The 119,119-nt window shown below is 38.2% G+C and overlaps 10 protein-coding genes, 4 long non-coding RNA genes and 1 pseudogene across 21 annotated transcripts; 6 read left to right on the plus strand and 9 right to left on the minus strand.

The window, feature by feature from the left end:
* Positions 1-2,037: 2,037 nt before the first annotated feature.
* Positions 2,038-5,378, minus strand: LOC103970322 (UPF0496 protein 4). The gene is made up of 2 exons (XM_009384053.3): positions 4,958-5,378; positions 2,038-3,344 (listed from the first exon to the last, which is right to left on the minus strand). The coding sequence occupies exon 2, from the start codon at positions 3,326-3,328 to the stop codon at positions 2,231-2,233; it is 1,098 nt and encodes a 365-aa protein (XP_009382328.2). The 5' UTR covers positions 3,329-3,344; positions 4,958-5,378; the 3' UTR covers positions 2,038-2,230.
* A 3,113-nt stretch (positions 5,379-8,491) lies between these two features.
* On the minus strand, positions 8,492-11,154 carry LOC103970323 (monothiol glutaredoxin-S6). The gene is made up of 4 exons (XM_009384055.3): positions 10,880-11,154; positions 9,163-9,236; positions 8,935-9,033; positions 8,492-8,837 (listed from the first exon to the last, which is right to left on the minus strand). The coding sequence occupies exons 1-4, from the start codon at positions 11,152-11,154 to the stop codon at positions 8,776-8,778; spliced, it is 510 nt and encodes a 169-aa protein (XP_009382330.2). The 3' UTR covers positions 8,492-8,775.
* Positions 11,155-14,747: 3,593 nt separating this feature from the next.
* On the plus strand, positions 14,748-55,625 carry LOC135627755 (kinesin-like protein KIN-7K, chloroplastic). Of its 3 annotated transcripts, none has more exons than XM_065133992.1 (25): positions 14,748-15,318; positions 15,525-15,622; positions 17,984-18,073; positions 19,574-19,626; positions 21,687-21,752; positions 23,279-23,332; positions 23,648-23,707; positions 36,132-36,210; positions 38,210-38,277; positions 39,451-39,507; positions 39,591-39,695; positions 41,038-41,142; positions 41,360-41,467; positions 41,555-41,686; positions 41,849-42,031; positions 44,396-44,578; positions 45,376-45,516; positions 48,036-48,155; positions 48,237-48,287; positions 48,447-48,494; positions 48,643-48,777; positions 50,082-50,840; positions 54,083-54,212; positions 54,305-54,412; positions 55,518-55,625. In XM_065133992.1, exons 1-24 carry the CDS (start codon positions 14,972-14,974, stop codon positions 54,388-54,390), a joined length of 3,258 nt encoding a protein of 1,085 aa, XP_064990064.1. In that variant the 5' UTR covers positions 14,748-14,971; the 3' UTR covers positions 54,391-54,412; positions 55,518-55,625. The 3 variants fall into 3 exon arrangements, with proteins under 3 accessions (XP_064990064.1, XP_064990063.1, XP_064990065.1); XM_065133991.1 differs by lacking the exon at positions 55,518-55,625 and adding an exon at positions 54,518-54,931 and having other exon boundaries at positions 14,749-15,318; XM_065133993.1 differs by lacking the exon at positions 55,518-55,625 and adding an exon at positions 54,518-54,931 and having other exon boundaries at positions 15,286-15,318; positions 17,988-18,073.
* Positions 55,626-55,677: 52 nt separating this feature from the next.
* On the minus strand, positions 55,678-57,135 carry LOC135627756 (B-box zinc finger protein 20-like). 2 transcript variants are annotated; one of them, XM_065133995.1, is made up of 3 exons: positions 56,789-57,135; positions 56,342-56,698; positions 55,678-56,252 (listed from the first exon to the last, which is right to left on the minus strand). In XM_065133995.1, exons 1-3 carry the CDS (start codon positions 56,978-56,980, stop codon positions 56,076-56,078), a joined length of 726 nt encoding a protein of 241 aa, XP_064990067.1. In that variant the 5' UTR covers positions 56,981-57,135; the 3' UTR covers positions 55,678-56,075. The 2 variants fall into 2 exon arrangements, with proteins under 2 accessions (XP_064990067.1, XP_064990066.1); XM_065133994.1 differs by having other exon boundaries at positions 56,342-57,135.
* A 221-nt stretch (positions 57,136-57,356) lies between these two features.
* Positions 57,357-60,058, minus strand: LOC135627757 (uncharacterized). Its single transcript, XR_010492684.1, has 3 exons — positions 59,768-60,058; positions 59,583-59,668; positions 57,357-57,490 (listed from the first exon to the last, which is right to left on the minus strand). It is a non-coding gene; the product is annotated as an uncharacterized LOC135627757 (long non-coding RNA).
* Positions 60,059-61,446: 1,388 nt separating this feature from the next.
* LOC103970862 (protein mago nashi homolog) lies at positions 61,447-64,547 on the minus strand (annotated as a pseudogene).
* Positions 64,548-65,001: 454 nt separating this feature from the next.
* On the plus strand, positions 65,002-67,482 carry LOC108951678 (uncharacterized). The gene is made up of 2 exons (XR_001976196.2): positions 65,002-65,231; positions 67,064-67,482. It is a non-coding gene; the product is annotated as an uncharacterized LOC108951678 (long non-coding RNA).
* Positions 67,483-71,666: 4,184 nt separating this feature from the next.
* Positions 71,667-72,484, plus strand: LOC103970326 (vacuolar iron transporter homolog 2-like). Its single transcript, XM_009384059.3, has one exon. The coding sequence runs from the start codon at positions 71,740-71,742 to the stop codon at positions 72,436-72,438; it is 699 nt and encodes a 232-aa protein (XP_009382334.2). The 5' UTR covers positions 71,667-71,739; the 3' UTR covers positions 72,439-72,484.
* Positions 72,485-76,360: 3,876 nt separating this feature from the next.
* On the plus strand, positions 76,361-76,993 carry LOC135627379 (vacuolar iron transporter homolog 2-like). Its single transcript, XM_065133462.1, has one exon. It carries the CDS (start codon positions 76,394-76,396, stop codon positions 76,991-76,993), a length of 600 nt encoding a protein of 199 aa, XP_064989534.1. The 5' UTR covers positions 76,361-76,393.
* A 6,387-nt stretch (positions 76,994-83,380) lies between these two features.
* Positions 83,381-84,844, minus strand: LOC103970327 (uncharacterized). The gene is made up of 2 exons (XM_009384060.3): positions 84,685-84,844; positions 83,381-84,067 (listed from the first exon to the last, which is right to left on the minus strand). The coding sequence occupies exon 2, from the start codon at positions 84,013-84,015 to the stop codon at positions 83,584-83,586; it is 432 nt and encodes a 143-aa protein (XP_009382335.1). The 5' UTR covers positions 84,016-84,067; positions 84,685-84,844; the 3' UTR covers positions 83,381-83,583.
* An 885-nt stretch (positions 84,845-85,729) lies between these two features.
* LOC135627760 (uncharacterized) lies at positions 85,730-94,165 on the plus strand. 5 transcript variants are annotated; one of them, XR_010492689.1, is made up of 5 exons: positions 85,730-86,803; positions 86,958-87,095; positions 92,833-93,013; positions 93,664-93,878; positions 93,983-94,165. It is a non-coding gene; the product is annotated as an uncharacterized LOC135627760 (long non-coding RNA). The 5 variants fall into 5 exon arrangements; XR_010492687.1 differs by lacking the exon at positions 92,833-93,013 and having other exon boundaries at positions 85,746-86,134; positions 86,601-86,803; XR_010492688.1 differs by lacking the exon at positions 92,833-93,013 and having other exon boundaries at positions 85,747-86,134; positions 86,608-86,803.
* A 281-nt stretch (positions 94,166-94,446) lies between these two features.
* Positions 94,447-95,597, minus strand: LOC135626278 (endoglucanase 4-like). The gene is made up of 4 exons (XM_065131470.1): positions 95,421-95,597; positions 94,907-95,314; positions 94,748-94,840; positions 94,447-94,668 (listed from the first exon to the last, which is right to left on the minus strand). Exons 1-4 carry the CDS (start codon positions 95,595-95,597, stop codon positions 94,447-94,449), a joined length of 900 nt encoding a protein of 299 aa, XP_064987542.1.
* A 1,983-nt stretch (positions 95,598-97,580) lies between these two features.
* On the plus strand, positions 97,581-100,268 carry LOC135627759 (uncharacterized). The gene is made up of 4 exons (XR_010492685.1): positions 97,581-97,987; positions 98,474-98,676; positions 98,831-98,968; positions 99,793-100,268. It is a non-coding gene; the product is annotated as an uncharacterized LOC135627759 (long non-coding RNA).
* Positions 100,269-104,422: 4,154 nt separating this feature from the next.
* LOC135626279 (endoglucanase 8-like) lies at positions 104,423-107,676 on the minus strand. The gene is made up of 7 exons (XM_065131471.1): positions 107,308-107,676; positions 106,794-107,201; positions 106,635-106,727; positions 106,367-106,555; positions 105,878-105,965; positions 105,484-105,647; positions 104,423-104,749 (listed from the first exon to the last, which is right to left on the minus strand). The coding sequence occupies exons 1-7, from the start codon at positions 107,536-107,538 to the stop codon at positions 104,423-104,425; spliced, it is 1,500 nt and encodes a 499-aa protein (XP_064987543.1). The 5' UTR covers positions 107,539-107,676.
* Positions 107,677-109,098: 1,422 nt separating this feature from the next.
* On the minus strand, positions 109,099-111,792 carry LOC135626280 (endoglucanase 8-like). Its single transcript, XM_065131472.1, has 7 exons — positions 111,574-111,792; positions 111,038-111,445; positions 110,852-110,941; positions 110,596-110,772; positions 110,003-110,090; positions 109,554-109,717; positions 109,099-109,422 (listed from the first exon to the last, which is right to left on the minus strand). The coding sequence occupies exons 1-7, from the start codon at positions 111,790-111,792 to the stop codon at positions 109,099-109,101; spliced, it is 1,470 nt and encodes a 489-aa protein (XP_064987544.1).
* Between the last annotated feature and the right edge of the window lie 7,327 nt (positions 111,793-119,119).

Genomic DNA, 119,119 nt, shown 5'->3' on the forward strand with positions numbered 1-119,119 from the left:
AATTTTTTTTATAATTTTACCAAACAAATACTTACGTCGATACATACTTACAATATAATTTTCATCTATTGTTTCGATTTATTCAAACGATAACTCAAACTACATAATTTACATTGGGGATGTAAAACATAGTAAATATATCTATATTCAATATCCATCCAAGATTTTCTAACGGCATACAAATGTAAAAAAAAAAAAAAAATTGTCATCTAAAAAATATTGTCTTTTTATTTATTTTTTATTTTTTTAACGTTTAAATAATTTAATTTCACAAATCACAAACATGTCTAATCATACTTATATGATTGATCGAACAAGTTCTTAGTTATTTTGACAATGCTATCTTAAACTCTTTATATATCACCTAAAATCCAATCTGAACTCATATCCACCGTACAAACAATCAATCCGGATTGCATAGCACAAACCAGACAACCAACAGAAATGGCCAGACTAACTAGTGTTTGTAGGGCCTACAGAACCTTTCAAGTCATATTCTAAGCCACATTTCCACAATGTGAAACCCACCATCTCTGACCAAAGAACAGCAGAAGCTCTTCTGGAGAACAGGGGATAAGATCCCTTATTAGTCCTCGTGAAAATAATGGTTTTAGACCATGAAATGAAGACTTTGACTGAAATGAAGAATGTCACCCAAGCCAAACAAGTCAATAGCTTCATAAGGTTGACATATACCTTTCATGAAAAGTCTTGACGTTGCACTGCCTGAGAGACTCCTGATTCATGCATCGGTTCCTCGATGAAGAGGCATGAGATCAATGCAAACCCAACAGGCTTCACAGGAACAACCAAGGCAAGCATCATATGGTTTGACTGGAACCAAGAAGGAAAAAGAGAAACGACATCAAGAGAGATGTATAGTCAATCATTCATAGCTTAACGCAATCATTGTAACTAAAACAATGATATGATACGAGAGAGTAAGCATTTGCTTGTCAGAAAATGAAGTATAATAAAGAAGGTAATGGGCAGAATAATACCAAGGAAACAAGAATTAGACGGATGGTAAAACATTTAGGTAGAAATCATTCGGAGAATCTGCCGCGTTAAATGTTACTGTTTACCATAGTTCCGCGTTTAGGATGAAGCAGCTAATGACAGAAAATTAATGTCATGAGGACCAAAATTCCTAAGATATAACCCATAAATGGTACTCATAAGTCAGCTAGATGTCATCTAGACCTTATTATCTGAAAACGATTCCAGCACAACGACGATACGAGGAACAAGGAAGCAAAAAATGATTAACATCAAGTTGTTAACATGACATCAAGTGAGATTTATATGAATTACCATACCTGTGTCCTGACCAACAAATCATACATGACTGCCTTCATGAGCATCTGCAAAAGCATTCAGTTTCATCAGTAGGTGATTAACTAAAAAAATCCAAGAGGTCTCAGGAATAATCTTAATAACCTACATTCTATCACAACATATTCATGATATCCTACTTCAAAATGATTCAAGCAAACTGCAGGCTTCTTCACTAACTACTGTCTTAGTATGTCAAAAAGCATTACTCAAGATTGAGTTTGAAGGCAATCTTTTGCCATAATCTTTGATTAAGCAAGAAAACTCAGTTACATCACATGTATCAAACAAATAAGACATCCAACATTAGGAATCTTGAACTTTTAAGTTCAAACTGGAAAAAAAAAAACAGATGTCCATGCCACAAGCAGTTCCATCAATGATCAAATTTCAGCAAGGATCTCATGGATCATCAGCCCTCAATTATCAGTAACACATTTCTGCTTGACCATGATTTAATGCCAGAAAGGCATGAAGAATGATGGATGCATAGATAGGTTTGGTGATGTCACTGGTATGAAGATGATAGATACCATCTAATCAGTTCAGTTAAAGATCAAGAAAGACAACTAAGATATTGGTATGAGAGATCATCTGAGTAAGCAAACACAAATACATTTGTAATTCTGTTGCACTTATAGCATCAAATATTTTCAAAAAATCACACATTTGGAGACAACATCTTGAAGGTTCTGGCAGATATGCATACAACAGATTGCAGCTTTATAACTTTCTAGAATACAATTTTGGATACATACACAGCTGAGAAATAGACTTTGAAGCTTATCCATGTACATAATATTATCCAGTGACATTTTCAGGAGCTGGAAAACACAAGCATCACAATAAAATTCATAAGAGCAATCAACCACCTCACAGCCTCACCTCTTCAATGCTACTGCATTTTGGATATACTGGACGCCCTAAGATTACAAAGTAAGGCATCACGTCCAGTTAGTAAAATGTGAAAAAAGTCATTTACTTGTTTTGACAGAGAATCTAGCTCACGGCCAAACACCTCTCCTCCATCGGTCAAATGTGTCATGCATTCTTGCAGCCTTCGTCTCTTTTCAGGGTCAGCATACTCCTTTGGTGAGTTCGACTCATCCTTCTTAACATCCATGCTTAGCTGTGCTGGTTCTTCCCCATAATCAATTCTGTTAGTTAAGGAACGGAACATCAGAGCACTCATTTTGAGTGCTTTTATTTCTTTTAGCGTCATTACTTTTCCACTCAGCAACTGTCTTCTAATTTCCTCATTCAAGAAAGCTTGCAAATTGTTGAATGCCTCGAGCCATAAGAACTCATCAACAATATGCAAGTCCATCAAGGGCTTTGAGCTGCCTGTCAGTGCTGTTATGATGATACTGCAAGTGAATAGAGTCATGACCTCAACTCCATAAAAGGCTCTCATTAGCACCCTCCCTTTGGCAGAATATTTTATCTTTGGCAAACAAAGGGTGTCATGAAGGATCTGCAAGATAGCATGACACTTTTCTAGCTTAGGACTCGAAGAGTTAGCCTGCTTCAGCCAATCATCAAGAGATACATGAGCTCTTCTCAATTGTTCAGATGAAGGAAAACTAGATGAGATATCCAGGATGCGCAGCACATATCGAAGCAAAAGCTGGCCTTGATCTAATCGGGTAAGCTCAGCACTTAATGCATTGCAAATGTCAAGCATCTTCAAACTGTTCTCAAAGTATTCTTGAATCCATCTCCCATCCCAGTCAGAAACAGGGAATTGAAGTTCCATTATTAATGTTTTAATGTCGGCGTGGACATCCGATAATGATTTAACAGCATGTTTTATCCAAGATAAAGAAAAGACATCTGAGATTACTTCTGCGTGGAGTTTTCTCATTTTTTCTGCAAGGTTTCGCTCGAAATGACTCAGTAAAGCAAGAAGCTTCGATGAGCCTTTGTGACCAGTAACCCGAGAATGATTTCCAAAGTGAAATAAGATGCACAGTCCATCATGTGGTCGGCTCATATTTTTAATTATTGAACTGCCAAAAGAAAGAAACTAATTTTAAAACAAATGCAATAAGTTAAAATTATAAAGAAAGCACAAAGTATAGAAATACTTCTTTGACTTTCTTTCAATAAACAATTTTAACAGCTAAGATATCTAAGCAAATGACCAGTGAGCTTGAAAGGTCAAGAAGAAAGCAACATAAATATTATCACTCATATGTCTTGAAGTTTCCTAGAACTAATCTACATCAATTTTAGCACAACCTGGTTTGGCTTGTTATTTCTCACAAGTTGCATTAATTTATGATGCGTAAAAGAAACAAAGAAACTTGTCAAGCTTAGTTGATAATACTTGAATACAAGCATACAAAGTGGAAACCTCCAAAAATTCTGCTTCCTAACATAATCAGTAAAAAAGTACTATTTTACAATAAGTCAATTGGCAGAATATGCATCCATGAAACAAAAAGAGTCATGGTAATGACTGATGAGTAAATACATAACCTCTCTACAGGCCAGGAATTCCCCAGTGTTGTTTAAACAGGAACTGGCCACACCACTATAGACTGTAGAGGGTTAAGTTTCGTTCAATACTAAATGTTCTGCAAACTTGTTTTGAGGGTCTAAGATTCGTATGCGAGCTACTGCAACAATAATGATAACCCATGACTTTGACAACTGCTGCAAGATCTTGTCATATAAAACAGGCTCGAAGGGGAAACCTGGTTAAGCTATCAAACAGGGCTTGTACACTCACGCTAATCATCAAACTAAACCTAATCTTGTGGTCATCTTGCAGGTCTAAACTGGTCCAGACTTCAGCCTTAGTCTCACAGGCCAATAGCAACCATTCATTAATCTAGTATCTAACATATAACCAAACCAAGAAATGAACCAGTACAGAACACATCTTGGTAAAATTAGAGACACTGCATATGCTTCACAATCTTCATGCATGATAGACAAGATTTGAGAAAGAAGGTAAAATTCCACAATAACAAGCTTTTTTCTTCTACTATATAGGCTCCTTTCCTACTTCCATCATTTCGATAAAATTTGACCAAATTGTAATTTGCATGACAGAAGTGGAAGGCAATTGAGGAACACAAACAACCCAATACATATTCCTGTTGTGCAGATTGTTTTGATGAATCATTCATTTAGATTGAAAGACTCGTATAACAGACAAGTCAGTGCCCATTGGTTTTCATTATTGCGTAACACAAGTTTATGCCAATTATCATAAAACAGGAAGTTAATCATCATAAACCCTAGTGTTGAGTGTGATAGATATCCACGATTCTCTCCTGCGATAGGTGACTCATCCCTCCATTTACTTATCCTGCTCTCTTCACAAAAAATGCAGCTATTACCAGCATAATCCAATTGCAATTTTACTAATAGCATTAAGCACGACCAGGATGTCAACAAGAGGCAAGTGTTAAGAACAAGTTAGTGGCAAACTACTGTTATACCCGCGTTCTACAACACGGATTGCTGCAGAGACGAAGATACGAAACGAGACAACATCGAACGATTTAATCACCAAGAAAGGAGCATGACACTAATCAAAAAAGGGGCACGAAATCAGGAAGTGACAAATCAATCATGGGGAGACAAGCATAACACTAGAAACTTGCGGTACCTTCTCTCTATCTATCTAGATCACGAGGCATGTAGTAATATCAGGGGAAATTATGGTCAAGGGGGTAAAAATCAACCCCGCAGTTCAGCAGGTAACTCCTGAAAAAAGGCGTGGAGACAGAGAGCGGGAAGCCGACGACACCAAGCAGTGGCATCTTGATCTTTATAGAGGCCGATTGCGCGTTTCTGTTCAGGTACACAGGAACCATAGGTCCTCAGAAGAAGACGACTTTGAACGAATCAAAATCCACAACCCCGCGTGCAAGAAAGATTCAACGAGGAAAGTAAACGACGACGAGCCTTCAAAGAGATGAGATCGAGGAGACGAAGCAACACGAGAGAGAGAGAGAGAGAGAGAGTCCCGAGGAGGTAAAGAAGGGAAAGAGGAGGAAAGCAAAGCGTGACGTGCGAGGAAAGCCCGAGCAGACCAAGTAAACGCCTATCGCTTTATGATGTAATGAGCTGTTAAACATGAGGCTCATCATCATCATCATCATCATCCTCATCTGACGGTGGTGTTTTTTTATTGAATTTTTTAATATATATCCCTCATAAGCAATTGGTTTTCATATTTATTTGTAATTGTAATTACATATATATATATATATATATATATATATATATATATATATATATATATATATATATATATATCCTCTCAAACCTAAAAACTTGAAGTCACTGCATATAGTAAATTAACTGCTAATTCATGATTTTTTTAGAATTTATACTAATGATAATAATAGTATATTAAAGTTTATGTTATTTTTATCTCTTCGGAGACATTCGATAAAATTAAAGAACAATACTGAATGAGATTTGTGAAAAGATAATTTTTTTTTTTTTAGTTGTTATTTTGTGAGCTATTTTGTCTATTTAGTTATTATTTTTTGGCCTAAAACAGTGACTTTTTGATCGTTAGTTCAGTAAGGTTTTACTGATCCTTTGGGTTGAGATAATGTACAGTATGTTGATGTTGATGAAGTAAAAAGCTTCTCTTTTATCATTTTTCTTTTGTTTTTTTTCTTTGGATGCGTGATTTGCTACTATTGTCCATCTCCCTATTCTTTATCTTTTTTATTTTTTTATCAAGAAAATAAAAAATAATGTGAAGCATGAACATTGGACATCATGTAAAGTGGTAATTTTGCATATATGAAATGCACCATTTTTGAATTTTTTTCCAAAAATAATGTGTCATAAACCAAATTTTCTACATATATTGTTGTCCTATTTAGAAGTTCAAATATGAAAAAACATTATATGGGCTCCACTATAATTTCTTAGAAATATAAAAAAAAAACAAGGAGAAAAAAAATGACACACTGTTCAAATACTAAAAAATCTATTAAAATATCAATATTTTTTTTAAAATTAAAAACCATGACATATGTATATAAGTATCATATCCAAATCTTACTTCAAAATTTTAAATCGTTTTGAATAGTGCATTTATTTGATGCATTGTTTTTTATTTTTTTCTCAAAAATAATGCATCACTAATTTGATTTTTTTTTTTTGCTAGACCAAAATTTCTAATATATTGAGGACATATTTAGAAACTTAAAAGTGAAAAATATTATATTATTACATTATAGTTTGTTAGAAATATAAAAAGAAATTGAAAATAAAAAATGATAAACATTTTAGATACTAAAAAAATAAAAATATCAAAAAGCTCTCTAAAATAGAAAACTAGTTACATATGTCCATAAGTGTCCTATTCAAATTTTTTTTAATAATTTAATATCATTTTAAAGAATGCATCTGTGCAATGCATTAATATTTATTTTTTTCTCAAAAATAGTGCATCACCTATTAGAATTTTTTTTTCTAGACTAAAATAGAAAACCGAAGACATATGTTCATAAGTATCTTATTTAAAATTTTCATACAAATTTAAGATCATTTTTAATAATAGTGCATCACCTATTAGAAATTTTTTTTTCTGAACTAAATTTTTTACATATATTGTGAACCTCTTTAGAAGTTCAAATGTGAAAAAACATTGCATGGATGAATTATAATTTGTTAGAAATGAAATAAACAAGTGAAAAATAATTCACTTTTTTGGACAAATATTTTATTTTTATAAAGAATGCTCACAATAGTGATAGTAATACTGTTCACAATAATAAACATCAATTCAACCCTAGTGCCCTAGCTATATAATAAACCAAAAATTCAAAATTTTTAGCAAATATTATTAGAGAAATACAACCCCAGAACCCCAGCAAAATAACAGACCAAAAGTTTGAATCTCATAATAAATACTTTTACATAAACGAAGACATACGTTAAAGGATCCTCAAAGCTATGTCGCAAACAATATTAGCTATTGATATATTTTTGAAATGCTTGAACTTTAGAACTCTCATTTCGATAGTAACGAAATATAAGTTCAAATGAGTCGATGTCGTCAGCAATAAAATTCAACGCTCGTAGACAACGAAGCTCGATCGTAAATATAATGATGTACGAAATCAACGATGCCCGAATGTTATGGAGTACAACAATAAAAGTGAATTAGAGAGCGGCTAAAGTTGAAAGACATATCGTGTCAATCGATAAATAAATATAAAATAAGAATATACAATGTACAGTAAAAAAATATCTATTTAAGTTAAATTATTTTTTTATCCGATTTAATCATATGTGAATCTAGACGATTTCGAATGTTAATGTTATATTTTAAAAAGTAACAACGTTGTTTGAATATTTTTTTTAGTAAAGATACTTTGCCCAAAAAACAAAAAAAAAACCAAAGTTAGATTCTTTTTTCAAAAAATTATCCACGTATGAATTTATGACGTGTTAAACGATGGAGTTGACGATCGTAAGTCTCAGAAGCGCCCAGGAAACACGGTTTTTGGTTTGGGAAAGATGGTGAGTCCCGAATAAGTCACTTGCGTGTCTTCTTGTGTTGCGCTGAGTTCGCTGCCTCGATCGAGACACCGAGCGCGGCATGGAAAAGGCTTAGTGGGAGAAAACACAGACCAGCACACATAATTAATCGTAGGAGCGAGGGACTAAGGATCCTCTCCAACCCTAATTTGACATGGAACCCTCCAATCCTCACGTGTCAACCCCGCTTACTTATTAGACTTTTGATCACCAAAAAATATGATCCGAAGGCCAAGTAAAACAGTAGCTTGTTCTTGGTGTTGCTTAGTCATGACATGCCCGGTGGGACCCCAAGAGAAACAAAATCTAACAGTGGGCCCACCTGTGCTATATATATATATATATATATATATATATATATATATATATATATATATACGTTAAAATCTAATACTAACCATCCAAATACTTGGATGATCACATCTCAGTATTTGACTGAAAATACTGTCTCATATCAGAGACAATGGGCAAAAGCTCAGATTATGTTAAGAAAAACCATCATAATCTTTTTCTTTCTAATTACAGATTGTTAATACCTGCCATTAAGATGCAAACACTTCTTGGTTCGCTTGCTTCTACGAAGAGTGAAAATAAACGGTGCAAGAGAAGGAAAGGTGAGCAGAGGAAAAAATAAGCAACCTCGAGAATAATTCTTGTAAAAGTCATCTTGTTTTACCACAATAAGACATTGCACATAGCCATGACAAGTATCTGTTGAGGAGCTTCCGAGACAGTAACATTAGCAATAGTACAAAATGATCATCAATATTCCTGCATATTTTATAATTCCAGCCACTCTAAACTTAAGAGCATAAACATCAAAACATTCCAGGAGAAAAGATTGCTTTTTGATCTGAAGATGAACTTGTATGTTGTTTCCACCTTTGCTACAGTTATTAGCATCACCGGTAATAACTATATGGAACTCTTCCCAAGAAGTTTCTGAAGCTGACCATTTGCAAGTGCATCCAAAGTTTCTGGTGACATGGAGAAAAGTGAGAATCACACTGGAAATGAACCAAAAGTTGACTCAAATTTAAAACACAAAGAACTTATCGAGTGGGGGATGCCAACCATCTGAGCCACCAACATGTTGACCATTGATAAATACTTGAGGTACAGTGTAGCGGCCAACTAAATCTAGCAGAACATTTTGAATTTCTCGGCCATCATCTGCATAATCAGATACCAAGCGAGAAAAATGGCAAAAAGAACCGGTTAAAGTTGGAACATTTTAACTGTTTAGGCAATTCTTTTCCATTCTGCTGAAAGTTGTATGCAAATAAAACGCAATGTCATTACCCCGAAGATCAAGCTCTATAACAAACGGCTTCTCCTGTAGCTCACTGAAAACTCGCTTAGCGCGTGAAGAGTACCTACAGCAGAAATGCAGTATCAAACCATACTTGTATTTTTATCAAATGAAAAATGACGATAACCAGAATAACATAACAAATAATGACTCTAGTTGCATCCTGAAAGACTCGAAAATTCCAAAGTCCTTGCCACCAACCTTAAACACCTTCCTCTTCCCCCCCCCCCCCTCCCCCGGCGAAAAAAACACCCACCCACACACACACACACACACGCACAAAAAGGTCATGAGAGGAATCTAATAGTTCATTAAACTACCTATTATCCATTAAATACTAAGAATATCAACATAAAAGGGAACCTTCAAAACAAATTCTCAGCATCCAGTTTTAATGCACTATTATTACAAATTATCAATTGTGAATGAGTTTACTGGACCTTGTAATCTATTTTACTGCTAATATATTATTATTTTTTAACATCTCGAGATTTTGTTTGGAAGTAAGGAGCAAGTATGCTTAGAATGACTTGATATCAATGGGGTCTGTTGCAGATATACCACCAATAATTATGATATTATAATTTCCTTTCAGAATTATTGCCTTCATCATCGCATAAAAATTGCACAAATGCTTGATTAACCAAAGTTACATTTGAGCAACAAACCATGCATGTGTTTCCAACATATTTATCCATTTTCACTTCTTTGAAAACAATAACAACAAGATTACTAGGCCATCATGCACAGAATATAGATCAATGACTTGACAGATTGAAGATTTTTTGCCAAAAAGAGAGAGGGAGAGAGAGAGAGAGAGAGAGAGAGGAATCTCAGTTTGTCAGTGGCTAGCATTATGGAAGGACAACCAGAAAGATTCAGGGTAAGTTAAATAACCTGTTAGTTTAGCATTCAATATATCACCTAAGTTGATGACTATATCAAGCATAGGTTCCTACTAGAGATGTTGAATGAAATCTGACTTATCATGATCCACAATTTTTTAAAGTTTACCTCCATAACACCATTGATAATCCAGTTTATTCCTCATAGTGAAAAGCTTTAGGAAAGAATGAGCAGAACAGAGTTACTACAGAAACACATCCAAATTCAAGAAGTGACAAAAAATTTCTTCGACCCTATCCAACCTAAATCAGTGCATAATTGTTCGATTACCAAATTGCCTATTGCAACCAACAAAAGGACCTACTTCGAGGAAATCCTTTTTAAAATCTTTTTGTTCCTATTGAAAAATCTTTTGCAAGTGCCTATTCTACCAAAATTCCTTTTTCAAAGTGAATATTGTAAAACCTTTAAACCTTATTTTTTGCCTATTATAATTTTAGTGCCATTTAGGCGATCAATATATGTTCTATTATAATTTTAAATGAATTATTAACAAAATTAAGAGAATATTATGGTCAAGTGGAACTTTTTATTGGAAGAGAAAACGGGAAATTTTGCTTGAGCTCATCTATTGCCTCCCCGGTACATTAAACAACGACGATGACCAAAATCTCGTTTTTTGGTAGACCAAGTCTCGATAATCAAGACATCAATTCATATAGGTCATCACTGAATCATAAGAACAACATCTAGTTGCCGATACCAAACCAACGAGATCGAGATCATATAAATCCACATCGATCACCATGCAAGAATGAGGAAACCAAACCAAGAAACCAGAGAAAAGGAAAGGAGAGTTACGGGCAATAGGATTTCGAGAAGATGGCGATCCTGTTGGAGTAGACGACGTTTTGGACGAAGGCGGCGGCGGAGTTGCTCCCGCGGTCGGCCTCTGTCGCGGATCCCAAGAGCAGCAGCCCCACCGCGACCACAAGGCCGGTGATGCCCAAACGGCTACCACGATGCATCGTCGGCGCGTGAAGGGGCTCAGAAGACCACCTCTGCCGTGTCGCTGCGTCCGCCTTACTTTGAAGCAACCGGACGCTTGTCCGTGGGCCGAGCCTGACTTGGCACATAACATGTGTGGATTATAGCCTTCATTTCCCTGGTTTAGTGCAAAATAGATATACATGTACATGCAATTATTGACCGTGCCAAGTCAGGCCCAACCCAATCTCAGATGCATAAGATTGCTCATGTGAATGCTCGGATGGAATAAGTGAGTGTCGAATCAGGTTGGGTTTGAGCCTTGTCTCCTCGGGCTCACCTTCTCTCTTGGTAGGTTGCCTTCTTCGTCATCAAACTCCTGCACATAAGCCAAAATCGGAATAGGATTTCTCCACTCGATCTCTCCAAAGTTTAAGTTGAATACTCAAAATCCTCTCCATGATGTTGGTCAAAAGGTTGGCTTTTATACCTATGAACGAGGGGCGATCGTACATGGTTCTTTAATGGTTGTCGACTCTTTGGGCGACTGGCTTGTACCTTGCAGATGAGCACAAACTGACCTATACGAACCCACGTTGTGTGGCACCATTCCGAGTTTTATGAAATTGCTCTACGGTATGTAGTACCAAATAGTACAAGGGCAAGTGGTCGCCATGTTTAGGTCTGAAGTATCACGTCATGCTAACCTGGAGCTCCTTTGTTGGCATTGTCATGGTCGTCAACCGTTGTCACGTGAATGGTGCTGAAATATATCATATCATTCTCCCTCCCCCTCCCCCCTTAGGGGCATGCACCAGGTTCCTTGGGGAGGGGTTCGGGGCATGGCTTAGTGCCACTTGTTGGCTAGGTTGACTGTCATGCTGAGATTAGTGGTTCAGTCGTTGGTTAGTCGGCGGCTTCCACTCGGGGTTGAACAGGTTGCGGAACATCACCCGGGGATGGGGTTGGCCGATCAACATAACTCGAATATAAGATTGGTCGCATGATATTGTACAAACACTCAAGTGGCTGAAGGGCATTGCTCGGGCACCTACCGCATTACTTGGGCCCATGTTTGACCGAGCAACTGCTCGGATAATGATTGGACCAAGCAACGAGTGACCATATATGACTAGCCGAGCAACACTTCTTGGGCATTGGGGACTAGTTTGGCCGAGCAACATAGCTTAGGCACTGGTTTGGCCGAGCAGTTGCTTAGACAATGATTAAACCAGGCAACGATTTAATTGCATATGACTGATTGAGCAAAACTACTCAGGCACTAGGGACTAGCTTAGCTGAGCAACGTAGTTCGGGCATTGGCTTGGTTGAGCAACATTACTCAGGCCTATGTTTGGTCGAGTAACTACTCGGACAATGATTGAACTGAGCAACGACTGATTATATAGGACTGGTCGAGTAACGCTGTTCGAGCACTGGGGACTAGCCTAGCTTAGCAATGTAGCTCTGGCACTGGGTTGCCCGAGTAATACTACTCAAGCCCGTGTTTGGGCGAGTAACTGCTCGGACAATACATGACTGGTCGAGCAACGTCACTTAAGCACTGTGGATTGGCCTAGTCAAGCAACGTAGCTCGAGCACTGGCTTAGCGGAGCAACACTACTTGGGCCCATGTTTGGTCAAGCAACTACTTGGACAATGATTGAATAGAGCAATGACTGAATGAGGGCCCTTCTTCTAGTACTAAAATATTGAGAAACCTTTATGCCATGACCGAAGTGTCAGTACGGCTTGGTCCAATCTCAGATGCTCAAGGTTGCCCATATGAATGCTCGGATGGTAAAAGTGAGTGTTCGATTGGATTGGGTTCGAGCTTCATCTCTCGGGCTCACCTTCTCCCTTGGCAGGTTGCTTGCTTCTTCATCACTAAGCTCCTGCACATAGGCTAAAGTCGGAAGGACGATATTTCAACTCGACCCCTCCGAAGTTTAAGTTAGTATTGAGTGAAGTAAGAGGGAGTTGAATACTTGAAATCCTCTCCCTGACGTTGGTTAGGGGGTTGACTTTTATACAGGGTCGATCGTACATGGTTCATTAATAATTGTCGACCCATCGGGTGGTTGGCTTGTATCTTACGGATGAGCATCAACCGAGTTATACGGACCTGCATTGTGTGGCATTGTTCCGAGATTTCCGGAATGGCTCAGCGGTATACGACGTCAACTTGTACGGCATCGAATAGTACGAGAGCAAGTGATCGTCCCGTTCGGGTACGAAGTGTCGCATCGTATCCACCTGGAGCTCCTTTGTTGGCACTGTTATGGTCACCGACCGCTCTCATATGGATGGTGCTGAAATATATCATATCAATTAGCGATATGAAATGAATATTATTTTTTATTTTATATACTCTAAGAACTATTATTTTATGTGTAGACCAAACAATTCAAAGGAGACACCATACATATTGGCATAATTCTCATAATGATTCCGTCAATCACCAAGACCGGGACATTTATTACTTGTTTATTACCCAATGATTGCTGCTTAGACTAACCAAGCCAAAATAATTAGTGCGGTTCCAACCGATCAATGAGAGAGAGAGAGAGAGAGAGAGGTGCTAACTGTCAACTCCAATGGAACTTTTGCAGGCCAAAAGTATATTGACACTGCTGGCTTCTGCTCCTCGGAGTTACTACGCCTGCAGTGCTCGTTAGAAGGGGAGACGAGAGAAGGCATCCAATGGGACGCCATGATGACTCCTAGTTAATGCCGCAATAACCAAAGCAGTGTCCGTAGATGAGACGATCCATTCGATACAAGGCACAACAAGGTACATCTTCTCATCGACAACAAGGTATGATTCCGTTGCCATCAAAGGTCCGCAGCACAGTAGATGGACATTGGTATGAGCGTCCCTGTCACGTGAGACGCATGCTGTGCATCCGCATCTTTTTCGATTCATGTTCAAAAGATCATACATCTATTACAGCATTGATGATCATCAAAACGATCACATCGTTCTAATCACATGAAATATAATCTTAGTTTATGCTAATATCATCAATCTGACTCAACCAAATTAAACCGATCGCAACCCAATTAAACTCAACCCAGCAACATCCTGTTCAATCAATTCCCAGATTTGCTGTTTTGGTCCACCAAGAGTGTCTACACCATAACCGGTCCGAGTCATGGAAGGTTCACCGTCGTTGTTGCCATCATGAAATCCGTGCCCGGTTCAGCCTGCGGCACCAGAAACGTCCGTTCCCATCACCAACGACGCTTTTTTGTCGAGTCGGACCAAATCATCCATCAATAAGCTGCAACCAGCGGTTATTCCCGCTCATTCACTTTATTTCAAAGTTTTCCCCTTGGTCGGGATCCCCTGCAATCACGGTGACCGTTCGAGTCTCCAAGCCAACCTTGAATCAGCAGCCCCAAATCAATGGACGGCTTTGATCTGGAATAACATGTTTACAAATGAAAGGAAAATTGGGTAGGATCAACCCTTCCTTTCCAGCTCGGTTACGGCTTACCCCACCCGTTCCATCGGTCGTCGCGTCGCTTTCTCCCGCCCGTAAACGAGTAACCCTTTCCATTGTGATTGGACAATTCAGTGGGACCGAGTTATGGACCAATAGAAAATTAGGTATCGTGGATATGTCGTTTAAGTTCCATCTAATTAAGACGCTCCACGTCGGGTCACGTTTTCCACGTCACCCACGCCCTCGTTTACATACGGGAGAAACCTACCCATTTGCTTCTCCTCTTTAACTCGTGCCCTGGCCACCGACTGAACTCTTCCGCAGAAAAGGGGAGACCGAACCCCTGCTTGCCTCTTCCTCTTTTATGTTTCGAATCTAGTCATGTGATATCGTCCGACCGTTGTTTGCTTCCTCCTCGCCACTTCTTACCCTCTCTCCACCTTCTCTTCTCTTTCTCTCCTTTAGCGCGTGCCAGCGGGCCGAAGGAGTGGGGGATAGTTCTTGATCGCCGCCATTGATGGTGGGTCCGTACTCCTCCTCCTCGTCGAGGGGGCGGAGCAGCTCCCCCTTCGGTCACCGGAAGCCGCCCTCCACCTCCTACTCCTCCTCCTCGTCCACCTCCTCCTTCGCGAACGGCCGCCTGATCCCCCGGTCCTCCCCGTCGTCGGTGTCATCCCACTTCTATGGGTCCTCCTCCAATGGAGGATTTTCCAGATCCGTGACCCCGACTCGCGGCCGCGCGGAGTACTCTAAGGCGCGGGTGGCACCGGCCGGGTTCTCGGCCGAGGAGCTGGTGGTCGAGCCTGCGGACTCCGGGGGATCTGGGGATAGCATCTCCGTGACCGTCAGGTTTCGGCCTATGAGGTAAGGGGGATGGATCTGAGGGTGTGGCGCAGATCTGAGTAGGTTGGGCTCGGGGATCTATTTATTTTGTTTATGGATGTATTTATTTTTTCTTGCATTTTGAAGTGGGTTTTGGTGGTGAATAAGGTGTTCTTGGAGGTTATTTTTTGTTGTTATTTTAGGATGTCGAAATGAGTTTATCAGATGATTTTGGCTGCGCATTGCAGTGACCGTGAGTTTAAGCAAGGAGATGAGATGGCTTGGTATGCTGATGGGGATAAGATAGTCCGTAACGAGTACAGTCCATCCACATTTTATGCATTTGGTAAGATTTTATTGCTAATTGTTTTCTGATTTTCGTGGTACTGATATCTTTTGTGCAAAAAAAAAGAAGCAATGAATTATCTTTTGGAATATTTTTGTTGTTGCTGTTCTTTTTAGTAACCTGTCATGCTGGACAAACTAACTGCAGCTATTGAAACTTGCAATTGATCTCATTGTGATGTACTAATTGTCCACTGAGGAGTTGTTGCACATAGCTCCTACTCTGTCATATCTTCTGAACGTGTCCCAAGCACAGTGGGATGGACTTTCATCTTCATTGTTCTGGAATGGAAATAGGACCACTGCAAAGTTATCCACTTCACATGTCAATGTGACATTACTTGTTTTGTACATTGCTTTACCCGGCATTAGGATACTAGGAGTGGACAATTACAGTCTTTTGTCATCGTAGATTGGTTCATGCATGGACAGAAGTGGTTGTGAATCACATTATGTTGTTCTGTGCATTACCTGGCCTTTTGCTGTGCTCCTATATGGTTTCTTCTGTTCCCTGCTAAGACATTCATTTAAATATCCTAAGCATGATATCAATGCCTCTTGTCCCATTCCATTTTCATTTGACAGAGCTTCATGTTTCTGTTATCTTTCTGATGTTATACTGTTAATGCCAAGAATAGAATTGCAAGATTAGCCTTATTTCTAGTGCTATTATTTCAACCAGATAACACAGCACGTCTTAGCCTTTTGTAATAGTCAAAAGCTTGGTGGATTTGGTTCACGTGTATATTGTTTTTCCTGATCAGCATCACTACTGCTCATCTTGTCATGCTCTAGGCAGTAAAGTACCACGGTTGATACTACATTGTAGTTGTTCTAGCCTTCTTCATTGGAGACTTGTGCAAAGCATCAAATACTATACGGACTGGTCAGCATGGGCTGTTATTTACCAGTCTGACAACTGATGGAGATTTAGATTGGATGATTTTGCATGGTTAGGGTTATATGGGTTGGACTGGCTGATTTGCTCATCATACAAAGCAGTAAATAACCCAATACAAGTACTTGGTGATAAGATTATTGTTCGCTATATATAATCGTTTTCTTTAATTTTTGACATTTATATTTTTCCAATTTCATTGTCCTCAATCCTTACTTCTCTCTCTCTCTTTCCCCTTCCTCCACCGCCCCCCCCCCCCCCCCCCCCCTCTTCCTCATTGCATGGCAGTTGTGTCCTCCATCACTGCATTCCTGTTGGTGTCTCCCCTTCCTCCTTGTCCCGGTCACCGTTTCCTCCACCATATCTCGTCCTCTTCTCCATCTCTCCTCTTCTCTCCTGTTTGGATGGTAATGGCCTGTACTGAAATTTGATGCATTGGTTTGTACAGGAACCATACTGATAGGTATTGACACCCAACTGAGATCTTAAACTTTGGAGTGGAGATCCTTGCGACAAAAGATGGATAGGTTCATCTGTCCTAACCCCATCTATGCTAGAGATCCGTCATAGGCTCACTGTCTATATAGGACTTGCAATGTGAATTATTTGGGATCCAGACCACTTAGTAACCTTTAGTCCATCTTAATGCCACCCCTAATACATTATATTTCAGCTTATTAGGCAATTAGATTCAAGTTACAGTTTCTTCATAACCCTGTGAAAATGAGTCTTGATTGACATTTTTATAGGGCCATGAACTAGAACCTTTTTCATGAAGCTGGCAGGACACCTAAATGATTCATAGGTATTAGTTACTCTTCTCCCTCACAATGATCCTTATTTAGTTTATTGTTGAAGTAGATGAATGAACAGTGTAATTTGCCACAATTACATCTCAAGTGATGTTAATATAAAATTCTCATGATATTTCAGGACTTGGTTTAAGGGTGCTGTATGTGTATTTGAACTTTTTTTTGGAGTCTACAGTTGTAACTTTATGTACGTTCTTCCTACCATGTAGCTCTACCAAGGCTATAGCTCGCATATGATGAGGTTGGAATTTTTTCCTTAAGAAGAATCAAATCTATCTCGTCTTTTGCAGCTAAGCTTTGTCAAGGGTAATTTTTTTGAAGGCATTGCAACTATATGCAAAGTGTTCTTTTAAAATTCTGATTTTTGCTCTATCTTGCAGTTTTTTGTGTGTGCAAAAATTCTATTCCACTGTCATCTCTTTCAATTTTGTTATCGCACAATGCGTTGAACAACAGAATACTGTCTCCTACTGTCCAATTGCGAAGTCTTGCTTGCTATGAAGTTTTGATATGCGTATACTGTTTTCCTCTTTGCTGAAATGGAAGAAACTATTGGATGATACATCTTTAAATAATACCAGTTTCAAACCTTTATTCTTTCTTATTCTACCCTTATTAATTTGTCATTATCTAATATTTGTTTATTTTGTAGACAGAGTTTTTGGTCCTTCCACAACTACTCAAGTAGTTTATGATGTTTCTGCTCGGCCTATAGTCAAAGCTGCGATGGAGGGCATCAATGGTTTATTAACTTGGTCTTCTTTTTCATTGTTTAGCTGCAAGTTCTCAAAATTTTATTTGCATATGTTGAGTACAAATGTGCTTTGTGTTCTTCAATTATGCCGTTTCTTTGGCTTGGCAAGGACAAGGTTGGTCTTGTAGATAAAAATTCTACTTCTTTACTGTTATAAAATTTAAAGAAATAAACTTCAAAATAATTGGTAGGAAACGTTATCCAACTTTTTATAATATTTAGCACTTAGACTAATTGACTAATTACAAAATAAAAGGGATATGCAATGGGAGATATTTATACTATATTTGCTTGATGTTATTAAATTGTAACAAACCTTTTGTTGGTTGGTGACTAGTGGAATCATGGATTGTATGGCAATCAGATATATAAGTCCTTGACAAGGTTTATTATTCTTGGTGAATGTTACTTTGGGCAAGAAAGGGGCAAACTGTGTGAGTTTGATGTAAAATAGAAAGATGTAAGGAATCAAGCTACTTGAATGCCTTTTCCTTAACTTGTGGCTCATTAATCTTTGGATGTTGCAATGCATTTATGGGCTTGTGATTCTGAAAGTCGTAGTAGTTGAGGAAGATTGTATGAAAGTGATCCATTAATTTTGTTGAGCATGAACCATTAGTCAAAAATATTGAACCAGTAGTCAAAAATACCTAACCTTGAGTTAACAGCAACTATCAGACCCTTGTAAATCAGACATCAGACCCTTATAAATCAACCGTTAGACTCTTATGAGTCGATATAGGTTCTTACTCACTTCGGATGTGAGACTAAATTGGTGGCTTGACGTTCTCATCAAGTCCAACATAGGCTAGACCAAACCTTAGCACGACATATGTTAGGTTTGCATAATGGTGGCTCTATGCTGTGACATACCTTGTGGTCCGGTCTACGAATGATCTTTTCTACTCAAATCCCTCATCATGTCCAATACTCGATCAACTCACATCATTTGTCATGATATGACTTGATGGGATAACTAACCCATTAATTTTATTGAGCTGAAGCATTTGTTCACTCATCAGAGTCAATTTAAGTCCTTGCTGACTTTTGATGTAGGACTAAGTTGGGGTGTTACAAAGATAATATTAAATTCCTTGGATTCTTATAATTTCTACACCTTTTTTTTTCAACTCTTTGATGGCTCTGATGTTTTTGAGCATGCCTGGTTCTTTACTATATTAACTTATATATTTTTAAAAGCTTTATTTAAGTTTTGGATTTCGATCAGGTAACAGTTGAGTGTAAGAAAGTTGCCAAGTATCATTGTCAATGAACTTAACCAAAAAATTTCTTGTATTTTCATATATGGCATTTCTTAGCCAAAAAAAAATTATTTGTGCTCTTCTATTTGAAAGAGGCTCTTTCTACTAATTGGAACTAATTAAAATTTACATTGGCTTGTTTCTATAATACCGTGTTCAATCTAGATCTTTCATATCTAAGCATTAGTTAGCTGCTTACTAACCTCAACTCCACATTGACTTGTAGGTACGGTTTTTGCCTATGGTGTGACTAGTAGTGGCAAGACCCACACAATGCATGTAAGTTGACAGTCATGTGATAGACTATCCTAAGGATCTTTATTTTTGACAATTCTTTTAGTTGATTATAGTATTTCTTTTGGTATTTTCTCTTATTTCCAACCCACGTAAAGAGACATGCTATCACCGTATCACGTTTTCAGTGACTCAATTTTGAAGTTTCCTGCTCCCAAATGAACCCATCTAGTTTGCTTGAGTTTTAATAATTGGTGCACAATTTTTGTCATATATTAATGTTGGTTCACTTTCTTTGTGATTGGTTCTGTTAAACTTGCTTACGTCGTGTTCGATTAGTATTTCAAGTTGATATACTTTCTATTTATTTATTGCATTGATGCTGGTACCTTCAATAAAAAAGGGGAGAGAATAAACTATAGCGTTGAATGATGTTCATCTTGATGCTCCATCCAATGAACCTTCATCTCTGATGCAAGTGAAGGAAATATGCATTCAGGGAGTGCTACTAGTGTGTTATGAGAGAAAGCAAAGAGGCCCATTTGTGCTCAAGATTTAATTGAATAATAATAGGTCCTTGATTCTACTGCTCTTTAATTTGATTACATTGCACAATTGGTGGATCATTTCCACTTGATTCTGCTGTTCAATGTTCTTATCCTTGCAAAACTGGTGGGTCAATTTTCATGGAAGAAGATATAATAAAGGGAATATGTCACCATATCATTTGGGAGTAGTAGAAATTCTTGTTTATTTCTCATGGACTTCATGTCCAAAAACTAATTTCCAAATATAGTTTTCTCTGATGATTACTCCACCATGAGTGGATAACAGGAATTCAACCTGCACTTTCTCCTTAGCAAAGTAAATTTTACTGTTTGACCATATACATGCAAAATACTGTGGTATAATTGAAGTTTGCATATTAGATCTAGTTACTCTATTGGAAGCTTGAACTGCAACATTTGACAATAATCAACTTCTGTAGATGCTTTTTGGTTGTTTACTTTTGCAGAGTACCCTCTGACAATGGCCAACTGAAGGTCACTTTCATCCTCTTCTATAAAACATTCTTGCTATGGTCACTTGATTAGTTGTTACTTAAATGCCTTTTCATTGATCTGATTAGTGTTAAGAATATCAGCCTTAGATTTCTCATGTGACTGATTCCTGACTCCATCTTTGGACAAGTTACAGTACAAACACTAAGAAACACTTGACTAATCATATGCTGGGTTGAGAACAGATTAACATTGGATTGCTTGACAAAGCATGTGTGATATTAAAATCAAAGAAGAAATAAAAGTTGATGAGATGTAGCAAATGGAGACAAAAAGGGGGGAAAAATGAAGAGAATGATGATGCAATGCCAGATCAGTCTATGGTATTTCATACTTTGGAATGTATTCTTGATATTGACCGTCAACCAGGGCAAAATTATCAATGTGCCAGCACATAGTGGTCAGTCACCAAGGTCCTTCTCTCTCTCTCTCTCTCTCTCTCTCTCTCTCTCTCTTATCCCTATACTTTCCTTAAAAGAATAGCTATTTTTAATTAGGCTATATTAGGAATTGTACAATTACTACAAATCAACTCCGTTGATGGGCTAATGTGGCATCAAGAAAAAGAAAATAAGGCATCTACAAGGAGGCTTCTAATGATGAAGATAATGTGGAGATTGTTGTGAACTTGAGTACTAAGAGATTTCAGATCACACAGCATATTAGGTATTTGGCAAGCAGCTGCTGAAGCTAAGCTCAAATTCTTACTTGATGTGATGTTTCAATTTATATCTACTTCTCTTGAAGACTATTGCATCAAGCATTTACTTCTTAATGTCTCATTGTATACTTGTAATATATTCTTTAGTAGGATCAGAAATTTACTGCTATTATCTGTTTTCTCAGTATTGGCTACAATATCACCTTGTTAATGCATGAATTTTTTTTTGCTTGCTACCTGTGTGAACCATGAACTTCCACATTGAACCTATAAATATGAGTGTGAATCTTTGAATCTTTGTGAGGTATATACGAAGTTTTCCATGCAGCTGCATCAATCCTTGTTTAAACTCATATCTTTTGTGCTGATTCTTTCATTTATAGGGGGATCCCAAGACTCCTGGTATTATACCACTGGCCATCAAGGATGTCTTCAGCATAATTCAAGATGTATGCTATTAAGTGTCTCTATTATTATATTTAGCCGGTTATCTCTTTTATTCAGATTGGCTGTAACCCAATATCTACTGCAATTTCTTTGTGGAACTGAGAACATTGAGTATTTCTCTATGGGACAATACATGGTTACAAGTTGCATTCGTAACCATGTTTGAGTTGATTATTTGAATTTTATTCATTATTATTATAGTCAGCATTGCTAAATACATGGTTACAAGTTGCATTCGTAACCATGTTTGAGTTGATTATTTGAATTTTATTCATTATTATTATAGTCAGCATTGCTAAATAGGAAAATGATTAAATCTATGTGTTTACAGTGTTCAAGATGGCTTAGTGTTAAGAAATCTCTAAAATCAAATGAATATAGAAGCTTGTTTAATCTTATCTCTTGGATCAAACCATTAAATGTGGTTGTTATATTACATATTCTAGTCTTGTCGACTGACAGTTTATTATATGTTCATATGATTATCTTGTCTCGTGAATAATGAACCTTAAACCAAAAGGAAATTAGATAGAAGATAAGGAATAATAAATTATATGTCAAAGTGAATAAATTAGTAGCATACTTAAGGTTAGTTACAATTTTCTTTTCATTTTCATCATACTATGAGTACTAGGATAGCTAAAAGCCACTATGTCTTTCCACTTTCCCAATCATCATTGCAAGTCTGAAGATTAGTTGATACTAAAGAGCTTAATGGATTTGGTGGCATAAGAGAGGAATTGTATTGTAGTCTTAGTCTGAGGTCAGCTAAATTACCTGTTTCATGGTATTTTTGGAAGAACTACTTTAATTGTTCTTTAAAAGGCCATTCGTATTGGGTTTCCATAGTTAGGATGAGAGGAGAGCAATAGGAGAGTAGGAGAGGAATGGGAGAGCTACATATTATCAGTGTTTAATTAATGTCTTTCTTCTTGCATAACTACTCCACTTCCCATTATATCAGATCTACTGGTAGAAACATTACAAAAGTAATTGTTTGGTATATACTACTAGAAGTTGATTTTCATATAACCAATAGTAGGTAGTACTAAATCTGATTTGGTTGTGTACAAATTAGATCTTGGTTGATCCTTACATGAACCAGTTAATAACCAGATTAGTATATCAATTCTCAAACTGAGTTTTAAGGGAAAAACTGTGGTCCATATGTGGAATAACAAGATTGGAGTAAATCTGATCTTGATTTAATCCATTTACAGAGTTCCATGAAGCTATTGCCTGATATGATGCATTGACCTTTCATGTGAAGACACATTGTTGCATTGATATATTGAAACTTGACCAGAAAGGTTGAAAAAAATAAAAAACATCATACTTTTGTGGTCTTTACATGTTAAGTAGGCACATTGTGGGGGCAATGTTTGAAATTGCACGTGACATTGTAGCTGAATTTTTCTTTGGAAATTGTAATTTAAACATACCTTTTGTACCGGATCCTTCTTGCAATACTAATTCCTTGTTTAGTCAATTAAAATTGTGATTCTGAAACTTGAGTTTTTATTGGCAGACCCCAGGAAGAGAGTTTTTACTCCGTGTATCATACCTTGAAATTTACAATGAGGTAAGGGTCTACATCATGATTTATTGTAGTTGAAATATAATTGTTAACTTTATTCTATAGCTTACATGTGAGTCATTTATATGTTTCATTGGGTGCTAATCCAATTGAATATTTAATGTATACTTGTAATTCGATAACTGGATTACTGTTGTCTTGCTAGAAGTTTCCCGATCAAATGTACTTAAATTTGATCACAAAAATGCCATTGTAAATAATTTAACAATCTTGAGCTTTGTTGCATGTAATCTATGATACTCTTCAAAGCATATATAATTTCCTAGGTTTTTGCTAACCTATTGACTTGTTATTATTTAGGTTATTAATGACTTGCTTGATCCCACTGGACAAAATCTGCGTGTAAGAGAAGATGCTCAGGTATGAAGACATTTGTTTAATTAATGACAATGTGCATATTGTTTTCTGGCCCTTCGTAAAATAGTTATCTTGCCTAACAATGATGATGCTTGGAGAAGTAGAACATGACTTGTTTATAATGTCAAAAAGCAATTCTATGGCCCTTCCTGACATTATTGTTAATGGTGGTCAAAGGTGGAGAAATATTCATGCAGCTAATTCCAACTGGTTATAAAGAATAGGTTGTTATTTTTCTCTTACATGTGTATGCTTGCTTCCTAAGCTTCTACACCGAACCTTAGCAGGCCAGATTTACTCAAACAGTTAATGGTTTGTTGAAGCCATGCAGTTGTCTGTAAACTCTTTAGGTTGAATTATGCATTTTTAGTTGTTATGTTTGTTCTTATTTCATAATGGATATATTATTGGTGGGGTCTTGAGTCCAGATGGTAAACATGTGAACAAAATAAATTATCTTGAAGGTCTCATGTCACTTGTCTAAAAATCAGATTTAGTATGGAAGTAAGCAATTCCAAACCATGCATGCCAAAATGACAATTGAAATAGCTCATGGTCCATTGTATCATCAGAAATATTCTTTGTGCTTATCTAGTCAGGTTAAGAACGTAAGTAGATCTAAAACAATGCATATTTAGTATATGTCTAAGCTTTGGGAAGAAGCTATTCAAAAATGGTATACAGACTCCCATACCTCCCATCTGGACTACCTAAATCTAGCGGAGACTTCAAAACCCACTAAGAAAGAACTAGCTCACAACATCTCTGTCATTTACGACCGAACTTGTCTATCAAGTAGAGTAAATCTGAGAAACTTCAAACTTTTGCTTGAAGAAAACCGCAACCTTGAGCATAGGGTTAAGAACCTTGAATCCTCAATAACAACGCTATCTTCCTTACTCATCGAGAACAAGCCTCTTACTCAAGCTGATGTTCAAAAATTGGTGCTAGAAATAACTAAGCAACCCAAACTCATTGAGGAAGAAGCCTTACGACTTTCACAGAGCCTGGACCAAAAACTCCAAAGGATTGAAATTTTATTATCCAAAATAGAAAAACAAATCTTTGGATGAGCCATATATCCTCCAGGAGTACCGAATCTTACAAGGAAGCTCTTAAAGCTACTGAATCTATTGAACCCCCATCACTTGGGTTTCTCAAAACAAGTGATTTTCCGGGAACTCTCAGCCATCAGGTAGCCGTAATCAAGCAGCATAACGTACAAATTCAACTTCTGGTACAAATTGCTGAAGACATAAAAGGAATACGAACGGAGCTACAGACAATACGGGAACTGCAACAATCAAAGGCAACGCAGTCCCAAGTAGTACCAGACGAACTCATCACCAAATTAGCAAACCTCAACCTAGGCCCCTCTGAAAGGCCTAAAGAAACAAAAGGAAGAATATTAGTCTTTAAAGACCCTATAAAGATCTTCCAAGAAGCAAGAAGATGACTTCCAGAACACAGACCCAAGAGGTATCTACGTCAACTCCTCTCATAGAAGACCAAATCAGGAACTACAGAAGAAACCAGAGGAGAATATTCAACGCTAGAAGACGACTTGGGCAACTTATCTTCAGAAATACAGACTCAAACGCGCAGGTTCTGGAACAACAAATAGACCCTCAGGCACAGCTGCAATTATCCATGAGGGAAAGAGCTGCAATAGCACCTGCCGAAGTATTATACCACTCAAGAAGAGATGATGCGCATCACAGGGTCTACACGCATCGATCTGAAGAAGCTATGTTGGTCACCAACAATCAAGAAGACAGGGCTTTTATTCAGGAGCCAAGCTTTGACCAACTAATCAGGAGCGGGATGAGGTATATTCATCTCGGGATCCTACAAACAAGGGTCCAGACACTCCATAGACAGGAAGAGGGAACACTAGCACTATTAGTGTTCCGGGACAACAGATGGGCTGATGATAGGTCCATCATTGCCACAATGGAAGTAGACCTGACTAGAGGAAGTCAACTGGTCTACGTTGTACCAGACACCATGATGACGATAGGAGATTTTTACCGTAATATACAACTTTCTATACTAACCCGTGGATATGACACATGGCAGAATGTAGAAGCAAATCTGCTAATCACCAGGGGAATGGTTGGGCGACTTTCAAATACCCCGAATGTCGCCTTTGCATATGAAATTTCAGGGGTGGTGGATTACTTAACAAGCCATGGCGTAAGGGCTTTGCCAGGAAGAAGGTATTCCACAGCAGAAATCAGAGGAAGAGACTGGATGATCAGACCCACATAGGTCTCAATTCCCATGCAGCCTGTCGAACTCAGGAGTCGAAATCTAATTGACGGAAGAATTTCAATTAGCTTCGACAATTATAAAGCAGCATCAACATCCAGCAGGATCCGTTACAACAACGCGGATGACGAAACATTCAGCGACGAAGAGGAAATCCGAAGCCACACAATAGCTGTCAACATTCAATTAAACGACAGCGAGGACGAGGCTGAGGAGCTACGGGAAAACCTTAATTCCTACTTCCGAGACACCCACATCACAGGAGAGGAAGTAGAGATGCCGTACCCCCGGAAGCATCAAAAGGAATTAATCGCAGCAGGACTAGAGGAGGAACTGATAATGGAATACCCACAGTTAACAAGGCTATCTCAACAGGTATATTCATCATCTGCTATATCAAATTACAGGCCACCGACGGACTCAACCATGGGACCTGTAAACTATCCCCCGGCTGTAAATATAGAGTCCACAAGTCAGAGACCAGAATATGAAGGACACTCAAGACAGCCAAGGTTCAAGGCAAAGAACTTCTCGGAAGCCTGGAACCTCCCTTCGGCTTTCCAACAGCAAGGAGCGATGTTCATAATCCCATCCAAATTGGGAATGTTCGATGAAGTGTTTATGAGGTGGGAATCAATAACGAAGAATTTAGTATCTTTACAAGGATTCACAGATCCTCTAGCAAAAATGGAATTTATTGAAAATCTGCTCGGAGAAGCGGAGAAACTAGCGTGGATCCAATGGCGGATGGCCTACCCAGAAGAGTACCAACTACTTCTAGCCAATGCGGATGGAATGGGAGGAACACAAAATATCCTCTCACAACTGAGGACGATTTTTATACTAGAAGACCCATTTCAAGGATCTACGACAACACAGGAAGAAGCTTACAGAGATCTCGAAAGGTTATCTTGCACTAACCTCAAATATATTATTCAATTCTTAAATGATTATATGAGGTTGGCATCCAAAACAGGAAGGATGTTCTTAGGACCAGAATTATCCGAAAAGTTATGGTCCAAAATGCCAGGAGAGCTAGGAAAAAGGATCAAAGAGGCATTTGAAGCAAAATATAGGGGAAACACCATAGGGGTAATCCCAAGGATTCTCTTCTCCTACAAATATTTAGAAGCAGAGTGCAAGGATGCTGCATTCAGAAGAGCATTAAAAGACCTATCCTTTTGCAGTGAGATTCCTATCCCAGGATATTACAACAAACCCGAAAGAAAATATGGGGTAAGAAGATCAACTACCTACAAGGGCAAACCCCACTCATCTCATGCAAGAATTGAAAAGAGAAAGCATTTGATAAGAAATAAGAAATGCAAGTGCTACCTTTGTGGAGAAGAAGGGCATTTTGCAAGAGAATGCCCTAACGACCGAAAAAATATCAAAAGAGTAGCAATATTCGAACAATTAGACATTCCGGAAGAATACGAAATACTATCAGTACAAGAAGGAGAGAACCAAAGCGACGCAATTTATTCAATATCTGAAGGAGAAAATACAGAAGACCTGCAGCATGGTATTCACTCCTTCACTCATAAAATCTTTGCTTTAATAGAAGATAGTAGAACTTGGTGGATAGGACCTGAGACAGGATACCGAGCAAGAGTACAAGTTTCCCAAGAACAAGCTGAGTGCAGACATATATGGGAAATCAACACGGAGCTACCACCAGAATTTGAAAGATGCAAGTGCTGCAAGAGAAAGTCACAGAGAAGGCATAGGAGACACTGTCCCTTATGCAAGATCACTTCGTGCGGAATGTGCAGCATATATTACGTTGACAAAAGAACCCCCGTAATGATGGAGGAACCACCAAGGTATGAACCTAAAAACTTGCTTCAAACACAACAAGATTTCATTAATCATTGTGAAGCAGAAATAAGAAGGCTCAAAATGGCGGTTGAATTTGAACAACAAAAGGCTAAGGAGCTTGAAGAAATGCATGCTCAATCCATAGCCACAGCCCAAGAAAATCTTCGTTTGCTAAACGAGGTGGCGGAACTAAAGGCAAAATATGATAAATTGGAAGGAGAGGTACTGGAAGTAGATCGGTTGAGGCTAGAAAAGACAGATCTCCTAAAAGAGATACAAAGGCTGGGAAAAAGAAAGATGGAAGAGAGCGAAGAAGAAGAAAATGAAGGAGCTCTCGTTCTCTTAGAAGAAGAAACTCAGAAGATCCTTTCTATGGAAACAAAGGAAACGGGAGGATCAAGAAAATCTAAGAATATGCTCTTCAACCTAAAGGTACATATGGAAATTCTAAATATTCCCCCTTTTGAGGTTAATGCTATATTAGATACAGGTGCGACCACTTGTTGCATAGATGAAAAGGCTGTACCAAAAGCGGCAATGGAGGAAAATCCCTATGTTGTACATTTCAGCGGGATTACCTCCAAAACAACAGCGAATAAAAAATTAAGGGGAGGCAAGATGACTATTGGAAACAACAGTTTCAGAATTCCCTACACCTATGCATTCTCAATGAAGCTAGGGGATGATATTCAGATGATAATAGGATGCAATTTCATAAGGGCAATGCAAGGAGGGGTTAGGATCGAAGGTAACACGGTTACATTCTACAAAAATTTGACAACTATTAATACTCTGCCCTATATCTCGACAGCCGCAGCAATAGAGGAACTAGACCTGGAAGAGGATGACTATATTCAAATCCAGGAGTCAGTATTTTACTCTGCAGAAGCTCAGCAAAGCAATGAAAGAATAAGAGCCAAGTTCGGAAGCCTACTAGACCAGCTAAAGGCCCAAGGCTATATTGGGGAGGACCCTCTCAAGCATTGGAGAAAGAATGAAATAACATGCAAATTGGAAATCAAAAATCAAGATTTTGTGGTAGAGGACAAGCCTCTCAGACATTTGACACCACAAGCAAAGGAAGCTTTTTCCAAGCATATAAGAGCACTACTGGAAATAGGGGTTATCAGACCAAGCAAAAGCAAGCACCGTACCACTGCTATAATTGTTAATTCAGGAACCACGGTGGACCCCATAACAGGAGCGGAAAGAAAAGGGAAGGAAAGGATGGTTTTTAACTACAAAAGGCTCAATGACATCACGGAGAAGGATCAATATAGCCTCCCTGGTATTAACACCATCCTCAAAAAGGTCAGCAATAGTAAAATTTACTCAAAGTTTGATTTAAAATCTGGCTTTCATCAAGTCGCTATGCACCCTGATTCCATCGAATGGACTGCATTCTGGGTACCCGAAGGATTGTATGAGTGGCTTGCAATGCCATTTGGTCTCAAAAATGCCCCTGCTGTATTCCAAAGGAAAATGGATAGTTGCTTCAAAGGAACGGAACAATTCATTGCAGTCTACATTGATGATATCCTTGTTTTCTCAGAAAACGAAAAGGAGCATGAGCAACACCTCACCAAGATGTTAAAAATATGCCAAGAGAATGGCCTTGTTTTAAGCCCGACAAAGATGAAAATTGCAGTAAAAGAAATTGAATTTCTTGGAGCAGTCCTGGGGAATTCCAAGATCAAACTGCAACCCCATATCATTAAAAAAATTACTGATTATCAGGAGGAAGACCTTACTACCAAGAAAGGCCTCAGATCATGGCTAGGGATCCTAAATTATGCAAGAAGCTACATACCCAACCTGGGCAGACTCTTAGGCCCGTTATATTCAAAAACAAGCCCAACAGGCGAGAAAAGGATGAACAATCAAGATTGGGAACTGATCAAGAAAATCAAGAGCTTAGTACAAAATCTTCCTGACCTGGAAGTACCTCCTGAAGACTGTTTCATAATACTAGAAACAGACGGATGCATGGAAGGATGGGGAGGAATTTGTAAATGGAAAAAACAAAAATATGACCCCAAAAATACTGAAAAGGTATGTGCCTACGCCAGTGGAAAGTACAATCCCATCAAGTCTACTATAGACGCTGAAATGCATGCAGTTATGAAAACCCTGGAGGCATTGAAGATTTACTTTCTTGACAAAAGGGAAATCATTATCAGAACAGACTGCCAAGCAATAATAAGCTTCTTCAACAAGTCAGCTCAGAATGCAGTCCATTCGATGGAATCAGGGTGCATAGCGACTTGATGAAAGCCAGATTTTAAATCAAACTTTGAGTAAATTTTACTATTGCTGACCTTTTGGAGGATGGTGTTAATACCAGGGAGGCTATATTGATCCTTCTCCGTGATGTCATTGAGCCTTTTGTAGTTAAAAATCATCCTTTCCTTCCCTTTTCTTTCCGCTCCTGTTATGGGGTCCACCGTGGTTCCTGAATTAACAATTATAGCAGTGGTACGGTGCTTGCTTTTGCTTGGTCTGATAACCCCTATTTCCAGTAGTGCTCTTATATGCTTGGAAAAAGCTTCCTTTGCTTGTGGTGTCAAATGTCTGAGAGGCTTGTCCTCTACCACAAAATCTTGATTTTTGATTTCCAATTTGCATGTTATTTCATTCTTTCTCCAATGCTTGAGAGGGTCCTCCCCAATATAGCCTTGGGCCTTTAGCTGGTCTAGTAGGCTTCCGAACTTGGCTCTTATTCTTTCATTGCTTTGCTGAGCTTCTGCAGAGTAAAATACTGACTCCTGGATTTGAATATAGTCATCCTCTTCCAGGTCTAGTTCCTCTATTGCTGCGGCTGTCGAGATATAGGGCAGAGTATTAATAGTTGTCAAATTTTTGTAGAATGTAACCGTGTTACCTTCGATCCTAACCCCTCCTTGCATTGCCCTTATGAAATTGCATCCTATTATCATCTGAATATCATCCCCTAGCTTCATTGAGAATGCATAGGTGTAGGGAATTCTGAAACTGTTGTTTCCAATAGTCATCTTGCCTCCCCTTAATTTTTTATTCGCTGTTGTTTTGGAGGTAATCCCGCTGAAATGTACAACATAGGGATTTTCCTCCATTGCCGCTTTTGGTACAGCCTTTTCATCTATGCAACAAGTGGTCGCACCTGTATCTAATATAGCATTAACCTCAAAAGGGGGAATATTTAGAATTTCCATATGTACCTTTAGGTTGAAGAGCATATTCTTAGATTTTCTTGATCCTCCCGTTTCCTTTGTTTCCATAGAAAGGATCTTCTGAGTTTCTTCTTCTAAGAGAACGAGAGCTCCTTCATTTTCTTCTTCTTCGCTCTCTTCCATCTTTCTTTTTCCCAGCCTTTGTATCTCTTTTAGGAGATCTGTCTTTTCTAGCCTCAACCGATCTACTTCCAGTACCTCTCCTTCCAATTTATCATATTTTGCCTTTAGTTCCGCCACCTCGTTTAGCAAACGAAGATTTTCTTGGGCTGTGGCTATGGATTGAGCATGCATTTCTTCAAGCTCCTTAGCCTTTTGTTGTTCAAATTCAACCGCCATTTTGAGCCTTCTTATTTCTGCTTCACAATGATTAATGAAATCTTGTTGTGTTTGAAGCAAGTTTTTAGGTTCATACCTTGGTGGTTCCTCCATCATTACGGGGGTTCTTTTGTCAACGTAATATATGCTGCACATTCCGCACGAAGTGATCTTGCATAAGGGACAGTGTCTCCTATGCCTTCTCTGTGACTTTCTCTTGCAGCACTTGCATCTTTCAAATTCTGGTGGTAGCTCCGTGTTGATTTCCCATATATGTCTGCACTCAGCTTGTTCTTGGGAAACTTGTACTCTTGCTCGGTATCCTGTCTCAGGTCCTATCCACCAAGTTCTACTATCTTCTATTAAAGCAAAGATTTTATGAGTGAAGGAGTGAATACCATGCTGCAGGTCTTCTGTATTTTCTCCTTCAGATATTGAATAAATTGCGTCGCTTTGGTTCTCTCCTTCTTGTACTGATAGTATTTCGTATTCTTCCGGAATGTCTAATTGTTCGAATATTGCTACTCTTTTGATATTTTTTCGGTCGTTAGGGCATTCTCTTGCAAAATGCCCTTCTTCTCCACAAAGGTAGCACTTGCATTTCTTATTTCTTATCAAATGCTTTCTCTTTTCAATTCTTGCATGAGATGAGTGGGGTTTGCCCTTGTAGGTAGTTGATCTTCTTACCCCATATTTTCTTTCGGGTTTGTTGTAATATCCTGGGATAGGAATCTCACTGCAAAAGGATAGGTCTTTTAATGCTCTTCTGAATGCAGCATCCTTGCACTCTGCTTCTAAATATTTGTAGGAGAAGAGAATCCTTGGGATTACCCCTATGGTGTTTCCCCTATATTTTGCTTCAAATGCCTCTTTGATCCTTTTTCCTAGCTCTCCTGGCATTTTGGACCATAACTTTTCGGATAATTCTGGTCCTAAGAACATCCTTCCTGTTTTGGATGCCAACCTCATATAATCATTTAAGAATTGAATAATATATTTGAGGTTAGTGCAAGATAACCTTTCGAGATCTCTGTAAGCTTCTTCCTGTGTTGTCGTAGATCCTTGAAATGGGTCTTCTAGTATAAAAATCGTCCTCAGTTGTGAGAGGATATTTTGTGTTCCTCCCATTCCATCCGCATTGGCTAGAAGTAGTTGGTACTCTTCTGGGTAGGCCATCCGCCATTGGATCCACGCTAGTTTCTCCGCTTCTCCGAGCAGATTTTCAATAAATTCCATTTTTGCTAGAGGATCTGTGAATCCTTGTAAAGATACTAAATTCTTCGTTATTGATTCCCACCTCATAAACACTTCATCGAACATTCCCAATTTGGATGGGATTATGAACATCGCTCCTTGCTGTTGGAAAGCCGAAGGGAGGTTCCAGGCTTCCGAGAAGTTCTTTGCCTTGAACCTTGGCTGTCTTGAGTGTCCTTCATATTCTGGTCTCTGACTTGTGGACTCTATATTTACAGCCGGGGGATAGTTTACAGGTCCCATGGTTGAGTCCGTCGGTGGCCTGTAATTTGATATAGCAGATGATGAATATACCTGTTGAGATAGCCTTGTTAACTGTGGGTATTCCATTATCAGTTCCTCCTCTAGTCCTGCTGCGATTAATTCCTTTTGATGCTTCCGGGGGTACGGCATCTCTACTTCCTCTCCTGTGATGTGGGTGTCTCGGAAGTAGGAATTAAGGTTTTCCCGTAGCTCCTCAGCCTCGTCCTCGCTGTCGTTTAATTGAATGTTGACAGCTATTGTGTGGCTTCGGATTTCCTCTTCGTCGCTGAATGTTTCGTCATCCGCGTTGTTGTAACGGATCCTGCTGGATGTTGATGCTGCTTTATAATTGTCGAAGCTAATTGAAATTCTTCCGTCAATTAGATTTCGACTCCTGAGTTCGACAGGCTGCATGGGAATTGAGACCTATGTGGGTCTGATCATCCAGTCTCTTCCTCTGATTTCTGCTGTGGAATACCTTCTTCCTGGCAAAGCCCTTACGCCATGGCTTGTTAAGTAATCCACCACCCCTGAAATTTCATATGCAAAGGCGACATTCGGGGTATTTGAAAGTCGCCCAACCATTCCCCTGGTGATTAGCAGATTTTCTTCTCCATTCTGCCATGTGTCATATCCACGGGTTAGTATAGAAAGTTGTATATTACGGTAAAAATCTCCTATCGTCATCATGGTGTCTGGTACAACGTAGACCAGTTGACTTCCTCTAGTCAGGTCTACTTCCATTGTGGCAATGATGGACCTATCATCAGCCCATATGTTGTCCCGGAACACTAATAGTGCTAGTGTTCCCTCTTCCTGTCTATGGAGTGTCTGGACCCTTGTTTGTAGGATCCCGAGATGAATATACCTCATCCCGCTCCTGATTAGTTGGTCAAAGCTTGGCTCCTGAATAAAAGCCCTGTCTTCTTGATTGTTGGTGACCAACATAGCTTCTTCAGATCGATGCGTGTAGACCCTGTGATGCGCATCATCTCTTCTTGAGTGGTATAATACTTCGGCAGGTGCTATTGCAGCTCTTTCCCTCATGGATAATTGCAGCTGTGCCTGAGGGTCTATTTGTTGTTCCAGAACCTGCGCGTTTGAGTCTGTATTTCTGAAGATAAGTTGCCCAAGTCGTCTTCTAGCGTTGAATATTCTCCTCTGGTTTCTTCTGTAGTTCCTGATTTGGTCTTCTATGAGAGGAGTTGACGTAGATACCTCTTGGGTCTGTGTTCTGGAAGTCATCTTCTTGCTTCTTGGAAGATCTTTATAGGGTCTTTAAAGACTAATATTCTTCCTTTTGTTTCTTTAGGCCTTTCAGAGGGGCCTAGGTTGAGGTTTGCTAATTTGGTGATGAGTTCGTCTGGTACTACTTGGGACTGCGTTGCCTTTGATTGTTGCAGTTCCCGTATTGTCTGTAGCTCCGTTCGTATTCCTTTTATGTCTTCAGCAATTTGTACCAGAAGTTGAATTTGTACGTTATGCTGCTTGATTACGGCTACCTGATGGCTGAGAGTTCCCGGAAAATCACTTGTTTTGAGAAACCCAAGTGATGGGGGTTCAATAGATTCAGTAGCTTTAAGAGCTTCCTTGTAAGATTCGGTACTCCTGGAGGATATATGGCTCATCCAAAGATTTGTTTTTCTATTTTGGATAATAAAATTTTAATCCTTTGGAGTTTTTGGTCCAGGCTCTGTGAAAGTCGTAAGGCTTCTTCCTCAATGAGTTTGGGTTGCTTAGTTATTTCTAGCACCAATTTTTGAACATCAGCTTGAGTAAGAGGCTTGTTCTCGATGAGTAAGGAAGATAGCGTTGTTATTGAGGATTCAAGGTTCTTAACCCTATGCTCAAGGTTGCGGTTTTCTTCAAGCAAAAGTTTGAAGTTTCTCAGATTTACTCTACTTGATAGACAAGTTCGGTCGTAAATGACAGAGATGTTGTGAGCTAGTTCTTTCTTAGTGGGTTTTGAAGTCTCCGCTAGATTTAGGTAGTCCAGATGGGAGGTATGGGAGTCTGTATACCATTTTTGAATAGCTTCTTCCCAAAGCTTAGACATATGCTAAATATGCATTGTTTTAGATCTACTTACGTTCTTAACCTCGAGGGCTTGCGTCAAAGGTCTTACTGTGGTTCCCTGACCTGGTTGCCTTCCTCGGGCTCCTCACAAGTTTTAAACCGTAAGTGATGTTTTACAAAGCAAACTTAGCATAAATATCATAGCAATTCGGTTAGAGACTATATCAAAACAGAATACAATTGGCTCTGATACCACAAGGGTGGCGGAAGCGGGATCCAAAATATTATAAGAAATGATAAGCACAAAGAACTATAGAAAGCTTAAAATGCTTACAATAGATTGGATATAAACAAAGCTTGAAATGCTTACAGAGGATAGATTTTCTGCTCAAGTAAGACTCTGGTTTTTGGACCGATGTCTTGCAAGAGACTAAGCTAGAGAATATATAGAGGAAGAGGATAGAACCGGGTGCTCATTGGGCCCCATCGCATTCTTATCCTTTCATCAGATATTTCTCTAACTTCTTGACGAAGGAAAGCATATTCCTTGGCACAATTATTGATGATACTAAAGATTATTGATGATACAATGGACCATGAGCTATTTCAATTGTCATTTTGGCATGCATGGTTTGGAATTGCTTACTTATTCCTGAAATGTTCAAATAGCATGCATACTAAAAAAAATGTTACATTCTTGCATGAACCAAGAAGTGAGCAAGTATATTTGATCGAGGAGAAGGCTATATACATTTTGCAGGATATCAGCCAGTGACCATATTAAGATGGAATTTTGTATTTTTGGATATGAACATGATTTTATCTAAATTTTTACTTGCCTTGGCTTTAGCATTTTATCTCAACGAATGATTCGGCTTGAGGCTTGTTTTAATCATTTCAAGATGGCTAAGAACATAAAAATCAGACATCTAGTGTCTCAGATATTGTAAGGCCAACATTAATGTTTGTAATAGGAGAGGAATTTCCTTTTGTAGATCAACATGTGATTTTTTTCCTCAAAATATTTGTTGTTGGAGAGCTTTGTTTTTTTTTAACTATGTATTTATGTTTTGGCATTTGTTTGTGGCCTTTTTTGTTTGGTTGTCTATGAAACTTCTGGAGCTTAATAATTGAGGTAAATATATCACTTCAATTGTTTCTATTTATGTGATTTGGCTATTCTGCTGTTGGCTCAATAGGACAGTTTCTCAATAAGTTGAAACCTTTCTAAATCAGTATGTTGTGGAGAAAGCTTTTTCTTTCCTTTTCTAATCACAGTTGAAACCTTTTTGTAGGGTACTTATGTTGAAGGTATAAAGGATGAAGTTGTTTTATCTCCAGGACATGCACTTTCTTTTATTGCCGCTGGTGAAGGTGGGTTTTCATTGATGCTTCTTTTTTGCCCATATGAATATTTAGTATGCAGAAACAGAAACCTAGCATGTTGGTGAAAGTTCACTTAATGAAAACATGGGAAAATTATTAATTGATATATGTTTTGTGGTTATGTCCCGTTCAAAAATGTGTCAACTGTAATATATTAAGTGGCAGATTTCTTTGTAGATAGTGTCTTTAATGTTCTATATGGTTGGGTAATCCTCGACATCGGCTTTTGTTGCAGATAATACATCTTATTATTCTAGGTAGACTCAAAAAGCAGATAACTATGTTGCAGTTTTCAGTTACTTTCTGCAGATTGTTTTTGATTGCTTGGCATGGTGTTGAGCGCACTGTTTTCTGGCTTTATTGATCTTGATCTTTGTTCTTATAAATTATAATTCTATATATTTTTCTTAGAACCTTTTTTGTCTGTAAGTGCATTTCTATGCTTCAGATTCTGTTGGCCTTTTTTATTAATCATTCATAGACAGTATCCATAGCTGCATTTTGGAGCTGTTGTCCAAAAAATGTTGGTGTTATTTGCCAATTATCATGTCCCAATCTATATATTAATATTTGTTTTGAACCCTTCAGTTCCTTCCGGTGCCAATTATCATGTCCCAATTATCATTTTCTTCAGTATATCTTATTTTATGATATAGAACTATGTGGAGAAACCAAGGATTTTGTTTGAAGTAATATATCAGATGTATAACAAAACTAGGATTATCAATTGACTTTTAAGTTGAATAAGCAAAAAGAACCATCAATATCATAGGGTATAATAATTGTTCCTTTCAAGGAAGCTTGCATCCCTGTTAATTGTTAGTTATTAGAAATATCTCAATGTCTTTCCATTTTTCAGTATTCTATTCCACAGAACTGGTTTTACATTTTAAATGGGCTTAAGAGAGATCTGACTATGATGGTGAATCAACTTTTTTATCAATATCAAGTGAATATCTTGTGCAGCACTTCAATCTTACTGGTTGCTTTTAAACATCTGCTATTGTGCTAGTAATTTTGGATATAGAACTGCCTTTTGGTTTCTTATCTCAGTGGATGTCTAAAGCTTCAGTTACTCGCATACTATTACTTCCTTTTTTAATTTTCAACCATACTAAATGTGAATGTGTGTCTTCTTTATCACATTGCTAGTGAAGGCACAAATTTGTTATGGCTGTACTATAATTGTTGTGAACATTGCACCCCGAGCTTACAGATATATATCCAGCGATTTTGCCCATCTCCAGGATGCTTTGGTGCATTTGCACCATTACGGTTGCCATTAGGACTTTCTGGAATACTTGGATCACTAAGGGTGTCTGGAACTCTGGATAGATCTATAGCCAGTTTTAGTGTTTTTGTGGTTATCTTATAGCCATTTATTTTATATGTTATTTCTTTATTAGATGTTCTCGTGGTGCTACTGTACTACAGCCAATAGAAACAAACACAGAGGTTTCATCGGTGACTGAAGCATTATAAACTTGATAAATATTGGGTTTCTAGGGTTCTCTGTCTTGTGTTTTGAACTTATAAGTACAAGCCTTCCCAAGTATTTTCTGTTCTGTATTCTTCAGAGTTTGGACCATGATATAATGTTTATGGATATAAAGTTTCCTCATCTGTGGATTTTGTCCAAGACTTATGCTGTCCAAAAGTTGCATCCACAGTCAAGATTTTTTCTTTTGGAAGAAAATTATTAGTGGTTGCTCATGGGATACTTTATCAAGAAGAAAGAAAGATTATGAAAGTATTTCAAGGGTCAGATCAAGCTAGAAATGCTTATTAATGTCGGTTCCTTCGTATTAAGATTTATCGCTGCACAGTACAGTGATACACTACATTACTGTTTTCTCCAGGATATTTGCTTTTAGATATTCACCAGTTGCTTTTGTTATCAGCTACGTTAAAATAATTGTAAGAATTTAGTTTCTGAATGTTTGTATAGTCATCACTGATTATTGTAATTATTTTGTTTAAATCGCAGAACATCGTCATGTTGGTTCTAACAATTTTAACCTGTTCAGTAGTAGAAGTCACACAATTTTTACCTTGGTATGTTGGTACAACTGTCAGTATTGTACTATATCCATTTTTTAGTTTTGCTATAGTCCAAATATTACTTCCATTATCCTATTTCTATTAGCTTATGTTTGCTCATCAGGTTGCACAGATCTTTCCTGCTATCATTCTTAATGTTATAACTTGCTTGCCAAGTAAATTTGTCTTTGCTAAAAAATTAAGTCGTGATTTTAGTGGGTGGACAAAACGACAATCTTGATTTAACTAGCTATTATGCCATCGTAAAAAATCTTGATTATGCCATCATAACTAGCTATTATTTGTTTGAACATCTTTAAATTCTGTCTCTAAGCACCAAGCAATGCCAATATTACCACGTTAAATTTTCTCATCTCTCTACTTAAATACAACTAACCTGCATTTCACGTTCATGTGGATGGATCTGCAATAATCCAGGCTTGCAATTGACATAATCTTTTCCTTAACTCTGCTATCTTGAAAAGTATACTGCTAGATATAAGTTTGTCATTTATACCACTGCATTTGATGAAAATACAATTCTCTGGAGTCTGGACATAAAAAAAAACCAATTTTATTTGATTCTTCAATAATTTTGTACAAATCAGTTTGCAAATAAGTCAACAATTATTCCACTTCTATTATAGAACTTTGCCCTGTCATGTATGTAAAAATGCTCAATATTTCTGTATTTTTTGATGGAAAAAGTGCCACATTGTCTTTTCCTTAACTCTGCTATCTTGAAAAGTATACTGCTAGATATAAGTTTGTCATTTATACCACTGCATTTGATGAAAATACAATTCTCTGGAGTCTGGACATAAAAAAAAACCAATTTTATTTGATTTTTCAATAATTTTGTACAAATCAGTTTGCAAATAAGTCAATAATTATTCTAGTTCTATTATAGAACTTTGCCCTGTCATGTATGTAAAAATGCTCAATATTTCTGTATTTTTTGATGGAAAAAGTGCCACATTGTCTGATTGGCTTTATGAAAGTGATTTATTATTTTTTTACAGGCATCATTGTTTTAACCTTTCTTTTAGGTTCATAATATTGGCTTTATCATGTTGGCTACACAATGATGAGATTTTGCTTTCGACTGTTCTTTACCATGTTGCTTCTTCTAAAGTTGTGTTCTTTGTCATCTCTCATTTACTTTGAGGAAATGGTTCACTTACACAGATGATTGAAAGCAGCGCTCATGGTGATGAATATGATGGAGTGATGTATTCTCAACTTGTATGCTCCGGTTCTAAGCTTTAAACTTGTATCATGTTTGGTTGACTTTATTGCTTTGCTTCATCCATGATCTTCTTCTTCAGAATCTTATTGATCTAGCTGGATCTGAGAGTTCAAAAACCGAGACAACTGGTCTGAGAAGGAAGGAAGGATCTTACATCAACAAAAGCCTTTTAACTCTTGGAACAGTAGGTGCTTAATATTATTGAATGATATGTATTAAAATTTTCATTAACTACATTAACTATTCTTTTCCTTTTTTGTAGTGACCTGATCTCTAATAACTTGCACTTGATAGATTCTCCTGTCGGAAATCATGAACGTAGCTCTGAAGTTTCTAGGTCTAAAATTTTTCTGGTGCTGGACTCTCATACATTCACTACAAATAAATCATAAAATATGACATAACTATTCTCTAATAATTGTATGATATGTATTAAAATTTTCATTAACTACATTAACTATTCTTTTCCTTTTTTCTAGTGAGCTGATCTCTAATAACTTGCACTTGATAGATTCTCCTGTCAGAAATCATGAACATAGCTGTTTCTAGGTCTAAAGTTTCTATGGTGCTGGACTCTCGTACATTCACTACAAATAAATCAGAAAATATGACATAATATTTTCAAGAAGCAATATAACTTGAAAATTATGATCTTACAAATAAAGTTTTAGAACTAGTATTGTTTCTGTGTTTGAGGTTGATTGTAGTTGCTTTAGGATGATGAAAACAGAGACATCAAAATTTTCACCTCAACTTATTACCATTTTGATCAACATTGAATTTTTCAGATACAAAATTTTGGTCCTATTAAAAATTTGTAACTAGTCATATTAGTAATTTTGTTTTATATAATATTTTTTATTATATGATTACTGTTTTATGTATTTCATCACACTAATTTGATGATATGATTTTGTATAGTTGTCATAATTTATTTTTTATTTTAACTAAAATTTATTAATACTGTTTATCACTAATAATAAACTATTTTATTATATATTTATCATAATAATGCATTTTTTTATTACTTTTAACTTTACATTTTTTGCTATTTGTTAATAATAAGAAAAACTATCTACAGCTATTTTCGCTTCTATTATTCTTGTTTTTTCCAGACAACTTATGTCATCAGATCAAATGAACCTGCATAACAAGTAAAGGTTCTAGCATGAAAATGATTAGATTATCATTATACATGGTACTGAGAGAAGTAAATTAGTTTAATGTAGCTTTTTTGTTGATTTTATTATACACTTCTCCCCACTTCACCTTCCTGCGAATTGTAACTCAATATTAGCATACATGTTGTAAATGCAGGTCTCATGAAAATTATTTTAATTTTGGAAGTAGAACCAACTTTTGCCTTAGATTGTTTAAAATTTATCAGCAAATTGTATTTGATATATGGTTCCATTATATGTGTTATATGGGCATCTGGTCATGGTGTATCATTAGTAGTTTGTATCTATTTGTGAGTATTTGATTCTCCAGTTATAATGCTAACCTTGTCACTTACTTTTTAAAAGGTTATTGGAAAGCTTAGTGAGAGGAGAGCTTCTCATATTCCTTATCGTGATTCCAAATTGACTCGACTTCTTCAGTCTTCATTGAGTGGCCATGGGCTTATATCGGTGAGTCTTGACTAGCCATGCCTTATGATAATCTTTCAGTATGCTGCTATGCTTTGAGATGTTTGACTTGGTTTTCCATCATCTGTTGTACATATACTATTATTATATATTTCACTTTCCTACATGCAATTATGTGGTTGGATTTCTGATTTTTGTATGTAAGCATAGTTGTTTACCAAACCGATGAAAAATCTAATTAGTTTTGTGTGTTGTGCAGCTCATTTGTACAGTTACACCTGCATCTAGTAGCATGGAGGAAACTCATAACACATTAAAGTTCGCAAGTAGGGCAAAACGAGTTGAAATTTATGCTTCTCGTAACAGGGTAGATATGCATTATTTTTTCTTTGGTTGGAAATGCTGATACTCTTAAATCGGGATGCTTATTAGCAATTTGAATCTGTTGTTCCAGATTATTGATGAAAAGTCATTAATTAAAAAGTATCAGAAAGAAATATCTAGCTTAAAGCAAGAACTTGAGCAGCTAAAGAAAGGAATGCTAAGTGGAGCTAGCCAGGAGGAAATCATGATCTTGCGCCAGCAGGTAAACATGTGAAAATGTGCTACAGGTGCCTTGAAAAGTACATTAAGATCATTCATGAAACAGATTTTTAATGGCATGTAGAATGAAAATGATCTCATCAGAACCTCAAATTTGGTAATAATACTAATGAGAAGGAATCATGTTCTCGTTTTGTGCAAGCAGCTTGAGGAAGGTCAAGTGAAGATGCAATCCCGTTTAGAGGAGGAAGAGGAAGCCAAAGCTGCTTTGATGAGTAGAATACAGAGGCTGACCAAGCTGATACTTGTTTCTACCAAGAACACTATCCCTGGTTGTTTAACTGATTTACCTCGGCATCAGCGCCATCTTTCCTTAGGGGAGGATGATGTAAGTTCTTAGCTCGAATTTGAATATACAATTGTTGTAATTCTCTTATTGTTTTTGTTTCTGAATATTCTCCATACTTCAAGAAATTAGCATTGACGTGATATGCATAATCTCTTTTAATTGCTGAAAATAATTTATTACTGAATGTGATACTTGCCATTCCAAGATTTTATTTTTTTGACCAGCGCGTTGATAAATATACCAACCTTTGGAGATGCTAGCGTAGGATGATCTGTACTTGCTCTTTTAAGAAAACCAATATCTGTCATAGAATAACCTGGAAATGCTAGCGTACGATGATCTGTAACATTCTTAGGATTTCAGTGGATCTTGGTAAAACTAAGAATTTTACTGATGTCACATGGCATGTTGGACGAGAAATTGAAGCATACTAATGGCATTTGTAAAAGGAAAACTTATGTTTCTTATCTCAAAGATGACCATATGGTTGAAAGCCAACATTTTGGTATCATGTGATGTGAAAAAGCAATTAAAACTATGACTGTTGTGAAATATACTGATAATATGATATCGATGCAGTCATCAAAAGAATTAGTACGGAACTTATTAACAAATATGGGGTCTATGCTTGTAAGGTCGTACCTTTCCTCATCTTTTCTCTCAGTTCTCTTCCCTCTGTTCTTCATGCTCTGAAGTTAAATTTTAGATGAGTAATGTTTGTGTCTGAAGGTGTTTAGGAGAACACAAAACTTATTTTTTTCTCCAAATTGTTATGTTTCTTGGGCATTGTAATCCAATTCAATTCTTTCCATGGCACTAAAAGAGAAACATGTTTAAATTTTTTTTGCAGTTTACTTTCTCCAAATCTCTAACTTGGCAACAGCATTTTGAAAACTTATGTCCACTTATTTCTTCTAAATTGTTCTAGCTCAACACAGTGATCGTCATGACTCTATTTGGTTAAAGACATAATTCAGAAATATTCTATCGTAGTTTAATATGCAGTTATAATGAAACAAAAATTTCTGGACTTCTCCACCAATACTAGCTATTTTTAGTTTTACTAGTTTTCATTTATTTCCCTAACCAAAGTCAGTGGCAGAAGAAGATCCATTTAGTTGATCCCAACTTGTTGGTACGTTAAGCCTTGCACTAATAAATTTCCATTATATTTCTTTTCAATATACTATTTTTGCTTCAATTGGTTGAGTTTGTGGTTTTATCATGTTAAGCTTTTGCTGTGTTATAACACTAAAAATTTTATAAACTGAGATTTATTGTGCTAGTCTAAAAACTGGCAGAAGAACATCTTTGTTAGTATCACTGTATCAGTTTTGGAGTTTATGTTAATTTTGTTCCAGAGATTTATGAAATGGATCTGGACAAATAATGCAGGTGGTTGGTTTTGAAATTCTGCAACTTGTGCAAGGGATGAGGTTACTTAGCTGAGTTGGATTAAATCTCTGTTGGCGCTATAATTTTCTAAATTCTGCAACTTGTGTAAGGGATGAGGTTGCTTAGCTGAGTTGGATTAAATCTCTGTTTGTGTGCAATGTTCCGCTGTGGCAGAACTGTATTTGCTTGATCAATAAAAGTAGAATGTTTCTGAAAATAAGCAAGAAAACCATGGTGCATAATGAATTTTAATATCTTGGACCTTGATACACCATATTTGTGTTTTAATCCTCAAAACTGAGTCTTTGATTTGCAGATTACATACCCCATGCTTTGCCTAATAAATGTATACTATCAAATTAGCAGAAAATCATGTATGAAGCAGCTACAGCTGCATTTGACAATATTTTGATAGATTGAAATTGTCCAGCCATGTACTTAGCTCAAAGTTCATCGAGGTGATCTATGGTTGATTTTGTCTTGTAGTGTAATTAGTTGAGTGTTTCAGTATGGAACCTTATGTCCCATCAATAGCTTACTATACAACATGTTTTCTGATCCATCTATGTTATTTTCCTAATGGCTGTTAGTATAGCTGTTAAATATCAGACATCTGATTCTGAATAATAGTTTTGGGCTTTTTGCTACATGCACATATTGGGTTGGTCTTCTAAATTTGTAGATACAGTCATATCTTCACATTATTTTGTATTATCAATTTACATTGTAAGGGTTTTAAATGCTGGATACCATATATCATCTTTTATCCTTTTATATCTGCTACATTTTTTTCACCTCAGTTACCCAAGTGTTTTAGTGGCTTTAGTAAGTAGTGTTTTAGTTGATTTAGTGCTTATCCTCTAATCTCCTGCATTTGATGTGGGGATATACGATGTCCTTTTCCGTGCAGCTAAAACTTTATAACTTAAAGTGCTATGTGTTTCTTCGTGACTTAAATTTCTCTGTACATGTAATGTAATAACATCGGTCATATTTTTTTCTCCACAGAAACTGGATATACTCCATCAGAGTTCTCCACATTTTGAAAGTGAAAGCACCCTGAATGATGCAATGACTTCTTCTCTGTCAGATTCATTTGATACATTATCTGATGTTAAAAGTCGAAGACATTCAAGCAAGTTGAGTGAAGAACATTCACCAGTCAATAGTTCAGTCACAGATCCACTGCAGGTAATTAAATTTGCTGTTGTTGTTGTTGTCAGTTGTTGCTGGTCTTGACTGATTGGTCCTTGAGTTTCTGTTGGCAGTTAGCTGGGAATTTAACTCTATCTTTGTGTAGGCTCTTTCCTTTTTTTTTGAGCAAATGAAATTTAAAGTCTTACACCATTCTAGGAATATTATGGACTAAATTAGTATATCTGTTTGTTTTCTATAATTTTATGATCTTGTTTCTGCTTAGTGGTTTTATCATTTATGCTAGTTGGTGTGTTATGTTTCTTTTTTGCTTGACCCTTCTATTATATTGGAGTTAATGACAACTCTTCTTCTGTGTAGGAGACAATTTCTTTTTCCATTGAACTGGCAAAGTTAACAAATATTTTTGGTTTTGATATCAGATGGTTACTTCTATAAATTCACTGATGTAATCAGCTAAATGGCCAACAAAGTGACTAGATTTCTGTATTTTGCAAGTATTCTGCAGATAATTTTATAATACTCAACGGAAACAAAACAACCTGACTCTTGATTAGTTTCCTCAACTATGACAATTTATCTAGTGTAGGCAGGGCTGTTATGACAAAAGTTGTTATGACAAAATAAAAGCAAGTTAGTCTTTCTGCTTTCTTTTCTTTTGTGAGATATGATTAGATGCCTTTCATATCTAGGTCTCTATCCCCATTAATGTTGCTAGGATGTAACATCCTACTCCGAAGACAATTGTGCATGTCCAAAAGCACAATATTCCTGACTGCTTTTTAATTTTGTATTTCTCGATTGTGATCAACTTCTCTCATTCACATTTACAGACAAGGATCATGATGTCGGATGAAATGGATCTCCTGGCCGAACAAGTAAAGATGCTTGCTGGTGAAATTGCATTTGGTACAAGTACACTAAAGCGATTGATGGAGCACTCCGCAAATGATCCAGATGGCACAAAGATTCAAGTAATGTTAACCATCCTTAATGCTCTTGTCATTTTGGCTAGAAAATATTAAGCTGTACTGTTGAAACTTGAAACTTCATAAAAACTGGTTGTGCTTGTGTGTGCCATTGGGACATGAAGATCTAATGTCCTTATTTATTTATTTGAACCTGTTGTAAAAAATTGGTTTGAGGTTTAGTGGTAGCATTTGAAGAAAATGTTGAAACGTTGTTGAATGCACTTTCAAGTAGATCTATGAAGATTGCAAGGTTTAAAATCTTGGTCTGGTACTGATGTTGACCATTGTGACACTCATTATGGTTTGGTACTCCCTTGACCAAGAGAAAGAGGGAGAGAAGAGGGGAGAGGGAGGAGGAGGATGCAGAGTTGGAGCTTTGGCCAATGCCGAGGAAAGGAGGAAAGGGCTGAGGAAATGAGGGAAACAGCTTTTAATCATCAGACAATAACTTTGTAGCAACTGTTTCAGTCATTCAAACTTAAATTAATGTTAAAAATCAATATCCTTTTCCTGTTCGAACCAGACTGGATAAAATTGATCTGGTTTGAGTGTAAGTGGACTGGTAAATACTGTATTGCACTGGATGGTATGCCCAGTATTTAAAACCTTGGAAAATTGAACTATTATATATGTTCTATGGTCTCAAAAATTTATCCTGCAATCTTGAAGATAGCAATATTGTACCGGATGGAAAGCCCAGTATTTAAAACCTTGGAAAATTGAACTATTATATATGTTTTATGGAGAATGGACTCTAAAATTTATCCTGGAATCTTGAAGATAGCAATGGATCCTGTTTGCTGCTCTGATGCTTCTTTAGTCAGTATGTGACTAGAGTGTTGGGTAATACAAAAATAAATGAAGAAAAAAATATTTGGATATGGTGTCTGTGGAATTTAAGATAATTGTGATCGTATGACATCTTCCTTCTCAGTTATGGCATATTTGTTTCCTCAAGAGGTTAAGGCTTTTATTATATTCTTGTCATCCACTTTATTCTTGTTATATCCTTTTCTCTCAATTTTATATGTGATAGAATGTTAAGAGATGACAGCTGCAACAAATAGAAAACAAAGTAGTAGACACATCTCTGTTTCATGGTCATGATAATAACTTTTCTCACTTTTATGGCATATTTATTTCCTCAAGAGGTTAAGGCTTTTATTTTATTTTTGTCATCTTCTTTATTCTCATTACAAAGTAGTAGACACATCTCTGTTTCATGGTCATGTTAATAGCTTTTCTCTCTTTTATGGCATATTTATTTCCTCAAGAGGTTAAGGTTTTTATTTTATTTTTGTCATCTTTATTCTTGTTATATCCTTTTCTCTCTATTTTATATGTGATAGAATGTTAAAATATGACAGCAACAACGAATAAACAACAAAGTAGTAGAAGCATCTCTGTTTCATGGTCATGATAATAGCTTTTCTCACTTTTATGAGTCAAGCGTATCATGTTGAAGTTGACCATTAATGTAACTGGACATGGAAGAAATTTGTAATCTTTTTGGTTCCTTAATTAATTAAGGGTCGGGCTTGCCTGAAACATAGTTGATGGTTCATTGCTTTATGCTAATGCCATCTGTGCATTTGGATATGCTTCTTGGTTATTACTGAAGCAATTTATTGTGAGTTTGTCCAGCACATGCTTTTAGTTAGTTTGTACAGAAGGAACTTTTAGTTATAGGAACTTTCAGGTATTGATTATATGTCAGGATCTCATTTGATCATTTTTGCCTTTGAAAATAACATGAAAGTATAAAGGTTCAGGAGATAGTTTAACATGATCAAATACATGCTAGTAAAATCTGTGGATTTATTAGCTTTGATTTTGTTGCTTTTCTTAGTTACTATTGTAACAATTTATTTTGACTTCCATTCATCACATGGTTCTAGCTGTGTTATAAAGAAGCAAATATCATGGACTTAGACTTAGTGCTTCGACAATCAAGTCATGGGTCTTACAGAACTACCATCTTCATATGTGTGTGTGTGTTATTGTTTAAGAAACTTGCAAAATGATAATTGATCCTCATGAATTTCAATATTGGGGGCCATAGGTTTTGTTTAGGTATCTTGACATTTTGCTAAGTCTCCCAATAATTAGGTTCTAATTTTTCATCTCCTTCCATTTAGTTTTCTTTGCTAAGAATATTAAAAAATTATGATCTCCCTTACTTGGCTAATGTTGTCTATTCCTGTCTCTTGGGTTTCATTTTACACTCTTTTCACATCAGAACAATCATTTTGTTTTTTTTTTTGTTTGTTTGTTTTTTCCTTCACTGGAAGTAGCAGTTCTTCCTATGTAATCATCTGATCTGATAATTTACTCTGTTTCCTCATCTTTTGTCTCCTACAACCTCATCTTCCCTTCTATATGACTATTTTTGTTTTTCATTTTGTCAATAGTTTCAGCCTTGGCCTAATTAATTATAAATTCGTCAGATGATCTAAAGTTACTTTTACTCTGTGTCTTCAAGGATTCACTAAACTTTTGATTGGCATCTCTATTTACTGTAGATTGAGAAATTGGAGCATGAAATCCATGAGAAACAAAAACGAATGAGGTTGTTGGAACAACGCATTATCGAGAACAGTGAAGCTTCCAAGGGAAATTCCTCAATGGTTGATATGCAGCAGGTATGACATCTTTGATATGCAGCATTATTTTTAATTATTTCTCTTGTTACTATTGACTCTTTCAATTTTTTTCACTCACAGACTGTAATGAGATTAATGACTCAGTGCAACGAGAAGGGTTTTGAGCTAGAGGTGACTTTTTTCCTTGTTTACTTCTGTTCATTTGACAAATTTACTTAGAGATGATTTTTAATTAGAATCAAATTTATAATGATTTCAATCTGCTGAGTTGTAGCCATATATTTATATATTTGTTGTTGCTATAATTCTACTATGTTATAATCAATGCAGTTAAAATCAGCTGATAACCGTATCCTCCAAGACCAGCTTCAACAGAAGGTTGGTATTGAGTTTTTGTGTGATTGGTATGCATATTTTTCAGATGACATATAAGTGCTAGTTCATGACTCCAGGCATCTTTTTTTCTCTCTCTTTTTTTTTTTAAATTTTTTATTCTAAAACCTCATTGAACTTTCATTTCTCTTAGTGCTCTGAGATCAAGGATCTGGAAGATAAAGTGCTTCTTCTACAGCAACAGCTGAATTCATTCAAGTCTGAACAACTGCATGAAGAATTCGTCACAGAAGAAATCAGTGATATGAAGAGTAAACTTCAATCTCAGGTAATCTTAAATCTGCTAAACTTTTATTATTCTACGTTGAACTGGATTTATATGCTTATGATGCCACCCTTTATTTCTTGTTTTGAGTTCTTTTAGTTAATTTGAAATATGAATGACTTTCTTCTATTACCAACAATAGTCATGTGTATTACGATATAAGTGTGAGGTTGGGGTAGGAAGGCTTATTATTAACAAAAATCAGATGCTTTATGGGCTGCTTAGTTGTGTCATTTTGTCTGCTGTTTTTCTTGTCCCAATGACTTACCTGCTTCATAAGCTTAAAATAACTTTGTTAGATGCTTTTTGTATCACAGATAGGTTATTCATCTTGCAAACTTAATATGCCAGGAGCAAGGAATGTCATCTTGGGCCCTGGACCTATACTAGTTCATGATTGGACCCATATGGTTCTGATAAGTGGTGACGTGCCAGCACATAGTATGCTAGTATGTACCATGGTACCAAGAGAAGGGGGAGGAGAGGAGTACTGGAGATTAGATGGACCAACATGGCAAGCGATGATGGGCAGGTGATGGAGAGTGGAGCAGCGAGGGTGGCGAATTGATGGTGGGGTGGGTGCCGCTCACGAGCCCTAAAAGCCCTGCTGCAGCCTTTAAAGAAAAAACAAAAAAGAAAGACACTTTTTGCTTAAAAAAATGCACTTGACCGCCCAAAATGGGTGGTTCGTGTCCATGTTGACACATGAACCAGTAAATACCGTTTGTAATGAACCGTTCTGGGTGAAATTGAAGTCCTTGGTCAGAAGGATGGACTAGCTTACGTTATTTTTGACTGTAGTACGGAATTAGCTGCAGGCACTTGGACCATATGGAGCAGATAAGCGTCTATTCTTGTTTTAAACATTGTGTTTTTTGGTGTCGCTTATTATGATTCACTATAAACTAAATGTCTTGATTGCTTTGTTTTTTTTTTAAACCTAAATTATAAATGGCTGTCATTGTGCTTAGTGGTCTTTGATCTGACCAAAAGTATGTACATTCCTGTGATAATATTGCTGAAACTGTGTGAAGTTTTGCTCATGCGTTTATGCATGCACATTGATCTGGTCTTTTCAATTCTAAGCATGTTATGTGAGATACTGAAGCACAGAAACAACATTGATATACTCTTTTCAATTTTAAGCATGTTATGCGAGATGCTGAAATATGGAATACTTTTCTTTGTCATTGTGTGATAATACCAATCTTTCTTGTGCCTTTTCTTTTTCACTTTCAATCATCATATTCAGTCTGCATAAGTTTGATGGTTTTGAGGTAAATTACATGAATTTGTTATTTTGACAGGAGGCTGAGAATGAGAAACTAAATCTTGAACATCTTCGAATGATTGAGGAGAACCATAGCTTGCTTTCCCAGAATAAAAAATTAGCTGAAGAAGCATCTTATGCAAAAGAGTTGGCATCTGCTGCTGCTGTTGAACTCAAGAATTTGGCTGAGGAAGTGACAAAACTTTCATTACAAAATGCAAGACAAGCTAAAGAGTTATTGGCTGCTCAAGATTTATCTGGCCATTCAAAAACTGCTAATGGTACCATACGTAGGTTTCCTGAAAACAAGATAGATGGGATCAAACTAGGAAGAAGAAGTCGGCCTCCTAGTAGAAGTGGTGATTTTGGAAACACAGTATTTAATGACGTGGAAAACTGGAATCTTGATCTAGATGGCATAAGGATGGAATTGCAGGCCAGGAAACAAAAGGAAGCTGCTTTAGAAACTGCTTTAGCTGAAAAAGAGCATCTGGAGGAAGAATACAAGAGAAAACTTGAAGATGGAAAGAAGCGAGAAATGTCATTGGAAAATGACTTGGCTGGCATGTGGGTGCTTGTTGCCAAGTTGAAAAAAGGTGCTTTTGGATCCTTGGGGTTGATTTCTGATCAAAGATCTACCAATCCTGTTGATCTTATGGATGACCTCAAATTGAGCAATGATAAACACAATTGTTCTCTTCATCAAAGAAGACAAACAATGGATAGTTTTGCAAAGCCAAATAATGAACAATCGAATCAAAATCAAGAATTGGAACCTTTGCTTGTTCGTTTGAAGGTATGTTTCATAGCTCACATATTTATTTCTAGATGTAAAATTGTTCTTCTATTTGTACCTTACCGTTAAGGACCGACATCCTCAGGTGCATGATGCTACTGCTACATGTTGGATAATTAACATTTCTATTTGTTGTTCTGTATGGTTTCTCTGGACTGCATATTTTGATAATGTTATGCTTTTATTTAGTGGTAGTGCAACTATATCAGCTTGCCTAATGTACTTATCTAATCTTAGTAGTGCTTACATATGCTTCAAGAAATAATTTGCCTTGTTTTCATTTCCTCTGGTAGAACAAGCATTCAAATTTACAAGGTTGGGTTAGATTTTATCATATTTGGTTCGAAACCAGTACATTTTACATTCAGTCACATCATTGTTAGTGTCATTATCATCTCCAAGGTTTGTCCAATCAGTACAGGTCAAGGATAGAGCATACCTCAATATTTAGTTTGCTGAATCATTGCAACAAAATATAATCACCACTAGTCAATCCGACAGTAATTGTTCAAGTTGGTACCATTTTGGTACCAAAGTGTTATTTTGTACTTAATTGACATAATTGCTTTGATGGTTCAATAATGGAAATTCTATTTAGATCAAATTAGTGAAAATATAGAGTTACTATAGGTAAGTTGGATGGGCTTTTGGATCTAGTATGCCCTTTTAGATTATTCAATGGCACATAGATAGCGAAATAATAGGCTGGTAAGTTTATGAGAATTATGTATTTTTTGGAGTTGTTTTATTGCAAGATTTGCAATTTCAGTCTATACCGGTGTACCGACCAATGATCGGTACGGTATGTACCAAAGTGTACCAACGATATGCTAGGGTGTGTCGATGGTGTGCCAAAAAAACATTGAAAATAGCTCCAAAAATATCTAAAAATAGAAAAAAGTTAGATTAGGTTTTTTAAGTTGAAAATAAATATAAATTGTATAATTTTTGAGAAAATAATCTAAATTAGAAAAGAATAGTGACACATCTTTTTCGAGCTTTGAGTAACTTTGTGGTATGTTTCGGATCGTCCTTCTATCAATATTGAATTATCTATAAAGAAATGATTTGAATTGTTAGATTTTTTTAATAATTTAAACTTTAAGATTCAAATGAATCAAGTAATCGATCGATGAATATAGTTGGTTCTATCACCAAAAAGAGCGACGAGACTCTATGGGCAATGAATCGAGGTCCTCGATCCTATGTATCTATATATAAATTTAATATGTTTGTTGGATTCAATCCTAAAATTACTGATACACCGTATGTCTGATCGTTGTGAATCACACATGTCCAAGATTGCTCTTGAGGCAAGTACGATTATGATATGTATTGGTGCGGAGCATAGAGAATGTCAGAACTTCTACTTTCACCACTGATATGTTATTTTGTATCATAAGATCGATCATCATACTGTTGCTCGGAGAAGTATGACCAATTATCACCGTACTCTTGTTGGTCATAAGATTCTCCATGATACGATGGCTGTGAATATGATGAGCTTTGCTTTGTGTCTACGTCATGTAGGTTCTATTGCATTTGCTCAAAATCATCCACTGTCTTCTCCTTTTCCTTTCATGTATAAACTTGATCGGTATCTCGTTGAGTTCCATGGTCTAAATCTTGGGTAGCATGTGTAAAATATTGCTCCTCGGTTTATGCACCACCCTTAAGTTGTGTAAATGAGACAATTGACTCCCTAGCATTGCGGTCGTCATCGATTGAGGCACTGCTGTTCATGTCGTTGCCATGTCTTTGGATTAAGCGGGTTGTTGAATATGGTTGAGAAGGTATTTCATCGCCTGACTTGATTCTTTCAAATGGTGCGGCTGATGCTACTGCCTTCCCGTTTGCCTTTGCCTTTGCACGTTGAGCGGATGATTGTGATGGTTTGGTGTCTCTAGTTCCTCGAGCAATCTTACTCGATGTTGTCTGTCTCCTTCCGCCACGTTATGACTGAGGCGGTTCTGCCTCTTAATCTTTCCAAATTTGATCCAACTCACAAATCGTAGCTTTGCTGAGTTTAGGAGAGAAAATGTGAGAATGAGAGAGATATGTGAGTGAGAATGAGTTTGTGAGAGTTGAAGAGATTGAGAGAGTAATATGAGTTGAAAGAAAGGAGGAGAAAAAGGTTTAAAAATCCTTTCTTATGGTTCAAACGATCAATTTGATCATTTGAAATAGGGTGATCTCAGCCTTGATCGTTAACGATCAAAATCCGGTAACGCTCGGATATCGACCATTACCATCTGGTACAGACCCCATATTGCCCGATACATGGTTGGGTTATAGTATCGCCTAGTAAGGGACAGTCCGTATACCGGTCCCTTGTCGGATTGGTACGTACCAGGTGGTATGTGTTGGTACGGCGAACCCTGGTTTTATGTTTTTTTTGTGGATTTGGATGTCTTATTCTGATATTTGCTGTTGACTTTGATGAGTTCTAATACCTTCTGGCTTGCACATTTTGTTGTAAATTATTTGGTATACCAATTTGAGTTAGTAATAAACTTTGTTTGAAAGAAATCTTTCCTAGTTATATGCCAGAACTTACTTTCAGTATTTGAATTTGAATATGCTTATCTGCTGACAAATTCAGAACTTTAATTATTATTCAAGTTATGTTAGACAAGAAAATGGTGAATAAATAATTCTGTTGATGGTCTTTTACATGCATAATGCTATAGCCCTTAACTACTTGAAAATTATACCTCAAAAGAAATTGAAAAAAAGATTAGTTCATCTATTGTGCAGTAATGATCTTCCTACCCTAAATAAGGGCAAACCCTTTACACGAGGCTCTCGCCAATGGGGGGGTGCTCCCGCCAATGTGGGGTCTCAGCAACAAAGTATGCTGTTTGTAAGATTCGGACCCTGTTGGTCTCCTTGGTCATTCTGTGCAATCTCATTAATATTCTTATTGTCCAACAATTGGTGTCAGCTTATAAAACTTTATTTCATTTTTTTGATGTGTTTGACCTTTCTCTAAAGTGGACCATTTTTCTATTTATTTTCTGTTATGTTTTGTCATAATGTATGATTTTCATGATGCTTCAGTTGCCTGTACATTTACCCTACTAGCTTGTTACTCCTGTTGTTTGCCAAAATATCTAGCATATCATCTACTTGCAGCTTTATCAGGAATGCGAACTTTAGGGTCATGAGACTGACAAATAACTGATGACACAAATAATCATGCATAGGTAGATACAGACCTAACCAATCTTCCATGTGTTCAGGCCAAGATTCAGGAGATGAAGGAAAGAGAAATTGATTCTTCGGGGAATGGGGACAAAAATTCTCATGTTTGTAAAGTATGCTTCGAAGCTCCAACTGCTGCAGTACTTCTTCCTTGTCGACACTTCTGCTGTAAGCACTTTAACTCATGCTTGCCAATCATCTCAACAAGTGCCTTGTTTTGTTTTGGGATTAATGACTTTTTTTAAAAAACTTTGAACCAGTGTGTAAACCTTGCTCGCTTGCCTGCTCAGAGTGCCCCCTTTGCCACACTAAGATTGCTGATCGCATCATTACCTTCACAACGTGAGTAGTGGCCCTCCTATTTACAGGTACATCATATGTATCCTTCACATTTTCTTTTCATCATATTATGATCTCTTAGCTTTTCTTTTTATTCTTAGAAAATTGTCAAACTCTCTCTTTTCTTGTGTCAGGTCAACTACCATGTAGCGTTGTCTGTATAAAAACTTTTCGTCCTATTCTTTATCAGTTTTTAGAAGGTACATGCTCCGTTATTTGTGGCTACCTTGTGAGAACTGTAATTCTTTTCATTTCTCTCAAGGCCATATGCCTTGTATCTCTCCATATCTCTCTCCATCTTGTTTAAAGTGCAAGGAGCTTAATGTTCAACAAACAAGTACGAGGTGAGCCCCCTGGAAGTCAACGAAATCATCTAGATGAAGTATACAAAGAAAACATGCATGGGAAACTGCTTGTTCCCATATGATTTTAGCACCTGCTTATTTCCTGTCCCTATTTGTAATTTCTTAAATCATCAGAGTATAGTTGGGAATTCAATGAACAGTGTAAATGATTTTAAATGGAAATGACATTAGTGGTTCTTACCAGTGTTGTAACATTATTATCTCAATCTGAAGTAACCTACTTTTTGAGAGGTCATGCTACCAAAATTTTGTTGATGCCATTGAATGTGCAGCTATTTTCTATATTTCAAGGTCTCTAGATGGTTATCTTAACATGCATATGTAACTTGAATAGTATTGTATTGTCATTTGTCAGTCAATGTATTAGAAGGACAAGTTACAATCTTGACATTGATAGAGGAGTATTCACTAGTATCTTACTTTTGTGGATCTTTGCAAAGGTCACACTACATTTTAACAAGGGGCAATTTTATATGAGAAATGTGCAATATCTCCCCTTGGTTTGTCACCTTGCCATGTTGCTATCCTCTCATGAGTTCATAGCTGAGGTCTATTCCATTCTCTGACTGGTTTTCTTTTGGAAATGAACATCCTGCACCAGCTTATCTTGCTCAGTAGCAGCAAGACATGATCAAGTGGCTTTTTTGTTCATGCATTTTTTAAGTTCAGTTCTGCCTTGTTTCAATATTCCCCACATTATAAATAAATTTTCTTCATAAACAAATTTGTGACAATTTTACATTGTGTTTCATTGACTGTGTTTTTGCAGCAAGGGGGATGCTAGAATTGCTTGGTGAATGAAGGATGTGTTCACAAGACTTCATCTGTGAGTGTTACCATTCCAAACTTGACCTTTAAATGCTTCCATCCACTGAGCTACATGTACCATAAATACTGTCATCATCCATTTGATAAAGAAGAAAGTGGTCTAATACAAATGACACGCATCAGATCAATTTAATTAACAACTGATGGAGTTGGCCACAACAGATGCATCCTGAGATGGACTACCCTCTCTCTATCTTTCCTTCTCATAGTAAAGAAAGAAGAAAGAGAAGAAAAAAAATCAGGATAAAAATGGCCAAAAGGCTGGAAAAGGAGAAGGAGAAAAAAAAAAGGTACATGTTGGTACTAAGCATGTCCAACCACACAGGTAAGTCTACTAGTTTCGGCGTCATGAAAGCTTTCTCATTCGGAGAGGGGCAGACAGCTTAACAGCACTGGGCACCCCAAAAGCTCAAAAAGAATGCGTCTCACAGCTGGGATTGTTGATTGTGTTCATCCTCTCGGTGAAATCTGACCATTGTTTGGTGTGATGACACGTTTGCTACAGGTACCTTACCGATATCCTCGGCCTCTTGTTGCGGCTGCTTGCCTTCAACTCCACCTGCTCCAGCCCGATTCCCTCGCCGCCTGAGAACCAATGCGGGACTCGAGGAACTGGAAGAGCCCCACCAATGGCGTTCGATCCACACGGCGGCTCGACCTCCTCCTCTTCCTCCGTCTGTCATCATCACAAACCGCCGGCATCTTCAGAAACGAAGCGCATCATAATAATACAGGAAACGAGAGGAGGAAGCGTCGTTGACTCACCTTGCACAAGGCATGCACGGCGGCGTCGTCGGTCAGGAAGTCCTCGACGTGCCACCCCGGCAGCATCTTGATCAGGTACTCTGAGATGCTGCTGCTGTTGCTGTTCGTGGTCGCCGCCGTGGTGGCTGAGCTGCTGCTGCTGCTGCTCTTGGCCCTCACGCCGCTGCCGCGCGGACAGTCCACCGCCTCGGCCTCCGCGGACAGCGACGGCGGGAGCGGAGCGGCCGAGACGCTGAGGCCGGTAAGGAGGAATCTGTTGTGCTTCATGGTGAGCGCAGTGGCGCTGTGAATCGGGACGTCGCAGTCCCTGCACAAGATCGCGCGGTCCTCCTGGCAGAAGAGCAGCCCCCTCTTCTCCTTTAAAAAGCAGGGGAGGTGGTTTAGCTCCTGTATCTCCCGAAGACAGAGAGACCAGAGAGAGCGAGTCGTGAGAGGCCACAGACCTACCTTGCAAACATCGCAAAGCGGCGGGGATTGGGCGGAAGAGGAAGGGTGGAGGAGCGAGAAGCGGTGGTGCTTGCCGGCGAGCCGGTTAGCGCGGTGGACGTGACGGTCGCAGCGGCCGCAGAGCGCGGCTTCGTCGGCGCAGCAGTACACCTCGGCGGCCTCTGCCGCGCAGACGTCGCATTGAACCTTCATGCCTTCTGCTGCTGCTGCTGCTGTTGCCTGCGGAGGCGGAGAGGAGTTGTGGGTCAATGGAGGCGAAGCCTGTCAATTGGAGGGGAGGTGACGGGAGGTGGGGGAAGGAGAGAGGACTTTGTCGCTTCCTTTATTGAGGAGAGGAGAGCGTTGGAATAAATTAAACCCCCTACCATTGCGGCTGTTATCGTCTCGTGAAAGCGAAGTGAGAAGGAAAAGAGGTTGCAGCTGCAGAAAGGCATCATGTCACGGTCGTTCAGCAACCTACTGGCTAAGAGAAGCAAACGAGTCCATGGCCGCGTGCGTGATACATGCGGTCGGCAACCCATCTTCATCTGTTCCATGCTGTTGACCGAGTCGACACAGTGAAGCTTCCTGAAGTCAACCGCGTTGACCGTGTCAACACGGGATGCACATCTCGCTGTGAGTCGATCCACTCCACTTCGCTCCTCTTTTCTTCACCTTTTCGTCGATGAAGATGGAGGAGGGTCGAAGCCATCATCCATCCATCTGCAATTTACCACCATTTGGAGAAAGGAAAGCGAAAGATTTCTGCAATAAATGACGGCATTTTTGATGGCCCCCTCGGTGCTTGGTAAGACGAAGAAGCAAGGCAGGAAGGGACCATGCGGCGGTCACTCATCTCGGCTGCAACTTGTGCTGGTTGCAGGCATTATTATTTACCTCTCTGGCTATCTCATGTTAGTTGCACTTTGAGAGAGCTCACTCCCTTCACCTTGACATTACTCTTTCTCTTGCATACAAACAAACCAGCATTCTTTGAAGCAGCAGTGACTAGATAGATATTAGGGTTGCCCATACAAGTAAGTTTCTCTCTATTTCCTTTCACCTTTTTCCTTCCTCTCTGACCTCTCTGCTTGTTCTTTTCAGACAATTATTGGTAGGATGGGCAGCAAAAGAGTTGGGGATAGGGTCAGGTATCATCAGACAAGGGAACATGGGCATATGGCACTAAAATAAAGCCGGTCGCGACTTGATCTTGTCCCTGTAATCTTCCTCCTACGGCAGTCCCACGATATGTCGTTCTCACAATTTGTATTTAAGGTGATGTACACGATTTTACCTTCATAATTCTGTAACTCGTAATGTCATTATTATCATTAACATATAGACCATGCCAAGGGTCACTTCTTTGAAGAGTAAATCTAGTGTATCAAGAGTTCCAAATTCCTGACAGTGGTGCAAGCAAGCCAAGCACTTGCTTCTGTGCATCGTAAACCTAAAATGGACCACCAAATAAAGTGAGTACAGCGGGGGTCCGACACAGCACCACAGCGGCAGCATTTATTCTACACCTAATTGGCTTTGAGGTCCTCCAAGGATTTGATTTGGTGGAACGGTTCCATAGAAAGAAAGCCCCAGCAATCTTATCTCATGGCAAGAGAGGAACGCCAGCCTCTCATTTCTGTCCACCTTGCTTGAGGCACCTTCTTTCTTAGCCTGGTAGCAGTAGTAGTACTAGTACTAGAAGAAGAAGAAGAAGAAGGGATTTGTTTCGTGACGAGATCAAAAGGCGAGACTTGGCAGTATTCGGCTGTTGTCATCCTTAATTTCTCGGACCACCTCGGCAACCATATGATGCTTTCCCCATTGCTTTTGTGGGTGTCGTCGATTCAGATCATGATGTCAAATGCAATACTCAAAATGCTCTTTTCCTCCTCACATTTCAGGGGCATTGGTAACTTAACCTAACATCCACTTCAACCCAAAGCTTAGATCAGCTTTCGAATTTGCTCAAGCTAATAGTTCAATTTGAAAGTAAGTATCCTAATATTGCACTTGTAAGCTATAAACTATACATAAAATATTTTCATTCCAACTTGAAACTTAGACTATGCATAAATGGATGTCTTTATGTTACTTTATGTTAGGATCTCTTTATTTTCTAAGCTTTTGAATAATATTTATTAAATATATTTAATTAATTGAATAAAATTTATTTAATATTTATTTATTATTAGAGTCTAAGTCCTAGTAGATTCTGGATGGAACTCTATAAATAATGATGTAATCGTTTCTCTTGGGGAATCAATCAATGAAATATTATTCCAGTTTGTTATGACAAACCCTAGGAGGTCGATCCCTTCGAAGCGATCAAGGAGATCGATCCTCTCGAAGTGATCAAGGAGGTCGATCCCCTCGAAACGATCATTCCCTTTTCTTTCATTTCTTTCAATTTTTTTTACGATAAGACTTTTGAGTTTTATCATTTGGTATCATAACTCATTAAAAAAATTAATATACTTTATTTACCTAAAACATAAAATATGGATTTGAAGTAGTCCCTTAATCACTCTTCTTCGATTAAACTGTCAGAATTAGAGTTTCATGAATTAAAGACGCCTCTCCTAGCCGAACTCATAGACAATATTAATCAAAACTATCTAATCCACCTAAAACATTGATGTTTTAATTTGATGATAATATAACCAAGTCCATTTATATGTTGAAAGTTTGAGACCACATTTGATAAATTTAAAGATACCATAAGATTCCGAGTTTAAAACTTTTCTTCACTACTTAATTTTTTTATTTTTTAGGGGAAAAAAATGCACCACGTTTAACATCAAAATAATAGTACCTGTGGCCTGTGGTTTGATTCCCTTTGTGGTTGACGATGTTCAAACAGATCATCTGGCCTCGAAATAGTAAGTAGCTGGGTTGATCCTGCAGCATTAAAGAAAGGCCGATGTGAGTGCCCCATTCTCCATAAGAGTGGAAAAGGGCACGTTTGTCGTTTTCTTCCTGGCCAATTAGGAACCGTACCTTTTGGTCGTCGGTGGCCGGAGCAACGAAGTCATCCCAAGCTGGCATTTCACATGTAGGGCCGAAAGAACATGATGAAGCACCGTGCACTAAAGCATGCACTCTTGTCGGGAAGCTGAGAAGAACGAAGACCACGTTTTGGTTGGGCTGTTAAAAGAAGCTTGAGGACCTCCTGAGTTTTTAGATTGGGGATTGGCGAAGAACAATTGATCGGCCTTCACATTTTAGAACAAAGGTGAAATTTAAAGAAGGAAACTTTGGATGCACCTATGTGAAACTTTAACGATCAAGCGGGTGGGGGTTGGACCACGGTAGTTATTGGCCTAACTAATATCAGTTAATATGCCGTTAAGAGTATTCCAAGGGTATCATGACAGCCACCACCGGAGACTTTGACAGATGCAGGTTTACATACACAAACTCTTATTCCTAGTTGAACAGCTACATTCCCAGCTGACATAAACAAGGTTTTCAGTTATGAATAAGAAAAGCTTTCCACCAATTACTAAGTTTTCTCCAAAATCCAAAAAAAGGACAGATGTTTTGGTTATGGATGACTGAGTGGTTTCTGAAGGCAGCAATGTTCATTAACTTCCATAATCCAAAAAAAAGAAATGATTCTTCAAATCAGGATTTTCGATACGTACCGCCACAGTACATATCGATTCGAGAGAATATCAGTATACAAACCGTTCTTTACCGAACAATATCAATGTTTTGACCGATACCGAGATGTACTTCGATCGTGATCGTGGCATACCGATCGGTACGTCCTGACATAATAGGTGATGGTATTTTTAAAATTTTAAGATGTACCATCGGTATGCCCTAGCGTACCGACAGTATATACCAATACATACCGTACCAAACATACGTCGATATGGACCGATATTCAAAACTCTATTTCAAACCGTTAAAATCAAATCCAAAAAATATTGTTTAGAATGAATATGCTAATGACGGAAGATTGCTCACTCGAAGAATTAGCTTAAAGTCCGGAAGCAGTCTGTTTAAGAACTTAACCATAGAAATTACGACTCAAAATCTATTGCTGACTTTTGTGAGAGCTCATTAAAATAAAGCATTCTGAAGCTTTGCCAGTCGGTTAACATGATTAGAGAGTAAAACTCAAGCTGAAAATTTTAAATGCAGAACTAGATAAAATGTTTTAGAAAAAAAATCAGTAAAATATCTTACATCGACCTGCCAAGGTTGCATTGATCAAGTGAGACAAACACAGGCCAAAAAAAACCAACCTGGAAGAAATACATCTTGTACTAAAGCAGTATCCAAACAGGATGGATTGGAGAGGCATAAAATTCCACACACCGATGACAAACTTAATGATTATGAGTTTATTCCTAAAGTTTTCAAATGACAATTATTCCCCTCTAAATGGTAGGGCAAGCTGATGATAGGCTCCTCCCTAAAGACAAACCTATAATCATTATGGGTTTAACAAATGCCTCCAACAGTAATCATACCCATAGAAAGAGAACGTTGAAGTATCTTTGATCCTCTTTTTCCTAAGCTAGCATAGAACTATGCACAGAATTTTGCAGAAAAAGTGAAAACCGAACAGCCAAAACAAAGGAAGTGCTATCTGAACATTGCAACTAGGCTGATCATTTATTGACTTGCACACGAGAACACAAATGGCAGATAAATTTATAAAAAGGGAATCATTCACAATTCACAAAGTTCAACCAAGTTTTGAAAGTAAAATTTTGCAACTTCCTTAATGAAAGAAGCAAATAAGACGTGATAAACTTGTGCAATTCCTGCTAAACAATGTACAACATATATGAAACATATAACCAACACAATTAACAAGTCACTGTAGTCAATGTGAAGCATGATAGGATCAGTCGAGCATTCCCAATTTCATTCACTGTTTGAGTACCTCAAAAGGTCAATCTTACCTGCTTATAACAGCCAGAGGAAGTTCAAGTCGAAACAAGCAAAAACATAAAGCTGGATTATGATTCAATAGGCTTGATCTTGAACTGCAGTGAAATCAGAGAGACGACAAAGCACTTGAGATCCTGCAAGAAGCAAAAAGGTCCAAATAAGCATGATGGGACCTACTAAGAAAAAACGATACAGTCGACTGCTCAACAATTTATTCTAGTACCTGTAGAATAATGAGCATAAAAATTTATCATCACAAAATCAACTAATGAATCCACGTGCTAAACTTAAGTGGACATGCACTAAAAATCATATGAGAATAACCTAGATGATCTTACATATACATTCAACAAAGTTTTCCACTGGCTTTCATTTAGTCCAAATGAGTGATGCCTTTATGTGCATGCATAAAATTCTAATGCTACTAAATGACAACCAATTACCATCATGAACATATATGCACTGAGATAATCCAAAATCAGATGTATTGAGTGCTTTGACACCACTTATTCTCCTAGCTATTAGGTTGATAAGAAATCCCTCTGAAAACATATCAAGAATGCAACAAAAGAAGCATGTCATCACTAAAAGTTTTTTAGTTAGCTATTCATATAATATGACACTCCCATCTTTGCTACCAGACCTTCATTTAATCATTAAAACAACCAATATGGATAACAGAGAGGCCAGAAACCAGAAGTACAGATATAATTGCTCGAAAAAATTATACAAACCTATTGTCACAAGTACTTTGTGATAAATATGACATGTGAGGAAAAAAGAAGAGACACTATAATGCTGCTCATACACCATATTCACAACAAGGATCTAGTTCTAAATTTCCTCCAAAAAAAACAAAAATCCATTCGTAGTTCATAGCTTCAAGAAAGCATGAGAAGAACCTGAAAATGGTCAAAAAAGGGTACTATGAAGGTCAACAATAAATTCTTGCCTTAGAGAAACTGATGACATTTTCTATGAGATGTTATCACGAAGCATTGTGATCTTATAAGGTAAGGTAGATTAAAAGGAAAAAAATAAAATATGGTAAACAGAAAATATTTAACAAGTCTATTGAACTAAAACTAGTTCATTAAAACTAAACTTGTCAATTGGTTTGATGTTTCTGTAAAACTTGGACAATTGAGAGCATTAAATAAATAGTGTTTTGAGAAAAAAGAATAAAAGAAAGAAACTGAATGGTGATGTGTGACCAAAAACCATATACCACACTTAACAAAATATGTGTCTAATTGACATCAAAAGAATTGCATAAAGGATGAGAAGTGTAAGAAAAATGAGTTAAGCTGGCCTCAAACCTCACAAAATGTAAGGCAGGTGGTGCTGAAATTAGATATGCAAATTTAGGCCAAGAGAGATGGATAAGAAAATTGGAGACCATTCTAACACATTTGTGAGAGAAAATCAGGCAAAATAAAACAAGAAAAAGTGGAAATGGAAAACTCATATGGTAATTAATTTTAAGAGATAGGCCAATTGAAAATGAAGTAGGAAATTAGAACTGATGAAATGGAAAATAAAATGATACAAACGGGATTACTTGTCTACAGAATAACTCTGCATCAGAGTCAGTATAATAAGCAGCACCACAAAATCATTATCTACTGATTCAAATTAACAAAATATTACCTAGAGAAGGTAATAGAATAATGATCTGACTTAAGCGATAACTACCAAAAACACAATGGTTTTAAGCAGAATATACAAACAGTGGAGTTCATCCTCATGCTTTTAAAATGAAAAGAGAAGGAACAGTCCAGTGCTAACATTTAGTACACTACAGCTAACGGTACTTTGCCTGGATCCAGAACAAAATAACTCACATAATGATCACCATTTCACGAATGGCTAGTCCATAAATAACAAACATGCCAAAAAGATCTCTGGTCACTCTGGACCTCCACCACATGAACACTAAACTAGTAAATGAATTAAATTTTCAAAGATTAGCTCAATATTAAGAAAAGTATCGGTCATTGTCCACCATACAATCATTTGCTATTTAAATGAGGAACATGAACGGAAAATATGAACAAGATTCGGATAATCGAATAGTCACGGTTCAAACCTGAACTAGGTAATAGAAGACACGAAGCCCCTTCGGATCCTGGCTACCTTGGACGTCCACAAGGGACCCAGTCTTCGAAGTGGTGCAGGAGATGTGCTCATTGTTCATCACGATCTCCATCTCCTGCCTGCCAACGCGGTCCGGAGGTGGCCAGTTGTTGTCATCCTCCTTCATAATCTGCAACCAACCCCCACACGCAAACGTCGAAATCAAACCCAACCCCACAATGGATCTATATCGAAACCTTATAATCGATCAAAAGGAACAAGTGACAAACGTCAACGAAACGAAACCCTAGAAATCGATCGGAACCGTAGGTGGGGGGAAGAGGGACCTCGCTGTCGGCAATGATGCGGCGGCACTCGCGGAGGACGTCAGGGACACGAACACCTCCTTGTGGATCATGGTGTCGTTCTTGTAGTAGGAATTATTGGCGTACGGAGATTGCCGTCGGGGCGGAACTCAAACTCCAGGATCTCGTGCCCAAACTTGCCCTTGTGCTCCACGTAGTAACGCAGGTAGAACTCATCCTGCTCGCCATCGCCATCCCCACCGCCGATTCTGCTCCCCCACCTCTCTCCATCTCCCTCTCCCTCTCTTTGGGACAAATGCAGTTACATCTCTCTATTTATAGGAGGAACACGACGGTGTGTCTGCGTTTCATTTGAATATAAATATATTATAGTTAATTTAAATTGCTATTAATAGATTATAAGGTAATAATATAAGTAATTACAATTCGTTTAATCGTGAATTATAACTTGATTTGATGCTACTCATTATCCACAATATGCTTTTTCTAAAAAAAATATTTATGTTACCTCAAGCTTTTAAAAAGAGATTTTAAATGGTTTTTAAATCCAAAGAAAAAATATTTTAGATGAATTCTTTTAAAAAATCTCACATTTTATTTTATTTTTGCCCATTACTTTCTCAATGTAATACTAAAGTGTTCTCAACTTAAAGTGGAGATTATTTTTTTAGTTAAACCCTTTTTCAATTAAATCTGTTGAATCCATTCATTTTTATTAATATATATCTAATTTATGAAAATATTTCCCAAATAAAAATAAAAATACTAAATGTTAACAGACACAACATAATAATATTTGTATGATTTTAAATAAAAAATAACAATATATATATATATATATATATATATATATATATATATATATATATATATATATATACACCTATTTAATTCTTTCTGAACTCGTTAGTTGGACTCGAACGTCTACAGGAGACGGAGAGGGAGAGGGAGAGGGAGAAAAGGGTGGACAATCGTCAACCATCGCGATCCACCGGCCTCCATCCTCCGTTGCGCGATCGAGTGGTTGGTCAAGGCGAGCGATGCAGCATCCACCTTCGATCTTGGCCGTTCTTCCCACCTCGACCCCAAAACTGATCGGTGCCAGCATTGGCCGGCGGCGGCTCAAAACAACCAACCAACTTCCACGGCAGGTAACAGGGCGGCGTTTGGCTCTTCGCGTCGCCCTCCCGTCATTATTACTACTAGTTGTTGCTTCGATTCATGTCGATCTCGTTTCGATTCGAAGAGGATTCAGGGTATGCAGGGCAATGATTGAGTTATTGGATATCAAAAGGCTTTCGTATTCTCGGTTGATTTACTCTTCTATAGATTGTTGAAATCTATTGTCGTATTTCTTAAAACCCTGGGTGTGTGGTGTGTCCAAATGATGGTTTGGTCCTCAACATTGATTCCGAGGATCCACAAGCTGGTAGCTGTGCTTGCATAAATCACAAAGCACGTTAGCCTGTTGGTGGCAGGGGCCATGCTGGCTTGTACACAATTTTCGGATTGATACTTTGGTACTCTGTCAGTGGAACTCAGAGAGACTAAGCGGCTCCTTCCATGACAAAGTTCTTTTAGTTTAGTTTTGTGGTGTTATCTTTTTGTGCAACCAAAGATCTTTTGTTTTTTGACACTCATTTTCCAAGACCAAAACCGTGTTCCCACCGCCAGCTCTTTGTTATAGATTTATTGTTAAGACAAATATCTTGAAAACTTTAAGTTGTTCTGCTTTCTGATCTCCAGTTTCTTGCAACCACTGAAGGAACAAAATTTAACGATCTACAATATTATTAATAATTATTCCCCTTAATGCGTATTGCCATTTGGTTCTTAGCTTGATATTTTTATGTAATATCACAAATTTACCCAAATTGGAATTAATTTTCAGAATTTTCTTATTTTGGAGGAACTAAACTAAGTATATGAGTCGAGGTTTGAAATTTCGCCTAATTTAGGCGTAAAATCCTTCGAAAATATCTGAAAAATAAAAAAAATTAGGAAATAATTTTTAAGTTAGAAATAAATATACATTTAGTATAGGTTTAGCTTGGTACACTGCAACTTTAATCACATGTTATAATAGATATATATTAATTTCAATAGTATAAACATGTTATATTTACTCATTAGTTACTTCTCTTTCAGTTAAATAATAGATATTAAAGACACTGAATTAACCCAAAATCGATCAAATTTTGATTAAATCATCATTAAAATCACTAATCATAATATTAAATAATTTTAATAAAACCTAATTAAACATATTTTATCATCATAAATATCTTTCAATGTTTAATATTAAACATTTGACACATGTCTAATTTTGAATAAATTAATATTAAATATATTAATAATAATATTAAAGATCTTAATTAATCTCTAATTAAAGAAAGAGAATACATATATTTGATTAAAAGTTCTTCCTCTTCATCCTCCCAAATTATCCTCAATTCAATTCATAAATCATTACTTTGTAGAGTTTAGGAGAGTGCAAATGTGAGAATAAGAAAGAGAATATAAGAGAAAATGAATTTGAGATAGTTTAAGAGAGTGTGAGAGTGAAATGAAGTGAAATATAGGGGATGATGTATTTAAAAACTTATGAGAAATGGCTCCAATGATCAAATTGACTATTGAAACATTGATATATGTCAGTAACAGTCGATTTCGACCGTTACTAACTTGTGTCGGTAACGGTCGAAATTTTGACCATTATTAATTGTATTGGGTAGTAATGATTGAAATCAACCGTTACCACCCGATACAGCCCCGTATCGTTCGATACAGGCCTAAATCAAGTGTATCGCCCGGTAGCAGGTGGTATGATTTGGTAACAGGGCTGGTATTGGTGGTATGATTCGAAATTTGAATCCTTATTATGAGTTACCTTTTTCCATGTTCACCAAAAATATCTGCTTGCAGAAACTACCATATCACAATAACAGATAGTACATATAAATTCCAGTGGTTGCTTCTACAGGCTGTTTTCCAGCAATTTGAAGTGGTGGATATGGAAGTTCTGACAAACTGAAGATGCAGCAGAACATAAGCAGGTTCACAAGTTAGAAAAGCTTCATAGATCAACCTGCTGGCAAGGTTGAAAGCCCTTTCCACTTTGTCCTCCCATCCGTTGTCTGTTCTCCCCTTATCTTGTAAAAGCCTCTTGATCATTTTCATCCAGCACTTCCAAAGGGGTATGGTGCATCGTCTGGAAGGTCAAACTGTTACAAGATCAAAACTAGTTGAAACAGCCACACTTCTTATTTCTGGGCATGTTCTATTCCTTTGTGTTTTCATCTATTGCCCATTTTTGCATAAATCAAGTTCACAGACAACATTGACTTTATAGTTCCATTTTCGTTTGTCTGAACATACTTTTTTTTTTTTTCTAATATGGTTCATACTTCATGGACAATAAATTGTCTGAAGATAGTAGAAAATATGTTGCTGAGAACACCTGCACCAGTAGGAATATGCTATCAAAAGCTATTTTACGTTATGCGAGAGCTTGCGCTTTGAATGGATTATGAATGTGGCAATCTTCTGAAGTTCACAGCACCTTTAATAATCACATTCTCCAAATTAACAGTTCTTTCAGGCTTTCTTCTGATAACATAGTTGGAGATATTGACCTATATAATTGAATCAGTTCTTATGCATAATTCAAGTGCTATTGTCCTTTTAATCTCTTTTATGTGATTGATCTAAAGGTTACAATTAATTTGCACCCCGTTGTATGAATGTTGTGTGGTGATTATTCATTGGATTTACTATCATTAATCATGATAGTAACTACTTAAACACCCTTCCCTTTTTTTTGTTGTATGGAACTTGTCTGTACTGGAATGGACTGGTAATTTATGTCACACACATATTAAACTTGTTGCTAATTCTGTATATTATTATTAATCAACTACTGACAGAATGTGCTTACATTTATTTGGAAGGTTTAGATCTTAATTTTGCTTATTAGGTCCTTATTTTAACTATTTTGTAATCCATAGTTATTTCATTAGATCCGTATTAGTCTTGTACCAACTGGTTGCTAGCCTTGGATGTCCTTGATAAATTCCTTGAAGCATATCCAGCTGGTTAGCAGAAAGCTGAGGGCAGGTATCACCTTTATGTTGAGATGTCTTCATGGAAGATACAAGTAGATACTTCCATGAATCACTGTACTATGCTATATCTTATGATCAAATTTGTTAAATGAGTTTGAATCTAGCACTTTCACTATACTATGCAGATTAATGCAGCATTCAAGCAGTACCTGAATTTACTGCACATTCATGGTCTCTTCCTTGTGACCCAACTTGGTAATACAATGCAAGAAATCTTACATAAGTATTGAGAAAAAGCTCTAAATACAGAATAACATAAAGTATGACAAAATTGGAAGTTATCAGTGGATGTTTTAAGTTTTGACTAATTGATGGGCATGCACTGTTGTCGACATTCTTGTTGATACATTACTGAAAGCTGAGAAATGATAATCTAGCTTGTAGAAGATTATGTTGTAATAGTACATTGCTTTTCCCATCATGTCTACCTTACAGGATTACAGGACACTGCATGTTTGCTCATCAAAATGTCCTTTTACTTCTTTATTTTTTCTTAGTTTGTGCATTCCTTAAAAGAAAAAAACAACTAGAGAGCATATAAGCTACAGGTGCTATCTTGTTGATTGAGTGTTGTTACTCAGAATTACTGAATTTTCTTGATTCATATTTTGTGGCAAGCTCAGGAACACCACTACTTGTTTTATATAGTTGTGAGAGCTTGTAACATTATCAGCAAACATGTAAGATGTTTTGGTTATGTTGGTACGCCCATGCTCCATGGGCAATTGCATCCTTGGGCTGTGTGACTGCAGCATCTAATGATGTGAGGCAATGTTTCCACACTAGATTGAAATATTCTAGAAATAAATAGTAGTTTTCATTTATATTTCATTTAGTTTAGATATTAGGGCTGCATCATTGTGAGGCTAAGTTTTGTGAATCATAAACCTTAGGTATCTGCACATAGACAGGCATATGTTTTATCTGAAAATTTTTCATGTCATGATACTTTTGGTGCTTGTCACTCGTTTGAAGTGCATTGTGTTTGCCCCATAACAATCATGATACTTTATGATTGTGTACACCTTCCATTAGTACATTCTTGATTTGGCTGCTGCTGAATTTAACATGGGACTATCCCGGATTGAAGCCGAGGACCCTGGCATTCATGTTGTTCTTGATCTCACCATCATAAAGCAATTTGTAGATATACTGTTCATCATTTGTGTAGCCTAATTTTACTGTATGTTATTGACTCATTGCTTTTGTAGTAAGATCAGTGTAGGTTTTTGCTGTTTTTTAACCTTTCAATTCTTATAATTATACTTATCTGCAATGATCAGATTGAAGAGATCCTCACATTTTACATGGATCATTAATACAGAAGGAATTCAAATTTGTCCAAACTAGTGCCCATGGAAGATGAATTTATTGATATCAAGTTATGCAAGTGTTCTTTAGCTCTCTAGATTTGAACTTACAGATTGCTCAAGAATGCTTGACATAATGAATATATATTTTCTGTTCTTAGAGCTCTTGCATTGGTGGATAAATATGCTGCAAGAATTTTATTACCTCACCACCTCATATTGTTACTGATTTCTTGGAAGTAGCCATAAACCTGTGGTCACACAAACTCGTTGGTGGAACCGAGAATGAGGCTAAGCTGAAAGCAAAGCTTAGGATGTTAAGAGGGAGAACAGCAAAAACACTTAAAAATCCCATGGTCATCAATCAGATCATGGTTCATTTTAGTTCACTCAGATCCTTGGAGTGTAGAACTTCACAGAGAAGACAGAACTGACACATCCTTCAAAAAAGTCAATTTGTGTTTTCTAAAGATAAATATGCGAAAAACAAGAAAGAAGTACAATGTGACATTACACAAAATTAAGTTGTAGTATGTCTCTTTGTGGAGTGCTGCCCCATGCCTATGACTGTTCTTTCTTCTCTTAAGATTCTTGTAGCAATGCAATATGTTAATCCTTCACCTGCTAACCTTTTAGCAATTGAATAGCTCCTGATACAGGTTTGAGGAATGGCCATTGTAGTTGGCTCACACCTTCTTCTTTCATCCTTACCTTGCAGACCAAGAAAGGAACTTTCTTTGGCTAAGTTGGATGGGAATAAAGGCCTTCTCGTCATGATGAGGCATCTGAAGGTTTGATGTGAGATGTTGGAATGTGATTCATGGATGTCGCAACCTCAAGGAAGAAATTTGAGGAGTTATCTTCACGTATGAAGCTAAGAATCTCTCTCTCTCTCTCTCTCTCTCTCTCTTCTGATATATTAAACAACGATGCCTCAGAACAGATCCATTGCAATACAAAAAGAATGAGATATCTGCAAATTGCGGTGCCCACTTCACCGTATCTGTCATTTTCCAGTCCCAAAAAGTCACCCCTTCGCGTGGCTGCCACACGCAAATGCACGCGCCATTTCTCAAGTGCTCGGTTGTCACCTCTTTAATCCTCAGCATCTCTGCTACTTCACACCGATCCAGACAAAAAAATATATCGATCAGTGATACGAGTTCTTCGTAGTTCGTGCCTATTAATGGGTGTACAGCATGCGAAAGCATAAGAAAAACTAGAATAATGACATCTAGAAGTTTCGTATAGATTCTTAAAATTATTCCAGTCATTGTAAATTTGATCTTGTTGTTGACTGTATTTAAATATTAGATTTTCTTTTTACCTATGAGATATCAGATATTGTTTATCCAACTACTTGCATCCTACAATTCCGCCCTTTTAAGTGATTAGATAAGATTTGGAACAGACTTAGAGCTAATGAGTCAAAAGAAATTATAATTAGCGTCGAGCAAATTCTCAACTCATAATTTAAAGAAATTTTCATAAAGTATACCAACTTTAAAAGATTATCGAAAAGTCATAATTTTTTTAAAATGATAAAAATAGCCTTATAACAATTTTAATCTTTTTTCCTTAAAAGTTGTATCTTCTGTCTCCACCTTTTAATTGAGAAAATAAAAAAAAAGATAGATTGTTCATACAGTAAATAACCCAAAAAAATCAAAATATTATTTTAAATATAAATGTATTATAAATGTCCCAAAAAATATAAATGTATTATAGTTGTTGAATGACCCAAAAAAAAATAAAAATATCTAAAATAGAAAAAAAAAAATATATATATATATATATATGTGTGTGTTTTTTTTTATATTTTTAATTTTTTATTTCTATCAAAATATGATGGATCCTTGTAATATTTTTTTTAAATATTAAAAAAACTAATATTAAACAAATTTGATCCACAAAACCTAAACCTTGATATTATATATATTATTATTAGATGAAAATAAAAATAATATATATGATATGATAACTAATCAAAATCCTATAAAATTTTTATGAAATCTTCGAATGCCATCTACATTACCATCCTTTTTCTCAAAACTAACGAATGTTTTCGGCGATTCCCTTTCACTTTCTCTCTCTCTCTCCTTTATAAATTGAGACAAGAGGGGCGTGTGGCCAACACACTCCCCCAATCCCATTCCAATCTCCACTGTTCTCTTCTGCTCTTCTCCCACCATTTCTCGGCTTCAGGCCCTTCCCAGACACCACTAATGTCGTCTCGTCTCAGCTCTCACGTTCATGAAAACCAATCGCCGGATCTTACCAAAGATCTAAAGCAAGATGGGTGCGTCCAGATCGCCATCCCGCCCCGACCTCATGAGCCAGAATCGGTGCAAGCCGATTCGGTGGATTACATGGCACGAGCGCAGTGGCTCCGCGCCGTGGTGCTCGGCGCCAACGACGGCCTCGTCTCCGTCGCCTCCTTGATGGTGGGGGTGGGCGCGGTGGGCCAAAGCGCCAAGGCCATGCTGGTGTCCGGCCTGGCCGGCCTCGTAGCGGGCGCCTGCAGCATGGCCATCGGCGAGTTCGTCTCCGTCTACGCGCAGTACGACATCGAGGTGGCGGAGCGGGAGAGGCGACGCCAAGACTGCGGGAGCGAGGAGGAGGGGAGCCTGCCAAACCCACTGCTCGCGGCGGTGGCCTCGGCGCTGGCGTTCTCACTGGGGGCAGTGCTGCCTCTGTTGGCAGGAGGGTTCATCAGGTCATGGGGGGTCAGAGTTGGGGCGGTGTGTGCGGTGAGCAGCTTGGGCTTGGCTGGATTTGGTGCAGCCGGAGCTGTGTTGGGTGGTGCTAATGTGCCCAATTCTGTACTCAGGCTGTTGTTCGGAGGCTGGATGGCTATGTTGGTCACTTATGGTGTGTTGAGAGTCTTTGGGATTATATTTGGCATGCATGTCTCCTCAGCTTAGGGTGGCAAGAAAACAAGGAGGAAAAAACATGGTTCTTTTCTTTGTAGGCTATGGATGTTTGTGATTGTTTTGCTCGAAATCTATAATGTTATTTTAAGATTTGATTCATAATTATCTACGTAGTTATCATGATCTAGCAGTTATAAGATAGTTTCAATAACTATCTCATAATCTAGTAGTTACAAGGTAGTTTCAATAACTACCTCAATCATGGGTGACACGAGGAGCAAGGTAGTTAGTTCTATAAATAGGACTTTATGAAGTATGGTATATAAAGAGTGTATGCACTTGGGAATATCTTGTAAGTGTTTTTTGTCGATCCTTTTGCTTTGTCAATATCTTGTCAATCCTTCTCTTTTTAAATAGTTAGTATATAGAGAGTGTATACATTTGGGAATATCTTATAAGTGTTATTGTCATCCATTTGTACTTTATGTCATCTATCATTTCGGTCGAAATATGATGCATCGAAGTCCCATCAAGATTCCAATTGTTTTCTTTTAAAGAAGCAAATCAAAATTTGTGCAATGATATTCATGATTATACCTTCAGTTTATGATTAGAAAAAAAATTATTTTTTTGCTTTCATATATATATATATATATATATATCATTATTATTAAAATTTAGTTCGATCTTATAATGGGAATTTTTCCTTTAAAAATTTATTATATCAAATAAATTGTATGATGTTTACACATTGATTGGAATATGAAAGACTTGTGCATCGATGCATTAACTAATCCACACAAAATAAAATCAACATGTGAAAATTTTAATAAAATAGAGCTTTTTTGTTTTTCAAATGAAAACCATTATTGAAACTTATCGTGAAGTCGACCTTAAAAAAAAAGGTAAGTGCCTTTTTTTTATATATCAAACGAAAACCATTCGACATTGGATTTAGCTAGATTAATTTTAAGATTCCAAAGATAACTTTTAGTCTAAAAAAGTGTTCATTTAAAAAAAAAGAAAATATATTATTATTAAATTTAGTTATTTAGTTTGATCCTATAATGAGAAATTTTTCTTTTAAAAATTTATTATATCAAATAAAGTACATGATGTTTATACATTGATTCGAATACGAGACATATCACTCGTGCAGTGCATTAACCAATCTGGATATTTTAATATGATCTTAAAATGAGAATAAATAATTAGACTAATCTGAAAAAATAAATTCAACATAAGAAAATTATAATAAAATAGAGCTTTTTCTAAAAAATAAAAACTATTGGATTCTATTATTATCAACCAAGGATTATTAAATCTATCGTGAAACCGTGAATAACTTATGTGTTAAACAATGATACTTATGTATTGAACAAGGAGACTTATGATGCAACTTATGCCTAAATTTTATTAATTATTTTTTAAAATTTAAAACTTTGATTGAATATTTAGGCATATCAAGATTGAATTTGTCTCAATTTAAACTCAACGGTAACATTGAAAAAGTTTTATTTTGAATTCAAGTTCTTCACATTTTTAAAATGATATATAGATAGGGGAAGTCTTGTTAAGACCCATCATCAATTGACCTTTGAGTCCATAACTTAAACTTATATTAAATATTAAGATCCTTCATGTTATAATATCAAAGTAATTTTTATTTTTATATAATTAAAATATTGATATAAAGGAGGAGAAATAGTACTATAATAACATGATACCACTCTCTTCTTTTTATTAATAAAGGGAGAGAAGATATTTTATTGTCAACCAAGGGGAGAAGTGATACCCATGCATGAAAGGAAGAATCATGATGTCTTATAATTTTCTTTTATTATATAATTGTTAACTTAAAGTTATATTTTGATTGATATTACATATTGATAATTGTTAAAATTTAACTTGAAATGATTATGATTATGAAATTTAAAATTTGATTAAACATTAATTTTTGGATTTGAATGATTAATTCATAATATCAATAAGATCAAATTTCTTTCGACTTGAATTCAGACTATGCGTTTAAAATGACATATAATCATTTAAATTTAAGTTTATCATAATCTTTCAAAATGACATATAAACAGTTTGAGCTTGGTTAAAACTTCATCATCAATTAGCTGTCATCATAAAAAAGGGGAAGATTATTGAATCCCAAATTATGATGATGAAATCAATTGATACGTTTATGGACTAATATATTTTGAGATAAGTGACATAGGAAATACTTCGATCACGGACTCGAACCATCAAAATGATAAATTGTAGAAGTAAGAGAATCAAACATTATGCCGGGAAAAGTATTATGTCGAAAATTGGACGTTGAGTCAGAGGATTAGTTGACGTGCCGAAGATTGGACTTCGTGCTATAAGTTCGGGCATCATGCTATAAGGAAATACTTTGATTGATATATTTATGGACTAATATATTTTGAGATAAGTGACATAGGAAATACTTTAATCACGGATTCGAACCATCAAAAGGGTAAATTGTCGAAGCAAGAGAATCAAACATTATGTCGGGAAAAATATTATGTCAGAAATTAGATGTTGAGTTAGAGGATTAGTTGACGTGCTAAAGATTTGACTTCGTGCTATAAGTTCGGGTATCGTACTAGAAGGATTGAGTATTGCGTCAAAAGATTGGATGATGTTGGAAAGTCGACATACCGATAGATCGGATAATGTGCCAAAGGTTTGGACGAAGTACCAAAAGATCGGATGACATACCGGAATGACGTACAATATACTGAAAGCTTCATAATTGTGCTAGATTTATGGTTGTATTGTTAAAGTCTTGATTGAGATCTTTTTAGGTCAAATTGAGTTGGTATTAGATCGAAACCATGTCAACTTAATAAGGAACCCATTGGGCTAGAACCATAATCGAATTAGGCCTATTAGAAGGTCAAATCGATGACCTAAAGTGGGCTTGGGTGGTAGTACCGTTAGGCCTAAGCAGTAGTATCACTTGAGTCAACAAAAAAAAAATACTATTTATGCTTTTTCAATGATTTCGGTAGTAGTATCGCCTAGGCCGACGATAGTACTACTAGAGCCTTGATTCATGGTCCATTACGATAGTAGTACCGCCCGTTGCTGGCGATAGAATTGTCAGTACCCTAAAATTTTGGGATTTAAAATTTTGATTCTATTCTTGAAACCTTTTTGGGTCTATAAATATCTTACTCATGCTTGCTTGATGAAGCATGAATTCTTGAATACAAAAATGTTATAAACTCTCTTTTTAAGAAGTGTTTGAGTTTCTTCCTCTCTCTTGAGTTTAGAAGTAATACTAAGTTATAAGAGATGAGAGATCTTAAAAAAAAAAAAAAAAAAGTTAAGATTCTTTCAAGGAGAAAAGCTATAATAAGAATAGTTGATCTTTGTTCGTTGGAAAGAAGATCGATAGTAAAAACCGATGACCTCGAGGGAAGAGGAATTGAGAATAGACATAGATCAGAAAAACGGAATCACTATAAACCGATTTGCATCTCTTCTTTTGTTTTTATTTTATTATTACTTATTGATTTATTTCACTCGCTACCATTACTCACACTTTTCATTAAACATATTTTCGATATGAATTTATCGATCTAATCTTAAAATTATATAAAATTACTATAACGCTAATTCGTCTCCCCTCTTATTATCATTACAATCCTAACATAGCCAAACACACTCCCCCGATCCCATTCCAATTTCCGCTATTCTCTTCCTAACATGGCCAACACACTCCCCCAATCTCATTCAAATCGCCACTGTTCTCTTCCTAACGTGGCCAACACACTCCCCCAATCCATTCCAATCTCCACTGTTCTCTTCCTAACGTGGCCAACACACGCCTCCAATCTGCACTGTCCCTTCCCAGACACTACTAATGTCGTCCCGTCTCAGCTGTCACGTTCATGAAAACCAGCCGCGGGATCTTACCAAAGATCTAAAGCGAGATGGGTGCGTCCAGATCGCCATCCCGCCCCGACCTCATGAGCTAGAATCGATGCAAGCCGATCCGGTGGATTACATGGCACGAGCGCAGTGGCTCCGGGCCGTGGTGCTCGGCGCCAACGACGGCCTCGTTTCCGTCGCCTCCTTGATGGTGGGGGTGGGCGCGGTGGGCCAAAGCTCCAAGGCCATGCTGGTGTCCGGCCTGGCCGGCCTCGTAGCGGGCGCCTGCAGCATGGCCATCGGCGAGTTCGTCTCCGTCTACGCGCAGTACGACATCGAGGTGGCGGAGCGGGAGAGGCGACGCCGAGACTGCGGGAGCGAGAAGGAGGGCGTCAAGGAGGAGGAGGAGGGGAGCCTGCCAAACCCACTGCTGGCGGCGGCTGCCTCGGCGCTGGCGTTCTCGCTGGGGGCGGTGCTGCCTCTGTTGGCAGGAGCGTTCATCATGTCAGGGGAGGTCAGAGTTGGGGTGGTGTGTGCGGTGAGCAGCCTGGGCTTGGCTGGATTTGGTGCGGCAGGAGCTGTGTTGGGTGGTGCTAATGTGCCCAATTCTGTACTCAGACTGTTGATCGGAGGCTGGTTGGCCATGTTGGTCACTTATGGTGTGCTGAGAGTCTCTGGGCTTGTATTTGGCATGCACGTCTCCTCAGCTTAGGGTGGCAAGAAAACAAGGAGTAAAAGACATGATTCTTTTCTATATATGCTATTAATGTTTGTGATTGCTTTGCTCTAAATCCATAATTGTATGACAGGGTTTTTTTGGCATCCTAAATTCAAGTAAAACCTTCTTTAATGGAAGTAATATATGAGTCATAATACCCAATCAATTAATCTGATGAATGTGTATCTAAATCCCTTTTAGTAATAAGATTTGTCGCATTTCTTTTGTCAAAGCTAATTTGTACTGTACCACATTGTTGTGCCAACAACAAAACCTCTGCAACTATCTACAAAGTAAAAGAACTATATATTATTATGTCAATAAAGCAGACTTTGATTTGTGTTACATTTTTATTCTGCACATTTTTATTTAACATAGAAATATTTTGATTAGCTTGCTTCAAGTTAAGTGTTCTTCTTGCAATAATGACTGTATTCTTTTCTTATCTTAAATATTATATTGGCAAGTGGAAGGAGGCATTGCTAATCAGATGATTTGTCTTAAGATTGCCCACCCATCTCCAAGATCCAACTTTTGGTCAACAGCTAACCCAGTCAGCCAGGAAGACAAGAAAGCTTAGCAGTATCATCAAACCATTTAAACAGGAAGATTTCATGCATGCTAGATTATGAATTAACAAGCTAAGATAAGTACTGCCTCAGATGTTTCATTGAGTACCACCTAATGCACAAGTTATAATCCGGTTTATGTATAATAGACATCAACATACTTTAAGGGAAAGTCAACGATACTCCCACGCAACGCGTCAATCTTTGTATTCGTATGTGGGCGGCTTATGTCCTCATTTTCTAACCCATTTGCTGTGCTTACCATTTGTCCTCTAGTTTTCATCTCCAAGCTAAATCCTCTACCTAAACAGATGGAGAGATGTAGACGCTCACTCCCTTCTTCTTAGTTTGGTGAAGTGCATTGGAGACCAATGCTAATCCGAGGTTAAGTAATCAGACACTTTGGTTTCATGTATTCAATGGTAAGGTTTGTCTCAGTCGAAGCTTTTGTGATATAGTTAGATGAGCAATAAGAGCATGCATGTTCAACGTGAAGGAGCATAGTTTGAAGCATACGGGGCAGTTCGTCAAAAGGAGACACGGGGAGGTCCTCCAACCAAATGAGAGTAGAGAGGAAGAACACGATGGAAGAGAAGAGGGTGCTGGAGAGGAACCTTGTCAAGGTGAGAAAAGAATGGATGAAGGTGAAGGAGGAGATGGTTCATGTGAAGCAGAGAGGAGAACATCTGAGAGAAACACTGAGGATGCTTGTGGAGCTCGATTATGTCGATGAGTATGTAAGATATTTAATGGCATTGAGTGATGAACTTTTGTGAAGATCGATTAGAGTTTTCCTTTTCCTTTTCTTGGAGACCATTTTAGAACGTTGAGAAATAAGCTTTGTGATTCTGTTGTAGTAACACTGTATCCATTTCGCATTATGGTACATTCATTAGTGGTAACACTATAAACTTGCTACGAGAACTGCAATGATCAAAATGAAAAGTATCCCCTCTCCCACCCTCTCAATTCCCCTCTTGATTAAAGGTTCTTCCAATAGTGGATGTTCGTGGAGATAAAGAGTCGATGAATCACAGCTCAGAACATGATTCTCATTGGCATGGATCATAAACTTCTGCTTTCAAACACGGCAGAAATATAACTTGGTTGCTTTCGGATTCCTTCAGTGCATGCATGACTGCCTGCTAACATCCAGATCAAAGAGCATGACTGCTTTCACCTTCTGAGTAAATAAATTATGATGTTAGATTATGTGATCCTATTTAATTGATAAAATATGTTATAGATTTAATTTAATTCTATTGAAAGTTATAGTCAATAGAAAATAAATTAAATTATGATAGAATTCCTATGGAGATGATCTTAATAAAAGAAACTCTCATACTTATTTATCATAGATATTCTACTCTCACACACACACACACACATATATATATATATATATATATATATATATATATATATATATATATATATATATATATATATATATATTATTGTCTAACAGTTTCTATCTTATCCTTATCTCTAATATATCATCTCTTATCATTCTTTTTTTATAATCTATCGATCTAAATGGTCCTTAGAAAAGGATAAGAAAAAATGAGAATAAGAATCTAATTCTCCTTATTGATCGATATCACTGTTTGTTTTTCAGATTCGAAGATGATGCTCTTATAGATACGATAAAATTCTTTCTAAATGACATAAAAAAAATATATTATCACTTTAATTTATTATTATTTAATGTCCTTACGAAACATTGTTAAAAAGGTTTTATATTGACAAGTGGTAGGAGGCATTGTTAAAAAGGATTTATATGACAACTTGTAAACTAGTAAATACTCCAATGAATACAGATAATAAGCTTATGCTAGATGATGAAGTTGAAAAAATAAATAAATAATAATATAAAAGTTTAATTCAAGATAAGATATTATGTTTGTTATTAATTTATTATCCAAATTCATACATAGTTCTAGCAAACATCACTTTATAGTAGCTAAAAGAATTCTTTGATACATCAAACAAACTCTCAATTATGATAACTGTTATTAATAGGTAAAAGAATTTAAGTTATATTCGTGTACTGATAGTGATTTAACTGATTGTATAGATGATAGATTAAACATTTCAGGATTTGTGCTCAGCTTTAGTTTAGGAGTGATTTCATATATAACAAAAAAATAATAATGTGTTGCTCTAACAAGCTTTAAGACGAAGTATGTTACGACTACAAGTATAACATATCAAACAATTTGACTTCCATAAATTTTAATAAATTTTCAAGAAAAATAAGATAGACTAACTAAAATCTATTACGATAACAAGTTTACTATTACAATGACAAAGAATCCGATCTTCTATAAGCACACAAAATATATTAAAATTTGATATCATTTTATTTATGAACTATTTGATAAAAGAAAAAAATCAAATGGATGACTGTAGTACCAAAGATCAGCTTATCCACATCTTTATAAAAGATTTGACAAAAGAATAATTTTTTTTTTCTAAAAAACTTAAATTTATAACTATTTTGAATTAAGGAGGTATGATAAAATTAACCAAATAGTTATGATTAGATATTATAAAGGATAATGATTTAGATTAAGATTAACAGATGAGTGATTGATTGATAGGATGATTAGATTTTTTTTAAAAAAAAATATATTGATTAATATAAATACTTACTTTTTATTCCCTGTATTACCTTTATCCCTTTGTTCAAAGCCAACAAAGATTATTACTTTGTGGGCTTTACCATCCCGAATGCTTACAAAAAAAAGAGAAAAGGGTTAAATACGCTACCCTGCAAATGAAGGCAGAGTAAAACATGAGAAGACCTAAGGAAACGAACAAAACACCTCAACAGCTTTACATGCGATTCGTGGAAGTATGAAGCATTGATATAACAATTGGATCTCAGGCATCCAAGAATTGCGTGGCAGATATGAGACCAAAACCAGCCGACGGTTTTTGACTACTTGGGCGTCTCCTCCTCCTGACTCCAAGAGACCTTTGCTTGATTATAACCAGTGTCCACAGATCTCGCAGAGGCCACAACAACATGAGCATGCCAAGGGTTGAGGCTCGGATGGCGGAATCTGTTGGTTTGCTGCTCCTCTGTGTAATCTGCATCTTGGGAGCGTGTGCAAGCCCTGTTTATTGTGCTCGAGCAGGCACTTTTCTTCCGGTGAAGGACTACCACCGTCAGCTGCTCGCACCGCCAGATCTGCCGGTAGCTGCGAGTACAAAGCGTAAGCCATTAGCACCTCCACCACCTACGGGTCACTACCACGTCTCACCCTCGTTGCCACCATTCCGACCTCGCCCATTCCCACCGCCACCTCCGCCGCCGCTGCCTCCGCCTCCGCCTCCGCCAACTACAGCTGAGTAGACGCCGACCTGGAGTCGATGCAGTCCAAGTTCTTTGTTCCCCTTGCAAACGGGCGAGATATTGCTGTGTAATGGCACGAGTTCAGCACTGAAAAGTTTCTCGGGCTTTCTTACCACTTGCTTTGTTTGGATTTGATGTGCTCTTAATATGAAGTCATGCTTTCTTTTCTTGATTTCCTTAATGCTGCAATTGAGCCGTCTAAGCTCTTGTAGAGTTGGGATTTGGGCATGATCACATTTATGATCAGTGGTTTTGGTATAGGCCACTGATCATGAATGATCACACTATCAGGACTAAGATCTTTATCAGATAATCTAGCAAATATCTCAGAAATACACTAAGAAAGATCTAACAATAATAATGTTAAGGTGAATGCAATCCATATTTCTCACTTCACTGGACACTGGTTTCCTATTTCCATGTTTGGTTGAAAGCTGACGATTACCTGATTACTGCACCAAGAGGAGTGTCTGGGAGATCTCTTCAAGCTGTTTGGAATCCTTTGGATCATCATGCATCAGTATCCCAAGAAATACCCCAATTTTAGGGGAAACAGAAAAATCAATGACTGGCTTTCTGACAGGCATGAACTCTAAGATACATGTTCAACATACACCAACTCACTTGAGATTTAGGCTCATGTGACAAACATTAATTGGGAATAAAACAATGTAAGATCTTCCGCAACATAAAACAAATTCAGGCCACAACTTGAACATGCAGATGAGCAGGTCAGAAATGCAGCTGATATTTGACAGTAATCACATGGACAGAATTCTAGAAATTATAGAGCAAGTCCTTGAATCAAACATCATCATAAGAAACAACAAGACGTGAATGCTCTCCCAAACAGATTTTAGGAAACAAAAACATGAGGACATGAACAAACCAGTAAAATTGAGACTACGAGAAAAGATTTGGTGGTGCTTAGCAAAAGCTCTAGTCATGTGAAGTGTACCATTTGAAGATACATATAATTGATTTTCTTGATGATATGTACGCACTCTGTGCTAGATCTGTGAGTGACCATTCTTTCTTGAAATATTTAATACTCTCAACAATAGTCTGATAAATTCTTGTAATATAAATGATAGCAAGAAATGAACCAAAAATTATTCTTATTGTCTAGAGAGTAGAAGCACCTAAATACCTTGTTCACACGCCGAGGGCTTAACGCATTCACAAACTCAAGTATTTTGCATGACCGAACGACTTAAAAGAGTCATTAGATGCTAGGAACAACAAATACCAACTTAATGCGGTTACTAAACAAAAGAGAAAATTCATTGAAGAAACATACCACAAAAACAGAAAAGCAGAAACAAACTGCTCCAATCAATTATAAAATAATATCATGAAAAAAACGTTGGATATGTTTGCCTACAAAAATGAGGAATATCACTGATGCATAAAAAAGGAATGTACAATCTATATTCTATCATACGGCAGAACTGCGCCTTGTGATCATGAAAATGACCGACTTAGCTTGTAGAAGTAAGCTTTATGCCTTTCAATTCTTTCAAGAAAGTTTCTCATGATTTAAGACATTTGAGTATCCAGATGAATTGGAGAGCCAGGTTGATGTTTGAATAGCAAGATACCTTTAAATGGCATCTCCTCACTACTTACAGGATATCAAATGCAGTAGCTGCAAGGTTAACTGGCTAGATCAGCAGTATCTTCAAAGGACATCCCCTCACTACTGACAGGATATCAGGAGCCAGTGCACCTCACTGCCAGCCTTTGAGAAGTAATCATCAACTTCTCACATCTTATGATTAAAACTGTTGGACTGCAGCCATCATTTTGCACCTGCAAATTGGAGATACAAGATTAGGGTTCAAGAATCTTCATGCACTAAAATCAAAATCAATTCAGCGAAAAACAATTTTCATATACTGATCTCTCAGTGCCTGAATGACCTGCAAAACAACATAGATGTTCAGACATGCATACATGAAAATCAAAATAACAATTCAAAAGTATAGAACTAAACTGCCACCTGCAAATGGTTAGAAGATAAGTCAATTTATTAACAGATAAAGCAATAATAGCACAAAACCTGCAGTCAAGTTAACAAAGAATTAAGTTAATGAATAAGAAAAGTACAAGTACCAACAAATCAAAGATAAATGTACTATTAATTATTACAAGAAATTAACATGGCCCTCTTTAAGTTGTCATACTGACCTACAAGCAAAACAGAATTAATCGATCAGATTTCATAAAACAATATAGAAATGTTAAACTCATCATATAATAATACCTTAATTAGCAAGTGAGAAAGCATTTAAATAAACCACAAATGACATTCTAAACCAATTAATAGGAGAGGATCAGTTAAAAAAATTAAGAGTGCAGTGAATCTAAAAGGACTTGGTCTGTGATGCATCTATGAAGAAGTCTGGAATTAGCAAATATGATATCCCTCTCAGAAGTAGACCTCCATAGTTGGTTTCCAAGACAAAGTTCAAATTAAACAGTTACAGCAGAACAGTACCAATTAGAAGTTACTACAGACTCCCTACATACCCATAACATAAACAGAATTTCTCCAGGTCCCATAATAGAACAGAAGTTCTGGACTCTATCCAAATGAAAGTTGGCAAGAGAAGAAACAAAGGGAGAAACGAAATGGTCGGAACTAATAAGCTCTAACTCATATCCATGCCATCTCCAATTGGATTGCATATTGGAGAGACTGCAGAAAAAGCCCTCTCAAAAGGAGAAGGATGCAGCTGGGCATCTCGCCTGCGCTTAAAAGCACAGCCATCAGTGTTGGTCACTTCAAGCTTCCTCCGCAAACCTCTCACCGCCTGCTCTTCTGCTAGCGAAAGAGGAAAAACCTGTCCACTCACTCTGCAAAGAGAACTATGGTTATCATACAAAATTCTCTGGTCACAATTTTTATCACAGATGTGTGTCAGTCCTGTTAGTTTGCAGCGGTACATATTTCCAAACACTTGTTCGTTTTGGCACCTCTTGTCACATTTGTGACTAGGAATCAACCCTTCCTTGTTAAGAATACTGGACAAATAAATCACATTGCTCGTCTCGGCAATCATGGATTTGCCATATACCTCCATTGCTCAGCTAATTGATGCTTCGGTTCACGTCTGCTTCCTTGGATCAAGGTCACTGCAACCCAGAAATGACAATGATTTTACCAACGTTGTCAATTTTCACAAATTCGTGTGCATCTCCACTGAAGGTCAACAGATTTACCCTTTACTTTAACCATTGATGAACGAATGTATAACAGAAAATAACAGAAATAGTAATCTAATCAATGCCTAGACATTTCTAAAACATCATGTTTTTACGTCAAATCTAATAAAGACAAATCAAAATCTAAACATCGTAAAAGTAAATCTATGTTCAAGATATGTAGTAATTTTCCTCTGAAAAATTACGATTTTTCTTGATAGAATACACTCGACGTACGTCCATAGCAAATTAAGAGCAGCATCCACTCGCTCGAGATGATAAAATTTGGTCTTCGCAGAAAACAAAATGAACAAAAGCACTATTTTTGGCATACAAAAAGTAAAATAAATCGAAACATCTCGAATCTGAACAAAAGACAAAATAAATAAAAATTAATAATGTTTTACGACCAATTCATCTGCAAACATCTTAGATCTGGAGCAGCAAAGCGCTCAAGATTAGCATCTCGGCGTCCTAAACTACCAACAAAATCCTAGCCCTAATTTTTTGAGCTAATAGCCAAGAACGTAAAGATCGAAATGACTCACAGTAACGGAAACCGAAATCCGGGAAGCGATCACGAAAAGAAGAGAAACCCCAGGTGTGGAACACAAGGAACAGAGGAATATCTTCGCGGATTGCCTCGCCGCCTTCGTCAACCCTCCTCACCGCGTGCGATTCCCCTGCGCTTCGCGGAATGGGAGAACGCAGGGGATCAATTTATAGAGACCCCCAAATCAAAGCCAGCTATATTCTCTGTAACGGCGGCTCGGCCAACGACGCCGTGCGGGTGAGCCAACGGCTTCCCACCTAACGAAAGAGTAGTGACAGTCCCATGCTAAAGGAATTTAATTAAATTAATAAATATTCTCATCAACACCAACAAATTTATTTTCTTTTTTTAGTGCATAAATTGTATTAATTGGACTAATTAATATTTTCGACTATAATGATTTGGTTCCATAGTTTAACTTGCTTCAACCATAATTTCAGGACTAACTATCAACAAGAACAAAAAATTTTAGTAAATTAATATGTTTTATTAATTTAATTTGATTTCTTTGACTACTTATGCGAGCTGCAAAACCTGTGTTTCGTGTACGAGATAGCGCAGCGGAGCCGGGTTTTCTTGCGGTTCGTTGTAGCCGAGCCGCTCCTCTGGCTTCAGGGGGGGGGGGTTGAGAGTGGTTGCGCGGACCACGTGTCGTGAAGCGAATGGTGTTTGACCGAGAAAGGCTAAGGGGCACGTGAGTCATGATTAGAGCAACGTGGCGTGTTAAGTGCGGTGGGGGACCGCGTCGCACTCGCAATTTGCTTTGTCGTTATATGGTGGGCGAGCGCGATGCTTCCGTGAAGTAGGAGCTACCGTTGGATCGAAATCCGAAGGTTGGAGATGTGTATTACCTCTCTGACACGTGAACTGCATACGCTTTACTTGCGATCACTCGAAAGTCACGTGCTCGCAAGAGGCAGAGCCTCGTCTACGTCATGGTCAGGTCGAGTCTGTTACCGTTCCGGTCTCGGTATTTGATGATTACCCTCTATTTGCGATCCATCCGTGTTCTCGATTGCCGTCTTTGAGATCCGCTTTATAACATATGGACGGCGTGATTGCCGTCTCTCTGTGCCGTGCTGGAGAGGCCCTGAACTCGCCGAGTCTCCAACGCGACTCTAACTCTCTAGTCTCCTCCATCTCCTGCCTCTCCTGTTTCGTCGCCCTCCTCCCCTTTCTTCTCCTCTCGTCTCCCCTCCTTTCTCGTGATCTTCTCTCTTCGTTTCTCCTATTACACGCTGAGGGACTCGCTTGGGATCTTGCTATGCCCTAACTCTTTCGTCGGTCACACGCTGCTGCCTCCGCCCTCCCTTTTCTTCGTTGGGAAATGCATTAGGGGTTTTGCTTGCACTACTCCCACTCTCTTCCCTCGGTCGCCCGCTGCTGCCTCCGCCTTCCCTCTTCCTCGTTGCACACCGTAGCCGTCAAAGAACTGCGAAGGGGTGGTATTACTCTCTCTCTCTCTCTCTCTAGATGATCGAGCTTCGTTTCTATTTCTCTATTCCTATTTCCACGGCACCCTCATAAAATCATCTTTTAATTCCTTTTTTTTTTGTTAATGTATGTTTTCTACTTTTGATTTTTCACGATTGTCAAATGGTTGTTAGTTTTTTGTTGTTGATGTTCCTTGATTGATATCAATTGTGTTCTATAGTCACTAATAAATTGATGTTAAAGAAACTTTGATCTTAATTCTCTATTTCTCTGTTCAGTGCCATGTTGGCAGAAATCAATGAATTTGATGCATATGGATTTTGATGAATGTACTAGAAGGCCATATTTTTTCGTTTCCTGCAATTGGATTGGTTTCAGTGCTTCTGAACATATTGTCTCCAGAATGTTTATAATTGATTAATTGCACTACTTTCCGTCTTAAATGAGACAATGCTTTGACTGTATCTGAACCTGGAGGTTGTAGACGAAGTAAAGCAGCATGGTGCAATTTAAAAATAGATATATGGTGATGGAAATTTTTATTGATGGAGAAAGAGAATTGGTTGGTGGTGACCCAAAAAAGATTCTTAGCTCAAACAATGTCTCCAGAACAATTAAGGATAGCATTCGGTTGAATTTTGGGGAGTGTGGTCTCGCCCTATCACTTGGATCATTTCCAGGTAACTATTGGATCTGCTATCTACTCAGTAGATAGAATCATATCACATATTATAGAAATGAAGATTCTTTTTCAATGTTGATTGTTGTTAGTTGCTTTCTTCCCGTTCTCTAAAGCTGTCACTTGAATCCTAACGCATCTGCCAAATTTTGTAGTGAAATATCTCAATGCCATGACAAAGATATGCATCATCCGAACATCTCATGTGGATCACCAAAAAGTTTGGTCTGCTATAACAATGATAAGGAGCATTGGGAATTGCCCAGCTATGTTTAATTTACTTGACTTGAGCGGTGAGTGAAGTTTTCCTAAACAGAATCTACAGCTTTTAGTTCAAATTTATTTCTTTAACTAAGTACATTTTGCATGTTTCCCTTTTTTATTGGTACATATAGAAGCCGTTTGTTTCTTTTTCCAAATTTCTGACTGAAAAAAATGAAAATGCTTATTTATTAATTAAAATTTACATGTATCTTTAACTGAAAGGTTTTATTTTGGACTTTCCTTGATTTTTTTTACCATAAATTTAGGAGGCTATTTAGGAAGAAGCATAATACTTTTTAAGCTTGCTGTCATCTATTCTGTGTAACTCGTGTTACTTGATTGAATTACATGTAGAACTTCTTAGTTGTGTATGCCCATAAGATACCTGTAAAGATCAGAGGATTTTGTTTAATTATACTGGTTGTACAGTCAACCAAAGGCTGTCTGCTTAAGCATATTTTTTATAATACATGTTTTTATCGTTTCAAGAAGCTGTAGATTACCTAAACTTAGATATATGGAACGGTCACTGTACTTGTTTGCAATGTGATATGTCAGCTGTGTTCTGTAATTTGTAACAAGTGATCTTTCCATTTTTAAGAAAACATAATGACATTGTATTTGTTAACTTAATTACTTGGATTGGCCAATTTGTCACGGACTTAGCTGGAATTACCTAAGTCGTGATGTACCCTTGTGGTCAAGACGCGAACTTAGCTTACGTTGCCTAAGTCGCGCTACGCACTTGGGATATGTGTCCACAAAGATCAACCCACTTACAACCTCTCGTAGGTCCCGAAGGACCTGTAAAAGAGAAAGTTGATTAGTTCGAAGAACGAACGACGGATAAGTCCCGAAGTCTCGCGAAAAGGGGAAGCTTTACAAGCAATTCAGCGAGCACCTTGCATGCATAAGAGAAAAGAGAGAGAGGAGGAAAACAATGACTTTAGAAGGTTGAACGAACAGTTGCAAGTCCACAAACAGCTGCTCACCGGGTGTCGAGTGTGACAACAAATTCCCGTCAAGGTAACGTGCGAACTTGTGAAAGATTGTTCAATGCCCGACACTATACCGAAGCCCCATCCCTCATGGTGCCACCCAGGTGGTTCCATGGGGCTGAGATGACTGACGTTTCGCGTGCTGCTGCGGGCTGTAGAAAACAGCCTGTGGCACGCGAAAACGGAGCCATTTTAGGTTGTTTTGCTCGGTTCGATGAGTGATCGCATTGTAGTGCTGCAACTTGTTCGAACTTACATTTTTACAAGCAAACAAACATAAAACCAAGCCAAAACATGTTGCCAAGAAGTTGTACATGTAAGCAAAAGCGACGAACGGTTCGTTAAACGGAGTTGTTGCGGATGAGCGACGATCGTTAATGACATTCTCTCCCACTTAAACTATAGACGCCCTTGTCGACGCTTGCTGGTAGTTGATGATTGCCTCTTCATGTCGTAAGGCGTCTTCGGGCTCTCAACTGGCTTCAGTTCGGGGAAGCTTTTGTCACTTCACTAAGTACTCGGTCTGCTCAGCTATAGTGGGTAACTTTACCTTACGATCCGCTAGGATTATTTCAACTCGCTTCTCGTAGGAGGCTCTAGTGGGGGGTAGTCGAGTTGGAACACTAAGGGAAGCATCTTGCGGATCCGAGTGGTAGGCTTTCAAGTTGCTGGCGTGAAGAACATTGTGAATTTTGAACCACGCCGGCAGCTATAACTTGTAGGAGACGTTGCCCACCTTACTTATAATTGGGAAGGGTCCTTTATACTTGCGCACCAATCCTTTGTGTACTTTGTTCTTAAAGAATTGGAGTGATGCTGGTTGGAGCTTGACCAATACCAAATCGCCGATCTTGAACTCTTGCGGTTGCCTTCCCAAATCTGCCCACTTCTTCATTCTTTTTGCCACCTTCTCCAAGTAAGCCCGCGCAATATTTGCATTTCGATGCCACTCCTTTACGAAGTGGTAGGCTAACAGACTACTCCCAGTATACCTGATTACCATGGTGTGAGGAGTTGCGGTTGTTGCCCTGTAATGATCTCGAAGGGGCTCTTGTTGGACATAGAGTTCTGCTGCAAGTTGTAGGAGAATTGGGCAATGTCTAACAACTTCACCCAATCTCATTGGTTGGCACTTATATAGTGCCGAAGATATTGCTCCAGGAGTGAGTTTATCCTTTCGGTCTGGCCATCCGTTTGGGGGTGGAGGCTTGTGGAGAAGTATAACTTCGATCCCAACAATTTGAATAGCTCGGTCCAGAATCGTCCCAGAAACTGAGCGTCTCGATCACTGATGATATTGTGTGGGACTCCCCAATACTTCACCACATCCTTCATTATCAGCTTGGTCGCTTCATCTGCTGAACAGGTAGGGGAGCAACAATGAAAGTTGCATATTTTGAAAACCGATCGACCACCACGAGTATCGATCCGAGTCTCCCTATTGTTGGCAAGCTTGATATGAAATACAAGATAATGCTCTCCCACGGCATTTCTGGTATGGGCAACGGCTCCAAAAATCCTATCGGCTTCTGTTGTTCCACCTTGTCTTGTTGGAAAGTGAGGCACATTCAAACATATTCCTCCACATCAGTCCCCATCTTCGGCCAGTAGAAGGCCCTCTCCACGACAGCCACTTCGGCCAGTAGAAGGCCCTCTCCACGAGAGCCAAGGTTCTGTGAATGCCCGGATGTCCAGTCCAAAGGGAATCGTGACACGCTCTTAAGAGCTCACGACTCAAATTGTCCACTCGAGGGATATAAACCATATTCCCTTTTGTGTAAACGAGTCCCTCCTGGGCCTAAAATCGTCGTGCCTTCTCTTCTTGAATGAGCTGCATCAGGGTTAATACCTGGGGATCACTATACAGTCCATCCCTGATCCTGGAAAGGAAGTTGGAGTGCAAATGACTTGCTTGGCCTTTACCCTCTAATTGTATGGCATTCACACGCTCCACTTTCTGACTCAATGCATCGGTCACGATGTTTGCCTTTCTGGGCTTGTGCTCCATTGTCATATCAAATTCAACTAGGAAGTCCTGCCATCGTGCTTGCTTTGGGGAGAGTTTCTTCTGAGTTTGGAAATAGCTCAAAGCGATGTTGTCTGTCCTCAGCACAAATTGCGATCCAAGAAGGTAGTGTCGCTAAACTCGTAGTCAGTGGACCATCGCTGTCATCTCCTTCTCGTGCACCGGATACCGTCGCTCGGTCTCGTTGAGTTTGCGGCTCTCGTAGGCCATCGGATGACCCTCCTGCATGAGTACTCCCCCAATATCGAAGTCTGAAGCATCTGTATGGACTTCGAAGGGCTCTCCATAGTTCGGCAATTTGAGTACCGGTTCTTCCAACACAGCAGCCTTCGGATCTTGGAATGCAACTTTGCATTTATCCGACCACCTCCAAGGCTGTTCCTTCTTCAACAACTCCTTCAGTAGAGTTGCACGCTTCAAATACCCCGTTATGAAGCGTCGATAGTAGTTGACGAAACCAAGGAAGGATCTCAACTCTGACACCTTCTTTGGAGTTCGCCATTCTGCAACCGCTTGCGTCTTCGATTTGTCCATCCGAATGGAGTCAACATCGATTCGATGCCCCAAGAATAAAATCTCTATTTAAACAAAGTAGCACTTCTCCCTTTTCACGAACAAAGTGTTCTCCCTAATGTGAGATCCTTATAGTGACCTCGCAACATATTTGACAATTACATCACCGTAATGTGAGATCCTTATAGTGAACCTTCTTAGAAGCTTTCCACCACAAAAAATATTTGGTAGACTTTAGGACGTTCCCTCTGGATCCATGTGCAGTTGGAGCACCTTTCTTCTTCAAATTCTTCCTATTTATAAGCTTTCAAAGATCCCTTCTCCGATGAGTGTTATTTCTCTATCATCTTTGCGGATGAATCTATGAGTCATTTCGCCTTAGTGATTGCATGTGCTAGCTCACGAACATTTCGACAATACAACTCCTGCTAAACCCACAGTTTTAGACCATTGAGGAAGCAAAAAACTGTCTTTCTTGGACATACCTTGGATGTCTAGTATCAATATATAAAATTATTTCACATGATCTCGAAGAGTCAAGATTTAGCGAAGTTGTCGCAAGTTTCACCATGCAATGGACGTTGCGTTCTCTAGCATGAATTGAGTTTACAATTCCCTCTTCATGGCTTCCCAACATTTCTTCCCATCATGTACGCCACCATAGTTTTGCATGACAGTTGAGATACATCATTGCTAACAACACCTTGCAAGCTTTTGATTTAGGTTGGGTCTCTCTTAAGTATTATTCCAATTCGAAGAGAAAGTTTCCTTGTTATCCTAAGCACCCTTGTAGCATTGCATTGTAGGAGCCCTTAATCGCAATGAGAGATGGTTGCGTGACACTCCACTCGCATGAGTACCTAACACTTGAGCTGTGAAGTTCCTTATTTGGCCTTGTATGTATTGCACAGACTCTCTTATGTCATTTGTCAACCTTTCGACTCTAATGTCTAGCAATCTAATTAGGGTTCCAATCCTGTTTGCATGGACTCTACCATCTCAAGAAGCTCCCCACTTTCGTAGAGATTCAACAACTTTCAGTTGACAAGGTCGAGCAACAGCTCCAACTCGACCACTCTTTTTTTAGTGCCTCTATGTTGCCAACTTTTGCCTCTTCTGCATGAGAGAACTTTTGCATTGTGGAAACATCATTGCAAATGCCATACACCACTTGAGCGTCTTTGCTAGTTTTTGTGCTGAGTACTTATTTCTCTAGAATGACCACATATTATTGTTGCCCGTACTATATAGTAGTGCTAGTTTTGCCACACTATCCTGACATGATAATTCAATGTTTACTCGCTTTGATACCATTCTATCATATCTTTAGTTGGGATTGGTTAATATGTGTACCACCCAAATGATAAATGTTCATAAGGGTTAATCTAGACCTTAACCTCTATCAAATCTTGACTCAAATCATATTTAGGCATGCTTAGATTAGATTTATATCAATCAACCGAGATGTGATGTTTTATCAATAAACAAATGTATAAAGGGGCAAAAGCATCATTATTATGTCATGCATTCGATCATTGCATGCATCTTATAATATTCTCTTTAACTTGGAATGTATGATACTGGCTTTCCACAAAGGAAGTTTATGTACAAAGGAATCATCCATATCTGCTAAAGTAAGCCAATAGACCCACGAAGGGCGCGTTCATGTACGTGGCAGGTTCGGATTGGTTCGCCCATGGTCGGTAGTCCAAATAGTCATCGGATCCATCATTTGGTCCACCGGAGAGGGCTCCGACAAGCAAGTTGGGGTTGGGGGCGTCGGTTTCGTAATACGGTGTCCCGTCCTTGCACCAGAGGTGCTGTGGGTGTTGGTCAATAGAGGGAACAGAGGCAGCTCTGTGGTGGATTCTCTGAGGAAACTTGTTGCCGTAGCCCACCATGTACGACATATTCAGTGGGTTATCTCCAAGGATGTAGTCCACCTGCAATGACAAATATATTAGCCCACTGATTTAGATCGATAGTTAACAGCTATAGATCTAAGAAAAAGGTTGCCTTGCAAGTTTTTAGTATTATCATTTGGTGTTTCTTTAGATTTTCCTAAAAGATGTAAAGTTTTTAGTTTTTTTATTTGATTTTTTTTAATATCTTAAATGTCTCTCATCGTCACCTTCACCTATCTTGAGGTCTCATCATTTTCATTGTGTGGTTGTCTTCTTCTCTTCTCTCTTTATACTCAAAAAATTTTTCTTTTCTCTTCAAACTTAGGAACACAAAGATAACAGGATCCAACGATGGGATGAAAATGATGAGACCTTATAAATAGGAATGAGGCCCTCGTGAGGACGAATGACTACAAGATAGAGATGATGGGAGCCTCATGGCAAAAGCGACCGATGCAACAGACAATTGGTGGTGGAAGGCGTATTTAGGATACTAAGGAAAAAAGGTAACCAAATTAAAAAATGAAGAAAAGGATAGTTTTTGGAAAAAAGCTCATAAAGAGCCTTTCTAGAAAAACGTCCAAGATTCAACATCAAAACAATTCAAAAGACTTGGCCATGAGGTTTTGGCAAAACTCATTATATATCTATGATTCTTGTAATCCATATCAAGATTTTCATTAAAAAAAAAAAAGATACTCAAGTTAGATTTATATGGTTATAATATTCTGAATGGTTAATTGGATGTAGAAAATTAGCAGAGTAAAATATATAGATATACCATGTTGTCGTTCTTAGATTATACCAAATGGATTTTTGTAGTACTTATGTTTAATCAACACACTTATATTATATTAAGATATTTGTTGATCAAATTTGGGATTGATATAGCAATACGACACACTTGAATCTTTCCAACAAGATCTTAGTAAAAAAATGGATACTCAAATTAGATTTGACAGGATATATACTTCCGATGGTTAAGTGAGTTCAGCGAAATATGTAGATAGACTATTTGTTGTCTTTTTTAAATGACACTTGATGAGTTTTTTCTAATTTTATTATGATATTTGTTGATCAAATTTGGGATTGATATTGATAGCCGGATTTAAGAACAACACAATCTGGATTGATATTTAGCATGCATTGCCTGTAGAGAACAAAGAACAAAGAACACAGATACGCATATACCTGACTTTTGGCGAGATCTATAAGCGCTGAGGGGGGAAATTGGGTGTTGCCACACGTAACAATTCCATTGACATTACTGAGATGCCGACCATAAACGACTAGAAGAAAAGAGAGAGCTGTGACGGCCTGCAAGTTGGCCATCGACGCCTTGTGTATGAGACCGCCTACACACTTGCATGGGTTAGTTATTACATCTGCTCTAAACAGGGATTTTGCAATTATATATATATATATATAATTTTATCGAGAAGTGCATCTTTATGCTAATGAATTAATGAAATCAGGAACATTTGGTTTGGGGGAGACATGCAGACCTGGAGTGTATTCGGTGGAGATGTAGGGAGACTGTGGCAGCAGTGAACATGCAAAGTTCTGGGCGTATCTACTGTAGTCGTCATCAGTCTGCAACAAAAGATTTAATTGTTGTAGTGTCCCCAAAAAAATATAAAATAATTATTCTCTCTTCATCACTAATTTAACCATTTCATAGCTATACATTATGTTAAGTTAAACGTCCTAATGCAACCCCAATATTCACCAAAAACTTTCTCGGAGTTGTCTGTCAAATAACCCCTAATTTAACCCAATGGTCACAAAACCCTTTCTCATATTATGAAATCGCCAAAATCACCAGTTGAGTGTTTTTTGAAATTGCAATTATCTCAAATCGATTCAAACAATCGTCAAAAGCTTTCTAATTTTTTGCTGATCTCATTGTTTCTCAACTTCCATGATATTTTGTGTGTTCCTAATAAATGGTTGGATTCCTAAATGCCCAAACCTTCTGCATCAGTAGGAGGAGGATGTAGCATCCCGCACCCTTATCGTCCCATGAGAACTGCCAGTCGTAGCCATTAACACGAAGCTTCGTCTGCGTCTGGATCTGCTGAATGCCATGGATGATATGCTTCGTGTAATCTGAGCTGTTGGTAGCTCTGTTTAACCATGCTGCTCCCCACACCAGCTCGTCCTGAGAACCAATAGAGTTGACAGTGTCAGATCTCCAAACCCTAACGCAATTACTACCAAGTCTTTCGGAGATAGCAAACCTCATAGCCACTGATATCACAGTAGAACGGGCACACCCATTGGCCTAAACTGTCGGAATATGAACCCTGGTATCTGTAAGCGAAATCGTAGACCTGCACCAAGAACACTCATATAAATCTGCAGTCAAACATCTCTAAAACCAAGATTGATTGTGTCACCTGTTTTGCTCTCGACAGCAGTGTGTCGGCATAGGCAGGATCGGATGATCTGAAAGCGATGGAGGCAGCCGCCAGTGCAGCGGCGGTCTCGCCGGCGACCTCGGAGCCGGGGTGGGTATCGTTCACTTGGAAGGATGGGCGAGGAGTGTCCATGTCCTCGGGCCTCTGCCAGCAGTTGTGATCACTGAAGGGTTCGCCTGATTGGACGAAGACCCTGTTGGGTTGGGTGGTGGCTTTCAGCAAGTAGTCCGTAAGCCACCGCAAAGCCTCATGAGCGTGGACCAGCTCCGGACCCATCTCCGCCGAGAACTCGACGATGCTCCACGCCAACACGGTGCCGGTGAACGCCAAGGGGAAGCCAAACTTCACATTATCGCCGGCATCATAGTACCCGCCCACCAGATCAACCTGTCATCAAGGCAAATGCATCCCTTACACTGTGAAGGAGAACGAGTCGAAGAGAAAGGACGTAAGCACAAGAAATGTGGTGGTTCATGCAACGCTGCATCCATACACCGGCATCTTGCCCATCTTGTAGGCCGGAGTCCTTCCTCCAGGTGACTCTTTGCGTGGGTGGGAGCTTCCCGGATCTCTGACCTTCATAGAACAGCAAACACTTGCTCAGTGCATCTGCGTAGTTCGGGGGCGGCCTGCTTCCTGCAACTGCAGATGGCATCATCCACGCCGCCATCGATGCCACCAACATCAACAAAGCAAGACAAAACCTAACTCTCGTCGCCGCCATCTCACCGACCGATCGAGTTTCTACTGCACTATGCAGGCTTCCGACTTAATTAGGAAGCGAAGAACACAACCAGGGGAGATAGATAATCGCGCATTCTTGCGCATCGGATCATCATATATACACACCGACGCATTACTGTAACGGTAAGATTACTACATTTGGAATGTCTTACCTAGATTCGCCAATACTCCACGTGTGCCAAACAAGAGCAGCATACTAGATTTTGGTTCTTGACTTTTCATTATTATTATTATTATTATTATTATTATTTTGGTTTATATTGGATAAGTGCATATTTGTTGGTCCAATTTGGAATAAAGTGGTGATTACGATAATTGCACATAATATGGCGGCCTTTGAACACACTTCAAAAACTTGCCACCGTAAACCTGACAAAAAATAATTAAAAGCGGTTTGCTGAGACTCTTTTCTGTATTTGTTATTTCATTGTTCTCTGGTTGACATAACGCGAGTTATCCATCTTTCTCAGCAGTTTAATGATGACACTTGAGTTTGGACATTCAGCCCATTTAGAGGCACTTCGATGAATAGTATCTACAATTGCTTAGGTAAAGGAATGAACCCTCATGAGAGAGCTGACAAGGTTGGAAGGTTGTTTGACAATTAAAAGTGGCTCCCAAAGTCAACATTTTCATTTGAAAGTGCTTTGGGTTGTCCCCATACTTTCTCATAGCTTTCTATCATTATTCATGGTATCACTATTTTTTTGTTTTTTTGGGTATTTACTTGGGGCATTCAGAGAACTTGAAAGGACAAATATGCTCTCATCCTTTCTATCTTTCGGTCTTCCTTATTATTGAGTCCAGTCTTCTCCCTCTTAAACCCCTTGTATCCTTTCCTTCTTCTCGCATTCTTCTTTCTTCCCCCGTCGCCTAATGGATTTGTAGCTTGCGTTTCCTCCATGCTTCTTCATCCGTCATCTCGACCAAATCCATGGCCAAGTCAACGCCTTTTATCTCTTCCGATCTTTGACACTCTCCTCCCTCCTCCGTCGCCTCTCCTCACATCGTTCTCCACAGTAGCATTGTCCGGCTACGACCATAATGACCTTCCAAGAGAGCTCCCTTCACTTGTTCGAAGACATGCTTCAAATAGGTCTGAAGCCTAATATTTTCACTTACCTATACGTCTTAGATTCTTGCACGCACCTTCAAATTCCGGCTACAGTAAGAAATCTCACCTCCACGTTATCAAGGTCCGACATGATACCGTCGCCTCAGTCGCTAGCTCGTCGTCGACCTTTTCTATGAGATGAAATAGTGTTGCCTCATCATCGACACAGAATAGATTTTGATGGCATGACTATAAAGACCGTAAGACCGTGAACCGAATGATCTCTGAACACGTCAGTTTTTGTGATGTAGATTCTGTGAAGAGACTCTTCGATGATATGCTTCGGAGGATGCCACTGAACTAATGCTTACATTACCAACTCACGATTACGGAGCCGGGTTTTCTTGTGGTTCGTTATAGCCGAGCCGCTCCTCTGGCTTCAGGGGAGGGTGAGAGTGGTTGCGCGGACCACGTGTCGTGAAGCGAATGGTGTTTGACCGAGAAAGGCTATGGGGCACGGTGAGTCATGATTAGAGCAACGTGGCGTGTTAAGTGGGGTGGGGGACGCAACTTGCTTTGTCGTTATATGGTGGGCGAGCGCGATGCTTCCGTGAAGTGAGAGCAGCCGTTGGATCGAAATCCGAAGGTTGGAAGATGTGTGTATTACCTCCGTGACACGTGAACTGCACGCGCTTTACTTGTTATCACTCGAAAGTCACGTGCTCGCGAGAGGCAGAGCCTCGTCTACGTCATGGTCAGGTCGAGTCTGTTACCGTTCCGGTCTGGGTATTTGATGATTACCCTCTATATGCGATCCATCCGTGTTCTCGATTGCCGTCTTTGAGATCCGCTTTATAACATATGGACGGCGTGATTGCCGTCTCTCTGTGCTGTTGCTGGAGAGGCCCTGAACTCGCCGAGTCTCCAACACAACCCTAACTCTTTAGTCTCCTCCATCTCCTGCCTCTCCTGTTTCGTCGCCCTCCTCCCCTTTCTTCTCCTCTCGTCTCCCCTCCTTTCTCGTGATCTTCTCTCTTCGTTTCTCCTATTACACGCTGAGGGACTCGCTTGGGATCTTGCTATGCCCTAACTCTTTCGTCGGTCACACGCTGCTGCCTCGGCCATCCGTTTTCTTCGTTGGGATATGCATTAGGGGTTTTGTTTGCACTGCTCCCACTCTCTTCCCTCGGTCGCCCACTGCTGCCTCCGCCTTCCCTCTTCCTCGTTGCACACCGTAGCCGTCAAAGAACTGCGAAGGGGTGGTATTACTCTCTCTCTCTCTCTATGGTTGAGCTTCGTTTATGTTCCTCTATTCCTATTTCCACGGCACCCTCATAAAATGATCTTTTAATTCTTGTTTTTGTTAATGTATGTTTTCTTCTTTTGATTTTTCACGATTGTTAAATGGTTGTTAGTTTTTTGTTGTTAATGTTCCTTGATTGATATCAATTGTGTTCTATAGTCACTAATATTAGCCTCAGAAATTGATGTTAAATAAACTTTGATCTTAATTCTCTATTTCTTTGTTCATTGCCATGTTGGCAGAAAGCAATGAATTTGATGCATATGGATTTTGATAAATGTACTAGAAGGCCATATTTTTTTCGTTTCGTGCAATTGGATTGGTTTCGGTGCTTCTGAACATATTGTCTCCAGAATGTTTATTATTTATTTAGATAATTGATTAATTGCACTACTTTCCGTCTTAAATGAGAAAATGTTTTGACTGTACGTATCTGAACCTGCAGGTTGTAGACGAAGTAAAGCAGCATGGTGCAATTTAAAAATAGATATATGGTGATGGAAATTTTTATTGATGGAGAAAAAGAATTGGTTGGTGGTGACCCAAAAAAGATTCTTAGCTCAAACAATGTCTCCAGAGCAATTAAGGATAGCATTCAGTTGAATTTTGGGGAATGTGGTCTTGCCCTATCACTTGGATCATTTCAAGGTAACTATTGGATCTGCTATCTACTCCAGTAGATAGAATCATATCACATATTATAGAAATGAAGATTCTTTTTCAATGTTGATTGTTGTTAGTTGCTCTCATCCCGTTCTCTAAAGCTCTCCTTGAATCCTAACGCATCTGCCAAATTTTATAGTGAAATATCTCAATGCCTTGACAAAGATATGCATCATCCGAACATCTCATGTGGATCACCGAAAAGTTTGGTCTGCTATAACAATGATAAGGAGCATTGGGAATTGCCCAGCTATGTTTAATTTACTTGATTTGAGCGGTGAGTGATGTTTTCCTAAACAGAATCTACAGCTTTTGGTTCAAATTTATTTCTTTAACTAAGTACATTTTGCTTCTTTCCCTTTTTTATTGGCACATATAGTAGCCTTTAGTTTCTTTTTCCAAATTTCTGACTGAAAAAAATGAAAAGTGCTTATTTATTAATTAAAGTTTACATGTGTCTTTAACTGAAAGGTTTTGTTTTGGACTTTCCTTGATTTTTTTTTTACCATAAATTTAGGAGGCTATTTAGGAAGATGCATAATACTTTTTAAGCTTACTGTCATCTATTCTGTGTAACTCATGTTGATTGAATTATATGTAGAACTTCTTAGTTGTGTATGCCCATAATATACCTGTAAAGATCAGAGGATTTTGTTTAATAAGACTGGTTGTACAGTCAACCAAAGGCTGTATGCTAAAGGATATTTTTTATAATACATGCTTTTATCGTTTCAAGAAGCTGTAGATTACCTAAACTTAGATATGTGGAACGATCACTGTACTTTTTTGCAACGTGATATGTCAGCTGTGTTCTGTAATTTGTAACAAGTGACCATTCCATTTCTAAGAAAACATAATGACATTGTATTTGTTAACTTAATTACTTGGATTGGCCAATTGGTCTTTTGAAGTTTCCTTTTAGCTGGTCGTTACTGTATTGTTTTTTTTTCCACTCTTATTTTTATTTATTTATTTAAAGTTGAAGACCAATTACTAAGAAACATGTTGTTTTACGCATATACCAGATGTAATAATTTTGTGCAATTCTGTAATAGGTTTAGAGTCTTCAAAATATTTTTAGTTAGTTGTTTTTCTTGTTAGGAAGCATCAGAACCTGTAAAACAGCAGCCTTGAAGTGTGAGGAAATGAAGTTTGAACAATACATAGTGGCTGCTGGAGATCACTGTCCACAGGATATCACTGATATTATGAAGGAAAGCATAGACAAAATCAATGCCTTGGAGAGCTAACAAAAGGTCAGCTGCAGATCCTTCCTATCTAGTTCTCCCTTCACTGTGTTCGATAGTCAAGGCAATATATTCAGATATAACTGAGCCCTTCCCATCTGTCAAATTTTCTTCCCTTTTTCTTCTGATTTTTGTGTAGCATACTTGGGTCTATATTATTTTCTTTCATAATTCTCCATCCGAGGGACTACAAAATGGAGTTAGAAATTATCACTGTGTAGCTTTAACTGGCTCATCAAGACCTATCTTTAGCCATTTATGCTGAAATTGATAGCAAAATGATAGTAAGTATTTATGCAATTTTCAGCAGTTGCTTGAGGTTTCTTGAAACATCATCAGTAGCAGGTCTTTTATGTAGCATTGACTTCATAAAACACATCAATCGGCATATCTCGTCATTCAATGAAAAATTGATGTCTATGCTTGTAATCATCATGCTATAGGGAGCACAATTAGTGGACACATGTCATAATTACATCTCTTTTGGACCAATTACCAGTAGCTGTATCATCGATACAAGGGGCTGCGCCGAAGGCTTAGTTGAGAAGGAACTTTCTTGTCCTAGTGGGTCAAGTCAGTTAAGTCCAACTTGAGTTGGACTCTTGTTGTTTCATTATAACTACAGCCTCGGTGTCGGGCTGCAGCACGATTAAGGCACATATCCTAATGGCACTAATCGTCCGATTGTATGCATTCCAAAGCATGAATGAACTTCAAATCTGACGGCATGCTTATATGATTTATATCGATCAAACTAGATGTGATGTTTTATTGACAAACAAATGTCTAAAGGGGAAAAAAAAAACATATTTATTATATCATGCGTTCCATCATTACATGCATCTTACAGTATTCTATTGAACTGAGAATGTTTGATACTGGCTTTTCACAAAGGAAGTCTATGTACAAAGGAATCATCCTTTTTTCCTTAAGTAAGCCAATAGACCTGTCAAGGGTGCATTGACGTACGTGGCGGGTTTAGATTGGTTCGACCAAGGTCTGTAGTCCAAAAAATCGGATCCACCGTTTGGCCCACCGACGAGGGCTCCGACAAGCAAGTTGGGGTTGTAAGCGATGGTGACGTAGTGCAGCGTCCCGTCCTTGCAAAGATGCGCTGTGGGTGTTGGTCCATAGAGAGAAGAGAGGCACCTCTGTGGTGGATTCTCTAAGGTAACTTTTTGCCGTAGCCCACCATGTCCGACATTTTGAGTGGGTTATTTCCGAGGATGTAGGCCAACTATAGCACCAAATAAATTACTCCAATTTAGACCAAAATAGCTATCGATCTAAGAAAAAGATTTCCTTTCTTGATGTCTATGCTAACCAAGCATGAGTTTTTGGTTTTGACCAATGCTTCTTTGCGATAGGAGAATAAAGTGTATAGTAGCTTATAAGAAAAGTTACAAAGGTTCTAAAAAATATAAAGATTGAAGGACGATTTTCCTTACAAATCCCTCTTTGTGTGCTTTTCTCTTAAGATACCTCCCATATTTTATTTTTAGTTTTGATTTTTTTCTCTAATATCTTAAATGCCCTTCGTGATCGCCTCTATCTTGTCGTGAGGCTCTATCACCTCCATATGGCCATCTTTGCCCTGCTTTCTCTTCTCTTCTTTTCTCTTCAAACTCTGTCTATTCTTCAAGTCTCTTCTCTTTGTGCTTGGTCATATAGAGACGATGAGATCTCATGAAGAGGTGAAAGTGGTAGGGGCTCACGAAAGAGAAATAGGCCCTTACAATGGGATGAAAGTGATCACGTAGAGGCGATGTGGCCTTACGATAGAGGTGACGGGTGTTGAGAGAGATATTGAGGGTATTAGAGGGAAAAAAGACACCAAATGGAAAATCTAAAAACCTGGGGTATCTTCCGGGGAAAGCTCAAGAAGAGTTTGTTTTTAGGGAATCACTCAAGACTAAACAACACAATTCAAAAAGCTTAGGCCAATGAGGTCTTGGTAAAACTCATTATATATTATGGATTCTTATAATCCATATTAAGATTTTCATAAAAAATAGATACTCAAGTTAGATTTATATGATTACAATATTCTGAATGGTTAATTGGACGTAGAAAATTAGCAGAGTGAAATATATAGATATACCATGTGTTGTCGATCTTAGATGACACCAAATGAATTTTTGTAGTACTTGTGTTTAATCAACACACTTATATTATATTAAGATATTTGTTGATTAAATTTGGGATTGATACAGCAATACGACACATTTGAATCTTTCCAACAAGATCTTAGTAAAAAAATATATACTCAAATTAGATTTGAATGGATATATAATTCAGATGGTTCAATGAGTTTAGTGAAATATGTAGTTAGACTATCTGTTGAATTTGTTAGATGACATTTGATGAGTATTTTTTATCTGACAATGAGGTATCATCAATTATCTAGTATTCCGTAAGTGAATCAATCAGTGAACTCATTCTTCAATGAGCACTTGCACTGTATCGCTAGTGTCCCCACATAAGCAATTATGAGATCAGTCGTTTCCATCGTATGAACTAGTATACAACATACTAATCTATCTAGTTATCTCGATGTCTCTTTCGAGTAACTTATGATCGGGTTTATTTATGGTTTGTGTTTAAAGATGAATCAGTTTTATTATCATAATCTCATCATGATTCGATTTTCATTTCATAGATCCATGAACATTATAATATATGCAATATGCAAGATAAAATAATAAAATATCAATAAATAATAATAAGTAAAAAGTGTCTGTCGTGTCACACGTGTCATGACTCACGTGATTGTTTAGCAGGACACCTATGACGAGCACCAACTTCAATCCAAGTTGCTTTGCATCTCGATCTGTTTGAAGTTATGCGTGGCTCGTGTCCATCAATGCATGAGTTGCCTTCCCGTTCACTTTGATGTCTATGAACACTAGTATGTTGTTATGTGCCTTCGCCTCTTTCGACGTTGCCTTGGACTGCTTCTCCACTTGACCTCACAATGCATTCGACAATTGCATCACTCTAATGTGAGATCCTTATAGTGAACCTTCTCAGAAGCTTTCCACCACACAAAAAATATTTGTTTTACGATGGTCCCTCTGGATCCATGTGCAGTCGGAGCACCTTTATTCTTCAAATCCTTCCTATTTATAAGCTATAAAAGATCCCTTCTCCGATGAGTGTTTTTTCTCTATCATCTTTGCAGACAAATCTGCGAATCATTTTGCCTTGGTGATTGCATGTGCTAGCTCACGAACATTTTAACAATACAACTCCTGTTGAGCCTATGGTTTCATACCATTGAGGAAGCAAAAAAAATTGTCTTTCTTGGACATACCTTGGATGTCTAGTATCAATATACAAAATTATTTCACATGTTTTTGAAGAGTCAAGATTTGGTGAAATTGTCACAAGTTTCGCCATGCAAGGAACATTGCATTCTCTAACATGAATTGAGTTTATAATTCCCTCTTCAAGGCTTCCCAATATTTCTTCCCACCATGTGCACCACCATAGTTTTGCATGACGGATGAGATACATCATTACTAACGACACCTTGGAAGTTTTTGATTTGGGTTGGGTCTCTTTGAAGTATTATTCCAATTCGAAGAGAGTTTTCTAACTCCTTGTTATCTCGAGCACCCTTGTAGCTTTGCAGTTCAGGAGCCCTTAATCTCGATGAGAGATGGTTGCGAGAAACTCCACTCGCATGCGTAACTCGCATGAGTACCAACACTTGAGCTGTGAAGTCCCTTATTTGCCCTTGTATGTATTGCATAGACTCTCTTATGTCGTTTGTCAACCTTTCGACTCTGATCTCCAACTGATCTAATCAAGGTTCCAATCCTGTTTGCATGGATTCTATCATCTCAAGAAGCTCCCTACTTTTGTAGAGATCCAACAACTTCAATTGACAAGGTTGAGCCACAGCTCCAACCCGACCACTCTTTCTTTAGTGCCTCTATGTAATTCACGTTGCCAACTTTTGCCACTTCTGCATGAGAGAACTTTTGCACCGTGGAAACACCGTTGCAAATGTCATGCACCTCCTGAACGTCTTTGCTAGTTTTTGTGCAGAGTAGTTGTTTATTTCTCTAGAATGACCACACGTTATTGTTGCCCATACTATACAGTAATGCTAGTTTTGCCACACTATTGTGACATGATAATTCAATGTTTACATTACCCGCTTTGATACCATTTTATCACATTCTTAGCTAGGATTGGTTAATATGTGTAGCACCCAAACAATACATGTTCGTAAGGGTTAATCTAGACCTTAATCTCGTGCAAGGTTATCAAATCTTGACTCAATTATATTTAGGCATGCTTAGATTAGGTTTATATCAATCAAACAAGGATGTTTTATCAACAAACAGATGTATAAAGGGGACAAGGCATCATTATTATGTCATGCATTCGATCTTTACATGCATCTTATAATATATTCTCTTTAACTTGGAACGTATGATAGTGGCTTTCGACAAAGGAAGTTATGTACAAAGGAATCATCTATATCTGCTGAAGTAAGCCAATAGACCCACGAAGGGCGCATTGACGTACGTGGCAGGTTCGGATTGGTTCGACCATGGTCTGTAGTCCAAATAGTTATCTGTTCCATCATTTGGTCCACCGGCGATGGCTCCGACAAGCAAGTTGGGGTTGGGGGCGTTGGTGACGTAGTACGGTGTCCCGTCCTTGCAATAGAGGTGCTGTGGGTGTTGGTCAACAGAGGGAACAGAGGCAGCTCTGTGGTGGATTCTCTGAGGAAACTTGTTGCCGTAGCCCACCATGTACGACATATGTAGTGGGTTATCTCCGAGGATGTAGTCCACCTGCAATGACAAATACATTAGCCCACTAATTTAGATCGATAGTTAACAGCTATAGATCTAAGAAAAAGGTTGCCTTTTGGTGATGCCAAAGCTGACCACGCATATGAGTGCTTGGTTTTGACCACTGCTTCTTTTGCGATCGGAGAACGAGGTATATATCAGTTTATAAGTGACCTCATGGCAAAGGTGACAGATGCAATAGACGACGGGTGGTGGAAGGGGTATTTAGGATACTAAGGAAAAAAAGTAACCGAACTCAAAAACTAAGAACTAAGGATAGTTTTCAGAACAAAGCTCATAAAGAGAGTTCTTTTAGAAAAATCGTCTAATGTGTTGTCCCTCTTAGATGACACCAATGAATTAGTACTTTTGTTTAATCAACACACTTATATTATATTAAGATATTTGGTAATCAAATCTGGGATTGATATAGCAATGCCACACGCTTGAATCTTTCCAACAAGATCTTAGTAAAAAAATAGATACTCAAAATTAGTTTTGAATGGATATATAATCCAGAAGGTTAAATGAGTTCAGTTGAAATATATAGATAGACTGTCTGTTGTCGTCGTTAGATGGCACTTGATGAGTTTTTTCTAATTCATTATGATATTTGTTGATCAAATTTGGGATTGATATTGATAGCCAGATTGAAGAACAACACAATCTGGATTGATATTTATCATGCATTGCCTGTAGGGAACAAAGAACAAAGAACAGAGATACGCATATACCTGACTTCTGGCGAGATCTATAAGCGCTGAGGGGGGAAATTGGGAGTTACCACACGTAACAGTTCCTTTGACATTACTGAGATGCCGACCATAAACGAGGAGAAGAAATGAGACAGCTGTGACGGCCTGCGTGTTGGCCATCGACGCCCTGTGTATGAGACCGCCTGCACACTTTGCTTGGGTTATTACTTCTGCTCTAAACAGGGATTTTGCAATAATACATATACATTTTCTTCATCAATTAGACGTCTCCTGTACTAATATTAGATTGTTTGATTTCTTTAATTATTAACTATAATGTGTTTATATATATATAATCTTCTCGAGAAGTGCATCTTTATGCTGTTGAATTAAATGGAACCATGAAGATTTGGTTTGGGGGAGAGATGCAGACCTGGAGTATATTCGGTGGACTTGTAGGGAGACTGTGGCAGCAGTGAACATGCAAAGTTCTGGGCGTATTTACTGTAGTCATCATCAGTCTGCAACAAAAGATTTAATTATTGTAGTGTCCCAAAAAAAATAAAATAATTATTCTCTCTTCATCACTAATTTAACCATTTCATAGCTATACATTATGTTAAGTTAAACGTCCTAATGCAACCCCAATATTCACCAAAAACTTTCTCGGAGTTGTCTATCAAATAACCCCTAATTTAACCCAATACTCACAAAACCCTTTCTCTTATTATGAAATAGTCATAATTACCAGTTGAGTGTTTGTCATTCTCGATCACTACACTCTTGCAATTATCTCAAATCGAGTAAAACAATCGTCGAAAGCTCTCTAAATTGTTACTGATCCTATTGCTTCTCAACTTCCATGATCATGCATTATATTCTGTGTGTTCCTAATAATTGCTTGGATTCCTAAATGCCAAACCTTCTGCATCAGTAGGAGGAGGATGTAGTTTCCCGCATCCTTATTGTCCCATGAGAACTGCGAGTCGTAGCCATTAACACGAGGCTTCGCCTGCGTCTGGATCTTGCGAATGCCATGGATGATATGCTTCGTGTAATCTGAGCTGTTGGTAGCTCTGTTTAACCATGCTGCTCCCCACACCAGCTCATCCTGAGAACCAGTAGAGTTGACAGTGTCAGATCTCCAAACCCTAACGCAATTACTACCAAGCCTTTTGGAGATAGCAAACCTCATAGCCACTGAAATCACAGTAGAACGGGCACACCCATTGGCCTATGCTATTGGCATATGAACCCTGGTATCTGTAAGCGAAATCGTAGACCTGCACCAAGAACACTCGTATAAATCTGCAGTCAAACATCTCTAAAACCAAGATTGATTGTGTCACCTGTTTTGCTCTCGACAGCAGCGTGTTGGCATAGGCAGGATCGGAGGATCTGAAAGCGATGGAGGCAGCCGCCAGTGCAGCGGCGGTCTCGCCTGCGACCTCGGAGCCTGGGTGGGTATCGTTCACTTGGAAGGATGGGCGAGGAGTGTCCATGTCCTCGGGCCTCTGCCAGCAGCTGTGATCACTGTAGGGTTCGCCTGATTGGACGAAGATCCTGTTGGGTTTGGTGGTGGCTTTCAGCAAGTAGTCCGTAAGCCACCGCAAAGCCTCATGAGCGTGGAACAGCTCCGGACCCAACTCGGCCGAGAACTCGACGATGCTCCACGCCAACACGGTGCCGGTGAACGCCAAGGGGAAGCCAAACTTCACATTATCGCCGGCATCATAGTACCCGCCCACCAGATCAACCTGTCATCAAGGCAAATGCATCCCTTACACTGTGAAGGAGAACGAGTCGAAGAGAAAGGACGTAAGCACAAGAGATGTGGTGGTTCATGCAACGCTGCATCCATACACCGGCATCTTGCCCATCTTTTAGGCCGGAGTCCTTCCTCCAGGTGACTCTTTGCGTGGGTGGGAGCTTCCCGGATCTCTGACCTTCATAGAACAGCAAACACTTTCTCAGTGCATCTGCGTAGTTCGGGGGCGGCCTGCTTCCTGCAACCGCAGATGGCATCATCCACGCCGCCATCGATGCCACCAACATCAACAACGCAAGACAAAACCTAACTCTCGTCCCCGCCATCTCACCGACCGATCGAGTTTCTACTGCACTATGCAGGCTTCCGACTTAATTAGGAAGCGAAGAACACAACCAGGGGAGATAGATAATGGCGCAATCTTCGGCATCGGATCATCAAATATACAAACCGACGCATTACTGCAACGGTAAGATTACTACATTTGGAAAGTCTTCACTAGATTCACCAATACTCCACGTGTGCCAAACAAGAGAGGCATACTAGATTTTGGTTCTTGACTTCTCATTGGATACGTGCATATTTGTCGGTCCAATTTGGAATCAAGTGGTGATCACGGTAATTGCACATAATATGGCGGCCATTGAACACACTTGCCCACCGTAAACCTGACAAAAATATAATTGCCTCTTGATGAGATGGGATCGGTCTCTTAGAAAATCGATTCATGATCACATTTGGACCTCATGCAATTTTTTTTATAACATTTGGACCTCATGCAATTTTTTTTACTTTTTAACCTAAACCCAGAGGTGTGTGGTGGCCACGAAAAGTGTTGAAAAAACTACAGCAATATGGTTCAAGAAAGGAGGAAAAGATTAAAAAATAAAAGAAGGAAAGGAAAAAAGACAAGACAATACAGAGATTGTTCTCAATCATCCAGACAATGTTCTTAGATCAGATTTATAGTGGACTCTTACTGTGATCACTTGCAAAGATTTTGAATATTATGCATAGTGATATAATTCTTATATTTCAGTTATTTTCTTGTGACTGTTGCTTGGATTTTAGATAAGAGATTATGAGATTTATATATTTATTATTTTTATAGTGGATTTTCTCTAACTTGTCCTATGATTTTTACCCTTCTTGTTAGAGGAGTTTTCCATGTAAATTTTGGTGTCCTATTTTATTATGATTTTTGTTTAATTCCACGATACCTTACGACCTAATATGATATATGTGCTCAAAGACTAATTTCGATCATCAATAATGAGTATAAACTTTGGATCAAAATTTTTATTGATTGTGCAATTTTCAACCTTTCTCATTGCTTCAAAGGGAATTTTAGACGACTGATCAATTGCTTGTTAAGAGGACTCTTGGCTTGACAACGTCTTCTTCTCCAAATGACACTCCATCATCAACGTTGACATCATGCAACAACACTCTCGGGTGGTCGACATCATATTTAACGGCTCTCGGTGCGACTCTTTTCTGTATTTGTTATTTCATTGTTGTTCTCTGGTTGACATAATGCGAGTTATTCATCTTCCTCAGCAGTTTAATGGTGACACTTGAGTTTGGACATTCAGCCCATATAGAAGCACTTCGATGAATAGTATCTACAATTGCTTAGTTAAAGGAATGAACCCTCATGAGAGAGCTGACAGGGTTGTCCCCACAAGGGAACAAAGCTACTTTGATAACATCATACTTGTGTCGATCAACCAAGAATTAGGTTTTCGGGCCACTTTGATGATCATAAACAAGTACCTATAGTAAGGGAACAAAGCTACATTGTTATTTCATGCATCTAATCATCGACTGATGCTTACATTATCGTTTAACTTGGTACATAAAGTATATGTACGAAGGAATACTCATCAATTTTTGCTGAAGTAAGCCAAGAGACCCACCAAGGGAGCATTGACGTAAGTGGTGGGTTCGGTTTGGTTCGGCCAATATCTCGAGTCCACGAAGTTATCGGTTCCATCGTTCGGCCCGCCGACGACCGCTCCGATAAGCAAGTTGGGGTTGGATTCGTTGCTGTCGAAGTAGGGCGTCCCGTCTCCACACAACAGATGCTGCGGGTGCTGATCCATCGAGGGAAGAGTCGATCCTCTGTGGTGTATCTTTTGAGGAAACTTTGTGCCGTACCCCACCATATACGACATGTTGAATGGGTTTTGTCCGAGGAGATAGTTCACCTGTACCAACAAAATCTATTATTACTTCACAAACTTAGATCCATAATTAATAACCATAGATCACGATGAAAACCCAAACAATAAAACAAATCCAAGAATAGATGTGATGGAATTTGGATCCGAATGACTACCTGACTTCTGGCGACGTCTATGAGAGCTGAGGGCGGATACTGAGAGCCGCCACAGGTGAGAGTTCGCGAGACGTTCGTGAGATACCGAGCATACAGGAGGAGAAGAAAAGAGAAACCCGTCACGTCTTGCATGTTGCACCCTGGCGTCGCGTAGATGAGACCCCCTGCCATGATCATACTGCATGGGTTACTTACTACGCACGAAACTTGTGTGCAATAATACCATGTACATGTATGTATTCCTTCAAACATCGAGTAGAGGAGTCTCCTGTTACAAATATTAAGATTGATCTTGCTATCTAGAAAGAAAAAGAATTCTCGTTATATATGCTGAAAGGACGATGCATTTCCACTTCAAAGCTCCGGAAGTATATGTTACGAAATGGTCCTTCTCAGTGCTAATGAATTAGTGAGATCATGAACAGTTTGTCCAGAGGAGAATTGCAAACCCGGAGTGTATTTGATGTAGTTGGAGTGAGATTGTGGCATCATTGCACATGCAAACTCCTCGACCGGTCTACCGTACTCACCATCAGTCTGCAACAAAAAGAATCAATCACTGTAATGTATCAACAATAAATCTACTCTTAGATGCACTTCTTCCGCCTTCCTTTTTATTTATGAAAGTTATATCTAATCGTTCATGTTAAAAATCACATAACCTTTTCATCTTATCTGAATAATCTTCTTTTGCGCATGTTATTTTAGGACACAGAACATAGATTACAAGTCTCCGCATCTATGCGTTCATGTTAGTCAAAATTGGAAATAGCGATACATAGATCATCCATTTATATGCTAAGTTTGACTGCCTAATATAACCCAATATAATAGACTTGTATCTCTAACGTACATGGTTAAAAATGCCACATATCATTTGTGATTATGAAAGATACATTAGTTACTATTTAAGCTACCACTTGTCCTTAATCCCCGTGTTTATTTCCATGTTAAATATTATTTTCTACATAATCCTATTGCTTCTCAACTTGCATGAGCATGCATTGTATTCTCATTGTTCAAGGATCGTGATAGTGAAAACCTTATGCTGAAGGAAGAGAAGCAGGTAGTTTCCGGCATTCTTAGCATCCCATCCGAATTCCAAGTCGGAGACATTTTCCTCGAGCTCCATCTGCTTAATGCCATGGATGATATGGCTCTGATACAGTGTGCTAATGGTAGCTCTGTTCAGCCATGCTGCTCCCCACACCAGCTCATCCTGAGAACCCAGTAGAGTTGACACTGTCAGATCTCCAAACCCTAATGCATTTACCACCAAGTCTTTTGGAATAGCTAACCTGATAGCCATTGTAATCGCAGTAGAAGGGGCACACCGCATTGCCAAGGCTATTGTACGAACCCTGGTATGTGTTACCGAAATCGTAGACCTGCACCAAGAACGATCACGTAAATCTGCAGTTAAGCATCCATCCACCTGGTTCAGTATCATCTCTGTGATGGAGGAACCAAGATTGATGTGTTACCGCCTGTGCTCTTGACAGAAGGGTGGCGGCATAGGCAGGATCGGATGATCTGAAAACGATGGAGGCGGCCGCCAGTGCAGCGGCGGTCTCGCCGGCGACCTCGGAGCCCGGGTGGGTTTGGTTAACTTGGTAGACTGGCCGAGGGGTGTCCATGTCATCGGGCCTCTCCCAGCAGTTGTGGTCGCTGTCAGGGTCGCCTACTTGGACGAAGATCCTGTTGGGTTGGGCGGTGGCTTTCAGCAAGTAGTCCGTAAGCCATCGCAAGGCCTCATGAGCGTGTACCAACTCCGGTCCCAACTCCGCCGAGAACTCGATGATGCTCCACGCCAACATGGTGCCTGTAAACGCCATGGGTAAGCCAAACTTCACGTTGTCGCCGGCGTCGTAGTACCCGCCCACCAGATCAACCTGTCATCAAGGGAAATGCATTCATGGAGTTCAGATCATAACGAAGACTCGCTTCAATGCTGCGAACAACGATCTTCTTCCACAAAGAACGTAGAAGACAAACACCATAGGAGACAATGAATCCATACACCAGCCTCTTGACCATCGGTTAAAGCTGAGTCCTTTCTCCAGGTGAGCCTTTGCGTGGGTGGAAGCTTTCCGGATCGCTGCCCTTCGTAGAACAGCAAGCACTTGGTGAGTGCGTCTGCGTAGTTGGGGGGTGGCCATCCGCCTGCGGTGGCAGATGGCATCCTCACCGCCACCAACATCAAGAACACACAACAAAACCCTACTCTCATCGTTGCCATCTCACGAGCGATCGTATTCCTCCTCGACTGTGAAGGCTTCCCACTTAATTAGCATATTTATTGAGAGGAATCTGATAAATGACACATTATTGGGCATCAGGTGATCACATATAGAAACAGACACATTATTACAACGGTATCATTGCGACATTTGGAATGTGTTTCGTAGATTCTCCAACATTCACGTTTTACCATACATGACAAAAATGCAAGATTCTGGTTTTTCCAACGAAATCTCTTCGATGAGATTTTTCCGTTTATACTGGATACGTGCATGTTTCTTGGTCCAATATGGAAGTGTTCACCAGAGGCAAGGAGGATCTAAATATGGCGGCCAGCGAACTCAATTAGAGAACTTGCCCATCATAAACCTCACTAACTATAATTCCCTTTATGAGACAGGATTGGTCTCGTAGAAAAATGAGTCATGATCACCGGTACCATTGCAGATATCAAACACATTACTGTAACATTTCTACAAGTTACATTGGGACTGCACGACTACCTGCTACTTTAGATCTCCATGCAGAAGAGTTGTTCCAAGAATCTAATCGTTCCAATTTTTAATCAGACAAATGCATGCCTCATAAAGCATTTTATTATCTGATGTCATTTTATTTGTCTATGCAATCATTTACAGTTACTAACTATACTTTTTTTTTTCATTTTTGAGAATTCCAGCAAGAATATGATCTGATATTTTGTGTAATTTCTAAAATGTGAATATAATCATATTTGAATGTCTAAAAATTAATGTGTCTTCAAAGTACAGTTAAGGTTTGATGATAAATTTGCCCAAGGGAAACAATTGTCAAAAAGAAAAATACGAAGCTTTTTAGTGTGTTTGCCAAAAAGTTTGGCATCTCAATACATTTATTCTTTTTTTTATTCCTCTTTTTTATTTTATTTTTTTATATATATTTTATATTTTTTCCCATTTTTTATTTTATTTTTTCCTTCTTATATTTTTTTACTTTTATATTCCTAGTAATGCTCGATTAACATGCAATAGGCATATTATCAAGAAATTTCAAAGCAAATACAAAATATTATGTTATAGGGAATAAAAGTGAAGGAATTGCTTTCTTGGAACTATATATATATATATATATATATATATATATATATATATATATATATATATATATATATATATTGCTCAATCTTTTTAATAATAATAATAATACTAATTTCTTTTAATTTTATAATAATAATAGTAATAATAAAGCCATAAGTCTTAACTATTTGTGATTAGCTATATAGATTTTTTATTACCATTGAAATATGTAAAAAATCATATGTTCAAAATACTTATATATTTATGTATAGTTTTTATTAAAGTCCTTTTATATTTGTTTCTATCTTTCCTCCTACTACTAATGCTAATTATTTCACATCTTCTACTACCGCATTTGGAGATCTCCTCAGCATATGTCTATACTATCTTAAATAATTTTCTATCCTCTATTAAATCATAGTCATTACTTTATAGGATTAGTAGACCATGTCCACATCTTCAATTAGAACGAGGAGATTGATAGACTTCTAAGTGAGAATACTAAGTTAAAAGGAGATGACCAACCTATAGGTCATCTCTTAATTAGAGAGGTATGTGGTCGAGCTCGACGGCAATCTCACCAAAGAGGAACAAGTCAAGCAACTCTACTGAACCGACCCTTCATGGGCGATGGATCTGAAGATGGTGTGGGGCAGTACCATGCTATGGAGGACAAGTTGCTCCAACACCAAGTGGTAATAAAGGAGCTAAAGGAGTAGCTTAAGGACTGGGATCGATAGGTTTGGGAGCGAGATATTCCGGTCATCAAGTTGGTCGAGCAACTCGTGTTTGAGGTAGCTCTACTACTAAAGAGGGAGGCTAAAATAGTTGAGAGCATGCTTCGATTGCGAGAGGCAACCTTCAAGTATGAGTGCCTCCTTGCCTTAGCCTGATTCAAGGTGAGACATTCAAGGCTCAAGGCCAAGGAGAACCCCTTTATAGACCACTCGAAGGATAAGGATGTGTCGATGCTATTAGAGGTTCCCTTCAACAATGACCTAGAGTCTCCTCTAAGTGTGAGATCCTCAAGGTGCCTACTCCCAATCCCTCCTTGATCGATATTCGCCTCTTAGCTAATGCTTCCCCTCGAACAATGTCTTGCACCTGGTTGAGTAATATATATTTTTTTACTTTATTTGATAGAGTCGGGTAATTTTTGACACAAATGCAATACTTGACTCATATAATGTAATTCTATTTCATGAAATAAACTTCCTTTTACAAGTTTGTAGAAATATAGAATAAAAATTTCATAAGTTACTTAACGATACAATGCCGCAATATAGTACCTCGGTTAGCCCGCTTATACCGAGGCCCCTCGCATTAAGGTTAGGACTTCATGAGGTCAGATATATGTCATGTTCGTGGGAGCAACTCCTTCCATCGTCTTCCATCGTCCTAAGCCAATAGGTCCCATCTTGGACTACCTTAAAAAGTCGATAGTGTTCTTCCCAATTGGGAGCTAACTTTCCTCAGAGGTGCATTAGGTAGCTGATCTCAACCTTTTGAAGGATAATATCATCAAAACCAATCCCTCAAGGCCGAACAGTCTAGTCGTAGGGTTGGGCAATGACCTTTCTATAATTGAGCACCTTCAAATGTACCTCGGCCCAAACAATGTTAATAAGGTACAACCTCGCACAAAGGCCCAAACAATGTTTTGACTTGAGGGGTCAAGAATAACATCTCAGGGGGGCAAGACGACCTTCGTGCCAAACACTAGGTTGAATGACAATAGGTGGGCACTGAGCTAAACCTCAACTGAATGTCAAAAGATTGACAAGATTCCTCGAACTTGCTATTGTTGAACTAGGTCCTTATTAGTGATAATGGCTCTCGGGATATCGAATAGGCTGATGATATTTCTCCACACAAACCTTTCGAATTACCTCTTGGTGATGGACACAAGGGGTTTAACCTTGATCCACTTTGTGAAATAGTCTACCCTAACTATCATAAATTGGTATTGTCCTGAGGCTAATGTGAAGGGTCCGAGAAGGTCCATTCCTCATTGGGCGATAGGCCATCCATAGTCGATCAGACTATGGGGTACCATGGTTGGTGTTAGATCCGCGCATACCTTTAGCACCTCTTAAATTTCTAAGTATATGCAACCATGTCCCTCCTTAGCATTGACTAATAGAATCCATGCTGTAAGCCTTTAAAGGCAAGTGTTCGACCTCTATTGTGTTCACCGATCATCCTTTATGCAAATTGGGAAGGACACATTCATCTTCCTAAGGGGATACGCATATGAAAAGTGGTTGACTAAAGGATCTACATATAGCCGATTAGTTATTATGTAGTACCACACTTGGTGGTACCTAATTTGCCTTGCTGAAGCTCAATCGGTCAGAAGTGTGCCATCTATTTTGTATCATAAAATGTCATCCATCCAATTAGTGCCTTATCCTCATCCTGAGAGACTTGTAGGTTGTTAGTGCTTCTCGTTGGTGCCTCGAACTATATGTGACAGTTAAGGTTATCCTGATTCCTTTAGTCGATAATAAAGAATTCCTCAACAATGTTTCCCAACCTACTCCAATAGATGAACCAATACATAATATGGAAACACTCATATTGAGAAGAAAGAAGTAAGAAGTGGTGCAATGGTGAAACCTTTTTAACTTCAATCTTCATCGTCTCATGAAGCCGAGTCATCTCAATAGGGGTCAAATATCTACCTAAGGATGGATCTCACTCCGATTCCATTTCTCTATTAAAATCATAACTTTCTCAAGTTGGCTACATCCTTCATGATGGTCATTTCCTCACTGTGATCGTTTCTTAAGTTGGTTGTTTGGTCGTGTCCATCAAGGCTGTATTTTTGGTAAGATGATTGCTTCTTTAGTTGGTTGTATCATCAAGATAATTACTCAGTCAAGCATGATCCTATTTAATTAGCTATGATATATTATAAATATAATTAAATTCTGATTATGAACATTAATTAATAAAAAGGACTCAATATGATGAATTTGCTATAGGCTCACGAGGAATTATATGCTTTGGGCGATGGGTATACCTGTACGATTTTATCTTTTTCGGAACATATGAGCTCCAAAAAACACCTTTGAGGATAAAGGAGACTTGACGAGCCCTTGTTTTTATACCCCTCAACTAATGTGGGACTAAATGGTCTTATCAATATCCAAAGGTATATATATATATATATATATAAAATCTTCGATCTATAGTTATTAGATTTTAATTCTTGATTATATTTTTATACTTACACCATATGCATAAACAAACCTCTTATATTATTAGATGTTTGCTTCGATTAATACGGTGCTTCCAACTCTTTGGAGAAGACTAAGTACTAGATCTGGTGCAACCCACACCTCAGCCAGGTGCACTCGATCCACAATAGATGATGCCCGACTACCGACTTCCCTTTAATTATGCCTGAACAAGAACCCCAAATTGAAGTGTTGTCTCAACATAACCAACCGAGTGCTCCTTTCCCACTCAAAAAATAGAAGCTAGTGTCTCTTTGAAAGACAATCAATATGACTAAAGTGTTTCCATTAGACGTGATGTATTCATCAAGGAAAAGAAGCGTTCAATGTGGTCAGCGTCTCCTCTACGCTTGATGTGTTCACCCAACACAATAAACATTTTACGTGTTTAGTAAGAAAAAAGTATCCTCTTAGGATGTGATGTATCCATCCGAGATAAAGAAAAACATTCAAAACACTTAACATGATCATAATATTTCCTTTGTATGCTGTGTCTGTCCATGACATAGTATTTGAAACAACTGACCTAATCAAAGCATCACTTTTGTGTGTGATGCTTCCATTTAGGACAAGAAGGTAAACACAAAATACAACATGATCGAAGTGTTCTCTTTGTTCATGATATATTTGCTTAAGAAAGCATACACCTAATGCAATTAAAGTATTTCCACACAACTTGACCAAAGTGTCTTTGCATGCAATGCATCAACGTGCCTAACATCCCTTTGTGTACAATGCATCTACCACCCCATATAAAAAATCAATGAGGTGCTACTTAATCATCTTTTAGTGTAGACAACAAGTATCAAAGTCTCGAGATAGATATTATGCTTTGGGATGGACAAGCTCATACCTTGAAATATACTGGAGGGATAAATAATATGATCATTATTTTTTTGTCACTTCGGCCACAATATGGAGTTCAATTAACCCAACAATGACAACACGCTAATTGGATAGACCACATCAATAGGGTAGCTAAATGGAATATTCTCATTAAATGACATTTATAAGCTCAACACTATAAAGTAGCCTCTATGTCTATGTTTCGTCTTTTAGCATTCTGAACTTGCAATGTTATGTGAAACTCTTAAGCTGTTTATGGGTATGTTTTGCCCACAACAAATGAGCACTAACTATTGTTAAAGGGCTTTGCCAAACAAACCCCAATATAGTATTTATTTTATTATTAAAAAAAGATATATAAGATATGAATATTTCGGAGAAAAAGGATATGAAATACTAGTATTTTTGCTAAGAAAAAAAATCCCTTAGGCGACTTCGCAATCTTCAATATCTTTTAGTCTTCCACATATGACAATACTTGAGAAAAAGAGTCAAGTTGATTTTGCTATGTCAAATTGATGAACAAAATTGATCATATCAATGTCTAAAAGTGATTATTGTTTCTCATTTAAATTTAAACGTTCAAAATGAATCTCTTGGTTCATTTATAATCCTCTTTTTTTTTTGTTTAATGCTTTGGGTGGATAGGTTCATTTAATAAGTGGAGTCGTGTCTTTCTTTTGCTAGTTTAGTAGATTGCTTGTCTTCCCAAGTTGTCGATCCTTCCATGTTCGGACGGATCAAAAGTCATCTAAAGGCTCAGAATCCTAATCTGGACTCGGAGTTAGTCAAGACGGAGTTAGAGTTCGACTCAAAGCTAGTGTCAAGGTTAAAATCATTCCCTTCTTCCTCGTCCTTATTTGATTATTACACAAAGAACCCTCAGGTTCATGGGTTTTTATGGTAAGGAGGACCCAACTTCCTGTGCCCTTGGACTGCCCGAAGGTATAGTACAAATCTTGACCGATTGATAACTAGAGGATCGAGAAGAACTTGTATGAGAAGGGAGAGACATCCCGACCTAAAAATAAAAGAGTAGAACTGACGTCAAGATGAGGGATTTCAAGACCCCCCCTTGCTAGGAGTTGGGGCAAGGCTGAGAACTCTTAAGGCTTTGAAGGCTCTTAGTTTTGGAGGCTTAGATGGAGAAATGAATCTCACCCTATGAGGGGAGAGGATTTATAAGGAGGACGTCGATCTCTCTCCTCATGCGATTAAGACAAATGTCTCTTTAGAGGCAAATCCAAAATCTGTCATGATGGAGAGAGTACTCAAAACCCACACTGCAGAGCGAGAACTCAAAACTCGCCATGGTAGATCGAGAACTTAAGGCTCACTGTGGTGGAAAGATCTAAAAATCCACCACAATGGAGAGAAGATAAAATCAGTATAGTAGAGGTGCAAGGCCAAATGTGCTCTAGGCATGAGTCAGGAAATCCGACCCGCGTTAAGATAGATCCATTATGACAAAGGCATAAGGCCAAATATGCCCGAGGCATGTGAGTCTGGAAACCCGACCTGCACCAAGATAAATATGCTATAGCATAGGCGTAGGGCTAAACGTGCCCGAGGCATGTGAGTCTAGAAACTCGAACCATGGTAAGATTAATATGCTACGACGAAGGCGTAGGGCCAAACATGCTCGAGGTGTGTGAGTTAGGAAATCTGAACTATGTCAAGATAAATTCATTACAACAAAGGCATAGGACCAAATGTACTCGAGGCATGTGAGTCAAAAAACTAAACTCACGCAAAGATAAATCTGTTATGGTGGAGGTACAGGGCCAAATGTGCTCGAGGTGTATGAGTTACGAAACCCGCCCTACATCAAGATAAATTTACTATGGTGAAGGCACAGGGCCAAATGTACTCAAAGCATGTGAATCAAGAATCCCAACTTGTGCCAAGATTATCTACTATGGTAGAGGTACAAGGCCAAACGTACCTGAGGCATGTCAATCGGGAAACTCGAACATGCTCGAGGCATGTGAATCGGAAAACTCGACCATCATCAAGATAAATCCACTATGGTGGAGGTGTAGGGCCAAACATGTCCGAGCATATGAATCGAGAAATCCAACATGCGCTAAGATAAATTCGCAACGGTAGAAGCATCGAGCCAAACGTGCCCAATGTGTGAGTTAGGAAACTTGATGCACATCAAGATAAATCCATTACGGCG

This window comes from Musa acuminata, chromosome BXJ2-11 (genome assembly GCF_036884655.1).
Source record: "Musa acuminata AAA Group cultivar baxijiao chromosome BXJ2-11, Cavendish_Baxijiao_AAA, whole genome shotgun sequence".
Classification (NCBI taxonomy): Eukaryota; Viridiplantae; Streptophyta; class Magnoliopsida; order Zingiberales; family Musaceae; genus Musa; species Musa acuminata.

Coding starts and splice junctions, on each gene's coding strand:
- LOC103970322 (XM_009384053.3), bottom strand. CDS start 3,328: ATGAGCCGACCACATGATGGACTGTGCATCTTATTTCACTTTGGAAAT.
- LOC135627756 (XM_065133994.1), bottom strand. CDS start 56,980: ATGAAGGTTCAATGCGACGTCTGCGCGGCAGAGGCCGCCGAGGTGTAC. Junction 56,253..56,341: donor CCGTGCATGCCTTGTGCAAG/GTGAGTCAACGA, acceptor TGATGATGACAG/ACGGAGGAAGAGGAGGAGGT.
- LOC103970327 (XM_009384060.3), bottom strand. CDS start 84,015: ATGGAGGTATATGGCAAATCCATGATTGCCGAGACGAGCAATGTGATT.
- LOC135626280 (XM_065131472.1), bottom strand. CDS start 111,792: ATGGCAACGATGAGAGTAGGGTTTTGTTGTGTGTTCTTGATGTTGGTG. Junction 111,446..111,573: donor CCGATGGTCAAGAGGCTGGT/GTATGGATTCAT, acceptor CCTTGATGACAG/GTTGATCTGGTGGGCGGGTA. Junction 110,773..110,851: donor GCGATTACAATGGCTATCAG/GTTAGCTATTCC, acceptor CTGGGTTCTCAG/GATGAGCTGGTGTGGGGAGC.
- LOC103970323 (XM_009384055.3), bottom strand. CDS start 11,154: ATGTGCCAAGTCAGGCTCGGCCCACGGACAAGCGTCCGGTTGCTTCAA. Junction 9,237..10,879: donor TTCTCGAAATCCTATTGCCC/GTAACTCTCCTT, acceptor TTTCTGCTGTAG/GTACTCTTCACGCGCTAAGC. Junction 9,034..9,162: donor TATAGAGCTTGATCTTCGGG/GTAATGACATTG, acceptor CTGATTATGCAG/ATGATGGCCGAGAAATTCAA.
- LOC135626279 (XM_065131471.1), bottom strand. CDS start 107,538: ATGGCGGGGACGAGAGTTAGGTTTTGTCTTGCGTTGTTGATGTTGGTG. Junction 106,556..106,634: donor GTGATTTCAGTGGCTATGAG/GTTTGCTATCTC, acceptor ACTGGTTCTCAG/GATGAGCTGGTGTGGGGAGC. Junction 105,648..105,877: donor GTCCACCGAATATACTCCAG/GTCTGCATCTCT, acceptor CAAAGTGTGCAG/GCGGTCTCATACACAGGGCG.
- LOC103970326 (XM_009384059.3), top strand. CDS start 71,740: ATGTCGTCTCGTCTCAGCTCTCACGTTCATGAAAACCAATCGCCGGAT.
- LOC135627379 (XM_065133462.1), top strand. CDS start 76,394: ATGCAAGCCGATCCGGTGGATTACATGGCACGAGCGCAGTGGCTCCGG.
- LOC135626278 (XM_065131470.1), bottom strand. CDS start 95,597: ATGGCGGCGTGGATGATGCCATCTGCAGTTGCAGGAAGCAGGCCGCCC. Junction 95,315..95,420: donor AAGATGGGCAAGATGCCGGT/GTATGGATGCAG, acceptor CCTTGATGACAG/GTTGATCTGGTGGGCGGGTA. Junction 94,669..94,747: donor GTGATATCAGTGGCTATGAG/GTTTGCTATCTC, acceptor ATTGGTTCTCAG/GACGAGCTGGTGTGGGGAGC.
- LOC135627755 (XM_065133992.1), top strand. CDS start 14,972: ATGGTGGGTCCGTACTCCTCCTCCTCGTCGAGGGGGCGGAGCAGCTCC. Junction 15,319..15,524: donor GTCAGGTTTCGGCCTATGAG/GTAAGGGGGATG, acceptor TGCGCATTGCAG/TGACCGTGAGTTTAAGCAAG. Junction 23,708..36,131: donor GTGTAAGAGAAGATGCTCAG/GTATGAAGACAT, acceptor ACCTTTTTGTAG/GGTACTTATGTTGAAGGTAT.